Raw genomic sequence first — 108,703 nt, 5'->3', positions numbered from 1 at the left:
ATTTTTCAATTTTGTTGTCTCGCTTTCTGCTATCAACAGCTTTTTTTTAACACCCAACAATATAGAACTTAGAACAGTATGGCACAATGTCTGCATCAAACATGATGCCAAATTAAACTGAAACTCTGCCGCTTGCACATTATGCACGTCCCTCTCCTGCACATTCCATGTATCTATCTGGAAACCTCTTAAACACTACCATCATATCTGTATCTACCACAATCCCAACAACCTGTTCCAGCCACTTCTCTGGGGAAAAAAAAACATGTCCAGCAAATCTCATTTAAACTTCCCCACACACCTAAACGCATGTGACATTTTTACTCTGGGAAACAGATTTTGTCTACCCTGTTTATACCTGTTATTATTTTATAAACCTCTCAGTTCTTCCCTCAGCCCCAAATGCTTCAGAGAAAACAAATCCTGACTCCTACTTCCTATGATAGATTGGTCAAACACTACTATAACTCAATCTTTAGGTTTTGAGGATGAGACCACTGTCTACAACGCTGAGATGGGGTACAGGAAAGGGATATAATGTCCAGTGGCATGATGTCAGGATAACAATCTATCTTTAAATGTTAGCAACATGAAGGAGCTCATTATTGACTTGGTAAACAGATGAGAGCACATATTCCATTATATTTCACGAGTGTTGAGTTAGCAATGATGGGAGTGCTAGAAGTTCTTGGGAGTACATATTACCAATAACCTGTCCTGATCTAATCACATTTATATTACAATCAAGAAAATGCACCAGAGATTCTACTTTCTTAAAGCTAGTGGAAATTTGACATTTTCCTGAGGACTCTTACCAACTTGTAAATGCATACCATAGAAAGTATCCCATCTGGATCCATCGCAGCCTGGTACAGGAACTGCTCCATCCCACTCCTCAAGTAACTGCAGAGGTGGTAAAATCAGGTAAGACCATCATGAAAACTAATCTCCCCTTCATCAACTCTGTCTGTACCTCACGTTGTCTCAGGAGAGCTGCTCCCACAGTAAAGGATTCATTGCACCCAGATCATGGTATTCTTTCCCCCTTTCCTTGCAGAAATAAAGGTGTGGGTAAGAACACAAACCTTCAAATTTAGATTTTTTTTTCCTTACTGTTATCAAGTTCTTGAATGGATCTCACAAGCAAAAGGAACTCTTTTTTTTCTATTCCCCGCACAATATTTTTGTCTTTTCTCCATATTCTACACCCCTCACTACACGTAGATATTTGTTGTTCTTGCACTCCCTGGTGTAATGAGTGGATAACATGCAAAATTCAGTTTCTTCCACTATTTAGGTACATGTCAAATAAAGAAAATGAAATCAATCAACATTTCCTTGTAGCGAATCCAGGCAGCATCCCATTCCAAGGCATCCACGTCCTTCGATCATGGGGGGACCAGATGTGCCAAAGAACTGGGGTTTCAGCTCGTGTAATATTTCGCCATGTGCTTCTTCAATTGGTGCCCCAAATGTTAAGAGGTGAAAGCCGTGGTCCTGAAGCAAAGGATGAAAATGACCTTCTTCATCAATGCAAGGAAATGGGACACGATCTAGGGGTAAACCTCGCTGAATGAAGGACCTGTCATACAAGCCGCTAGTGAACATCGGCTTTACCAAGTAACTGACACATCCGCAGAAAACTATTGTTTCTCTTCTGTGCAGCTTCCAGCCAACATCTATTTTTTTTAATACAAATACCGGGATTGCTTTGGCAATTTTGAACGTTTCCTGGAACCTACTTCGGGGAAATCGAGAGGCTGCAGATGCAGGAATCTGGAGCCAAAATAAAAACGGACTGATGAAAGGTTCCGACCCCGACCGTGGGCCATTTCTCCCCGTCGGCCCGCGGAGTTTCCCCCGGCCGATCGATCTTGTTCTCGCAGAAGAATCAGTCAGAGATGCGGCTGAACGAAAGGTTGCGAATTTATCCCATGTAACAATCTGTTCCGAGAGCCTCACACCAGAGCCCCGAGTGTGCACGGCTGCAAGTCTCACAGAGCCCCCCCCCCCCCCCCGGGGTCTTCTACAGCCCACCCCCCCATCACCTGCAGCCCCCCCCCCACCCCCGGGGTCACCTACAGCCCACCCACCCCCCGGGTCACCTGCAGCCCTCGGCCACATATTTACTTCCTATTCTGGCTGAGGCGTAGATCAACATCTTCTGGCTAACACAACGCAACCCCCCCCCCACCCCCCCACCCCCCCACCCACAATAACATCAGCGAGGAAGAAAGAGCATTCGGGCACGGAGCGGGTTTTTAATGCTCCCGGCACGTGCTCGATGTTGGCCAATAGATAGTGTGTGTTTCTACTGCTCGATCGGGCATCACCTCGCAGCGCTGCCCGCCCACCCTCCCTCCAGCCCGGCTCGTCCGCCGGGCGATGCTCCCGGCGACACGCGCCGACGTGTTCGGCTTCATTGCGGGGCTGACGTCATGGGGGAAAGGGGTGGGGAGGGTGGTGGTCTGGCCCCGTGATGCAGCGCCGCCGCCGAATGGCTTGAGTGCTGCAGTCTCCAGGCGCTGGGAGGGGAGATAGACGAGGGGCATTGGTGCGTAAACGTCTAGATTATTATGGCATCGCGGCGAATGGAGACTAAACCGGTGATAACGTGTCTTAAAACACTCCTCATCATCTACAGCTTCGTTTTTTGGGTGAGGATAATGGATTTTTTTCCCCCTAAAGATCTCAAACATGTAAAGATTGACTGAAATAATGAGGTGTGTGTTTTGCCTTGCACTTGATCCCCCCCAAAAAGCTTCAGATTGCCAAGGGGAGCGGAGCGCCCTTCTTCGCTCACTGGGATGTAGGATGTATTTGACACGGTCGTGTTTCGGGGAATTCTCAAACAATGCTGCGATTGAAATGGTGATCTTGGACGGTGTCTTTAACCCTGACGCCCTGTTCGCTGGATGATGCGCCAGGCGACTGCAGTCAACATGACACAGAACCTGCCTCCCCTCCCCTGCAAGTTTGTTCCCTCGCTTTAAATTATTTTGCTCACTCAGGAAACTGGTGACATTTATTATGTGCCTTAATATTTTCTCTGGGAGAACGGCGTGCCCGTTAGAATTCTTTGGTGGAGAGAACAAACGAAGCAACTTGTATCATTTCCACGATGTATTTATTCTCTTAATGCATTTCAATGAGACAATTCGTCTTCCTTGAAATCGAGACGCAGTTGTATTATTTAACAAACGCTTCTTCCCGGTCTTAAATTTTAGCTGCAGTCTCTTCCACCTGCAACAAATGATCTCTTAGGTCGGCTGGAACAACTTGAAGACGGTTCCCTAATTACTCCGGAGTTTTTACTGACGCAATATTTTCTCCAATGGATTGATTCAACCATGATTTGGCGGAAAATAATTGAAAAATAAATGTATCCGATTAATTTTAGGGTCGGAGGAGAACAGGAGGTCACCCCCCCAAAAAAACTAGGCATAAAATATCTGTTTCATTTAAAGCCTGTAATGTTGGAGATGATGTATCTTAATGTGAGAAGTTAGCAATGTTACCTACATTGTTTCAATTTCACTTGTATAAAGGAATAGGAGCATTGCCGTTCATCCTTGGCCTGAAGCCTATACTTAATGATGTAGCGGTTTTGTGTATCTGGTGGTTTTGCTGAACATGGAGATGAAAATGCATCTGAAGGGTTTGCAGCAATGTTGTGGCATGCTGCAAGGTGCGGCACGGAGTAATCAGAAGCTACTGCACATGACTGCAAATACTGTTATTGGTGGTGTTTTTTAATTTTGCACGAGCAATGGAGAAAAACTTGTGAATGGGGCAGACTTGTAGATCTTCAATTTGTCACAATTGCATCAACTACTTGTGTTTTAAAATTGAAGGGGGTACATTAATGCAAGTTGTTGACGATGATGAGACAAACATTGAAATGCAGCCTTAGGGAGTAATGAATAGGTTCGGTGAAAGAATTTCAGGGATTAAGGCCATTGAGAGCAGCATCCGAAAGATGAAAAATCAGAGTTTTGCACTAGGGAGAATTGGAAGAACCAGGGATGGTGGAGTTACTGCGTGGAGGAGATGGGGATTTAAAAGCAAAGACAAGAATTTTACAGGTTTTGTGGGATTGAGAACAAATGCAAGTCAGCAATGGTTACAACTGAATATACAGATGAATGACCTGCAGATGTGTGCAAGGCAGGAAGTCAAGAAACAAAACCTATAAGCACAAAAGAAGATTTAGAAAGAGGAGGAGTACGCCTTCCAACCCTTAGAATCTGCTTGGTGATTCATGAAGATCACAGCCAATTTTCTACCTCAGCACCATTTTCCCGCACGATCCCCATCCTCCCTGATTTGCTCAGAGATCGACTGAATTGTATTTTGAATGAATACAACTGAACATCCAAACACTTCCAGGGTAGAAGATTTCACAGGCTCACTGCCCTCTAATCTCTTTAGTGAAACAGTTCTCCTCATCACGGTTCTAAACAAAGTTCTGTTCCTTGGTCATGAACTCCTCATTCAGGGAAAAGATTCCTTTAATGTCATGTAATAGTACAAAGCATGTAATATTACATGAAATTACCTTATGGCTGCCTTAAGGCAGACAAAAATGTTGCCAGCATCCCTTGTAGTACGAGAGAAAGAGAGTCCCTTCAGAGTCACTGAGTGTCCGTGGATTCACCTCCCACAGCCGCATGGACGCCTGTTCAATCCATCGGCAACCTGAACTCCAGGTCAAAATCTCCAACAAGATCAGGAAGGCTTCAGCGCCTGAGGCCCTTCCGGAGCCCTTCTTGCCCTCAGCACCCTCACAAATCCTACCTCCAGCACCTGGTTCCTATGAGTATTTCCAGCGCCTGGCAGCCCATGCGGGTCCCTGTGCTGCTGAGTCCTTCGCCGTGGTCACCATCCAGGGTCATCTCCTCTGCTGCTTCTCAAAGAGGGGTGTTAAATTCGCCTGCAGGCCCATGCTGCCCAATTCACCCAATTGACCTACAACCCCCAGTATATTTTGAACAGTGGGAGGAAACTGGACCACCGGGAGGAAACCCACGCAGACACAGGGAGAACGTAAAAATTTTACGAACTGCACGTAACAAGCAGCAATAGACACTGAAACAGGCAGTGTTTAATTTTAAAACACTAATTTTATTTCTAACTCTTAAACTATAGTCTTAACTTTTAAACTATTTTAACACTGTCTATCCCCAGCTTTACGCAGGTGTCTAGTCTGGCTGCTACAGACAGGCCTTTAAAAATGTTGAGTTCTAATAAGATCTTATCCCATTCTTCTAAACTCTATAAAGAAAATAATTCCAGTCTACTCAATGTCATGTTCAATAATAAACCTGCCAGTCCCTGTACACTGCAGTAATCCTTCCTCACTCCTGTAATAAAACGCACTCACAGTAAAGGCCAGCATATCTTCTTCCTTAATGTCCGATAAACTCTCAATAAGGATTTCAGCCACCAGTTTAAATAAAGATCATGCAGTGAAAAGTCATGTTTTACCACAATTAGTAGGAGGATGTTCAACCTGTTGGTCCACGTTAGCTCCCAGGTATCCACAGCAGCCAAATATCCTGCCAGCACGTCTTGGGGATGCGGAAAGAAATTAAAACACCTGATGGAAACCCACAGAGTCACAGGATGAAAATGCAAATTGCATATAATCAGCAGGTCAGGTTAGGATTGAATCCCAATCATTGGAAGTGTGAGGCAATAGAGCTAACTGCTGCAACAAGAATATTATTACACCACTAGAAGTCGCTATTCATGGTCAATTAGTGAGTACGTAAAACCTCACCTCAAAGGCATATAGGCTGTTAAAGGTAAAATAATTAATACATTAATCAGTGCTGCTGAAATGAACGATGTCCCATTTCAATTCCCCATCCCATTCTCTTGCTGTCATGTCTGTCCATGGTCTCATGCACTGCCAGACTGAGGCCACCCACAAATTGGAGGAGCATCACCTCATCTTCTGACTGGGCATCCTCCAACTAGACAGCATTAATATCAACTTCTCTGGCTTTTGTTAAACTCCACTCCCCCTCCCCCACTTCCACCCCGTCACTTTCTCCCAGCTCTGTCTCTCCTCCCTTTCCCTGTCTCTTTTCACACAGACATAATCAATTCTCCCCTCTCCCTTTATCATATCCAATTAACACCTTTTATTGGTCGGGACCCCTCCCCCAGCCCAGCTCTGTCTGAACTCTGAGATTCCCTGTTCTTTGCTCATTCTGCTTATTCCCTGAAGAAGGCCTCAGGCCCGAAACGTCAGAAATCTAACTTGGTCTCCTTCAACAGCTGAGTTCCTCCAGCATTTTGGTGTGTTTTTACTAAACTTATATCAAGTCAAGTTTATTGTAATCTGATTGCACAAGTAGAAATCAGCATTCTCTGGTCTCGGTGCAAAACACGCAGACACCTAACCAAACAAAACACACAGACGGACAAGCAATCCAACAATGTGAGGGGCACTGGACAAAGTGGCGACTCTCTGTCTGTCTTATGGTAGACAAAAGTTAAAGAATTTCATGTATGCTACTTTTACCCCCTCCATAAATCTTCGTCCGCGAAGCCAAGCCAAAGAGAAACATTCTAAATGGAGTATTAGGTGACAATAATGGAACCTTTACCTTTACATAACGCAGACAAGTATTCAGTTGTACAAATTAATAAATGTTGTTTCATAAAAATTAAGAATCTCCGATGGTTAGTGTGGGCAACTCCTTTGGTCATTCAGCATTCTCACTGCCCATGGGAAGCTGTTCATCAGCCTGGTGGTGCTGGCTCCCGTATCTTTCCCTACGGAAGCAGCTGAAAGATGTGTGTGGGGTGGAAGGGGTTGTCAATAATTTTGCCTGCCCTCTTCAGACACTGATCCTACGGATCACATCGATGTGGGGGAGGAAGATTCCAGTGATCCTCTCGGCCACTTTGGGAGTCTCGTGGATTGACCTCTGATCTATTTCCCTGCAACCGTACCACACTGTGATGCAGCCGGCCAGGATGCTCTTGATTGGGTTCCTGTAAAATGTTGACATACAGTAATGGTGTCATACGTGGTTAAACATTGCAGAAAGATTTATCTTGACCAAATTTTTAATGACCTGTTCAAATTCTTTAGTCACAATCACTAATTGGATTTCTTTGAAGTGTCTTGGAAAATTTTACTTCAGCTCATTAAAAAGGTGCTATATTCATGCAGTTTTCTGTTATATTTGTAAATACAATTTCTTCTTCTTTGGCTTGGCTTCGCGGACGAAGATTTATGGAGGGGGTAAATGTCCACGTCAGCTGCAGGCTCGTTTGTGGCTGACAAGTCCAATGCGGGACAGGCAGACACGGTTGCAGCGGTTGCAGGGGAAAATTGGTTAACTTAAATATCATAATTCTTTGTTTAATTTTTCAAAGCTAGATACTTTGCATCCATTTCAATGTTTATGATTATGAATAGTGTAGTTACCACAGGTTTTCAAAGTAGTTGTTTTGGATCCCCAGAAAATTAGAAACAGTGTTCATAAAGGCTATGTTCTATGTTTTATGTTCATAAAGGCTGTAGTCCTTTTTTGATGCTGATCAAAATGTATGAATGAAATTTAAATAATTTTCTTTTCTGGATTAGATTGGCCTGAAGAATTTATCAGCATGTCATCTGTCCAGCTTGGTTAAAACCACTCTCAGGAGGATTCCATTGCCTCAATGATTAGAAATGGTGGATGTTTGACAATCTGTTTAATTTCCTGTCATATTACTGAGAAATTTAATGGGAAAACTATGACAGTAGTTTTCCAATTTAAATTTAGGCATACAGCACGGGGTAAAAGGCCCTACCAGACCATGAGCAAGTACCCTCCAAATACACTAATTAGTCTACAATCTTCGTACGTTTTGAACAAGTGGGAGGAAGCCGGAGCACCCGAAGGAAACCCACGCAGATGCGTGAGAAGGTACAAACTCGTGACAGACAGTATCGGATTCGAACACAGGTCGCTGACACTGTGCTAACCGTTACACTGACCGTCACCCAGTGACCATAAAGGTTCTACATATATTGGGAATTATTAGATGGAATAGAAGCAGATTGGGATTCTTCCTTGTTTTTGTTCATTTTTTTTCTTTTGAAGCCCTTTCCACTTAGATTTTACACCTTCAGAAATGCATACTGATTTTCAAGCCAGGGCATTAAAGTATTAATTTTACATCTAGGTCTGAAGGAATTTAAGATTTCAACAATTAGCAAATATTTCATGAAAACGACAGCTAAAAAATACTGCCCTTTATAGATTGGCATTTTGTTTATACTATTTTGTAGATTATATAAAATTCAACTTCTGACACAATCCGCATATAAAACAATGAGCAGATAAGAGTTTCAGCTTTGTACACAATTATTTATTCTATGTACAATTTAATTTTATTGCCATATTTATTTTCTGGTTCAAATTTCCACACAAATAAATGTTTAATCACATCTAACATCCACCATGAATTTCTGCACCATTTTATTTTTAAATTAAAGGGTTGTGATAGTACAGACCTATCACCAATGTATATAGTGTATATAGTTACAGTATCTAGACTGTGCTTACAGCGATTGGCTGAGAGCTAAGCCATGCCTATTGTCTGGGCCTTAAAGGGTTGTGTCCCTAGCCAGGTCGGATCATTCCAGACCGGTCGGCCACCTGTGAAGAGCTCCTGACTTTTTGCTAATAAAATTGTAGTGCTGGTCGAAAGAACCAAAGACTTGTTGATCCAAACCAAGGCTTTTATTAGCGAAAGACAGGAGGTCTTCACAGGTGGCCGACCAGTCCGGAATGATCCGACCTGGCTAGGGACACAACCCTTTAAGGCCCAGACAGTAGGCGTGGCTAAACTCTCAGCCAATCACTGTAAGCACAGTCTAGATACTGTAACTATATACATTGGTGATAGGTCTGTACTATCACAGAGGGGATATTACTTGCTGCAGATTAACACACTGAAAACTGTTTGATCCGAAAAAAAACCTCATTATTAATGAGGTTTTGGCCCACCTGCTGTGAATAATAAATTTCAGTACCTGAAATATAGTTATTTTTAGTGATGTACTCCAGATGGTTCCTTGATTAAATAAATATTTTAATCATTTATGAAGATGATTTGATTCAAATAAAATTTAATTTCAACAAACTTCTCAAAACCATGCAAATGGCTGCAGTTTGCTAAAATTGGTTATTATAATTAATACATTTAGGAGTATGACTTGTATAAAAGCACCAAATATTAACCCACACCCCTGGTACATTTTGAACGGTGGGAGGAAACGGGAGCTCCCAGAGAAAACCCACGCAGACACGGGGAGAACGTGAAACTCCTTACAGACAGCACAGGACTCGAACCCTGGTGCGGACCCGATCACTGGCTCTGTAAAGGTGTGCTAACTGCTACACCAAATGTGCCGTTGATGTTGTTTTAAACTAATATTAAAGGTTTGCTGAAATGTGATTTCTGTTGGATGCAATGCTTTGTCATTTTTTGGAAAATTTTCAAAATACCATCAACTTTTTGCTACCATCTAATTTATAAAACCCAGAAGGTTAGGACAGTATGTCAGCATTTATACTAACTGGGATAACTAGTGGACAAATGAAAGGTAACCTTTTGAGAACACACCAAAATAAAAATAAGAAAGAATAAGCATTCTAGTCCTATGTAAGATACTTTGCCATTTATCAAGATCTTCAACAGAAGCAGGCCACTAGGTCCATCGAGTCTGTTCCGTGACTCTACACTAAGCTGAACTATGCTCACACCTAGTTCCAATTTCCAGCCTCTTCCCCATATCTCTTGATACCCTTACTAATTAGATACTTATCAATTTCCTGTTTAAATTGTCCCAATGATCTGGCCTCCACCAGTGAGTTTCACAGATCCACGACCTTCTGACTAAAGAAGTTCTTCCTCATCTCTGTTTTAAATGAATAATTTCTAATTTTAAGGCTGTGACCCCTTATTCTTGATTTACCCACCAAGGGAAACATCTTACCTATATCCACTCTGTCAAAACCTTTCAAAATTCAAAATGTCTCAATGAGATCCCCTCTTATTCTTCTATACTCCAACAAATACAAGAGCCTCATTTTGCAGCACTGTGCCACAATACTCGATTCCCATAAAGTCGAGGAACTTGCTCAACTGTGTTTTGAATGAACACAATGACTAAGTCTCTACAGCCTTTCAGAATAGGGAATTCCAAGGATTCACTCTCTGAAGAAATTTCATCTCTAATGGTCTGCCCTTATTCTTGGTCTGTACCTAATCCCCATCCCACCCCTGCCTCACCCCAGTTCTGAGACATTTCTATGATCTTCCATGATCCAGCCTGTCATCTCATTTTAGAATTTTGTATGTTTTGATGAATTCTCTAATCCTCTTGAACTCATTTAATCAGCATGTCTTCTTGTGGCAAATGTGGCATCCTTGAGACCAAGCTATGAATTCTCTCTCCTACAACTACATTGTTTGTAGATAAGGAGAACTTTCTCCAATTTGAAATAACAATTTAAGTGTGGAATGCATAAATGAACAGTGAAATAAGCTATATATTTTGTGGAATATCATAAAATATTGATATTTGTATGCTGCCTGTCATGGGATTAGGGTGTTCCAAAGCATTTTACTGCCAATTTTTTTTTAGTGTTTCAATGTTGTAATGTAGGAATAAATACAATTGGAAATTGTTTGCGAGGACTAAGATCTGTGCATATATATTTTAAAAGGTGCATAGTCATTAACTTTCTTCAGTATTGTAGCTTTATTTACTCTTGCCATTATTAAGTGGCATATAATCAACAAAATTATTCAGAAATTACGGTAGGAGTTTTGATTTATTGTGTGAGAAGTTTTTTCTTGTGAATAAACCAAACAGATGATTTGATATCAGCAGTGTTTCAAGTTCAAGTTTATTTCTCATCTGATTGTTCCAGTCCAACCCAATGAAACAACGTTCTCCAGTCCACGGTGCAAACAGTGCAAAACACACATATAGGCATAATACACATACAGATGAACAATACATATACACCGTATATATGTACATATATTAAAGCAATTATTAATAAATAGTAGAGTCATGGAGAATTGTTTAAGCAGTCATTCAGCAGTCTCTGCCCGTGAGGAAAAGCTGTTCACTAGCCTGGTGAATCTAGCACTGAGACTTCTGTATCTTTTACCTGTTAGAAGTAGCTGATAGATGCTTTATGTGGGTGGTATGGGTCCTCCCTGATTTTGCAAGCCCTCTTTAAACAACTGTGGTGGTACACCAGCAGCCTACTGCAGGGGGCAACCTCTGTACCTGGAGGAGTGTACCGTCGGCCTACTGCAGGGGGAAACCTCTGTGCCTGCAGGAGTGTAAGGGGACAGGACAACACCTGGCCAGCTGTTAATCAGTTGGCCTGAATGGATCAAGCCCCTCCCGGTCAGGTGTCAATCACCCTCCGGGATATAAGCCTGCGCCTGCCTCCCGAGGCCTCACTCAGAGTTGCTGCAGCTACAGCCAGCCTGGCTCTGTGGAAGTCTTTGTGGATTAAAGCCTGTTGTACAGTCTTTACCTTGTGTGTGTCTGATTCTGGCTAACAGTGCACCACAGATGGAGAATTGAATCCCAGTAAATCACATCAATTTGGGGGGGAGAGGGGGTGTTGGTAGGAGGGAGACACCAGTGATCCACTCTGCTCCTTTTATAGTCCTGTGGAATGACCTCTGATCCAGTGCTCTGCAGCAACTGGTCAACTGTGATGCTGCTGTGCAGGGCACTCTTGATCGAGCTCCTGTAGAAAGTTGCCTTGACCACCTCAGCTTTCTAAGTAAGTAGAGTTGCTGTTGCACCTTCCTGACAAGTGAGGAGATGTTGTGTGTCCAGGATAGGTCACTTGTTAAGTGGACATTGAGGAACTTGGTGGTCTACACACTCTGATCACTCCCCAATTGTTTAATACAATCATATCAGTGTGTTGGTGCTCACTGTTCTGCTGTGCTGCTTTAGACTGCGGTCATTCCTTTAGGAACTCCAGAATCCAGTCACAGAGTAGGTGTTGAGTCCCAGCAAGGACAGCTTCTCCACCAGCCTCTGGGATATGATTGTATTAAACAAGATAGTGTTAATAGCCATTCCTTGCTCATTTGCAACAATGTATTTAACACAGCATTTTGAATCACTATTATAATATTTATTTTCATTGGATTTTTCCAGACATGCACTTCCCTTTTAATCAGTAAACGTTCCCCTTTGAGCTCTGGCAATGGCCTTGCAGTCCTATAGGACAGGCAAACAACTTCTGGAAAAGAACACAGGATTTCTTTATCTAACTTGCATTAACCTAAGTGAAGCAGCTGCTTTATATATTAGGAGATGTGCTGGGTAGTTCATGGCCTTTCTCACAACTCCCTTGTGAACCAATTATTCATTGCCAACGATAGCTTGCAGGCCGTCCATATCACCTTGCTTAGAGATGGCTCATACTGTGAGGTCATCTGAAGAAAAAGGAACTGTTATGGTGAGTGAACTTCCTCTTATATTAATATACTCTCTATCCTGTATTTTTCTGTAAAGTAAAATAATGTCATTATCCTAAAAATAAACATTTTGTATGGCATTTGCAGAGAATACTGATGGGTTTACATTTGTTATAATTCCAATAACTGGTTTAAATCTGTGATTTATTTTTCCTTATAATTTTAGATACAGGATTTGTTTACTGGTCATTTGCAAGTGCACCTTGGAGATTAGTTTTATTAGATATGCAGTTCTTTAAAGTTTTACTCAGAGAATACAAATCACAGAAGACCCTATTTCAAACCACAGTCTGTTTGCTCAAAAGACATCAAAAGGGCTAGAAGTTGGAACGTGATAACTAGATAATCTTCTGTACTGAAGCGTTCAGTAAAAAACAGATTCTTAACTGTGTCGGTGACTTCAAGTGAAACTGTACTTCTTGTAGAATGTCTGACATAGAAATAGGCAGGTAAAATCTTGGTTTATTTAACAAACAAAGAACACTAATTATTAATCTGTATAAAAGATTGATACAATAGATCAGATTTTATGAAATGTCGTACTTTAACAAATGTTCAAACTGTCCAGCAACTTATTTTAAGCGTTACTTCCGGAATTTAAAATCATCACAAATAGTTAGCTGCTTTGCATCATTCTTCCTCTTCAATCTCTCCCCATTGCCTTAAACCTATATCCTCCAGTTCTAGAATCTTCTACCATGGGAAAAAGACTGTGACCATTCACTTCATCCAGATCACTTATGATTTTTATAAACCGATAGCGGTCATTTCTCAGCCTCCTACGCTCCAAGGATTAAAGACCCAGCCTTTCCAACCTCTCCCTCCTACTGAAACCCTCTGTCCTGGCAACATTCTGGTGAATCTCTTTTGGTCCTTTTCCAATTTACTGATGTCCTATTTCCTATAGCTGAGCAACCAGGAATGTGTTCAGTCTTCAAAGTTTGGTCTCACCAATGCCTTGCACAGATGTATTCTGAGGTCCCAAATTGGGTACAAAACATCGTACATAATGAAGGTAGGTACAATAAAACCCCAGGAATCTGGCCCTTACAGGAACTGGTAGATGACAGAGAAGCAAGTTTTCTAGTTGCTAGAGCCTCACTCTTACACCTGCGTTAAGAATAAACAGTTTAAAAGACTGTACTTACATTGAACAAACTTCCATAAATATATAAATTTTAAAGCTTTCTTTGAAAACATTTAACCATTGCTGCATTTTCAGGTTCCTTTCCCCTTCATGGAGCCTCCCAAAAGTTGAACAATAACTTCATAATTAACCCCCCCCCCCACCTCCCCCAAGTTTACAGATATATACTTAATAACATACTAATAAAAATAAGGACTCTGACTAAGCAGGGATATAGAGACATTTGAAGAACGTCACCCCAACAGCGAGCAGCATCAACCAGCTCTTCATCCTGGGTGACGCCATTTTATTCAAAGACAACTTTGCTACAAACCGAGGCATCCTTTTGGTTGAATATTTGCTCCCATCTTGACCAAAGGTTTATGTGTTACTTCAGAGAACATTCACCATTTTAAACTTTTATTTAATGTTTTATCAATTCCTATTTCCTTTAATTTGTTTTATTTATTTTCCCCTATTTTTTTCTGTTTTCTTGAGGATGCTGGTTGTTTGAATTCCGAATAAGAGGGGCTTTACTGTATTTCAATTGCTTCCCTCTCAACTTTGTCCACCCCAGTACTGATATTCTGGGAACAATGCAAACTGTCATTGGATGTCTACATTTGTATTTCTACAGCTCCAAAAAGCATAAACTTCAGCCACATTATTCAAGTGAGTTTGACAGGGCAACTACTCCAAATAGCATTAAAATCATTTTTCCATTTGCAATCAGCAATTTTAGATGAAGGTTTAAAAAAGCTTTAGTCAAGGTTTTGGCTGTTCTTATAATTGCTCAAAACATGATTTAAAAAATATTCATATATTCAACTTGAAAATAAATCAATTATTTATCATATGCTGGGAAAACATTTGATATTGATGCATATGTGTGGGTGACTGTTGTACAATCATTCTGGATGCCTTCTGCACTCTTAAAAGAAGCATGTGATTTTAGTGGGAAGCTTAACTTGGTAAACATTAAATATGGGAACCAAAGAACATAATTTGAATTAATTGAGAGACCTCGAAGCACAGATGTGCGGGGTTCCCTGAAAGTGGCAACTCAGGTGGACAAGGTGCTGAAGGGGGTATTTGACACACTAGCCTTCATTGGATGGGGCATTGTGTACAAACGTTGGGACCTCATGATACAATGTATTGGTGAGACTGCATTATACTGGAATATGATGGCATAGGTTTTAAGGGAGAGGTTTAAGAGGGATCTGAGGAGCAAATTTTTCCATTCAGAGTGGTCTGTATCTGGAACAAGCTGCCTGAGGAACTGTAGAACTAGGCACAATTTCTCAGAGGATCTTTCCTGAACCCAACACACTAATGGCATTGTGAAGAAAGAACATCAGTGGTTATGCTTCCTCAGGAATTGGCAGAAGTTTGTACATTTCTACAGATGTGTGCTGACGCAACTGTATTACAGTCTGGTATAGAACACCAATATCCCTGTGTAAATCCCTGCAGCAGGTAGTGGACATAGCCCAGGACATCACCGACAAAACCCTTCCCACATTGAGAACATCTACAGGAAATGATTCACGCCACTCAGCACATGCTCTGTTCTTGCTGCTACCATCAGGAGGGAGTATAGGTGCCACAAGACTCACACCACCAGGTCCAGAAACAGCTGCTGCCCCTCAACCATCAGACTTCTCAACCATAAAGTCAATCAGGGACTCCTTTAAGGACCTTTACTTTTGTATTTATTGGGTTTATTTTTCCTCCACTCTGTATTGGACAGTTTATATACATTTCTTCATTTGTTTACATGTGTATAGTTTTTTGTTGTACTACTAATAAGTGATCATTCTGCCTCGCCAGCAGGAAAAGAATCTCAGGGTTGTGTAATGTCATGTATGTACTCTAACAAATTTCGATGTTGAAAAAAATCATTGGACAGATTTTGAAGGAAATGGACCAAATGCAGGCAAATGGGACAAGCCTAGAATGTCAATTTGGTCAGCATGGATGAGTTGGGCCATGGGGCCTGTCCTGTGCTATATGACTCAAATTCAATGTTAACATCCTTCCTAACTTTTCAATTTTATACCTTCTTTGCAGTGATATAATTTCTCCAGTGCCTATACCCAGTGTCTATTATCCAGGCCTGAGTCCCAACCATAAATGTTTACAGTTAGTTAGATTTGAAGTACGGTTAGAAATGGCAGCAGGTGAATTCAATTACTTCTGTTTCTACTTTACATATATGTACATTCCCCACAGAAGTCACAGGTCACATGATTACCAATCCTTCCTTTTTTTAAACAAAAAAATTCCAATCTTATCTCACTTGATTCTGTCATTTCAGAGAAGGATGGATGTGTACATGGAGGTAAAGGGGGGTATTGGAGGGTTATTGGCAGAGAGCGGGAGGTTTGAGCTAGTGGAATTGTTCTATTGAACCGGTGCGGACTCGAAAGGCCGACATGGCCTGTTTCCGCTCCGTGAATGGTTATATGGTTATATATGGATTTAACTTCTTTTCACAAGTGTTGGAGGTTACTGGTCGGCACAAGTGAAATCATCGAGGTGGTGTTTGAAACCTATCAGAATTAGCCAAATGTTACTTTCTTAGGATGAAGTAGAAGAGTTGAAAATAAGCAGTTGGTTTCAGATTGCTTTAAATTGGATTGCAGTAAATTTTAATTCCAGCAAAACTTTTCTGGAGAAGTGGGCAGAGTGGCTAGCAGAATGCCTTTACAGTGCCAGCGATCAGGACTGGCGTTCGAATCCCGCACTGTCTGTAAAGAGTTTGTACGTTCTCCCTGTGCCTGCATGGGTTTTCCCTGGGGGCTTTGGTTTCCTGCCACTGTTTGAAACGTACCGAGGGTATAGGTTAATTTGGTCTAAATTGGGCACCATGGACTCGAGGGCCGAAATGGCCTGTTACCCAGTTATATATCTAAATTTAAATTTAAGTGGCTAGGCTAATAGAGCAACTTCAGATTTCCAAAGGGTTAGAAAAAGTGTATCCCTGAATTTTATGTTCCCATGCACACCACAGACCAGAAACTGTTCAGAGATTTAGACATTTGGCTACGTGGCTCTCTTTTTCTTTATGTTAACATTATGTTAATCAAGGATAGTTATTCGTTATTCTGTGTTTTCTAGCAACTAATCAACTTCCTTACCTGATTGATGGATTTGCTTCATTATCTTGTCAAATAGAAAACATGGAAGGAAATTATTTTGCAAAACTCAGATGACGGTAGTCTTTGTGCATTTTACATACAATTGAGATTTTGTAAGGAATTCAACCTGTAAAGTAAGAGTGATATTTCCAAAACACAACCACACTAGCTTTACAGAGTTCAACTTACTCTTGCTACATTTTCATCTGTACTATTTTTACCTTATGGGCTGATATTTGTAATATGCTTGTGATATATGGAAAAATATAGTATGAATGCGCTAAATGAATATAGAAATATCTGGCCTCAAATTCTATTATATTTCAAATAACTGTTTTTGTTAAATTCATAAAATTTCCTCTATTTAATTGAATTGTTGATTGGAATTAACATATGAGCACAAGAAAAATAATTGAACCTGAATTGAAAAATAATTAATAAATTATTGCATTCTCATTATTTTTCCATTTTTATACAATGAGTGGCTAAGCTGTCAAATTACAGAACATGGCATGTTTTAGTTTTAAAATAAGATTGATGGCAGAAATGAAATTTGGGAGTTTGTCTACTCCTTGTTTAGTATTTCAGATGGCAAGAAATAATTTGCTGTGCAGATAAAACTTGATAAATAATTATTAAGCAATTTTCTATATTTCGTTACAACCCTGACTTTCGTTAGTCAATTTACTTCAGGGAAGTTTCCAAGATGATAATTGAAAGAATCCTCAAAAATATTTGGAGAGGCTTTTGATTGATCTACTTTCTGTATACTGGCTGTGTGTTTAGGATATTCTGTTGGGTCCTTTCATTAGAGATTTGCATACCTGAAATGGTTGAAATATTGGTACCAAAAAGATTTGACTTGTTGCAATTATCTGAATGAAAATTTTGAGTACAAATTAATACAGATTTGTATATCAAATATAATCATTGACATGAGAAAGGAATAAGCATTTTATAAATCCCAGAATTATAGATTGACGGTTATTAGTCCTATTAGAACAATTACAGCCAAAACCAACTCAACCCAAACCAAACTAAATCCAACCTAAACACGCAATGACCACAAAGAAATCAAACCTGAAGCAACCACAGACCAATCCAGCCCAACCTGACTACAGCCAATCCAAAACTGACCCAATACATCATGACCACAGCTCAACCGAATCTGACCAGTGTTTCTAAACATTTTTTAATGATCCATTCTTGGTCCTTTATGAGTTTGCCCCAGATTGCTGTACTCTCTTTGGGACCAATTAATGTCAGCTACAAGAATCGCCAGTGGGTGCTCACTGGGGCAATTTGAGGCCCAGCATCTGCAGCTTCTTCAATGGCTTTCTCTTCACAATTAGTTCAAAATTGCAGATGTTTATGCAAATTACACCATGACCAGTTGTACTCAGGAAACTTCACGTAATAAAACTGGCTGTTCCCCTAACGAAATAACCCTATGAACAGGTGATCTTTGAATTTTGTATCTTCCATTCTCCATTCTATTTGGGTGTGCTTTGCAAACAAGATTTACAATTATATTATTTAACAGTACAAAATATTGTCTTCTTTCCAAATGAAGGCACAGCTTTTCTATCTATTCTACTTGAAAATGTTAAAAAGGCTAATCAAAGCTGAATTGCATTATTTCATTTTAATGTACCCTTCCTTCTGATGAAACTAGAAATCACAATTAAACATTGCACATCTCTACACTTCTGTGTGTGGGCCATTTTGAGGAAAGAAGCAGAAAAATCAGCTCATGGATTCTTTTTTTTTTAAAATGGAGGAAAATGCCACACTTTTCAGTAGTGTGCCCCAGTTCAAATATGAAACATTTTAAATGACAGAAGTTGTTCTGACATAAATAGCTGAGTATCTATACACCAAGGCCTTTTCCAAGTTCATAGCTAAATAATAGCTTGTGCACAAATAGAATCTGTTCTAGCAGATCATTAAGGTTGCCAGTGGCAACAGGATTTCTGCCAGATTTGGCCTCGAAGCATTGTAAATCGTGACAAAACAATAATCAAAAAGGGAATAAAAATGTGTGCGGAATGCAAGGAGGAGAATTAACATGGTGTTGATTAAGAATATATTCAGAATTATTCAGTTCCATTTAAGGCTACTGGGAGAGCAGCAACTCAGCATTTATCAATATTGTATGATGTAATTGACATGCGTAAAGGACAATCCATGGAGGTCTTTATAATTTAACAGACAGATACTTTTTGCCAATGTTGTATATTTTGTCACCTGTCACTACTGCTATTATTGAAATACATTCATTCATGTTTATTGCTGCTGTATTATTATTAGCTGCCCAATGTTGGCTACATAAAAATTTAAAAGGTACAGAATTGGGCAAATTGACCTTACAGTTCATTAGCTTAGCAAGCCATTCATGTTTATACATATGTGTGGAACCATATAGAAGTTGTTCTTAAGGCCTTGTGAGAAAAGTATGTGGAAGATTCTTTTGAATGGTTTCCCAAGAAAGCTGTCAAAACTGGCAGATATCACTTCATGAAAACTTTCCAAACAAGCACCCAAACCTTGCTTTGTTGGTGGTGAGATGGGCATTTCAGGAAAATTAGTGCCGTAGCCTGTTGAATGCCTTCTGTGGTGAGTTTGAGGACATTATCTATTCCTTCTGGTGTGTGCGCATGTCGAGAAGTTCTGGAAAGAGGTGCCGAGATGTTTTTATCAACACAACTGCACAACACAAGACTCTGTTTTGTGGACATTTCCTAGAGATGTGCCTTGAGAAAACTGTTCCAGGAAGATTATTGCATAGTGATGTACACCTTTGGTTTATCCAAAACATATTGGATTCCCACTGTAAGGAACTGCCCACAAGTGAATGATGCCAACTGACTTGTTTTCAGGTGCAGGACTGCATGCTGACACATGGAGTATTTGTTGACGAAAAATTGATGCCCTGCTTATATAATATGTATCTTCTAAGTTTGTGGGATGATCTTTTGAATTTGTGACATGTGAACATATTTATGGTCTTTATGGAAAAAAATAATTTTGGGGGAAAAAAAACTTCATGTTTATTGTGTTTCTCCCTTAAGGTTAGCAGAATGCTATTACAGTACTTGTGGTCGGGACCAGGATTCGAGTTCTGTTTGTAAGGAGTTTTTACATTTCCCCCATGTAGTTCTCAGAAGAAAATAGTTTATCATCAAATCTAAATATTAAGCAAGTAACAGATAGCTTTTATTACATTTTATATTGATCTGAATCAACTTAATTAATTTACAAAGTTGATTTTTATAAATTTGGCTTGTTAACTTGGTTCTTTATCTGACAATAATATGCATTCTGAGTTCGTGGTTTGAATCGTTTAGGTTTATTTCAATTGCAAGGACTTCACCATTTCTTAGCAATTAGTAAAACAGGATAGAGTATTAAACAGAAGAAATCATTATTACTCAAAGGAAAATAAAACACACACCATTTAATTTCATTCCATTAAAAGCTTCCTATGCACGTGATCCATGTACTTGAGCTACGTTAGTCCTCCATACCTTTTGTTCTATATTTTCAGGTTCATTCAGTGATGCTGTAGGGATATGAATAAGCATAGAAGATGTACAGAGTAATGAGGAAGGAAAAGCCTTATGTACTGGTACTGAAATGGTCAAATGTGGTGACTAATAATTTATTTTTACCATTTATGAACTAATATAATTTATTTGACATAAATTATGAACAGGATTAAGGGAGAAAAGGAATTGAAATTGTTTACAAAGTATTATCCAGAAATTAGATCAATTGGAATCCATCATTTAGGCGCTAAGTGCACAAAAATCAATTTTGCCTGTTATAGATTGTTCTAATGACTATTTCTAGATGAAATTACAACCAATTTTATTGGCCGTGACCAGTTCAGACCCATAGTGTGGTGCCTGACCTTAAAGCTGCTTTGGTTCTCAATGAAGTCACAAATTCAGCACCACATCTCTCCTCCCTACTGATGAAAATTGGACCTCTCGCTTACAAAGAATGATTATCATACAAAATCCGCCAAAAAATGGGAGCAAAATGCACTATACACCAAGCAATGGTGGCACGGTCAGCATTGCAGCTAGTACAATGCTACTACAGCACCAGTGATCAGGTCCGGGGTTCGAATCCTGTGCTGTTTGTAAGGAGTGTTTACATTTTCCCCATGTCTGTGTGGGTTTCCTCCCGGAGCTCTGGTTTCCTCCCATGTTTGAAACGTGCCGGGATTGTAGGTTAATTGGGCGTCACAGGCTCGTGGCCCAAAGTGGCATGTTGCTATGCAGTATGTCCAAAAAAAAAAGATTGGCACTAAGGCATGAGATTTCTATTGTTGCATCTGCCTGCCTCTTTTTGCAATAGTGGTAACAATACCAAATTTATTTGGTCAACGAGTGGTTGCAGCCCTTAAATTTTATGGACATCAGGGCAAGATTACTGCACTTCCCACCTCACCGACCACACAGCCTTGCAGTGTGTGTGTACATGCAACTGTATTTTAAAGTACCCAATGGGTCTAATCCAGTTCACATGAAGCAAGGGAAAAGCTATTTCAGTACATTATATTCCATTGTGTTCACATGGAAACAATTATGCATACCAGTATGTAACTGTGATAGTACAGATCTATCACCAATGTACATAGTGTATATAGTTACTGTATCTAGACTGTGCTTACAGCGATTGGCTGAGAGCTAAGCCACACCTATTGTTTGGGCCTTAAAGGGTTGTGTCCCTAGCCAGGTCGGATCATTCCGGACTGGTCGGCCACCTGTGAAGAGCTCCGGTCTTTTGCTAATAAAAGCCTTGGTTTGGATCAACAAGTCTTTGGTTCTTTCGACGAGCTCTACAGTAACTTGTTTTATTTGTTTGCTATTTCATTACATTACCATTATCTGCATTCAACCAAAACACTATTATAATTGATACCCAAACTAATTACTTTTTGAATTGAGAAACAGTGGAACAGCACTCAGAGGAACAACATCATCTTTAATTACTTGCATTAAATAGAGATAAATATATTGTTCCAGGATAATTCACTCCCCAACATTTGGTTTCAATGAAACTAATGAAGTTTTGGAATATTGACAGTTGAAATATAGGGAGGACTTGCCGCCAGGTGAAATTGGATTGATTTACATTAAGTTTCTGCAAAGATGCATACCTGAGCATCCAGTGAACATTTTAATTATTTTGGAATCAGATGCAGAAATATTTAAACAAGTATGCACTCACACTGATACTTGCAATCAAAGATGGAGTTCTATCTTTATGTTCATTTTGTCGTCTTGGAATGTAGAAAAATGATCATAGCTGAAAAGTTTTAAAATGTGATATTGGTATTTTGTAAGTAGTCATTAACTTTTGTCCAAACCAGTTGGAGGAAATTCTGGGAAAGGTTATTCTCTTAATATCTGAAATAGGCAGATTATGGGGAAGATTGCACAGACTAAGCTATTAGGTCCAGGATGGATGTATACTCTCGTGGAAGAATGTAAAACTAGAGCTCACTGCTTAAAAATAAGGGGTCCCTCATTTAAGAGAGATGAGCCAATTTCTTTCTCTCTGAAGGCCACGGGTATTGAACTTATCATAAAAGGTAGATAAGAATCCTGAGGAGATTACAGTCCGATCAGCTATGATCTTATTAAATGTCAGAGTCTGTTCAAAGAATTGTGTCTGAATCCTGCTCTTAATTTGTATGTCTGCATGAAATTTCATAGAGAGATGCAATGAACAGTTAATTTGTTGTATTTTTCAAATATTTTATTTAATCAATATATATAAGATCAAATAATTGAAAAAATATACCAAATTACATAATCTCTTGGCTTGGCTTCGCAGACGAAGATTTATGGAGGGGTAAATGTCCACGTCAGCTGCAGGCTCGTTTATGGCTGACAAGTCCGATGCGGGACAGGCAGACACGGTTGCAGCGGTTGCAAGGGAAAATTGGTGGGTTGGGGTTGGGTGTTGGGTTTTTCCTCCTTTGTCTTTTGTCAGTGAGGTGGGCTCTGCGGTCTTCTTCAAAGGAGGTTGAGGACTCATCCAGCTCTAGCCTTAGGGGCTGTTGAGGGAGCTGGAGTAGGGCGGATTCTTGGACTGAGCGGTTGGCACTGAAAAGAGATTGGAAGTGTTCTGACCATCGGTTGAGGATGGAGATCTTGTCGCTGAGGAGGACTTTGCCGTCTGAGCTGCACAGCAGGCTATGGACTTGGGGTGAGGGGCCGTACACAGCCTTTAGAGCCTCGTAAAAACTTCTGAAGTCGCCAATGTCCGCGCTGAGCTGGGTTCGTTTGGTGAGGCTAGTCCACCACTCATTTTGGATCTCCCGGAGTTTGCGCTGAAGATGGCTGCATGCGCGACGGAAGGCTTGTTTTTTTTCTGGCCATGACGGCTTTGTAAGGTGAGCCTGGTGGGCAGCTTGCTTCTTTGCCAGCAGCTCCTGGATTTCCTGGTTGTTTTCGTCGAACCAGTCCTTGTTTTTCCTGGAGGAGAAGCCGAGTACCTCTTCAGTGGATGCAGTATGTTAACAAATATATGTTGAAACTATATATGGAAAAGAAAACTAAAAACTATTAAAACCATAAAAACTTTTTTAAAAAAAACTAATTTGTTATATTTGATATACAGGATGAGCTCTCTTAGATTACGTTGCATTCAGCTAGCAATAAAGATGAAGTTTAAGCTCTCAAACAAAGATGGTGCTGCAGTTCCAACCAAATATGTATAGATCTAACCTTTCTGTTCACATCCTGAAGTGAGGCCTGAGTCCCACCATTTTCTGAGTCTGAAATAAAAGAGCTTTCACTAAACCACTAAAGAATGATATACCAAATACCAACAAAGCAGAAATTTGTAGTGAGATTCCTGGACAAAGGCATATTAATATTTCCTGTTAGTGATTTTTCCAGTACAACTAGAACAGTCTTGCTGTCCCCCTCTCCTTTAATTAATGTTTACAATCTGAATAGTTATTTTGCTGAAGTATATCGTTACTGTTTATATGAGAGAGCACAACTCCAGGTTTGCTTTATCTTGATAGATATCACTAAACGAAGGAGCAATTCATCAATGTCTCCCCAGCTCTGAGATGCCTGATCATTTTGTGATCATTTGTTTGACACACATGAATTGTGAGCGTGTGTACTGCAGAGAGTGGCCAAGCAGAAATATTAGGTTTGTGGCATTCTCAAAGCATGGCTTTACAGAAGCACATTGAAATCTTGCTGTGGAGGTTAGTGTATCAGGTGAGCTCAGTCACTAAAGTGACCAATATAATCTGTTCTTGAGAAATGTCATTATTCTTTAAAAATGTTCAATATAGTACCAGGGTATGAACAGTATGAACAGCTGGTTCACTGGAAATAGATGTCATGTAATCAAGAACTATTTAACTGTATATTACAGAGAAATAACATGGAAGTCCAGCCAAACCCTTAAAAGTGCTGATGTCATCCCTCTCACTTGATGCTTGTACTTGAAAGCAAAAGATTATTTTTGTTATTTTTATATCTAGTCATGTGTCATTCAGCTGCTCACTGGCTCAATTTTACGTGTCTTAAATTTTTCACTTAAGAATCTCCTTGACAGTTTAGTATTAAGTTGACTGACTGTCAACAGACAGCCTGAAACCAGTACATGGAATTATTTTACAACTTGTTTTGCTTTTCTAATGAGCCCAGAGAGAATGAGGTAATTTTTCACTTGACTACACCAATGAATAAATATAGAATCACATGCATTAAGACGTAATCAAAACTGAGTGAGCACCTTCTATTAGTTTCTTCGTTAAAAAATGTCTTGGAGCAGTGGTTCGCGACCTTTTTCTTTCCACTCACACACCACTTTAAGTATTCCCTGTGCCACAGGTGCTCTGTGATTAGTAAGGGATTGCTTAAGGTGGTTTGTGTGTAGAAAGTAAACCACAGTTTTAATCGTACCTAACTGACTCGTTATGTGCACTGTTCCATAACTCCACAGGAAATGGGCCAGTGACAATTTTTCTCAAGCAAAATATTTCAGTAACAATTGGGTCTAAAGCAGTGATCTTAACTTTGCCTTCCCACTCACATACCACCTTAACCAATCCCTAACTAATCACAGGGCACCGATGGCATAGGGATTACTTAAAGTGGTATGTGTGGTATGTGAGCGGAAAGATAAAGGCTGAAAACCACTGTCTTAGAGTTTGTGAGATTTTGTGTACTTGAGTAATTAGCATGGTAGCAAGGACTTTCAAGCAAAATAGATGTGTGGAAGTGGTGGATTGGTTGAGTCCTGATCTGGTGATGGAAAATGTAGAAAGTTAAAAGAACAGCATAGCAATATGACTAATGATGAATATTGTCTTATGAGACAGGACAGAAATTAAAACAGTAATATTTTATTTATGGATTTTTTTGTGATTTGGGCATCTCTGGCATGATGCCAGATATGAGCACAGAAGATCAGAATGAATTACGCGTCCCTAAACGCTGTTGAGTAGGGGAAGCTCAACTAACTTCTTGTGGCAAAGGCACCTCCACAATTTTGTTGGGTCAGAAGGTCCAAGATTTGGCGATATTGTCTGTGTAGAAACAGCAGTACATCTTCACATCAGGATGTCATGTGACTTTTGGTGGAACTAACAAATGAATCTCCCAGGAGGTTGCTGCTGTTGACCTTCTTGGTTGTAGCAGCCACGGCTTGACAGTAGCAATAAATGGTAGACAGTCAAAAGTATTTAAATATATGAAGCATTAATAACAAAATAGATTAACTAATGGCACACACTGATAAATAGATTTGATGCAATCACTGTTATTAAGACATGAAAACAAGGTGACCAAGGCTTGGAGTTGAATATTCCAAGTTCATAAAGATTTAAAAATATGAGAAAAGGTGAAAATGAGAGTGAAGGTAATAAATGATATTGGAACAGCAGCAAAAAAAAAAGGATCTTGCTCAAGATGATTAGTTCAAGAATTTGTTGTGGTGTAGAATACAAATAGCAAGAGACAGAAATCCAACAAATAGCTATAGTGTTAATCAGGATTTCAAATAAGAACTTGTACAAAGACAATAAAATAGTCAGATATGACTTTCATTATCATTTAAACCGTCCCCTCATCCTGAGAGTTTCTAGGAAAATGCAGAATGGGTCCAATCTGAGGACAAGTTATTTTAAATCTAGTCATGTATCATGAGATATGATTAATTAGCAATCTTATAGTGAAGAGTCCTCTGTGGAAGAGTGATATTAATACAATAGGCTTAAGCTAAAATAATTACAGGGTACATGGCCATGAGTACTGAGTTGGTGAATTCAGAGAAAGTGGAGTTTAAGTTTTCTACTTGGTGTCTATTTTAACTGGGAGAAGGTTCCCCTGATCTGACAAATGGCCCACATTTCCCAGAGACACAAGTGAACCACTATTGTTGGAGGGCTGTGCTTTACATTAGGGATACAATGGTGGAGGATCTTTGTCTTGAAGATGTTAAATGTAAGGCGCATCCTTCTATATGGCTTCAATGGACAAGTCAGTGATGGCCCAGGGTACAATGGGACTGGTTGATAAAGGAACTTGAGCTAACAGATATTGTATATATGCCCTTCCTCTCAATGAAGGTCTGTTACTCTGCTGCCCCAGAGTCCCACTCTCCTCCCACTCATCATCCCCGTTTCTCTTCACCTGCAGATCCTGCTGTCCACCCTTCAGACATTTATCTCACTACTCCCCTAAACACCCACTATCCACCCATCAGACTGACTCCTATTGTGCCAGCCCTCTTCTACCATTCCCCCCGCCCACCTCCAACACTCACTGGACCTCTGTCTTTCCAATCTACCTTACCCTTAATTTCATTTTCTGGTCCTATCTCTCTCCCTACAATCTCAGACAGACCTCCTCCCCATTACTCTTGCTCACCGGGCTGTTTTCCCATACTCCAGTTTTTCACTCACCAATAACGAGATTATCTTCTGGCGTAATCATCCTCTGTAAATAAAATGAACAGTAAAAATGTTTCAATTTTCCAGTGAGAGCCATATTTTAAATGTAAGATTTAAAAGTCAAATTTAATATGTGATATCAAAAAATTGCTGAGAATGTGAGAGAAATCACTTACAGAAAGATTGCTTATTGTCTGCTAGAGAGGGTAATGGTAACAGAATCAATTGGGACCTTGAAGTAAGGACTTAATAGGTATTTGAGGGAAAATACAGGCCCATGAGGGTAAAAAACCAAATGGGATTGAGTGGGTTGCTCTACACAGGGCTGCAGTTAGCACAGTAGGTTTCCCCAGCACCACTGTCCCATCATACTAAATTTTGATGGCTGGCTTTGGAACACGTGTACTTCAAAGGTTTAGAATTTAGAATTGCATTTTTTTCTTTTATGCTTTATTTGTTTCTTTAGCTGATCGTTTACTATCTTTATTTGTACAAGCTTTCTGCTTTTCAATTAAAAAAACAGAATATACTCAGTCAGACAGCACATCTGGTCAGAGGAACAGAATTAATGTTTCAGGTCAGCCAATTACGAATAATTGCATTCATAAGAAGACCTAAACAGTGGTAGCAATATGTGTGGGTGCTATTAAAATGGTCAATTGTAGCTGCCCTACCTTCCCAGTCTATCCCTCAGTCGGTGGTGATGGGGGGGCGGGGGCGGGGGGGGGGGGGGGGGTTGTGGAGGAGGTGTCCATCCCATCCCAACTACAAAAAGTCAAAAGAAAACAGGCAGAGCACTGGGCACTGTGTTGTCACAAATCCATAAAACCTTGATATTTGTCTTATTCCTTGGCTGTGAGTGTCTTCAATGTCATGTCCAACTGTGGTTGGTTAAGTGTTAAGTGTTGAGGGTGGAGGGGGAGGGAGGGAGGGGGGAACAGAACTCTGCAGAAAACTGTATAAAACAGATCATTGTAAATTGTAGTCAATGTTGATATTCTTAACATTGACACTGATCATGTTGTAAATGAGTTTAAGTTTGGAAAATCATAAATTAAATATTCCAAAAAAATGGTAAATTGTATAAACTACTTTCTAATCAGTTCCAAAATCTGAACAGCTAATTACAAGGCACATCCTGTAATTTTTAAAAATGTTTTTAATCTGGCACTGGTACTGTGTTAAAAGTTGAAGACTCAAGAAATTGCTAAAGGCATGGGGGGAGAGGGTGGGGTGGGGGGGAATAAAAAAAGAAAAAAAATTTAAAAAATTGCTAATGCTGAGATCCCGACTAAACAAAGAGAGGCTGGAAGGACTCAGCAGATCAAGCAGTGTCCATGAAGAGCTGACCTTTCAAGTCATGATCCGTTTTCAAGACTAAGGATGGGAGATGACCTGCAAAATGAGGCGGGGGGGGGAGTGCTGGGGAAGAGCCAAGAGGTAATAAGATACAGGACAGATGAAGATGGGAGGGGTGTTGTGAGATAGGCAGGGGAGTAGGGAAGGAGACCACTGAAGAAGGAAGGTTGGTGAAAAGCAAGTACTGGAATAGGCTCGTAGAATAGCAACATGTGAAGGAGCGATGAAAATGGTGCAACTGGATCAGCTGCTTAACTTGTCTTGATGAAGAGTTTCAACCCAATTCGTTTACTGCACAGATGCTGTTTGACCTGATTAAATTTGTTTGATCAGAATTTGCACTCATGCACACCAAAATATAGCTCCAGAATGATACTACTGCAGGAGCTTTCTATAGATGCTCATTAAAGAGGACATTTCACATTGCTTTAATTTTGTTTGGGACACAAACCTTACTTGGCATGCTTTTAAAAGGTTTCTTTATATTTTTAAAATTTAGACATGCAGCACGGTAACAGGTCCTTCTGGCCAATGAGTCCATGCTGCCCAAATATCCTAATTAACCTACAACCCCCATACGATTTGAAGGGTGGGGGAAAACTGGAGCAGCCAGAGGAAATCTATGCAGACATGGGGTAAGCTTACAAACTCCTTACAGACGGTGACAGATTCAGACATGTGTCACTGGTGCTGTAACAGTGTTGCGCTGACTGTGCCACCCCGTTTCAATATCAAAATTTATCAAAGAATCACATTTTCAAACAATAATGAATTTCTTAAATGATCAAGTATAGATAGTATTTTAAGCTATTTCACTAAATTGGGCTGCTCATTGATTGTTAAAAGTGCAATTCAGTCCTGTCATTAAAAATAACAATGAACTCTCATCATTACATTAATGTGCATTTTAAATGAGAGGGGAAAACAAACACAATGTTTATAATCATGCAAATATTTTTTCTATCAGAAAGTAATTACAAACCATTGTTTTATCTTAGTCATAATCTCCAGATTATGGCCAAAACAGGTATTCTTTCCCTTTTTGTGCTTTTTATTACATTGCATTTTACTGTGCCACATTTGTTGAAATATTGATCAATTCTCCAATCCACCACAATTATTGACCTCAAAAAAAGTAAAATACAGGAATTAAGCAAACAATCTTACAAATGCAACCAGGTTGTGTAATATTTGTCACATAGGCCCAATGTTTTTGTTCCGAACAAACCAGAAATTATCATTCTCTTATCAATGGTGAGTGAAATTTCAGGGTTAGGTCACACCAGGTTCCATATTTGAATTTTCCATATGTTTGTTGAGAGCTAATAAAAGAAATTGATCCCTTAAACTGATCTATCTACTAACTTCTTACAAGGCACAGATTTAAGTAGCAGTAAGCCAGTTCTTTCCAAAGTGTTGATTATTCATACTGATGGAAAGGGTCACTGAGGGGCAAATGGTGTTTCCAAGTATAGAAGTGCTTTCATTAGATAGGAACTGTGGAATGTCAGGAGAAGAATGTTTTGGCTTGGAATCCTTTTGATGTAAGTGAGATTGAGTGAGTGTACTATTGACTTGGCCGATTAATTCTTTCACACAGTCTTAAGAATGAAATCAATATTATAGTTGACCTACAGTTAACAAATGGAGTGTTTTCAGAGAAGCTAAAGGAGGGAGAGGACAAAATGAACAAAGGCGAAGAAATGAAAACTTTTTGCTTGGCACGAGAATTATATTTTTTGGAAAGTATACACTATATCTAATATCTGAAATGGCTTTCTATATGGAGTATGTGTAATGTCTTATGGACATTTTTGGCCTTTTTCAACCATTCTTTCCCCCCCCCCCCCCTTTCCTTCTTGAAAGTAGCACGCAATACTTGGGAGTCTCAGGTAGCATCTGGTCTAAGTGTCACATTTGGACTTTGACACCTGAAGTAAATGTGATGGGATAAATAGCCTCAGTATATCTTCACTCCATAGAGGGAAAACATTGAAGCCCAGAAACCAATAAATAGGGGCAGGAGTAGGTCACTCAGCTCTTTAAACCTGCTCTGCCATTTAATACCACCATGGCTGATCATCCTCTCAACACCGTTTTCTTACTCCCTCTACGCTCCTCAATGCCTTTCGCACTAGAAGCTTATCTTTTTCTTTGTTTGTTGCAGCTCATTTCACAGGCTCACTATCCACCCACTTCATATCAGTCTTACTCCCATCTGCAGATTGCCCCAGCAAGGGGAAATGCTCTGGTTGCATCTGATCTGTCTTGTAACCCTGTCAACTTGCTGTAAGTTCTGGTTCTGTTTATTATGTAGTTGCCATAAGCCCCTTTCACACTTGCCAGTGATCCCAGGAATCAAACGCCAATCGGCCTTTAAAGTGGCAAGTGTGAAAGCAAAATCTGCTCAACGCCGGCGTCATCTCATGCCGGGGATTGCCAGTCTCTACCCCAAGTACAATCCCCGACCTCTGCAGACAACTTGTGTTGAGATCAGGCAAGTGTGAAACTGACAATTGCATTGCAGGCACTTCCTATTAAAGGTTGAACAGACCAAATGCCAGGATTAAACCCTTGCAAGTGTGAAAGTGTTCAGTGTCTCAGTTAGGAGTGTTCTATTGTGAAAGGTCAAACTCCCATTCCTATCCCGGGACACTGAACAGTCGATTTACTGGGATGCAAGTGTGAAAGGGGCTATAGTTGGACAGTGCAAGCTTTGAGTGATTAGACACAGCTGTGATATTCATTAGAGTTGAATTGATTGACACTCAACTGTGAAGAATAACAGAAAGTATTTCCACTGGGGTTCAATATCATAGCATGACTAGGTCTCTTGGAAATGTGCCACCAGCAAGGTGTTAATAGCTTTGAAGGAAGCCGAGGAGACTGGAAGGAAAGTAAAATATGCTGCACTGAAATATTAATTAAAAATATGCTGCACTGAAATATTAATTAAAATATCCAACATAATTTTAGACAAAATTCCCCATCTTATTGTTTAGAGGGAATGAGCACATGGGATTGAACATTAGACATTAAAATAATGCAGATTTTCCTCTGCAAATCAGTTCAATTCCAACCCAAGATACAGGTAAATGTATTTTAGTGAAAATACTCATGCAGATTTACTGCAAAATTGTCTTTAATATTGTTTGTCCCATTTGACTGAGTAATTGGTTAAGCTTTTGAAAGGGTTATTGAGCTCATCTGGTACTTTATCCACTCCAGTTTAGGTTGGCAAGCACGACTGTTTGTACCAAGCTCAGAGATTAAACAATGGCAAGTGTTGCTGATCATTGGAGCCAGAATTCTGTGCCAGGTGCAAATTGGAGCTGGATTCATTGGTGGGATTTTCTTGTCTCTGCAGCATGTTCATCCAATCCATTTATACGATTGTTGATCAGCCATGATCATATTGAATGGCAGTGTAGGCTTGAAGGGCCAAATGGCCTACTCCTGCACCTATTTTTCTATGTTTCTATGTATCTTGTGTACCTGTGTAGCTGCAGCAAGTAAGAATTTTGGTGCATCTGCGCTTTGTACTTGTATTTGTGACAATAAACTCTCCTACTCAATTGATTTTATGTGTTGCTGGTGCCTCATGCTTGCCTGCATTTACACATGGCTCATCTTGCACACTCTTGTTCATCTTTGTTCATCTGAACTCATCCTACACATGCAGGAGTTCAAAACCTGAAAGAAAATATAAACACCTGATATTAAGCCACCCACATTCATCCATCAACTTGTAAAAGACAATCTGGGTGTGACAGTAATGCCTTCCAGGTATTGGTCCCTGAATTGTGCTTTTTTTCTAAGGCTAGATTTGAAGCCAATTGAGTCTGATTTAGCCTGGCCTTCCGTTCTTGGAATGTCTGAATTGTGAAACTTCTTTTGTCCTCTTGCTTGAGAAGTTGGACAAATTTACTATATGTTTAAATTCTACAGAAAAAAAGTACTCACGTGGTGAGTCAATGGTTGTATATTTATCTGGACTGAGAAGTCTGAGCGAATGCTTTTTCTTTGAATTTATGGATGTATGTGACTTGATGGAAGTGCACATTAATCTCCTGGGGAGCTGAAAACAGTGCAGGGGTGCCCAACCTTTTAATATTTAATTCAGACATACAGCACAGTAGCAGGCCATTTTGGCCCATGAGTATGTACCGGGGGTGTAGCTTAATTGGGTGACACAGACTTGTGGGCTGAAATGGTCTGTTACCATGTTGAATGTCTAAATTAAAAATTAAAAGGTTGGCCATCCCCCGGTGTATGGTAACATTTAGGCCTTTCACACTTTATCTTTTAAGTGACCTGCATGGAAAAAAAAATGGGCAAGTTTCTGATCAGGTTGGGATTAAGATCAAGCACCAACAACAACCTCATACTCATTGTCACAAAAACTAAGGAGCTGATTGTTGACTTCAGGAAAAGGAAACTAGAGTTGTACGATCCAGGGATCATTGGGGATCAGAGGTGGAGAAAGTGAGCAAATTTAAGTTCTCACTATCAAGGAGGATCTTCCCTGGACCCAACACACTAATGTCATCATGAAGAAAGCACGTCAGTGCCTCTACTTCCTCAGGAGTTTGTGGAGGTTTTTGGTATGACTCCAGAAACCCTGGCAAATTTCTGCAGAGGTGTGGTGAAAAGTGTGCTGACCAGCTGCATCATGGTCTGGTATGGGGATACCAATACCTCTGAGCATAAAGCCCTGCAAAAGATAGTGGACACAGCCTAGAATATCATAGGAAAAACCCTCTGCACCCTCGAACACCTACAAGAAATGCTGCCATTGGAGGGCAGCAGCAATCATCAAGGAACCACACTCTGTTATCGCTGCTGCCATCAAGAAAGAGGTATAGGTGCCATAAGACTCTACCACCAGGTTCAGGAACAGCTGCTACCCCTCCACCATCAGACTCCTCAATCACAAATTCAATCAGGGACTCATTTAAGGATTCTTATTTTTTTCACTTTATTGATTGGGTAATACAGAGAGAGAATAAGTTTGTTTACATTTCTTTATTTGTTTGCATGTGTACATTGAGAACAGGTTTTTTTTTGCACTATCAATAAGTAGTAATTCTGCTGTGCCTACAGAAAAAAAGAATTTCAGGATTGTATGTGTTGTCATGTATGTTCTCTGACGATAAATCTGAAATGTAGAAAAATCTGGATGAGGGGGTAGCATGGATGGCGATCGAGCAAGAGGGTGGTGGTAGAAATTGGAACTCAAGATTCGGATTGGCCATCAGTTGGAGAGATTTGGAGGTAGACATGCCTTGTGGGGGACAAGAACACATGTTCCTCAGTGCATGGAGAACAGTAACTCTAGAGTCAGACTAAGCCAGGAGGTGGTCACCATTGGTGGGAGGGAGGGAGGGGAAATGTGTTGTACCTGGAATATTGGTTGTGAACAATGATTGTTTCTTTGAAACTGTCATCTCTTGTGCAATACTCTCTGGGTTACAACAACACTTTGTAGAGAACAGTGGGCTGGCAGTCTGAAAATTCAGTTGAACTTCACACATTTCTCGTGTCTGTATACTCTGCAGTAGATTTCAGTGGAGGTTAAAATCCTACTGGGCACATATACTTTACAGAATATCAAGGGTTAAACTAGTCACTGGGCGATGGGAGATGTGATCACCTGTTGCAGTGGTGGCTATCAGCTGTTGGAATAAGGACTTTGGGAAGGAGCTTGGTGTATGTTAAGGAACAGTCCCACAATAGGGAGGTCTTGTGAGCGTAACAGAACATGTTACGGTTACAAGATAAGAGCACTTACCTCCAGTTGCAGTCCTCTACTGGAGGCAACATTCTGAGGCCAACCAAAATATATTTTTATCTGATGCTGGAGCAGGCCCAGTGCTCTGTGATGGCCTAACTCTGTATAAGTGACAATGCCATCCTCAGGCCACACACAAAAATCGTGGAAGTGATATTGTTCGACATTGTTGTTTCTTTTGTGATCAAAGCATATCAAATTCAAAAGTGAACTTCATTTTTATTTAAAATTGAACATGATAATGTATATAAAAATTGAATATGTTAGAAATTACAGGCCACTATATCTTCGTTCTGTGCTGGGCTGTCAAACTTCAGGAGTCCAGAAGAGATTTGTATAAGTTTCAGTGATGTAGACATGTTTAAACCAGCCATTCTCAACCTTTATTTGGCTATGCCTCCCAGGACTCTGCTCAAAGTTTATGGCCTGTCTTCAACGATACACTTTCCTTCAACATACTGCCCTCCCTACCCCTTCCTCTCCTCCCATGTCCCAATACAACCAAGAATAAAGTTATATAAATCATACAAATACACAAAGAAAACAAAATAAATACGCTAAGATCAACGACCCTTGCCAAAAACTGAAAAAAAAACAGATATTTAAATAAAAGGGGTAAGGGACAAAAAAAACCAAGTACACATTGTCTGCGCCGCGTCCCACTTCTTTGCTCCTGATTGTTTTCCTGCTGGGACGGGTTACTTCATTTCCTTCATTCTGAAGGGGTGAAAATTATTCTCCAGGGGAATACAACTCTGCATTTCCATATTCCATCGTGTAACATTTAGTTGGGAGTCTGATTTCCACACGACCGCTATACATTTCCTGACTACTGCCAAGGTGACCTTCACAAACTGAATTTGGTACTTGAACAGTTTAAAATACCCGTCCATAATGTTTTCCAGAAGGTACAATTCTGGATCCTGTGGAAAATCCACCTTTGTAATTTTTTTCAGAATGTCTCCCAGGTCTTCCCAGAAGGTTAAATAGATTAAGATTCCAATCTCCACACCACACCTAAAGCACATTTCTGAGATTTCTGGTGTAGATTGATGTAGTTTTTGTGGTGTGATGTATAGTTGATACAGGAAATTAAATTGCACCAACCTGCACCTGGCATTAATAATTGCTGACATGCTGCCCAGACACAGATCTGACCAGCACCGCTCGTGGATTGTTGTGCCCAAGTCTGACTCCCACCTTTCCCTCAACCTGTGTAAGCCTGGCTTCGGGCCCTCACTTTGAAATATGCATATTCCCCCTTAGAATTACAATCTCCATGTCACTACATATGGGCCAAGTCACAGATGGTCCCAATTTATCTATTAAAAAAGATCTTAGTTGCAGATAGCAGAAGAATGTTTCATTAGACAGGTCATATTTATTCCTCAACTGCTTGATTGACATGAGCTGCCCTCGCTTGTAACAATCCTCGATTCACCTGATCCCTCTCTGGCACCAGATGTTGAGGATCTTATTGTCCAATGTCATGGGTATTGTTATTCTGGATCAAGGGCATTTTGGGAGATATCCCCATCTTCAATCCAATACATTGATTTATTCTTTGCCATGTCTGAAGTACATGCTTTAGTATGGGGTTATCCTTTTCTTTGAAACTAATTTAGGGTCCCATTTATATACCAACTCTCCTGCTATCTTTTCACCTACCGCACATAGTCCAATTTGTCCCCAGGAGGGGAAGGAGGGGAGCCCCACTTCCTCAAAGAGTAAGGCGATAAACTTCCCCTGGGCCGCCCAGTAATATTTTTTGAAATCTGTCAAGTTTAAACCCCCCCCCCATTTGTAATCTCAAATTAACTTTTCCATGGATATTCTAGCCACTTGATCATTCCACAGGAACTTTCTGATACGTCCGTTGAACATCTTAAAAAAAGCCCTGGGGACTGAAATAGATATTGCGACCTTGGCATCACATTCATTTTAGCCCAGTTAACTCTGCCCACCAAAGTTATGGGCAGAATTCTCCATCTACTGAGGTCTTCCTCAATCTTCCGGGGCAAAGGGAGATCATTGAGTTTGTATAAGTTGCGTAAATCCTGTCTACTTTTATTCCCAGATATTAAATGAGTTAATGCCTTCTTGATGCCATTTGAATCGACTTCCCTGTTGGTATTGAACAAGGCTTTCTCTTAAAGGTCCTGTAGCCCCAGTGGGGGGGGGGGGGGTGTGGGTGGGGGTGCATAGAGCCCCTATTGAGAATGACTTCTTTAAACAAAAGGCAGTTGAAGTTTCATTACTTGGTATTCTATATTTTACAATGAATATGTGTTGGCACTTTGTTCCCTGAGTGGGACGTAATGAGGGGCGACTACCACAGGATAAGTTACTGTGTGCTGACAATGAAGGTAAAACCCTGTCTTCTATCTGTTTTTAACACCATTTACGTATTAGGTAACAAGATAGGTGGATTTTCCAAAGCAGGAAATCCTAATTGTGTCCAATATTATAGAAGGCAGCCAAAGACTCACATCAGCTCTCCCTATGCATCTCTGAGTTTACAGGAGTTTGTGGAGATTTATTATGACATTGGAAACCCTGGCAAATTTCTAGAGATGTGTGGTGGAAAATGAGCTAACTGGCTACATCACCGTCTGGTATGGGGACACCAATATCCCTGAGCGTAAAGCCCTGCAAATGATAGTGGACACAGTCCAGGACATCACAGGCATTGTATGCTTTCCAATTGTTAGGGATTAAGAAGACAAATGTATCATGGTTAATATAAAAGATAACGCACAAAGAAGAAATTTTTACTTGACTAAACAGAGGGCTGTAAGACTGTCAGTGTGGAGTAAGGACTTGAAGTTGAGATCACTATTTATGGATGTATTAAATGACTTGTAAGGAAATAGAGGTTTAGGAACTAATAAAGTGAAAGGAATATGTAAAGGATCAACCCCGGCCAAAATTAAATGTGCCAGAGAGCCTGATTTCATTTAACAGTTTGAATGCAATTCTTTCAAAATGTTGAAACTATATTTAGATTTAAGCTGGCTTTAGGCCCAAATTGAACCATCAAATTGCATTTTAATTCAGTGGCCAAGTTGGTTTGAGTCAGAAAATGTGTGATTTACCAGTGAACCTCTTCCAAGAATAAATGTTAGCAGATTTGAGAGTATTGCTCTTTCGCAGAGGCTTGTCAAATATCCAAAAATAATCTAACAATTGAATAGGTAACTTTATGAATAGACCCAAAACCCATTTCACATTAAAACATAAAAATACTGTTAATAGGGAAAACTTTGACAAATTAAATTTCAAGTAGGTGGAAATAACTTTTGTCACTGTTATTTCATAAGTACATAGGTTCTCCAGTGCACCAGAAGTACTCTAGTTTCTGATGGCACTGTGGTCTATTGAAATGTGCATGCAAATTTAGCAGCTTTGTACAATATAGATGCTTATCAGAGAATTAACACCATAAAATTGTATTCATATCTCACTTCCACAGTCTTAATTTCTGAAGCACAAATATATCTTTGCTGTCCTAGTAAAGGTTTTGTTTTCTTTCCCTAGTCCTGTAGGGACTAGAGTTGAAGTAGAGTTATAAAAATTGAAAAGGTTGTCCTGATTTTAGTCATGCAATATGTTGTAGCAAAGTCTGTATGTTGAATGTCTGATCATGTGTACAAAGTATGAAGTCGAGATGTAAAGTTTGGAATACCATGCATGCAGGATAAGTTAAAATGGGATACAATAAATTGAATAGTGTGTGAAACAAGTGCTCAGTTGGTAGAAAACTTGGTTCGAAAATGCTTTCAATTCCTTTAACTATGTGGAAGTCTGCTGAACCTCTTGAGACCCTGAATCCATGTTTTTGATGTTATTATCCTTAACAGCTCTTTTTTTCCAGGGGTCCTGCTGTGTACCCCTGCAGGACTTCCTGAGCCCCTGTGAATAGATGAACTCCTTCCTCCAATACCAAGACCTGCTGTGTCTGAGAAATCTGAATGTCCATGCTCATCAGTTCCAGCAATGGCTTCAGGCTGCTGGGTCGACAGCAATGCCTTTTACTGTCACTTCCAACAATGTAGCACCTCCTCTTTAAGAGCTGGTGCATAATATTAATCAACATCAACTTATTTGTGTTAAAACTAATAACATTTGGAAACTGGTGATGAACAAAAGTAATAAGTTGCTTTTGGTAGGAACACTGGGTGGTCATTGAAATTATGCTTGTGAAAACATAACATGGTTTCTGAGTAGCTTGTATGGTGCGATCCTGCGCCATCCAATCTATTCCTCAGTAGATCCGGAAAAGAGACATTTGGGTATTATTAGAGGTGAAACATTTAATAGTTCAGGATAAAAAGACAGAAGAAGCACAATTTGGTGGAATTAATTTTGTCTTAAAATTAGTTGACTTTCATAGCCAACGATGTAGGTTGCTGCTTTGGTAATTTGGAATATTAATTAGTTAACAATGCAAACTATTGCAAATATTAGCAATTCATAATATTTCTAATAAAATTATTTTTTATGACAATTTAAACTTCTGTGAAATTTTTTTAATCAATGGGCCTAGGAGAAGTCTGTATCTTGTGTTCATATTTCAAAATAAAAACCCTAACTGCTAACTTTGACAGCTCAAAAAAAGTTTTTTCCTGAAAAAAGTTTTATTTCTGTTTCATTTTCTTCCTTTTGAAGAAGATTATTATTTTATTCTCTCACTTGCCCACTTACGTTCTTCCTCTCACTTTGTTGGTTCCTTTCCTCTTTATATGCTCCGTCGCTCAATATTGTTCTTGCTGCTCCATCCACCTCTCTACCTCTCAGTTTCCCCCTCATTCCTCTCCTCCTTACAACTACATTCTCACCCTTACCCTTTCTTTACAGTTCAAAAATGGAACAGTTTAGATATCTTGGTATTTCAAATGTTTATCCTTAAATCAACCAAAACCATTAAACAATTTCATTACTTTTGCAGCCAATTTTCATTCTGTCCTCATTTTCCTAGTGATCGCGATACATTCTTTTACTACCGCTAGTATTTCAAAAGTACATAAGTACCAGGATAACAGGAGTGGCCTTCCTGGGCGACCCCCGAGCTATATCTATTAGGTAATTTCATGGAAATAAATGACATTCACAAAAATCACATGTTACGGAGCTATATAACCTGACTGTAACTGTAGTTAACTTTTGAATTTGTTTTAAATTTTAAAAAATTATTTTACAAAATGCTCATCACAAGCTACTCAGAAACCATGTTATGTTTTCACAAGCATAATTTCAATGACCACCCAGTGTTCCTACCAAAAGCAACTACAGTTACAGTCAGGTTATACAGCTCCGTAACATGTGATTTTTGTGAATGTCATTTATTTCCATGAAATTACCTAATAGATATAGCTCGGGGGTCGCCCATGAAGGCCACTCCCGTTATCCTGGTTAATTTTTTGTGATTTCTTGCCAAAATAGCCTCACTTTCATGCATGACCACGTGTACATAAGTTCCTATCTCAGTCCCACATCTGAAATTTTGGCTTTTGATCTGTGTAACTTTTGTGGAGTAAGATATAATTGGTGCAAAAACAAAATTATACTGAACCAGTCCATATCTTGCATTTATAATTGATGTCACACTGTCCTTACACCAATCTGACCAGCTTCTTTCTGAAATCACCACACCCAAGTCCAACTCCCATCTTCCCCTTGACCTTCTGCAACCCTGGTTTTACACTTTCACTCTGGAGAGCATAGTACATTTTTTAAAATAAATTTGGATGTGTTCCCCATCCAGACTGTTTGTTTAGTTTCACTAATTTCAGGTGGGGTCAACGTTGGTCCCCATCTTTCTCTTAAGAACAAAAGGTCCCATTGGCCAGTCCGTATTTATGTTTTAATTGTTCAAGAGACATAAGAGTTCCTTCTGTGTAACAATCCTTAATATATTTTATACCCTTGTCATACCACAAATTTAATATTCTATTCCCCATATTCATAGGCGGTAACACATTTTTACACAATGGTGCCTTTTTTGATATCCCTAGTTTTTTTTCCTATACATTAATTTCTTGACATGTTCTAATCATATTAGGATAGGGTTACCCTTCATTTTCTTAGATAGCTTCCTGAAGTAAGTCACTCCTGTAAAATAGGGAGCACCACAGCCAATTTGGGCACAGGATGTTACCAAAAATAGCAATGTGACGATGCCTAGATAATTTGTTTCAGTGGTACGGGTTGACATGATACCAGAGATATTTCCTTTGCTCTTCAAAATAGTACACTATAATCCCTTATTTCCATCTGAGAGAGCAAACGTACATCTAGGTTTACTATCTCATATGAAAAGCTTAGCCATACCCGAATCTGAAAATGTAACAGCATTTGCTTGAGATGTTGATTCAACTACATGCAAATTAAGCATAATATTATTTAAATCTAATCTGGTTTATTCCATGTGATGAGCATTTTGTAAAATAATTTTTTTTAATTTAAAACAAATTCAAAAGTTAACTACAGTTACAGTCAGGTTATATAGCTCCGTAACATGTGATTTTTGTGAATGTTAAAAGCGAAATAGATTTAATGTTTAAACTCTTAGTGCTAATTTTGCATATTCCTGCATTTGAAAAGACAGTAGTAATCTTCAATAAAGTGTGTTCATCTTTGATGGAAATCTAGATTGAGCTCCAAAGAACTGATGATCTTTCAATAGTTTTTATCACATTTTCTTTTCTCCAGATATTCTTTATTACAAAAGGTATGTTTGAAGTTACGGCTATTCTTCTTAAGTACAGGGTACACGGGATTAGATTGGTACAATCTGTAAGGACCAGACAGCTCAAATATTTGAAAGGTTGTATTTATGCTCTTTTCAGATATTGGTTAACAACTCTACATCATTTATACAGAGGGTGTGATTAATTACTTAGGTTTTGTTCATGAGGCATGGGAGGATAAAGTACTACATAAGTATCTCATTCATCTATTCATTTCTGCCATGTGATAACTAATATCAAAGCCACTTTCTTTTTTGTCTCCTACACTATTTTCTTTGCCTCACGCAATTTTGAACTTTCGCTCCACTCTTCACCCACATCACTTGCTATGTTTCTGGCCACTTATGCAAAAGGACTTTTATTTTAAGGAGTGACCCACTATAAACTCTTTAAAATGAATCTTTTAAGAATTCTTTAAAAATAAAGCAAAGCATAATTTTTAGAGTCCTAGTGAGTATCATTTAGCCAATTAGATGGGATTGACTCCTCTTGGAGAATTGTTTTTTAAATTATAATTTACATAAATAAACTTTTTTTCACCTTTTATGCCCGTAAAGAGTCACCTCGACCAAGAAGGGAAATAAAAGCAAGCAAGAGTCCATTCAGAGAGATCAGATGTGTGTGGATCCCACCAATTCCTCTGCTGCCACAGCCTTCTGTGCTCCTATAACCTCCATAGCCACACATTCTCTCATCCATTCTAAGCTCCGGGTGCCTGTCATCCTCTTTGTCTCCAGCTTCCAAACCCCCAATATGATTTGGGATCTGTCCACATAGGCGTACAACCTGGGTGGGGGGAGGGAAGGGGAGGGCAAATTCAGACTAAACATTGGGGAAAATTCAGGCAAAGCAAAAAGAAAAAAAATTGGACAAAGAAAGCAAAAAGAAAAAACAAATTAACAATAACAGCAGCCTCGATCCACCATGTCCCATGTTGATTTGCACTTTCACACCCAGGGCACCGAGCATCTCACCTCCAACCCGGGGACCGGCCTCCTACGAAAACCAGGTCATTGCTGGGGCAATGGCACTCAGTATCAGTGTTCAGGCCCTGTGATCTCAGTGCGCATACCCTGGAGCTGGCCATCACGTGACAGTGGTCACAACCCAGGCACAGGACTGCTGTTGATAGATGGAATGACTTGCTGTGAACTTCCTGCATCTCTGCATGTTGATGTTAGAGGCTCTGTGTAGCGTCACCCAGTGTCGTTTCCACAGCAATGGGCCTTCCCCGGTCGATGAAGCGGCCCAGGACTGGGGATGGGTGTGCATCTCACTCTCGGACGGAGTGGGGTTGGAACGGTCAGGGATGGCTCTCCTGCGCCAGATGCCTGCACCAGCAGCCAGTTCATGGAGGAGGTAGTAGCCTGTGTCTGGGCCTGGAGGTGAGAAGCGAAGTGGCCCTGGCGCAGTGCGCGCCCCATGTAAAATTTCAGGCAAATCAACCCCTCTGCCCCCCTTAACCAAAGAGTCCCCATACGGCCATGGCTGTTCAGAAGCCTTGCTCACCATCAGCACCCTTACGAATCCCAATACCTGGTTCCCAGTCTATAGCAGTTGAAGCTTGGGGTGAATCCTTCACTGCTGAACTCTCACTGGTCTGTTGCTGTGGTCTCCTGCCCTATAGGGTCCTCTCCTACTTGTTGGGGGAGGGTGCTTTCCCATTCTGGAGCTCTGAATCATTGCCCTGAATCAGTCCACTGCTCCCCCAGAGCCCATAGCCATGTGGTCAAGGCTGCCAATTATGGGCACCACCATCCTGGGCATGGACCACCATGGCTTCTCTGGTTTTAAAATAAAAACTGTGCTGTCAGACAACAACTGGGTAGTGGGTCCCTGTGGAGGAGCAGTGGAAGTGCGTCCCTGCTCCTCCTGGGTCAGCAATGACTCAGCATTGCTGGTATGTGAGCAGGGCCTGCAGAGTACTGCAGGGTCTCTTTATGATCAAACATACAAAACAGTCTTGTTCAGTATCAGTTTTGTTACATCTTCTCTCTTGGCTGCTGCCTCAAATACAATGGGAAATATTGGCAAACAACCAAAGTCTACACAAAAAGCAAATGCCATCAAGTTATGACTTCTCTGTTTTTGTAAATGTTTTACTATTTGTACATGTTTAAACTTGATTGCACACTATATCGATAGTCTAAAGTCGCCTAATGTGGAATAAGAATTTTCCAAACACAAAGCCAATGTGATTATCGTTAGTAAGGAAGGAATTCAATGGACAAAGAAGAACATGATTTCAGAAATAAACAAATGTTTTAAAATGAAAGAGAATAAATGGACAAAAATGTTGATGCTGCTGCATTTCAGACTAACACTGACCACTAAATAACATTATACACTTCATGGGCTTGTGTTCTTTTCTCTTTTATTGCAGCAGATGGATGACATCTGGTGAACAGTTGGGTTGAGAAGAGCATGTTGGAATTTTAATGCATTATGACCTTCCAAATATGGCACAAAATTCTGTTGGAAAGGCATCAATTTTAATAGGTGATAGAGATTTCAAGTAAAAGGGAACAAAGAAAATGACAATAAAAGGCCCATTTTTAGATTCTAATTTTAAAACTTGTATATCTTTTTAATCAACTTTTAAAATTAGATAACTCAATGCAAAGTTCTTTCCAAGCTTTTGTTTTTTTTAATGGAATTTACAGATTTCCATTTCATTTGCATTTTGGTGGTACCATCCTATTCATTCTATGGGACCATGAAATCTCAGAACTAATTAAATAAATTGGAGTCCATTTTCAGTTTTCTGAAATAGGTAGGAAATCCTACAAGTTCTACTGCTGTGCACTTAGAGTACCTCCAACCTGAAAATTGAAAGCGTAAAGTTCGCAATCTTGTAAGAAAACAGTGTACTTGCAGTTAATAAAGATTTATTGAATGATTGTTATTAAATATTGTAATTTGTTTTATTCTATTTGTAGAGAAAATACAGAATATGCAAGAAATTGCAATTATAATTTGGCTTTCTGGATTGAAAGAGTGTGTGGAGATGATTTACTAGGATGTTGCTGGGACTTCAGGAACTGAGTTACAAGGAAAGATTAAACAGGTTAGGACTTTATTCCCTGGAGTGTAATAAATGAGGGGAAATTTGATATTGCTATACAAAATTATGAGGGACATTGAGAGAGTAAGTAGGCTTTTTCCACTGAGGGTAGATGAGATATAAGCCAGAGTGCATGGGTTAAGGGTGAAAGAGGAAAAGTCTAGAGCGAACATTAGTGGGAAGTTCTTCACACAGGAAGTAGTGGGAATATGGGACAAGCTGCTAGCTGAATTGGTGAATGCAGACTCAATTTTAACCTATAAGAAAAATTTGGACAGGTACATGGATTGGAAGGGTATGGGGGGCTATGGACTGGGTACAGGTCAGTGGAACTAGGCAGAAGAATAGTTTGGCGCAGACTAGAAGGGCTGAAGGACCTATTTTCTGTGCTGTAATGTTTGGATGTCAGTTTACATTGCTGATTGTCCATGGTGATTTTCTCAATTTGGTTGTTCTGCAAGGGCCAGGTGAACCGGTCAAGTTCAATTATATCTATTAAATCTGTTGCACTGTCTCAATTTGGCTCCAATTTCACATTTTTGGGTGCTCATGTTGAGCTAATTTAGCACAAAAAAAGCACAAAATTGGTAATATTAGAAATTTGAAATGGAAAACAGTAACTATTAGGCAGGTCAGGTAGCATTTGGGAAAGGGGGAAAAATAGAATTAAGAGTTCAGAATTACACCCTTCCTTCAGAAAAGTTAACAGATAAAAGATTAGCAAATTGAAATTAAAGAGGATGTATAATACTTAATTTAACAATTTTTTCCTCATGGCTATCTTGTGCGCAAAAATAAATAATTGTTGTGAATTTCCGTCACTTAGAATGTCACTTTTTTTGAGTGTGAGAGAGTGTTTGGTCATCCACGCTTGTATCAATCAAAATGTGTGTGGGGGGGGGGTGGGAGTTGAAAACTTTTAACAAGATGGATGAATGTGAGAAAATCTTGAACTCGGGATAACCATAAAATAAAGGATCATTCAAGTCAGATGAGAAGACCTTTTTTCTTTCAGAAGGTCATGAGACTCTAGAAGTGGAATCAGTTTCTTTGGAAAAAGTAGATAAAACCATAGAACACTACAGCACAGAAAACAGACCATTCAGCCCTTCTAATTTGTGCCAAAACATTATTCCACTTGTCCCACTGACCTGCACCCATTCCATAACCTGCCAGACCTCTTCCATTCATGTATCTATCCAATTTATTCTTAAAACTTAAGAATGATCCAGCATTTACCATATCAGATGGCAGCTCGTTCCACACTCCCACCACTCTCTGAGTGAAGAGGTTCTTCCTAATGTTCCCCCTAAATCTTTCCCCTTTCACCCTAAAGCCATATCCTCTTGTATTTATCTCTTCTAATCTAAATGGGAAGAGTCTACTTGCATTAGTCTGTTTATTCTGCTCATAATTTTGTAAACCTTTATCAAATCTCCCCTCATTCTTCTATGCTCAAAGGAATAAAGTCTTTCCCTGTAACCCAACTGAAGACCCAGCAACATCCTACTAAATCTTTTCTGCACTCTTTCAATCTTGCTGATAACCTTCCTGTAACTTGGCAACCAGAACTGCACACAATACTCCAAATTTGGCCATACCAATGTCTTACACAACCTCACCATAATATCCCAACTCCTATACTCAATACTTTGATTTATGAAGGCCAAGATGTCGAAAGCTTTCTTCACAACCCTGTCAACCTGTGATGTCAATTTCTCAAGATAGTTTCTCGATAATCAAGAGGGGAGTGAAAGATGACTGAAGGTAGATCAGAAAATGGAGTAGAGGTTACAATTAGACCAGCCATGATCTTATTAAATGACAGAACAGGCTTGAATGGTCAACTGAACTCCTTGTGTTCCCAATTCATATATTTGTATGCTAATTAGTTCCCAGATCTTGACGAGCATTTATGACATGAAACAACACAGACAAATACATTGCTATTTACTACACTGAGGGATCTGAGAAATTCAGTAAAATAGCTGAGAAAAATTTGATTTTGGAAAAATTTGGATTCTTAATTTAATACAATTTTATTTATGTTTTATTTACATTTTTAAGATGAATAAATTCAAGTTCTCCAAATAATGACAAATATGTTGGCAATGATACCATTGACTCACAAATGTCAACAGCCTACTATTTCAGATTTTTCTCTGGCCCAACAGGCTTTCAAGCAAATGTTGCTACTAATAAAATGAAAGAAAATTCTTCTACACCATCACCTAACAGCTGACAGCATATACCCTACCTGGTATCATGTTAGACATATACAAAGTAAAATCAGATGGAAGTATAGATCTTAATCTTATTTCCAAGTGGAAACTGCATGTGTTATTGCCTCACTGAATTTAATTGACACAGTGTGTTGACACCTGTACATTTATAAATTGACTATGCTCTAAAAAGGAAGAGAGAATATGTTTTTAATATGGTCCCTTCCCTCCACCTTGAACACCTGTGATCCAAAAACATACTTTGTTTTCAAAAGGTTAAATCAGTGGTTCTCAGCTCTTTCCTTTCCACTCACATACCACTTTGAGTAATCCCTATGCATCAGTACTCTGTGATTAGTAAGGTGGTATGTGAGTGGGAAGGGAAGGTTGAGAATCACCTTAATGAAATATTTTTGACAAAAATTGTCATTGGCCCATTTCCTTTGGAGTTATGAAACTGTGCACATAACGAGTCAATTAGGTACAATTAAAACAGTGGTTTTCAACCTTTTTTCTTTCCACCCACATACCAATCCCTTACTAATCATAGAGCACCTATTGGCATAGGGAATACTTAAAGTGGTATGTGAGTGGAAAGAAAAAGGTCGAGAACCACTGGATTAAACCTTTCCGTACTCTTTCCTCATAAAGATAAATAGGCAGGGAATCATACTTAGAATTTTATTTTTAAAAATAGCAGGAGATGCTAAAATAAAAAAAAGTTCTGGAAACACTTGGTGGGCTGGGTTGCATCTATGCAAAGAGAAACATAGTTAACATTTCAAGCCTAAGACCCTTTGTCAGACCACTTCAACCTGCAACATTAACTCTGTTTCTCTTTCCACAGAAGTTACAGATGTTGCCCAACATGCTGAGTAATAATTTCCAGCATTTTTTGTTTTAATTTGAATAATTTTATGAATTTAACATTTTGCATGCCATTTAAAACTCAGATCTAGATGCTAAACTTACTGTATTCATTTGACAAAAGTAACTGGCATTTTTACTTGCGTTTTCAGAGAGAAAATCCAATTCAATGAATTCAAATAGAATTGTTACTTTTATTCCCTCTCAAACGTTTATCCAATTCCCTTTTAAAGTTTTACTGCATTACTACCTTCCCTCAAAATTTTTTTTTTAGTTTTCACAGATATACAAAATCTACTAAACAAAGCCGTCCATGTACATATGCAGACCCAAAGTCTGTATTTGTCTCAACCCCCATTCCCACTCACCACAGTGAAGACATTCCAAAAAGTTATCTCAATTTCTCACCTTCCCCTCAACTTTTCACACATCGCATTCAGGTTAAACACTCTATATAAAATAAATATTTTGTCATATGATTAGTGACATTCAGGCCAGTGGAAGCATCTTATCTTCATTTACTCTTTCAAATCTTTTCATAAGGTTGGTAATTTTTATGAAATCTCTCAACCTCCCATGTCTAAGAAGAACAATTCCACCTTCTCCCATTTCTCTACCAGGCTGATTTATGAAGTGTGACCCCACTCCCAGCAAAATCTCTTGCACATCGTTTGGGTCTGAGTGTAAGAAACTACATTCCAGTCCAGACAGCATCCACCTAATCCAGTCACTCCCTACCAAATACTAGGTGATGACTCCATAATTTGTAATGTTACTTTGCTGTTTAACACCTTGAATTAATTCACCTTTTATCAAATTTCCAAGTATAATTTGGGTTCCACCTGCACAGACACCACCATATTATAGTTAGATAAAAGGCAAACTGAAGTGCAACTGTAACAGACTTTGGCAATGACATTAGTCAAGCAAGAAATGGACCACTCCATTGTGTATTAACCACTTATCAGAGCCATGGTGATATTTGGATGAATGTCAAATGGATTTTGTTTTGTGTCAGAGGTTGAAATTTATAAAATCAAAAGTCGAATTTGAATCCATTTGGAACTCACTTGCTTCTAGTTTTAAAAGGATATGGAATAGAGCGGAAGACCAATCTGCACAAAGGAACTAGAATGGTCTTATAACTGGTATAATCTGGGAAACTGTCTTCATTTTAACAGTATCATTATTAACTGCAGGCTATGGAAAATTCAACAGGGAAAAAGTAATTAATTTTTGAAATAAAATTTTTAGTTAATTGGATCGAGGTGTATTTCCTCTAAGACCAGCAAACTATCTAGTAAAGCACCTCGACAGCTCCATCCTGAGGTTTGTCTGTTCATCCATTCTCCAGGCACAGTTTGTGCCTTGCTTCAGCTTTATGATGTTATCTTAATGAAGGGCCTCCACCTTGTTGATTAGATTCCCCCATGCGTTTAAACCCCACCAAAAGATCCTTGTGTCTATGGGATATTCCGGAAATCTATTCTTCCAGGGTATCTGGCCTCAGCCCGGACTCCTCTCTATCAAAGTTAACAATTGTGGTAGCTTATCAGTAAAAGCATTCTTTCTATTTCTGATCACTATTTTACCTTGGGAGCCTGCTGTTGATTCCCAAGCTATCAGATCCTCCCAACTTCAGTATTGATAATTCCGTCTTGTCTGTTCCCACAGTTTTTGTGTATCTATCAATTTCCTGTTCAGGGTTATTTGCTCAATGCATAAAAGACACTGATGAGCTGTTTCACAATATTAAAACTCAAGGTTATGATCACTTTGCCTTAATCACGACCCTTGTTCTATGGGAAAATAATGTGTAGCATATCGTCCAGAGGCTTCCATTATTATCAAAGTAGCAGCAGGATCTCTGCTCATGTGTTGTTCAACCTTTTCCTTTCTGCTCTATTTAGTTACCAAAAACCACAATTTCAAAACATATAGGTTCTCCTCCAGATCACCCCATTTCCTGATTTGGAAATATATAATAATCTTTCTTTCTTTGTTGGTTCTAAATCTTTTAACTCCCAACTCAGCAACATTGTGGAAGTTTGTTTACTAGTTGGGCTGCTGTGTTCAAGAGAGTGGTTCTCCTCCAGGTTCTCAAGGGGAAATTGTGAAAGGCAATAAATGTTACTGTTGCCAAAGATACCCCTATCGTGAAAAATGAATAGGAATAAAATCTTTTGAATTTTCTAAAATTTTTAAACACTCTCTTTATGTGACTTAGGTTCTTCCTTCTCCACAACCAAAGGATAAAGTTTAAAATTTGAATATTAAGTATTTTCAATTTTGAGATTAATAAAAAAATATTTGTTAAGAACTTGTGTTTAAAAAAAAAAGTAAGATTATTTTAAGGTTCAAGCAAATCATGTTTTAAATATATATTCGCTGATAATTCAGTGACATGTTTTACATGGTGCACTATCATATTTAAGCAGAAAGACATAGCACATGTAAGTTGCTATTCTCTAAGTCCTTGTCGTGTTTGATGTTCTTACATGCATAAGTTCCTGAACAGAGATGTCAGATGTCAGAGTATGCAATGCCCATTCTGATGTTGTCTGCTTAGAATGGTTTTGTACATAGATATCATATGAACAGTTTTCACAGTCAATGGAGGAAGGAGGGTGGTTTCTGTATAAGTTGAAGATCAGCTGGCTTTCTTGGTTCACTACCATGGAGTTCAATGCCTGGATCTTTCTGCAGAAATTCCCTTTATGTGAAATAGCTTTACATCTTCAAGGAGACCAGTAGAGAAGTGCCAACTACTCCAGCCAAAGTCAACGCCAAGGGGGGGACATCCACAGGTTTGCCCCCCAAACGACGTGCTGTGTCCCCTCATATGGTTGCAGCCATCACTCGCCGTCAGACCCACTCCCGCCCCACCCCCTTCCTTGCCACTAGCAGCTAGCTTGACGCACGCTAGCGACTCTCCACCCACCCCTGATCGTGTCACTAGCATGCATCAAGTGTCAGTAGCGTCTAGTGGTACTTAATGCAATAAAAGCAGCACCCTTGTCCACTACATCGGAGGGGCGGATGGTGTTAACATTTGTTGACAGGTCGGTCCCATCATCCAATGGTAGCACACCCCCCCCTAGTTGGCAGGTAGATCCCGGTATCCAATAGCACCTCCCACGCTCCACATCTCCACTTGACAGATAGGTTCCGGCATCCAGCATCCAATAGCAGCTCCCCCTTTCTTTGTATTAATTTAAATGCATTTAATTGTTTTGTTTTTATATTTCTCAAATGTTGTGTTTTCATTACTTATACTTTAAAATTTAAAATGTTAAAATGTAACATTTAAAAATTATTTTAATTTTTAATTTGTTGTTTTTGAATGCTACAGATTATCAGTCACTCACAGGCAGTCGTTTGACATTTTTAACATATGGTAGGTAACCTTGGGGTTTGGCTTAGCCATCTGTCAAGAAAATCAGGGGGCAGGGCATGCCATTTCCAGAGGGAAGATACAACTCCACTGGGCCTTCCTGAACAGATGCAAGCTTCAGGGATCATGTGACCTACACAGTTAGGAATGGGTAGGGAGTTCGGAGTACATGCAGATTTCACGGGCCTTATGTTGTGCTCTTGAACCTCTCCCAATCTCCAAACCTCACGACAAGCCCCTACTCTAATTGCTCGCTCAATTCTACCTCCATAGCAGTTAATCGTGTCTGAAACTCCACTACTGGCTCTAAAACCTCAACCTACGTCACCTACCAAGTCTCCTACAATTCGGGAACCAATGCTGCTAGACTTCTCCCAAACTTGTTCCCCATCTTCCAGGATTTCCCCAACATCACCCCTGCCCAATGGCATGTAATATACTAATGAAACAGTGGCACTGCTGAAGTTTCTGTAATGCTTTAAATTACCTGTAGAAGATCTCAGTGGTGTTATTTTTAAAACATTTGCGAACTCACAGAGGTCAGTGCCCAAGATGGCAGAGCTCATGCCTAGCAGCAGACCACATGGGTTGCAGGCACTGGAAGATCAGTGGACCAACACCGGGCACCGATGCAGGAGAACATCACCCTGCTCAAAAGAAGACGTGGGAGAGAACCCTACAGGGAAGATACTTGGAAGCCAAAGAAATGTGGCCTGCTGGAAACAGGCTCGTGAGACCCATTTATCAGAATTGTGATTTATTAGGATGTTAATGGCAAGAAGAGCTCCCAAAGGGCCTCTGCCATTCACAGCTTCCTGAATCATATTGAATGTTCAGAACGAGGAGCTCGAGTTTACCACTGGAATGGACTGGGGGCTGTACAGCTGTAGAGGTTGTGAGAGAGCAGGAGGAGAATCCACAGGCAATCTGTACAGGAAGTGAATCCACAGACACTCAGTGTCTCTGAAGGGAATCTCTTTTCCTTCTCTTTCTCTTATTGGTAGGGACATCAAGCTCGTGGCACATTTTTGTGTGCCTTTACAGCAAGCAAAGGTTGACAAATTTTGAACATGTATGTATATGACAGAAAAGGAATATTGAATCTTGAATACAAGCCATGGCCCGACATACGTACGAGCTCCCTTCTGACCGACCGGTTGGATCTTGAAATGGATATAAGTCAGACGTATGTTAGCATGGCATGTAGTCCACACGCATTCAGTCCCCACACTGCTCCCATTGCCCCATGCTCTCCTGACAGCCCTCTATCAGTTCCCACAATGATCCCATTGCCCCACGCTTTCCTGACATCTCGCTTTCAGTTGCCACACTGATCCCACTGCCCCGCACTCTCTCGACAACCTGCTATCAGTCCCTATTACTGATCCCACTGCCCTGCATTCTCCCAACAGCCTGCTATCAGTCCCCACACTGATCCCACTGCCCCGTACTCTCCCGACAGCCTGCTGTGCCTGTACAGCATTCTTTTATCCTGAGAATTAGAGAGATGCTGTGATATACACAATGCCGGATATCATCTGATGGTCACTATCGTACACACGCAGCCATTAGTACTGGTTGACATACAACCAAGCATAATTTTTATATTTACATTTATTTTTAAAAATTTATACAGTCTTTTTTGGTCACATGTATGGATAGTTGTATGTCGCATAGGTCGTAAATCGCAGAGAGGCTGTAATTTGTAATCAAAATAGGAAAGGACTTTGTGTGAATCAAATACACAAGACCCGATATATTGCTGAACATTTTGTAAAGTGAAGGCAAACACAAAATATACATTGGCTCAAGGTATATTGCCAGATTAATGCAACTTGGAATAATTTGAAGGTTACTCACTGCATAACAGGGGTGTTAAGTAATTACAGACTAGTTCCATTAGATGGTGCCAAAGTATAGCAAATGCATTTAACTCTGATTAGCTTGTTCTAAATCTTCAGTTAATAATCATTGCAATTTAGTTCTCACCCCTGCCAAAAAAAACTTGATCTCATTTAATCATTAAAAATTGTGTTATGAATTGATCTCATTTAATCATTAAAAATTCTGTTATGAATTGATAAATATACCAACCATATAGTTAATTGATAGACATAAATAGTGATTTGTTTGGTAGATGTTAGATGAGGAATGGCCAATATGTGTTCCTCTTTCTCCACTGTGAGTAGTGTAATTATTTATTGTTTGCATGTTGAAATTTTAGATACATAGAATTAAATTAAATACTTGTGAAGATGAATTGAGATGCTTCATTTGCAAATACTTGGTGTTTTGCCAAATTTCATCCTTATGTAATGCACTTATTTGTTCTTTTACAAGATACTTATGGATAATGTAAAAACCGTTTGAGAAAATGCTTCTCTTCTCCATCCCCCTTTCTGCATTCAGCTCTTTCTTAACCAATTTCAAGGATTTTGTTTGTATCATCCTGCTCAGAGACATTTCCTTTCGCTCTTATTGGTCATCAGCCTGTATTCATGCTCTGTGATGTCAAAGTTTGTAAAGTCAATCTTGCAAATGAATTGTATGGTTTTAGTTTTTGCTTTTGCAACCAAAAATTTCTGAAGGACCTTTAGAAATTCCATCCATTAATCTTCCTTTATTGTTTCTTTCTGTCAGTTTTGTATTATGTCCTAAAATGCAATTTGTTGTGGCTTAAACCCAGTAACTTAACTTTTTAGCATACATCAAGAAGCAATGTGTGATTATTATTCATGTACAAATTCCACATAAAGATTGCGACAATCTATGGTAGCAAACCTGGCAAACCAGGAATTCTAAAAGTCCTATGGTATCATTGGGGACACAAATGCTCAAATCTGCTTGAATGGACGGCGAAGCAAGGTCAGGGCTTCCTTACAGACCACCATCCCCAATTACTGTTAGTCCGAATTGTGGGCATGTCCAACAGCAAACTCCCAAGACATAGTGAAACTTTTGGAACGTAAGGATTCAATCAGGCAGACACAGGATGGTTTTAGAAAGGGAAGATCTTGTTTGACAAACTTGTTAGGATTCTTTGAGGATATAATGGGTGCGGTGGATAGAGGGGAACAGGTTGATGTTGTATATTTGGATTTCCAGAAAGTGTTTGATAAGGTGCCGCACAAGAGACTTATCAGTAAGTTACAGGAAAGTGGAGTCCAGGGAAATATATTGGCCTGGATTGAAAATTGGTTGTCTGACAGGAGGCAGAGAGTCGGGATAAATGGGAGTTTTTCAGGTTGGCAGAGAGTGGTAAGTGGGGTGCCGCAGGGGTCAGTGTTAGGCCCACACTGTTCATCATTTACATTGATGACTTGGAGGAGGGGACAAAATGTGGTGTAGCCAAATTTGCGGATGACACTAAATTGAGTGTAAGAGCAAATTGTAATGAGGATGTGGAGAGTCTGCAGAGGGATATAGTTAAGCTGGATGAGTGGGCAAAGGTCTGGCAGATGGAGTACAATGTTAGTAAGTGTGAGGTTATCCACTTTGGCAAGAAAAATAAAAGAGCTGAATATTATTTAAAGGGTGAAAAACTACAGCATGCTGTTGTGCAGAGGGACTTGGGAGTACTTGTGCATGAATCGCAAAAAGTTAGGTTGCAGGTGCAGCAGGTTATTAAAAAGGCAAATGGAATATTGGCCTTCATCGCTAGAGGAATTGAATTCAGAAGTAGGGAGGTAATGTTGCAACTGTATAAGGTACTGATGAGACCGCACCTGGAGTACTGTGTCCAGTTCTGGTCTCCATATTTGAGGAAGGATATACTGGCTTTGGAGACGGTCCAGAGGAGGTTTACTAGGTTGATCCCTGGGATGAAGGGGTTGACATGATGAAAGATTAAATCATCTAGGATTCTACTCGCTCGAGTTCAGAAGAATGAGAGGAGATCTTATAGAAACATATAGAATTATGAAGGGTATGGATAGGATAGACGTAGGAAGGTTTTTTGAGCTGGCCGGGGAAACTAAAATGAGAGGACACAATCTCAAGATTTTGGGGAGTAGATTTAGGACAGAGATGTGGAAAAATAGTTTTTCCCAGAGAGTAGTGAATGTCTGGAATTCTCTAACCAGGGAAGTGGTTGAGGCTGCCTCATTAAACATATTTAAAATTCAGTTAGATAAATTTTTACATGATAGAGGAATTAAGGGATATGGGGAGAAGGCAGGTAGGTGGAGTTAGGTCATAAATTAGATCAGCCATGATCGTATTGAATGGCGGAATGGGCTCGATGGGCCATTTTTGGCCTACTCCTGTTCCTACTTCCTATGTTCCTATAACAGATATCAGATTTATTGTCAAGTACATTCATGACATCACGTACAACCCTGAAATTATTTTTCTTTCAGGTGAGGCACAATTACCTCTTATTGATAATGCAAAAACCTGAACTCAAGAAGATATGTATACTCTACATGTAAACAAACTGACTGTACAGTACAGAGAGAAAAAAAATCAAAATGCAAAAGTAAGAGACCTTAAATGAGTCTCTGATTGAGTTTGTCGTTGAGGAGTCTGATGGTGGAAGGGTAGCAGCTATTTCTGAACCTGGTGATGTGAGTCTTGTGGCACCTACACATCTTTCTTGATGGTAGCAGCGCAAACAGAGCTTGTGCTGGGTGATGTGGATGCTTGATGATTGTTGCTGCTCTCCAATGGTAGCGCTCCCTGTAGATGTTCTCGATGGTGGGGAGGGTTTTGACTGTAATGTACTGGGCTTTGTCCACTACCTTTTGCAGCGCTTTCCACTGAGGGCCATGGGTGTCCCTATATCAGGCTGTGATGCAACTGGTCAGCATCTGTAGAAATTTATCAGGGTTTCCGATGTCTTTTTCTCTGAGATTCCACAGTAAGAATTATCAGAAGAAATGAAACATAAGCCTCTATGAAAAACTTTAATAGAATTTAAAATAGTTCAGAGAGCTTATATGTCTAAAGATAAACTAGCTTGCATCTTTCTTCATATGAGCTCTACTTGTGATAGATGCAATACTGATGTGGCTTCATTTTTGGTCATGTCCTGTGTTAGAAAAATTTTGGAAAGAAATTTTTAAAACTCCATCAATGATACTGGTTATTCAATTACAACCCCTTAATTGCTCTTTTTGTAATTACAGATGTAGGTTGTTTACCTTCTTCTGCATATCGAATTATAGCTTTTTCTACACTATTAGCTAGAAGAGCTATTTTACTTAAATGGAAAGACTCTGATTCTCTTACATTATTTCAATGGCTTTCTCATGTTACACCTTTCTTAAATCTGGAAAAAGTTAAAAGTTGAACTTTAGATACAACTATCAACTTTGAAGAAACATGGAAACCATTTATTGATTACTTTCATGGGATATAACTGGCGTCATTCTATGAATTAACTCTTCCTTTCCAAATGTGATATAATTCTTGCTGGTTTTTTTTAATCTGTAGGTATTATCCGGAGCTATGCTTTAAACTATTCAACAGATCCTGGGGATTGGCCGCTCAGTTGTTTTGGGTTTTTTTAATATGAATTTTTTAGTAGATCAGTTGGTTTTTTTTTATACGTGTATATAATATAATTATTTCTTTATCTCTGTTTTCTTTGTTAGGAGAATTATTTCTAATATGTCACATTTTCACTCTTTGGAATTTATATATGATACTACATGGACTTGGACATGCCATTTTAATTGTGTTATTTCTATTCTCCTTATGCTCCTTATGAAATGTTAATAAAAAGATTGAAAAAGAAAGAAAAACTGTAACATCCTCCTTGGATTACAATACTTTGGAATGGAGAAAGACCAATCAGAGAACCTGGAGTCTCTTTGTTGGGAACATGCAGAATCCCATTGAAAATTATGGAAGAGGCACAGCACCTTCCAAACTACCCAGCCCAGTAAGCACCACCTGCCCTACCTCTATGGCAGAGTCAACCCTTCCCATTAGCCATATCAACCACTTCAGAACAAAAAAGAATCGATGTGGAAGTAAGTCGTCCACGATGGAAGTATATTGGGTAAATTACAGGTAGTCTTTGACTTCCAAACTGCACGAGTTATGTCCACCTGCACACAAGACCAATTTAAAAAAAAAAATATTATAACTACTGAATAAGACCATATATTGTATTAAAAATACTGTATACAGTGATCCCGCTCTAGGCAGCAGCCCTTAGTCCCCACTCCCCGTTCCCTATTGGCAGCCCGAGGTCCCTGTTCCCCGTTGGTAGCCCAAGGTCCCTGTTCTTCCCCCGCCCAGCAGCCCGAGGTTCCCGTTCCCCGCAGCAGCCCAAGGTTCCCGTTCCCTGAGTTGCAACCAACCTTTCGGTCCCCATTACGGTTGAAAATCAGGGACTACCTATAATTTAAATCCGTGCATGTCCAAATAAGCAGTGTAACAGTAACATGGTGGTTACTTGATACAACTGGAGGTGATGATCCCAGAATGGGGAAAAGAAACTTGTGGGTCCCACTTCTACTCTAGCATAATAATGACTGGTAGCATCTTTTGGAGTGAACTTGAGACTTGTGAGGTAAAATCCATAGAAGATCTAACAGATAATATGACAGTGGCTCTGTGTAATTTTAATTTGCCAACCCTCTGGAGAACAGGAAAATGTTCCAACTTTTGCCCAAAGTCACAGAATATACATTATGTACGTGAAAGTTTTATATGAGATTGACTACATTATGCTGTTTTCTTGCAACAGTTTTATTGCTGGTCTAAAGTGAGCATTTCAAGAAACGACATTGGCAGAAATGCAGAAAAATTGTTCACTGTTAATATGGTTTTTTTAAAAATTCAAGTAAACATTTTTTTTTAAAAAACACATCAAATAAGAACCCAAGCAAGTTGCCTCAAACAAGTCAAATATTTGTCAAAATATTTCACATCTCTTTGCAGTGTGTTGTACAATATAATCACATATACTATGTGTGAAAAGACTGCTGCCCAAGAGGATGGAATTATGTGATTAGTCTGAAAACAATGGCGAGCTTTCATGGAAATGTCTAATCAAGGCTGCATTGTTGAAGTTTATTTCAGAAGTTCCAGGCAACATAATTGGGTTTTCACTTGCTGGGCTGCATGAGACCAGAAGCCCTGCAGTACCAGGCTTGCATTGAAACAATCAGCGCTTTGTCATTAATTCCATATACCACAATGATCAGGAATTTAAAGAATGTAAAATAAGGAAGAAATTTATTAATTTTGATCAGTGTTCCCCTCCAGGGTGGATACGATGGCATACAAGTTGGCAAGAACAATGTATAGTAGAATAGGGCAGATTGTCATTGATGTACAATTTTCTTGATTTTTTTTTTAATGATAACTTGAATGGACATTGTACTTGAATTTTTCCAATAATTTTTTAATTTTTTTTATTTTTCGCACTATAAACCATATTGACCAAGATACATACAGACATTTTTTCTCTTGAATATATACAGTGTCATTTTCTCCCCCTTTTCCCCCCTCCCTTCCCTCCTTCCCTCACCCCCTTTCCCATTTATTTGAAGTTCAATCTATAAGATACATTAAACCCGTTAAACAAAATTTTTCCAATATTCTTGAAGACAAATTTCCTTTGTTTTTCAATTGTGATTAAATTGTTGTTAATTTTTATTAATGGTCTGATGACAACGAAGTATGCTTTGCACACAGAAATATACTTTAGACCTCTTTTGTTTTTACTTGATGTTTGCATGGACAGAACAGTATTTAATGATTATTGGCCACAAAGGATAGATAAATGGTTAACCAGGATGGCTGTAGGAGCGAGCATTGCTTGCCTTTTGTGAGATTTCGACATCTTTTCCTCTGATGCTATGGAGCAGTATGATTTACTGAGACAAGTTGCATTTTTATAGATCCCATTTTTTTGGGGGGGGGGTGGGTTTGCATCAGTTGTGCTGAGGCGGGGTATTACAAGAGTACATTTGGCACTTGAGACATCTTAAACAACTTAATAGAATCACGAACTGAATAAGCAGAAAGAATAGAGCATTTTTTTCTGCATTTGCTATCAGAGAAGGGAAGAAGAAATCCACCTGGTTCTCAGCTGTGCCAAAATACACAAGTTGATACAGTCAAACAAACCAGGGGAGAAGACATACGAGTTTGCTAATCCATCCAAACTGTTCCAACACATTCGGGATAACCCATGGTATTTTCTAAAGCAGCCATTCTCAACCTTTGTCTATGGCCCATTTTGGACTCTGCTTTATGGGGCCCCTTCCCTGTGAAGTAGTCAAGTTTAGTTGATTTCTTATACACTTCACTCATAATGACTACAAAAAATATGAGGTGAAAAAGATCAAGGTTTTTACTCTGAGCATAACAATTGTGGCTTGTGATTCTAGAACAAACAGACAAATAGGAAATAGTTCTTATTGAAGAAAACATGAACATGTGGATTACAAATTTTTTTTTAAATTCTTAGAATGCAATGGTCTGTACACAATGAGTCATTAGGGAACCTTAAGTATAAACTCAAGGACGTGAAATCTTAATAAATATAACTTTAAAAAATAATTCTTATAAAATGAACATTTTAGTGAGACCCTTGAGCTTGATGTACCTGTGGAAGTTTTTTGATCTCATTGTTTCAAATTAGATAGAGATAGACAAAGGTCACTTCTTGTGACATCAGGTCTGTTCCTGGATTTTGTCAAGGTCACTAACTTGCTAAATCCACATTCAACTAAGTGTGAAAAGTATTTTGGCCTTTTCCCATAGTTTTAGAAATCTAATCAGCAGATCACTCTTAACCCCCAAATCTTCTTTAAATTGATTGAATTTGCAACATGGATTAATAGTACTCTTAAAATCAATCAAACTCTCTTCAATTTCTGCATCAACATTGGTGGATTGTTACTCAAATGGATATAATGTCCAACATGGGATATTTAATGGGCCATTAAATTTTTTCTGCATTCTGTGTTTATTTGCTTCGTGTCTTTCACATATGCAGTAATGTCATCATCCTTCAGTGCCTCTGAGTACGTGTTCATATTTGGAAATGTAAAAATTCCTGACATCTGACATTGCTCCAACAGACTGAGTTTTTTTAAGGAAAGAAACAATGGATTCCTTACTATCAATGAGGTTACTGTGTTTACCCTGTAAGGTCTTGTTCAACTAATTGTGTTTGTCAAAGATGTCTGCCAGATAAAATATATTCACCTTATGAGAAAGAAGGGAAATATTTGTGTCCCAGAGTGCAACAAAACGATGAAGCCAATTTCCTTTGCATAATTACCTCACCTCGGTGTGCAGCAGCGGTGCCTGGAAATTTTCATAATTTTCTTTATACAGCTGCCTGAAAAAAAATGGACTTGGAAGTGGAAGTGATTTTATGAAGTTTACATTCTTTATGACAATTGAAAGTGAGGCATTTAAATGTCCCACATTTTTAGCCACTAAGTGCTCCCTACAAGTAATGCAATGAACAGTAAAGACTGAAGGTCGAACATTTTTCAGGCGTGTGATGAGGTTTGAATTGTCCAACCATGGAAGCAGCACCAAGCAACTAGGTTCTTGATTGGACTGTTCTCGTTTATGTAATTCTTAACTTCTTTGAAAATAGTTGGACATTATATCCTTCTGACAAACAACATCTCTTCTATCAACACATTTCCATTCCAGAATCTTGCAAAAGCCAGAGTGGATTCATCTAATTGTAATGAGAATTTCTTGGATTATACCGTGTATACTCGTGTAATAGTCGACCCCTTCAGCCCAAAAATCACGTTTTACACACGACCCGTGTAAAAGTTGACCATCCTATTATTGGCCCTGACTGCCTGCCTATCCGAGCTCCTGACGTCCCGACTGCAAGCCCTCACCCTGGATGCCCGCCCATCCGAGCTCCTGACACTGCAACTGCCTGCCCATCTGAGCTCCTGATGCCTCGAATGCAGATCCTCGCCTGGGCCACAGGAGCTCCCGACAACCTGAACACAAACTCTCGCCTCAACCACCCGCCCACCAGAGCTCCCAATGCCCCAACCACCCATTCATCTGAGCTCCCTACGCCCCAACCCCAGATCTTTTCCCTGGCCACTCGCCTTCTTGAGCTCTCAACACCATGACCGCAAACCCTCACTTTGGCTGCCTGCCCACTGGAGCTCCTGATGCTTCGACTGTGGACCCTCGCCCCAGCCGCCTGCCCGCCCACCCACTGGACCTCTCGATGCCCTGATCGTAGAATCTTGCCCCAGCCACTTCCCCAGCAGAGCTCTTGACAACCTGTCCACACACTCTCTCCTAGGCCCTGGCTGTCTGCCCATCCAAGCTCCCAATGCCCCGAAACCTACCACCTGGTACCAGACCCCTTGAACAGCCGTGTAAAAGACAACTCCACCCACAAATTTGACCTAAAAATTGGTCCAAAAATCTCAACTATTACACGAATATGTATGGTCATTGTTTTTCAATGTCCCTTGCCATCTTATCAATTCTTCTAGAAACAGTGGAATTACTCAAAGACAAATTGGCTGAATAGTTTAGTGTGCAGACACCATGGTTGAAGTAAAAACACGATGCTGGAGAAACTCAGCAAATCAAACAATGTTCTTCTATAGCAAGGATAAAGGTACATAACTAATATTTCAGGCTTGAGCCTTTCATCATTACCTGGATGAAGGCCTCAAACCCGAAATGTCAGTTATGTTTCTTTATCTCTGCTATATAAAGGACACTGTTGGATCTGCTGAGTTTCTCCAGCATCCTGTTTTTACTTATAGTTTCTTTGGCATTTAAGTTCATCATGTTAGATATTTATTATGGACACTGAAGGCAAAATAAGTGACTCAGTGACCTAATGATCATTTCCACTCTTAGCTTGTATAATGCAAAAAGGCCTTTTTTTCTAATTTGTGACATTTCAGTAAATATCTGTATGAATGTTGGTTTTCCCTCGAAAATATCTCAAAGGGTTTTGAAGTAATCCAAGGATTTATCTTTCTTTTCTTTATGTATGGTATGTATAGTTTCTAAATGTTGTTTCAGTATGCTTGGCCCTCACGCTTTTGTTTTAAAATGTATTCTTTCAAATCAAACACATGGATAGAGAAGGGTTTTGCAAAAATGTAATGAAATCATACAATAAGTATCCCACTGAATACTGTCTACACTTGTTTTTTTGCCGAGGAACTCGGGGTAAATTTGTTTCTGAAAGTCACAAATATTAACTATTACAAAATGAAAACACTTCTTAGCTTAAAATTAAAAGTAGGCTTAAATTTTATTGAAAATAATGAACAATGCATACCTTCTTCAATTAAAGCTAGCAGAAGGAGACCTACATTCACTACCCATCACAAAAACTCAAAGCAAAATGAGGGTGCTTGTGGCCACGAGAAATATAGAACAAAACTTTTCAGTCTGTACACTTATTTCCTGGAATTAAAGGTGATAAAACAAAAGAGAAAAACTATGTGGAAAGAAATTCATAGCCAAAGCTGGTTCCATGTCAAACATTATGATGTCAAAGCAAGGAACACTGAAAACATTGTTAATTTTCTGCATTTATCTAGGTCATTCTTTGCCTCCTCAAAATGCCTCCAATCTTGAAAAAATCTTGCATTGTTTGGCATCTATACAGCAAAGCCTAACAACAAACTCTTTTCCTCCCCCAAAAAATATTTCATCCATGCCCCCCATAAGCCTTATTAAGGATCAGTCTGTGGCCCTCCTTAAATGTACTGTGGGCCCCAGGTGAGGGGAAGGCAGATAGCCCACGTTCAGAAAGGCGGTTCTAAAGGACAATTAATAAGTCATGTGATGGCGTTGACTTAGTTGATACCTTCGCGTCTGAATAGACAGAGTAGAAGGTGACAAAAAACAAGAAGATTTGCTTTGCTTAGTGCAGTTACGGTAAGTTTAGTGTGTCTGCTGCATCAAAGTAGTGCATCTTGTTTACAAATGAAAAGGAGAAGGTCTTCACCAAATTGAAATAGGTGTTACTTGATCAATAGTCTGATCAATTTGATAGCATTAACTATTTCATATGAAAAATTCATGACAGAAATCCAAAGAGATTCTGGAAGTATATTAAGAGGAAAAGGGTATCTTGGGAGAGAATAGGTCTTCTTACAACCAGTGTGGTAATCTATATGTAGAGTCAAGGGTGATGGACAAGGTCTTACGTGAACACTATTCATCTGTATGTTCATCTGGAGAAGATTGCAGAAATCGGGGGATTCAGGGGGTAGAAAAGTATTGTCCTGAAACAAGTCAATATTATGAAAGAGGGGGTATTCTGTGAAAGTACAGTTCAAGTTTATTTTGACATGTACTGAGGTACAGTAATAAAGTTCATTTTGCAAGCAGCCCAGCTAGTCAACCTATAGAGAGTACAGCAGTTAAAATACGGGACAAAGTGTTGAATTACAGAAAGAGATCAGTGAGAACCCAGCAAAGGCACCATTATTTTACTAGTTCATTCAGGAGTCCAATAATGGTGGAAAAAAGGATGAGGCTTTTAAGGTGTTGGCTGCTTTTCTGAGGCACAGGAGGTGTTGATGGAGTCGATAGAGATGAAGGGGTTTGTGTGATAATCTGAGCTGCATTCACAACTCTGCGGTTTCTTGTGGACTGGGACTCAGCAGTTTCCGTGCCACACAATAATGCATCCAGATAGTATTGGCGGCCTTAAGGCACATAAAAGTGAATAAATACCCAAGGTCTGACCAAGTGTATCCCAGGACATAGGGAGAATTGAGAGAAGAAATTACTGGAGCCTTGACAGAGAATTTTGTATCTTCCTCAGCTAAGGGTGAGATACCAGAAAACTGAATGGGTGCTAATGCCGTGCCTTTTTATTCAGGAAGGAGTGAAAAGGCAAGTCAGGACATAGGGAACAACATGCTGGAGAACTTAACTTGTTGGGTTGACTTATAAGGCGAGACTGGATAGTTTGGGATTGTTTCCCTGGACCAAAGGATGCTAGAGGTGGGGGCCTTATTGAGGTTTATAAAATCATGAGGGGCATAAGATGGATGATCACTTTTCTCCCATTGGATAAGGGAGTTTACATGTTTAAGGTGAGAGTGAAAGATTTAAAAGGGACCTGAGTAGTAGATTTATGCTCAAGGTTGAGAGTATGTGATCAAGCTGAAAGAGGAAGTTCATTTTCAATATTTGAAAAACATTTGGAGTGGTGCTTAAATAGGAGTAGTTTAGAGGGATATGGGCTAAATGCATGCAAACAAAACCAACTCAAGCAGGCAACTTGGTCAACATGGACGAGTAAGGCTTGTTTCCCCTAGGACTCGGTATTGCTGAGATTTGATCATTGCTACCTCTTAGATTTACTTTTATAACAAAGTTTGTGTAGCGGTTAGCGGAATGCTGTTACAGCACCAATGACCAGCATTTGAATCCAGCGCTGCCTGTAAGGAGTTTCTACATTCTCCCTCTGTCTGCATGGGTTCCTCCGCATCTTCCAGTTTCCTCCCACCATTCAAAAGTACCAGAGGTGTAGATCAATTGGGTGTAATTGGGTGGCACAGGCTTGTGGGCCATAAGGGCCTGTTACTATGCTGTATGTTTAAATTTAAAAATTTTAAATTTAATTTTTAAGTATGTTCAGCATTGCAATCAATATGAGTGCAACATACTCAGTAAAACAACAACAATAAATGCTGTGTGAATAAGGTTGATGCAGAATCATGTAATTCAACATCTATGCCAAGCAATCAATGAAAGAAGAATCAAGGTCAAGCTTAATTCTTTACCTGCGCATGTATGGCCTTCAGGTGCCCTTCAGTCTCCATTTGCACATCTCAGTGTATCATAGCAACCTATTGTACCTCAAGTTGATAGCTTTTGCACCTTAAATGGACAGGAGGGGGGAGGTAGGGAGGGTGGGATGGGAGGAGGGGGGGGAAAAAATGGCACTGTATATGTGTGAAAAGTAAAAAGTGTGTACCATGGTTAATGTGATTTATGGTGTGAAAAATAAAAAATTTAAAAAATAAAAAAAAAAGTTGATAGCTTTTGCAAAACATCTTATTCACCAAATTTCATTTCACTGTAAAATGTATGCATAATACAGTGTGATCTCAGGAAAGTAGGTCACCCCAGCACTGGAATGCTTGGATAAAGTTTTTTGAAATAGTATTTTCATTCTCTTTCATTAAAAATAGAGAAATGTCTTACAGAACACTGCAACATCAGTCCCTTTAGTGCAAGAGAGACATATTTCTAGTGCTTAAATCAAGCAGTCTCAGATAACCCCAGGCCTTTGATAGATATAGTTGTGTGATTGGCATTCTAAGGATAAAGTTTGGTCACAGATAATGATTTATCAAAGAAGCATCCCAGTTGGAGAACTGATGCTACATCATCAAGGTCTTCCAATAAACACTGTTCAGTTCTGGCACAACTTCTTTTCCTGCTGTCTTGGAAGATTTTGTCCAAACTTGCTCGATACCAATTTATGGATTTTTTTTTATTTCTGCAGATCACAGGTGTTGTCCTATTAGCTGTTGGAGTATGGGGTAAACTCACCTTGGGTACTTACATCTCTCTCGTTGCTGAAAATTCCACTAATGCCCCATATGTACTCATTGGAACTGGCACTACCATTGTTGTTTTTGGTTTATTTGGTTGCTTCGCAACATGTCGTGGAAGTCCATGGATGCTGAAACTGGTGAGTGACACGTAAATGGTGCATTTAAAACATATCTAATGGATATTTATTGGGGTTGTATTTCTCAAGTGATGTTTTAAAGATTAATTTTGAAATTCTGTTAATTTGCTGATTTAAGAATTTAATCAGACATTTTGGCAAGTCTGACACTTTGTCAAATGTGGTGAATTGATGCTATACCAAATGTGGTATGTTGACTGAAGCTGTGTTTTGTTCTTTGCTCTTCCATTTTCTCAAATAATGCATTATATAATAGTAAATTCCCCAAGTTATCTTACTCGTGCTTAAATATTCGCAATTAAACCTGCAAACAGGGTAGAAGTCGGAAGTTATGCTTTCAATGTAGAATTTCTCTTCCATACAAAGATCTGCATATTCCCGAAATTCAATGATAGAAATCTCATCCTAATGATGCAATGCAATCTGAATCTAAAATATAAAATAGGGGACATTTAAAAAGGGCTGGGTTCTGTCACTTACTTTAATTTGAACATTTTGAAATGAGCGAGAACAAATTTGCTCTTCTTCCCCTTTATGTTTGCAAATGGCGGATGGATTCATACTGCCTCTGGCTTACAAATCCCCTTTTAATCCTCTATATTCCCATCAACTCACTTTCACACTTGGAGGAATTTACGGGGATGAAGAACCTAACAACCTTCACATCTTTTGAGGGTGGGAGGAAATAGGAACACCCATATGAAACTCGGTCAGTTACAGGGAAAATGTACAAATGGCACAGATAGCACTGGGACTAGAAATGAATCCAGATCACAACAGATCTGACATAGCAGAACTATTAGCTCCATGACTGTGTTGTCCCAGGCTAAGCTGCTGAGCAAGCCACTTGTACCTTAATGTCAGGCAAGCATTCAAATGTCACACAAGATCGCAATGTTTGTGTCATTTGTTTCTTATGAGCATCAGATGCTCACTGGCCACAGTAGCACAAATAAATCTATGAACAAAGTAGACAGCAACTCACATTTGTGACATGTGCCATATTTCTAAGATGCTGGAGGGAATTGAGGGTGAATCACACTTATTTTTAAACATTTTTATATTTATTTAATGTTCATATTCCCACTGAGACCAATTAATAGTACTTTTCCCTCTTCCTTGCTTAGAGTAAAAAGTGTGTATTGTTCTATCTCCCTCCTACCCTACAATATTGTTATACATTATTGATGCATGTTGATTTAGGATGATGTGAAATGCCACTGGTGCAGTGATGAGTGTTATCTGGCTTTCCAATGGCTCATTTAGTTAAGGTTGAGCCATACCAACCATGCTGTCTGCAATAGGTGCTGTTATATAGTCAGGATAATGTGAACTATTTTGTAACCGTGTAAGAATACACCCTTCTCACTATAATAACTGTAGTGCACCACTGTGGAACATATGTATATGTGTGTGTGTAAACAGTTCTCCTGAGATGGTGGAAGACATCAGTAAGTAAAAGTTTCTTTTGTTATTTGAATCTTGCATCTCTAAGTAATTTAAGAAGCCTCCCAAGAAACACAGAGACATTACAGGTACAATTAAGATTTTGTTACTGCCATCAGGAACTATGTAACCAACTGAACTGAGCTGTGAAAATAAAAAAATGTAGACGGATACTCCTTTTGATAGTTAACTACCGAGAAGGTACATTTGTCCATTATGTAAAGAATTGATTGGGCTCATCTTGAGTACTCACTTCTGTCCAAATAACATGGTGACACTAATTTGCCACCCTGCACTGAAGTAATGTAATCTGCTTGAGATGTGAAAGCATATTTTGAGTAGAGGAGAAAAATACAACTGCAGTGCAAGGAGAAGAATCCTCATACTGAATGGAAAAACAAAATCTTATAACTTGAATTATTAGTTGCACAGTGAAACTCCCTAAAATATCAGGCACATGCATATATTTTCAGCTGCATTGTGTTGCAGAAGCAACAGGTTTTTAGGTTTATCTGGTCAATGAACTTAAATATAACTAACTGTTAGACTTCTCTATTTTTAGTATGCTATGTTCCTCTCCCTGGTGTTCTTGGCAGAGCTCGTTGCTGGCATCTCTGGATTTGTATTTCGACATGAGGTAGGTGTGTTTCAAAGTTACAAGCAACATTTGGGATTTTGGTGAGTCAGGGCATTTTAAAGGCCACTCTCTAGAATTTAGGATTCGCACTAACCATTTAGCATTTAAGTTAACATAGCTTCTTTCATGCTATTTAACAAGCTGTTTAACAAGCAGCTTCTTGATGGTAATTGCAATAGTTATTGCTGGAACTGATTGAATAAATAATTAAATAAAGAGATTGACTAATTAAATAATGAATAATCATCATTTAAGGTAAGGCAGGGCAAGTTGTATGTCTAGACTGAAATATGTCCAGGTTTGTGGATAGTGTGGTGATACACCACTAGCCTACTGCAGGGGGCGATCTCTGTACCTGCAGAAGAGCATGGGAGGACAAGGCAACACCCAGACAGCTGTCAATCACTTTCCAGGATTATAAGCTAGATCCGATCCTTCGAAGACATTCTCAGAGCTTGCAACAGCATTCTCACAGCCAGCTCTGTGGAAGTTTATGTCGAATAAAGCCTATGGAACAGACTTTGTTTTGTGAGTTTGCTTCTGTTCGATAGCGCACCACAGAGAGCAAGGCTGTCCTAAGCAAATATGTCTGCAGGAAATGTTTGCATCTCAAATCACCTTGACACACATGGAAGAGGTGAAATTTCTACACTTTATGCTCAACAACGTCACATCCTAAAGAAAAGCATAGGTTTGGGGGGAGGAGGAGTATGTGAAAATTGGGAACAAGCTCAGAGAGATTTGCATGAGGCACAATGGGAATTCCAACAGATGTTTGGCCTGTCTGACAAGTACATCGCTTTCAGGACAAAGAAAAAAACTGAAATTGGGGCATGCAAATGCAGAGAAAGGTAAGTTAGATAACAGGAATCTGAAAAAGACAATAACCATGAGAGTGAATTCTAATATTAAATAGTTAGACTATTTATAGAATAATGCACATAATATCCAGAAATAAATAAGGTGTAGCATGAATAAAAGCTCTCACGACTGGAAACGTACGCTTTTATAGACAGGAGTTACAGCCAGGTGGTCACGCCAGGGCCACGGGAGAATGAAAGGTGGGTAACTGTTAGGAGAGGGACAAAAGAACGTAAGGTGCCAGAGACGAGCCCTGTGAATGTAACCCTCAGCAATAAGTACGCCTCTTTGAGCACTGTTGAGGGGGACATCAAGGTTGGGGGGAGTGACAGTGGCTGTGCCTCCGGCACGAGGTCGGCCCCTGTAGCTCAGAAAGGGAGGGAAAGGAAGAGGAGGGCAATTGTGGTAGGAGACTCCATAGTTAAGAGGACGGATAGGGGATTCTGCGGACGCAGCAAGGAGAACCGGATGGTGGTTTGCCTCCCTGGTGCCAGGGTCCGAGATGTTGCTGCTCGTGTCCCAGATATCCTAAAGTGGGAGGGACAGGAGCCAGAGGTCGTGGTACATGTAGGTACCAATGACATAGGGAGAATTAGAGAAGAGGTCCTAAAAAGTGAGTACAGGCAGTTAGGTAGGGAGTTAAAAAGAAGGACCGCAAAGGGGGTAATCTCTGGATTACTCCCTGTGCCACGTGACAGTGTGAATAGAAATAGAATGAGGTGGAGGATTAACACGTGGCTGAAGGGGTGGAGTAAGGGGCAGGGTTTTAAGTTTCTGGATAACTGGGACCTTTTTTGGGGGAGATGTGACCTGTACAGTAAGGACGGGTTACACTTAAATCCCAGGGGGACCAGAATCCTGGCAGAGGTATTTGCTAGGGCTACTCAGGATCCTTTAAACTAGAATGGTTGGGGGGAGGGAACAAAATAGTACAGAGCAGTAAGGAGAAGGTTAGAATGCAAACAATGAAAGTTTGTAGTAAGTATTTGAATATGGATGGGCAGGTGATAGAGAAGGGAAATGCTCTGGAAGAAGATGAAGGGCAATTGGCAGGAAAAGTAAATAATGTTGTTCTTAAAGATGAGGGAAAACAGGGATTAAAAAATGGGAAATCCCTGAAATTCATATATTTTAATGCCAGGAGTATTGTAAAAAAGGTGGATGAGCTGAAGGTGTGGATTGATACTTGGAAGTATGATGTGGTAGCGATTAGTGAGACATGGTTGCAGGAGGGATGTGATTGGCAACTGAATATCCCTGGGTTTCGTTGTTTTAGGTGTGATAGAGTCGGAGGGGCAAGAGGAGGTGGGGTTGCATTGCTTGTCAGGGAAAATATTACAGCGGTGCCTAGGAAGGATAGATTAGAGGGCACATCCACGGAGGCTATTTGGGTGGAACTGAGGAGTAGGAAAGGAGAGGTTACACTTGTAGGGGTGTATTATAGACCACCCGGAGGGGACCGAGACCTAGAGGAGCAAATCTGTAGGGAGATAGTAGATATTTGTGATAAGCACAGGGTTGTAATTATGGGAGATTTTAATTTTCCACATATAGATTGGGAAACACATTCTGTGAAAGGAATGGATGGGTTAGAGTTTGTGAAATGTGTGCAAGATAGTTTTTTACAACAATATGTAGAGGTGCCGACCAGAGAAGGAGCAGTGTTAGATCTACTGTTGGCAAATGGGATGGGTCAAGTGACGGAGGTTAGTGTTGGCGAGCACTTCGGGTCCAGTGATCATAATGCCATCAGCTTCAATGTCATTATGGAAAGAGAAAAATCAGGGCCAAGGATTGAGGTTTTTGATTGGGGAAAAGCTAGATTTGAGGAGATGCGAAAGGACTTGCAGGGTGTGCATTGGGACAATTTGTTTTATGGGCAGGATGTAGTAGAGAGATGGAAGTCTTTTAAAGATCAGATTTTGAGAGTGCAAAAGCTTTATGTTCCTGTTAGGTTAAAAGGAGGGGCAAAAGGTTTGAGAGAGCCGTGGTTTTCAAGGAATATTGGAAACTTGGTTCGAAGAAAAAGAAGCATGGAGTTAAGGAGATGTTTGAAAGATACATTGAATGTAAGAGGAATCTTAAGAGAGGAATTAGGAAAGCTAAAAGAAGGTACGAGAAAACTATGGCAAGCAGGGTGAAAACTAATCCAAAACAGTTCTACAAATATGTTAATGGTAAGAGGAAAGCTAGAGACAAAATTGGTCCCTTAGAAAATCAGAGTGGAAAACTGTGTGTGGAACCTAGAGAAATGGGGGAGATATTGAACAGTTTCTTTTCTTCGGTATTCACTAAGGAGAAGGATATTGGGAGATGTGGGATAAAAAAAGCAAATTGGGTAAATATGGGGAATATAGAGATTACAAAAGGTGTAGTTTTAAGGCTTTTGAAGAATATAAAGGTGGATAAGTCTCCGGGACCAGACGGGATCTTCCCCAGGACATTGAGAGAAGTGAAGGAGGAAATAGCAGAGGCTCTGGCGGTAATTTTTCAAATGTCATTAGATATGGGGATAGTGCCGGAGGATTGGCGCATTGCGCATGTGGTTCCGTTATTTAAAAAGGGTTCAAGGAGGAAGCCTGGCAACTATCGGACTGTAAGTTTGACGTCTGTGGTAGGTAAATTAATGGAGAAAATTCTTAGAGATAGTACTTATAAACATCTGGATAGACAGGGTCTGATCAGGAGCACTCAACATGGATTTGTGGGAGGAAGGTCATGTTTGACCAATCTGATTGAATTTTTTGAAGAGGTGACTAGGAATGTGGATGAGGGTAGCGCAGTGGATGTTGTCTATATGGACTTCAGTAAGGCCTTCGATAAGGTACCACATGGAAGGTTAGTTAGGAAGGTGCAGTCTTTAGGTATAAATTTTGAGATAGTCAAATGGATTGAACATTGGCTGAAAGGGAGAGGCCAGAGAGTGGTAGTGGATAATTGTCTGTCAGGTTGGAGGCCGGTGACCAGTGGTGTGCCTCAAGGATCTGTATTGGGCCCATTGTTGTTCGTTATATACATTAATGATCTAGATGATGGGGTGGTGAATTGGATTAGTAAATATGCAGACGATACTAAGATAGGTGGAATAGTGGATAATGAAGAAGGTTTTCAAGGATTGCAGAGGGATTTGGGCTGCTTAGAAAAGTGGGCTGAAAAATGGCAGATGGAATTTAATGCTGATAAGTGTGAGGTGCTTCATTTTGGTAAGAAGAATCAGAATAGGACATATGTGGTAAATGGGAGAGCATTGAGAAATACAGAAGAGCAGAAAGATTTAGGAGTGACGGTACATCGTTCCCTGAAGGTAGAAACTCACGTGAATAGGGTGGTGAAGAAGGCTTTTAGTATGCTGGCCTTTATCAATCATTGCATGGAATATAGGAGTTGGGAGGTGATGTTGAGATTGTAGAAGATGTTGGTGCGGCCTAATTTGGAGTTCTGTGTGCAGTTCTGGTCGCCTAATTATAGGAAGGATATAAACAGAGTGGAGAGAGTGCAGAGAAGGTTTACCAGAATGTTGCCTGGGTTTAAGCATCTGGAGTATGGGGAGAGATTGGTCTTTATTCTTTGGAGCATAGAAGGTTGAGAGGGGATTTGATAGAAGTATTTAAGATTATGAAAGGGATAGACAGAATGGATGTGGATAGACTATTTCCGTTAAGAGGAGGAAAGTTTAAAACAAGAGGACATGAGTTAAGAATTAAGGGGCAGAGGTTTAGAGGTAACATGAGGGGGAACTTCTTTACTCAGAGAGTGGTAGCTGTGTGGAATGATCTTCCGGGAGAAATAGTGGCGGCGGAGTCAATTGTATTATTTAAGAAAAGGTTGGACAGGTCTATGGATGAGAAGAAGATGGAGGGTTATGGGCATTGTGCAGGGAGGTGGGATTAGAAAGGGGTGTTTGGTTCGGTGCGGACTAGAAGGGCCTAATGGCCTGTTTCCATGCTGTAATTGTTATGTTATGTTATGTTATGTTTTATTAGCTTATAACTGAGGGTAGGGTCTTCAGAGGGGCTCAGGGTTAAGGTGGGAAACCAGGGTTATACATGGTTAGATGGGGACGGACCTGGAAGGCGGAGCCAGCCATCAGCGCAACACACCACCAGTGAATCTCAGTTCACTTCATAAGGAAACTGCAGATGCTGGTATCTTCACTGAACAATGAACTGCTAGAGGAACTCAGCAAGACAGGCAGTGTCCATGAAAGAGAGATAAAGTTAAGATTTAAGATTAAAGGTCTGACAAAGGGTATGACAAGGTTGAGATGTTAATTATGTTTTACTTTCACAGTTGATGTCTGACCTGCTGAGTGCTTCCAGTATTTTCTGTTTTTATTTTCAAATTTCCAGCATCGGCAGTTTTTTTTCAAGCAGTTTTGCTGTACTCTGTTATGAAGTAGGTGTTGTAAAAGCAGTACCAGCGGCATCTTTTGTCCTTTATCTAAACAGCATTTTTTGACCTTTTGCAGATTAAAGATATTTTTCTCAAGACTTACACTGACGCTGTTCATAATTACAATGCAAAGGATAAGCAAAGCCTTGCTGTTGATGATGTGCAGAAAAGTGTAAGTATTATGAATTATTTATTTGAAGTTTAGTTCTCTTTTCAAATTAAGACAATCGAAGGCAGCTAACTGCAATAACTGGCAAAGTTTATAAAATATGAAACCAAAGCAAAAACATTGCCTGGCATAGCTGTAGTTTGGATTTGGCTTTACTCTTATTTAGTCCTATCTGTTGGCATTTATTTTGGAGATGACTTGCTAGTTCCAATGGACTTGTGTAGTAATTGTTTTGTTAGTAGTTGTGTTACAAAGTCTTCGCTGGGGTAATAGTAAATTTGATATGTAGCTTCAGCTAAAGCAAATGGAGATGTGAAATATGAAGACACTTGATACTTATATTTCCTAACCACTCACTTATGGGCTGCCACTTGTAAAAAAAAAGACTTCATGATAGTTCTGCATTTAAGAAATGCCCCTCCCTCTTTAAGACTACTGCAAAGACTAAGTTTGGTATTTTATGTACTTGAGGTTTTACCCCATTATCTCTTTGAATCTTTTTTCTGATTCTCACCATCAGCTGCATTGCTGTGGTGTACAGAACTATACAAACTGGAGCACAAGCACCTATTGGCCTGACCATGGCTTTCCTCGCAGTTGCTGTATAAGGAGCGATGACTGTAACCCAGAGGATTTACGGAACATGACTATTGCAGCCACCAAAGTCTACCAGCAGGTATATATTTAGCTCATCAAGTTTGAAAACATTCAATGAGCTTGGGCATTATTTTACTAAAGCAAAGATTTGTTTCTGGATATAAACTCCTTTATTTTTGTATCTACAAAAATAAAGAAATATGTATAGAAAGAACTTCTGATCATTTAACATTCAATACCTCTGTTAACTAAAGATCAATTTGCATTTAATTTATCAGTCACTTGTTTTTCCCCCCAAACAATCTATAAGCAATGTCCCAACAGCAAATTAAATGGATTTTTTTGGTGATTTCAAGAGGAAAGAATGCTCAGAAACCGGGGATTATCTTGCCAAATGAGATTGAATAGATAAATCCTATAAACTCATGGAGTTCAGAAAAATGATGTATTGTACTAAGGGGTTTTGCATGGATGTTTCCTCTAGTTGGGTAGTCCTGAACTAGAATGAGGACTGATCCACTTTGTGACTGAGATGGATAAGAAATCATTGCCATTCTCTACTCCAGAAAAATCTAGTCACTGAACTATTGGGTGTAGTTAATACTCTACACCTAATAGAGATCAAACCGAACTGCCATCATCATTCTTTGTTGCCAGGTCCAGCTTAATCTTCATTTCTATTTCTTTTGCATTTTTTCTAATCCTGCAGCTCTCATTTAAAATTACTGTTGAATACTGTACACTCAAGCTACTTATCCAATTCCATATCAAAATGTACCCTTTCTCCTCTCCCTTATTCTTTAAGGGATTTTAGCATGCACTCAAGAGTTCTACCCTTCTTGAGAGTATCTTGAATTGTAAAAGGTCACCATTCTCTCAGTGTTCTGACAAGGTATTTCTCAACCTGTGATCCATAAACCACTGATCGTCTTTGAGTCTGTCATAGGTGGGTCGGTGCGACGAGGCAGATAAATATTACTGATACAATAAAACAGGTTATAAATTTGATAACAAAAAAAAGTTTCCACCAAACAAACAAATATCCTATTGCATCCAAATGGGAGAATATTTTGAAATAATAGAATTCACATGTATGAAAAATTATGGCCTGATTGTTCACTGTAATTCTACATAGATAAATCTGAGTAAATAGGCTTGAGGTTGTGGTGCTTACCACTATGTGTATAGATGTATGTATGTGCTGTATGGGCTGGTCCACCCCCTGAACCTGTGACTCTTCCCTCCCAGAAATTCTCATAAAGACTGTTATGTCCAAACCCCTCCCTTAGTACCTGCCTTGAAACCGGGCCAGCAACGTGCAAGTTATGCTGACACTTTAAGGTGATTAAAGCCTATTAATCACGATTCTATGTCTGATTGTGGTTTATTAGTAATACAATTTAATCACCTTAATTTTAGACCATGGACAAGGTAGTACGGGGGGATAGATTAGACACCGACCCTAAGGATCCGGATGCCTCAACTAAATTCAACCAGTGGGTGCACTGCCTCAACACATTCATGAGGCGCAAAGACAGAGCAAAAAAGACATGAGGGAAGTGCTCTTCGCTCAAGTCGGCCACCAGGTTTTCCTAGTAATAAGGGACTATGCTACCTACTTACTCTGAAGTGATGGAATTCCTACAAAAGCAGTACTGGGCCCCGACGAATGTCATATACCCACAATTCCTCCTGGGCAGCTGAAAACAAGTGCCGGGTGAGTCGAATGATGAATCCATGCAAGCACTGTGGCAGCGGGGGCGAGCTTGCATCTGCTGAGAAGTCACTGCAGCTGCCCACCTTGAAGGCCTAATACAGGACACGTGTAGTCAGTTCAGCTCTGACTACATCAAACAGAGGCTCCTTGAAAAGGGTGATTGGAGCCTACAGGAAGCAATGGATGGCTAAATTGCTGGAGATAGTGCACCGAAGCATTCTCTTCAGGTTACGCAACTGCCGCGTAGGGGACGTGGGCACCACCATCTTGGGACATAGCTGCCGCCGTTATCGAGTGCCAGAAGTACTACTTCTGCAGGCATGGGAAGCACCCCCAGAAGAGCTGCCCAGCCTGAAGTGCCACATGCTCCGCTTGTGGGAAGAAAGGGCACTAAGCATAAGTGTGTAGGTTCCAACCTTCTCCCAGTAGCACCACGTGCGGACGACAGCCATTGCCACCTTGGACTGCCCCATTTCCACTTCACCTCAGACGTCATTTCCGGTGGCCGGGTATGAATTGATGGGGCCCTGGGGACGACAAGCTGGGATGGCACCAATTACAGCTCCACTTCTGGTGGCATGGCACAACACCACATACACAACATAGGGGCAGCCATCTTGGCGAGCGCCCCTGAACCAACACAGTAGTGACTCGGACAGCAGCCACATGCTCGGTTCCATCATCCTCGACCAAGACAGCCCGCACCAACTGGGCCAAAGCAATGATGAGTGTCAAGGTAAACGGCCTACAAACTGTTTATTTGGCACTGGAAGCACCAAGAGCTTCATCCACCCGGGTACTGTACAGTAATACTACCTCATTGTAACCCCAACGCAATGTAAGGTCTCTTTGGCCTCCCAATCCCACTTAGGCAAGATCTGTGGCTGCTGCTCTGTGACGCTGACTGTGCGGGGCACTGAGTCCGGGAACTATAAATTCCTGATCATGCCACACCTCTGCACACCGCTCATACTGGGACTAGACTTCCAGTGCCAGCTACAGAGCATCTGCATGCAGTTCAACAGCCCCCACCCTCCCCTCACGGTCTGCAATGCTAACCAGCCGACCCCCCTCCCCCGAACATGAACTGCAGCTTCTCTACTTTCTGGGTCCCACCATCATCCCTGTTCGAGAAACTTACTCCCGACTGCAAGCCGGTAGCCACTAAGAGTAGATTGTACAACCCCAGGGACAGGGCATTCACTAAAACTGAGGTCAAATGGCTCCTAACGGAAAGGGTCATAGAACCCAGCACCAGCCCATGGAGAGCCCAAGTAGTGGTAGTAAAGAGCAGAGAGAAACAATGAATGGTCATTGACTAGAGTCAGGCCATAAACCGCTTCACCCTCCTGGACACTTACCCACTTCCCTGCGTCACCAACATGGTCAACAAAATTGCCCAGTTGCGGGGTTTCTCAACCTTCAACCTCAAGTCAGCTTATCATCAGCTACCAATCTGGCCGGAGGGCTGCCTTCGAGGTGGACTTCCTCCGTGTCCCTTTTGGAGTCACCAGCGGAATTTCTGTCTTCCAGAGGGAGATGAACCACATAGTCAATGACTATGGACTCAAGGCCATATTCCCCTACTTGGACAATGTGACCATCTGCAGCCACAACCAGCAGGACCATGATGCCAACCTCCACAGGTTTCTCTAGGTGGGCAAAAGCCTCAACCTGGCCTATAACCAAAAGAAGTGCTTCTTTAGCACTTCACGGCTGGCCATCCTGGGCTGTGTGGTGGAGAATGGCATCATTGAGCCAGACCTGAACCACATGCTCCCCCTGTTGGAACTCCCATTATCCCAGACCCTCAAGGCCGTTAAAGGTGCTTGGGCTTCTTTTCCTATTATGCCCAGTGGGTCCCCAATTATGCGGACAAAGCCCACCCCTGGTGGGCTTCGCTCTTACTGCCACACTCAAACAGGTGGGTCGGCCTGTGGCATTCTTTTCCAGAACCCTCCAGGGCTCCGAAGTCCGGCACTCAGCTATTGAGAAAGAGGCTCAAGCCTTATTGGAAGCCATGCGCCTTTGGAAGCACTACCTGGCCAGAAAACTATTCACCCTGCTGACCAACCAATGTGCAGTCACTTTTATGTTTAACAACAAATAGCGGGGAAAAGTTAAGAATAACAAGATCCTTAGGTCCTGAAAACCTACAACTATGAGATCAATGAGGCTCAATGAGCCTCCCGATGCCCTGTCCTAGGGGACATGCACCAACGCGCAGCTGGATCGTCTCCAAGTCCTCCACAACAACCTCTGGCACCCCAGAGTCACCAGGCTCTACAACTTTGTTAGAGCCCACAACCTCCCTTACTCGGTCAAAGACATCAGGGAGTTGGCACAGAACTGCCCGGTCTGTGCCGAGTGCAATCCCCAGTTTTACCGGTTGGACTAAACCACCTTATCAAACCCACCCACCCCTTCAAGCGGCTGAGCATGGACGTTAAGGGACCTCTCCCATCCACCAACAGGAATGTATATTTTCTAAACATCGTGGAAGAATACACCTGCTTCCCCTTTGCCATCTCCTGCCCGGACATCACCACGGCCATGATCATAAAGGCACTACGCGGCATCTTTGCTCTGTTCGGGTACCCCTCCTATATCCATAGTGACCAGGGGTCCTCCTTTATGAGTGAGAAGCTGCACCAGTACCTGTTGGCCAATGGCATAGCCATGAGTATAACCCTCAGGGGAACGGGCAGATAGAGAAGGAAAACATTACCGTTTGAAGGGCAGTTCTCTTAGCCCTTGAATCGAAAGAACTACCCCACTTCCTGGTGGCAAGATGCCCTCCCTGACATGCAGCATACTACCAGTCCCTTCTCTGTACAGCCACAAATGCAACACCACATGAAAGGCTCTTTCCCCAGAAAATCGGCATCCTGAACCACACTAATGTCCAGGCTGACGGAACCTGGGCCTGTGCTGCTCCGAAGGCACATCAACACAACAAAACTGACCCTCTGGTCAAGAAGATCCACCTCTTCCACGTCAATCTCCAATATGCTTCTGTGGAATATCAGGATGGTCAACAGAACACTGTCTCCAACCGCAACCTTGCACATGCAGGAGATCCTTTGACCGATCGGCCACCTCCCTTCTTTGGTAACCCCAATCAACTTGCCCCACTATCAGTGCCTGAATTCATGCCCCAAACTCCAACTGACCCGAATGGCCACCGGAGGCACTGCCTATTGCAGAATACACCGCCCAGGAACCGACAGCTGTGCCACAGCAGACCTTGTGATATTCACAGTGACAGACGAGACGACCGGACAGGCTGAATCTATAAGGGACTTTGGAACTGCAACAAACACTAAACCACACCACCCCGCCAGACTTTGTTTAAAAAGGAGGGGTGAATATAATGCTACCACTATGTATATAGATGTATGTATGTATGTGCTATATGGGCTGGCCCACCCCCTGAACCTGTGACTCCTCCCTCCCAGATATCTCCATAAAGGTTTTTATGCCCAAACCCCTCCCCAATACCTGCCTTGGAACCAGGCCACCAACATGCAAGCTGTGCTGACACTTTAAGGTGATTAAAGCCTATTAATCATGATTCTCTCTCTGATTGTGGTTGATTGATAGTAACAGAGGTAGAAAATATCATTTACTTGTTCATTTCATTTACAGGGCTGCTATGAATTGGTGACCAGTTTCATGGAAACAAATATGGGAATTATTGCTGGGGTTGCATTTGGAATTGCCTTCCTTCAGGTACAAATGCTATAGGGAGTTTCCTGACTCTGCAACCCAATGTAGAACTTTGCTTAACAAGACCAATAAAGGAATTTTGACACATCCCATAAAAAATAATTCTTTATTTCATCCATTGTAACTGCAGTTAAATTAATTTTACAGTTGATTTAATTAATTTTAAGTATTTTCCCTTGTCTCCATTCCTATCCTAACAAAATATTTACTTCACTGTAACAAATCACCTCCTTAATCTTATCCCTATATTACCGCCAACTCGCTAATCATTTTCAAAATTTAAATTATTTCCAACATGAATACCTCCTTCACCAAGTCATACAATGCCTCCGATCTTTTTAGATCAGTTATAAAACTCTATTTGCCTAATATTGACTCCCTGTCTTCTCTCGATGTTCCTCCCATCTCCCAATATGCCATTCTAAATCTCAACTCTTCCGCAATCCATTTCCCATGGCCCACACCATTCCATCTGTGCTTTTGAAATCCTTTCTGAATATATTCAGCTCTCAGTGGCAGACCTTTTGGTTGACAGTAATATCCTGCCTCATCGTGTCTAAAGGTAGTAATCGTACAGTTGCCTGGGCTAATCTGCTTTGTTTTGGTACCTTCCTCTTCCTCCTAAGTAAAAGGAGTAAGGTTCACGTTTGCCCTAAGACTCTCCCATTGTGAATGTATGGGGTCAGATTCCAAATTATTTGGCTGTGATTAAAAACATTTTTACTGTGCATGAAAAGTAGTTTTACTGTATATGATGTCACAGATCTACCTAGATTAAGAAAATGTAATCATGTTTATAATAAAATTTGTATTTTTAAATTTTTTTTGCAGTTAATTGGAATGTTGCTAGCCTGCTGTTTGTCCCGATTCATCACTGCAAACCAGTATGAAATGGTGTAATACATGCAAAAGGAAGGTGGGTTGCAAGTAAAAGATATCACTGATTTCCATACAAATAAAAATAAGTTCACATTCAGCAGATTTGTACACCAGGTGCAGCAAACAATTAGGAAAGCAAATTGTATACTAGCCATAAGGGAAAATCTTGCTTGACACACCATTGGAATTCTTCTGGAAGTGACAAGCAGGCTGGACAAGAGAGATGCGTGATGAAGGTGTTTGACAAGGTGTTGCCCCACGGTATTACAGAAAACATACTAGTGTGGGTAGAGCATTAGCTGATTGGCAGGAAACAGAGAGTTGGAATTGAAAGATCATATTCTAATTGGCTGCCAGTTGCTAGTGGTGTTCCACAGGAGTCGCTTCTTTTTGATGTTGTAGATTAATGATTTGGATAGTGCAATGAATGGTGCTGTGGCCAAGTTTTCAGTTGATTCAACCACAGGTGGTGTAGAGGAAACACAAAGGTGCAGAAGGACTTAGACAGATTAGGAAAATGGGCAGAGAAGTGATAAATATAATGTTGGAGAGTATACAGTCATACATTTTGGTAGAAAAATATTAATGGGCCGACTATTTTTAAAATGGGGAGAAAATTGAAAATACTCTAATGCAAAGAGTTATGGGAGTCCCCATGCAGGATAGCCTGAAGGTAAACTTGTATGTTGATATAGTAGTGAAGAAGGTAAATGCAATGCTGGCATTCATTTCAAGAGGTATAGAATATAATAGCAGGGTTGTGATGTTGAGGCTTTATAAGGCACTGGTGAAACCTCATGGAGTTTTGTGAGCAGTTTTGGGCACCACATTTAAGAAAAGATGTGCTGAAGTTGGAGAGAGTTCAAAGGAGGTTCACTAGGATGATTCTGGGAATGAATGTGTTATCATAGGAGGAGCATTTGACAGCTCTTGGTCTGTATTCATTTGAATTTAGGAGAATGAGAGGGGATCTCACTGAAACATTTCATATGTTGAAAGGAATGGACAGAGTAGATGTAGAAAGGTGTATCCCATGGTGGAAGAACCTAGGACAAGTGGGCACAACTTCACGATTGAAGGCCATCCACTTAGAACAGAAATGCATAGGAATTTCTTCAGCCGGGAGTGGTAAATCTGTGGAATTTGTTGCCACATGCAGTTGTGGAGGCCAGGTCATCAGGTGTATTTAAGACAGAGATTGATAGGTTCTTGATTAGCCAGAGCATCAAAAGTTATGGGGAGAAGGCTGGGCAACGGGGATGAGTGGGAAAATGGATCAGGTCATGATTAAATGGCATAAACTCAATGGGCTGAATAGCCTATTTCTGGTCCTATGTCTTATGATCTTTATTGCGAGGATTTGAATATAACAAAGAAAACTTGCTGCAATTATATAGATCCGAGCTGAGACCATGCCTGGAATAATGAGCACAGGCCTGGTCTCCCTATCTACTTGTAATGTTGGGAGTGCAATAAAAGTTCTCCAGATTCATTTCTAGGAGAAGTGAGATTGAGGAGGGGTAGAACAGATTGGACAAATCTTCTCTAAATTTATGAAAAAATGTAACGAGATCATATTGAAACAAATAAAATGTTTATTAAGAGGCAGAGATGCAGGGATTACACAAAAGTTCTGGAGAAACTCAACAGGTCCCACAGCATTCATAGGAAGCAAAGACGTTTAACCAACATTTCGAGCCTGAGTCCTTCAAGGTGGGATTGACATAGGGCTCAGCCTTGAAATGTTGGTTATACAGTATATCTTTGCTACATGAATAATGCTGTAGGTCCTGCTGAGTTTCTCTAGCACTTTTGTGTATTAACTACAATCACAGCAACTGGAGACTTTCTTGATTCACAGAGATGTGTTACAAGATCAAACCAGCAACCACAAAGAAGGCATATTACACAGGGGTAAAGATGAACAATTACTTTATTAACAAAAAATTCACCTTCAAACTTTAATTCAAAACCCCCCTTTTATAACAATACCCACTGGTTACTATGCAAATTTCTATAACAGTGTAAAACTAATAAATTCCCCAGCCTAAATATAACATATGTAATTAAAGTCTAAGTTTCCAACCAGCCCACAGAAAAACTTAGTCACAAAACACACAAGACTCACAAAACTTCGATCTCAACCGAAGCAAAGATCATAAACAAAATTCAATTTGTTTGGTAAACTGAAGCCAAAAGATCTTTGAGAGAGAGAGAGCACAAAATTCGAAGTTGTCTTCTTGTATTCCTTGCAGAGAGAGGAACCACTGGCTTGGCCCGGATCCTTCTGGATGCCTTCGGAATGTTCATCTTTTTTGAAATCCCAACATTCTAAACTGCCTCCCAGACCATGACTGATGTTTTGGGCCTCCTTCCACTCCACAGCACCCCCAATGGTGGTTTATCGTCCAAGTCCACAAATTTTCATTTTCTGCACCTGCTCAGTCATTTTTTAACATAAAACCACACAGCACATATGCCAATACACAACACAGAACTCTGTAACAGATGCAGGAATGATGTTTCCTTCTTTGGGTGTGTAGAGGTAGGACCTGAGACAAAATGTGTTGATCATTGAGGACAAATGATCAAAGGCTTGATCAAAGAGGTATACAGTAAAAGTCAAAAAATCCGGGCCAGAAATCCTGATCACCCGAGAATCAGAAATTCCAGAAAACTCTTGCCTGAAATCTAGACCAACCGAGAATCCAGACTTCTTGGAAACTCTTCGCTATTGCATGCGAGCATATGTATATTGTGTGCGTGCATTACATAAGCGCCACAGATGTAATGAGCAAAAATCCGGAAAATCTGGACCAATATGTTCCTCAAGCAATCCAGATTTTAGGATTTTTACTGTACTTTATATGAGAGGAGTATGGAGCCAAAGCATTTTGGAGAATTTCATAAATTTCTTCTGGAACTTAGGACATCTGTTTTGGGAATTGGGAAAATTATTCTTTGCTTAAGGAAACAATGAGGACTCCTAGAATTTCTCACATCTTTTATTTCTAGTGACATAAATTAATGACTATGTTATAGCTATTTCATATAATATCGTTTGTCATTTTGGATTTTGGCTAAGAAATTAAGAAAATGGTTCATGTTGGAAATAAATAAAGTAATAATGTGGGGCCTGAAGGGGGAAAGGAATGAGATTAAGATTAGGGAGGTTTTGTTGTGAAATAATGGATTCATGTTGGTCAAGATAATAGAAGATTATTGATGATTTTTTTGAGTGATGTATGAAATTAAATACTGCCCTCATTAATATATTGATCAGGTAAGAAACACAGGAAGGAATCTCAGTATGTGATGCCATATATGTATTCTGAAATAAATCATAACTTTAAGTATTGTCAATGAATGCCAATGACTCTCATAAATTCTTGTGTACAGCTTTGCAATAACTTATTTTCTTTTGCAGGAGACATGACCTAAGTAGGCAGTTTCTAATATAGGATTTATAGAAGACCACCCAGCATCCTAGGAATTCAAGCAGAATAATCTTTCTATGATTTGCAGTGTACCATTTATGTCATACGGTTGTACAATAAAGAGCAGCTTCTTTTTACATTGAACATCAAAGCTTTTAAGATGCTGGACACTGCAATAGTTTATTTACTTGATCAACTTAATGGATTTCATACTGTAATACATCAGGTACCATCATTGCTTTATGTGGCTCTGCATGTAGAAATGAGGTTTTTGGGAATGAGGAGAGCAATGGATAGAGGCTATTTGGAAATCTCACATCTATTTATAATGAGAAATATTGATGACTATTTCATGTAGATATTCAGGTTTTGATTTATTTCATACACTACTGTTGTCTTGCCATTTGGGCTTAGAAATGGTAGGGGGGGGGGGAAATAGATGACATGGGGAAATAATATAATAGTAATGTAGGGCTTGAAGGGAAAAGGAATCATGATTTCCCTGAATCTAAACTACAATTCAAGTTTTCTAATAATAGTGTCATGAAACATTATTGCTTATGGCACTATATGTAGCCTCTTGTGTAAAATGTAGTTATACTGTTTGTTACGTGAACTCAGTAAATGATATTGCTTCAATTTTAAGTATTTGTATGTTAGCATTTACACTGTAATGTAAGTAGCAGGCTGTGAATCAACCATTAACTTAGTTTTCCCTTGCCTTGTATAGCAATTGATGCTCCACAGAATAGGTTATTTAATAAGATGGGACAGTGTTAAAGAACATTTCAGCAGTAAATTGTAGTTGAAATTAATGCATTTTAAAACTACTACCAACCAGCATGCCAACATGACTGCATCATTGTGAGTGTCTGTGAAGTCTGTATTAATAAAATCTGTTAATAACTATTGTTTCCACCCTCTTTATGAGCTTGCTTTGCTATGAGGGTAAACTGATAAGTCTATATTATTGCATTGTGCTTGACAGCTTCCAAATCAGATTTTAGATCTGGTAGCACCTTCCATTTATTTAGCAATATCAGTTTTCTTGGCAATTAAAAAAAATCTTTTATGCCCTTATGAAGGATAACCAAAAATAATATAATTTGTGTTATTAGATATTTAGATGAAGCACCAGGTCATGCTTCAATAGGAATGCCTGACTTATTCACAAGTAAAATGGGTGTTGTTGAAATTGCATTGATTGAATGTTCTGAGGAAATGCAAGATGTACAATATCTCTAGGATGATTACAACTACATTTAAAACCTGTCAGTATTAATAGTAGTTCATGAGTGCAGTCTGTGAAGGCCTACACTTTGGAAAGATGTGAATTGCAGGTAAATGCCTGTGCTCATTCTTCAAGTTCAAGTTTATTTGTCATCTGATTGTACAAATACAACCCAAGGAAACGGTTCTCTGGTCCACGGGGCAGAACAGAATAAACATGTACAGACAAAACATACAGGCAGACAAATAAACAATACATTTACACAGTATATATGTACATATATTTAAATAAATATCATTAATAAATAATAGAGTCACTGACAGTTGTTTTAGCAGTAATTCAAGCAGTTTCACTGCCCTGGGAAGAAGCTCTTTCCTCAGCCTGTGCAACGAACTAGATTCACTGGGAGGGTGGTGTTGTGCTGATGACTGGCCCCGTCTCCTGGCTCCACCCCCATCTTCCTACATCTAACCCTGGTTTCCTGCCTAAACCCAGAACCCTACTGAAGACTACTGTTGAACCCTATCCTTAGTTATAAGCTAATAAAACCATTTGTTCTCCTTCCAATTGTGAGAGCTTTTATTCCCACTACAATTTTAGTAGCTTATTCCCTAGCAATGGAAGCACTACTCAAGCCAGGTATGCTACTGATATCCCCCAATGAGGCTGAGGAGTTCACATATTGGCCAGACTGCTTCCAGGCCTACCTAAACGCGATCAGCATTGTCTTCTACACCGATGACCTCAGGAGGTCTGCACTCGTTTCGAGTGTAGGAACAAAAGGGTATGCAGTTATCAGGGTCTGCTCGACATATGACACTGCTATCAAGGCATTGAAGGCTAGGTACCTGAAGTTGCAGAACAAGGTCCTAGCAAGGCACTGACTCACTCTATGTTGCTAGTGGCCAGGAGAGACATTGATGACTACCTACTGTATCTGTGAACATTTGCCAAGAAGTGCAAGTATGAAGCAGGCTGCATTCATGAGGAAGAACAGATCCGGGACACTCTAGTCGCGGGGGTCTGCTTGAGATACATGAGGCAGCAACTGGTCGAGTCAGGAAAGAAGGACCTGGCTAGTCATGTCGAACTAGCCAAACTGCTGGAACAGGCCAAGCTCGAGAACAACGACCTCGAAGCCAGCGAGCTCACCCACCCAGGTGAGCCCTTCCAAGGACTGGCTGCTCCCACTACTCCTGCCCTAACGGCTGCCACTTCCCGTACCAGGGAGTGCTTTTTCTGTGGCAAGAGCCAACAACCCTGAACTCATTGCCCGTCAAGACTCAGTATATTCCAGCTGTGGCAAAAAAGGACATTGGGCGAGGGTTTGCCATACAAGGTGAAGCCCAGGGAAGTCCACAGCCTGCACCGCTCCCGGATCCGATTTCAGCCCCAAGCCATCTGCCCCAAATTCATTTGAACCTGTTTGCTGTGAAACACGCCGACGGAGGGTGGCAGTGAGGAAATGGAGCGAAAAGGCTCAGCGGCCATCTTGCTGTGACCCAAATTCAAACTCTGCACCATCATTATCAGAGGAAGAAGAAGGGCGGACATCTTGCCATGCCTTGAGGTGTACACCATCTTACCCACACAGGGCAACCCAGGATGGTGGGGGCCCCTCGAAAGAGGAGCATGAAGTCTTTGGGGCATGTATCCTAATTACCGCACATTTTTCACATCTCATTCTCATTCTACGCATGTTTAACAATATTATATAGTACACCTGTCATTTAAAGGATGGCATTCTATAAATTTTTCTTGTATATTCTTGATGAACTCTGTACTCCGGTGTTGTTGGGTCTGTACATCCTGTGTCAACTTAAAGGCGTGACCTTGGAGTATTCTGGTCCCCTCCCCCTGTAATGGTTCGGAACAGAGGGCCCCTAAAATCAGAACCCACATGCAGCCTCTCCACACTGAATATTGACCGCCCCCCCCCTTCCCAAATCTGTCCCCAGACTACAAGCCCATTGCTACTAAGAACAGGAGGTACAGTGCAGCAGACCGAGAGTTTATAAAATCGGGGACTCAATGTCTGCTGGATGAAGGTATCATCGAACCTAGCACCAACCTGTGGAAAGTGGTAGAGGTAAAGGGGGAAAACAAGTCCAGGCTACTAATTGACTATAGCCAAACTATTAATCAGTACACATTCCTGGACGCATACCCTCTCCCTCGTATTTCTGACATGGTGAATGATATCACACAGAATATTCAACCATTGACCTGAAAGCTGCCAATCACCAGCTGCCAATCCATTCCGAGGACCAACCATATACAGCATTTGAGGCTAATGGTCGTCTCTATCAATTCTGGAGGGACCCTTTCAGTATTACTAACGAGGTTTCTATCTTCCAGAGGCAGATGGACAGAATGGTGGACGAGTATGGGTTGAAGGCTACCTTCCCCTATCTCAATAACGTCACCCTCTGTGGCCACACCTTGACGCCAACCTCCAGAGTTTTGTCCAGGTGGTGAAAGCCCTGAACCTCACTGACAAGTGCGTGTTCAGGACTAAATGGTTGGCTATCCTTGGCTACGGTGGAGAATGGCATAATTGGCCCTGATCCCGATAGGATGTGCCCCTTGTTAGAGCTACCCATCCACAGGACCACAAAGGCTTTGAGGAAATGCCTGAGGTTTTTCTCATATTATGCCCAGTGGATCCCTCAATGCACTGATAAGGTTCGTCCTCTCTTAAAAGCCACTAATTTCTCCCTCTCGGCTGAAGCCCAAACGGCTTTTAACTACCTCTGGAAAGACATTGCGAAAGCTGCCATCCACACTACCCTCAACCAGGTGGGCAGGCCGGTTGCATTTTTTTCTTGGATATTTCAAAGCCACGATCGCCAGAACGCATAGGTGGAAAAGTAGGCTCAAGCCATTGTACAAGCTGTAGGGCACTGGAGAAGATTTATGCTGGTAGAAGATTTACACTCCTCACTGGCCAGCGCTTGGTCACATTCATGTTCAATAATGTCAAGAGGGGAAAAATCAAGAATGACAAAATTGGTACGGGGAGAATCGAGCTCTCCACCTACAATTATGACATTGCCTATCAGCTAGGAGCCCTTAACGACCCTCCAGATGCCTTATTCAGAGGAAACTGTGCTTCTGCACACACTGGCCATCTGCAGTCTATGCATAATGAGCTCTGTCATCCAGGGGTCACCCACATGGCTCATTTGTCAAGGCGCGCAATCTGCCCTACTCCATGGAAGATGTCAAGGAAATGACCAGGTCTTGCCAGGTCTGTGCAGAGTGCAAACTGCACTTCTATCGCCCCGCAAAGGCGTATCTGATCAAGTCATCCAAGCCCTTTGAACAGCTCAGGATCGATATTAAGGAACCTCTCCCCTCCACAAATGGGAACACCTTCTTCCTCTCTGTCATTGACACATATTCACGCTTCCCGATTGCCATTCCATGCCCAGACACGTCCACTTTGTCAGTTATGAAGGCCCTAGACTCCATTTTCACTCTGGGAATCCCAGCTATATTCATAGCGACCGGGGCTCATCCATTATGAGTGACAAGCTATGTCAGTACCTACTGGTGAGGGGCATCGCGTCCAGCAGGACTACTAGCTACAACCCCAGGGGAAGGGGCAGGTTGAAAAGGAGAATGCCACAGTCTGGAAGGCCATCAAATTGGCCCTGAAGTCAAAGGCCTTCCAGACTCACTCTGGCAGGACGTCATCCCCATGGTGCTCCACTCCATCCGGTCGCCATTATGTACCACAACCAACGCTACTCCTCATAAGCTCCTATTCACTTTAGAAAGAAAGTCAGCATCGGGAACTATACTCCCAGTCTGGCAGACTACTCCTGGCCCAGTCCTTCTTAGGAAGCACGTGAGGAGAAGCAAGACTGACCCCTGGTGGAAAGGGTGAAACTGCTCCATGCCAATCCCACGTATGCCTACATGGAGTACCCAGATTGCAGGGACGATACCGTCTCCATCAGGGACCTGGCACCTGCCAGAACAGAGGGTCCAGTGCCTCAGGTGCCCTGCAAGCCAGGGAGATCATTCTCACCACCCTCAGTCAGCGGGATCCAGTTCAGGAGGAAAGTGCACCACCCTCCATCATTGAGTCGGAGACCCAGCCCACCTCTCTTCCCTCACAAGGGGACCAGGAGACCCAAGGAGTACGAGGCCCCCCCCCAGTGCAAAGGCTCTCCACCAGGATCTCCATACCCCCGAGCTGCTTAAACTTGTAAATTTGTAAATAACTGTTTATTTCTTTTTGCTACCACTTGTTTCTGAACTCATGTTCTCTGTCTTCATTCACAGACCCTAAATTGTACAAGGGTGAATGTAGTGAACTGGGATTCACTGGTCGGGTGTTATGCTGATGGCTGGCCCCGTCTCCTGGCTCCACCCCCATCTTCCTACATATAACCCTGGTTTCCCGCCTAAACCCAGACCCTTCTGAAGTCTACTGTTGAACCCTACTCTTAGTTATAAGCTAATAAAAGCATTTGTTCTCCCTCCAGTCATGAGAGCTATTATTCATACTACAGCCTGGTAGTTTTGGCTCTGATACTTCTGTATATTTTCCCAACAGGAGTCCATATTATTACCATATAACCATATTACAATTACAGCACAGAAACAGGCCAAGTTGGCCCTTCTAGTCCATGCCGAATGCCTTCTCCCACTTAGACCCATTGACCATATACAGCGCAGATCTTCAATGATTTTGCGCACCCTCTTCAGGCAGCGATCCCAGTGAATCATGTTGATTGGGAGGTGGTGGGTGGGTGTGGGAGACCCAGTCTTCCTCTTGGCCACTCTTATGGATTGACCTCTGATCCATTTCTCTGCAGCAACTGTGCCACACTGCGATGCAGCCGGCCAGAATGCTCTCGATAGAATTCCTGTAGAAGTTTGACATGATGGTGGCCGGTAGCCACTCAGTAAGTGCAATCACTGTCAAGTGAGGAGATGCGTGTTTCGGTCAGTCACTAATTAAATGAAGTCCAACTCACAAGGAAGGCCAAACAAAAGGTTGGGAATGGCTTCTTTAGAACAACATGTGGTCATGTAAGTACAAGGCACCTTGGCTATGGTTCTGTGTCTCAATATAACCATTGTCAGTCAACTGGGCAGTTGGTTATATTGAAAAAACGATAACCATTATCTGTTTGAATCAACTTTAATTTCAAATGTGCTGTTACAATGTTTGCAGAGTTCTGTTTAGTTCTGACAGAGACAGCTGTGTTTATTTGCAAGCACACACATCACTGAGCCTTTCTCCTCATTAAATCCATCTCCTTATCCACTCCATTCATTTAGTTAGGATATTTTGGAGTACTGTGAACGTCATTCTGATCTTGGTCCCCAATTCACATTCCCACAGTGCTCTATTCTGCCGTTCCTTGGTACTGAGCAAACAAGGCATTCAGCTGCAAGACTCCGCGGGAAGAGAGGTCATATAGCACGGTTACAGGCCCATCTAGCCCAGGAGCCCGTACCACCCAATTTACCTACATCCTGTTGTTCGAGTTCGTGTGGGTCCCACACGTTGAGAACCAGACCAAAGTTGAGGTAGAAAGCGCAAGTTTATTTCAGGGATGGAAACGGGACAACAGGGTTGATATATTAGGCAAACCTAACACACACACACACACACACACACACACACACACACACACACACACACACACACACACACACACACACACACACACACACACACACACACACACATTAGGTAAATATACACCGGATAACAACAGAGACTGGGAGAAATTACATGAATACATACATTCAACAATCAAGATCAAGATGATACTACATGCCCCCACCCCTTGACTGGTACAGACACTGCTCTTGCTACCTAACCTCAGGACTCACCCCAACCCAGTGCAAAAGGTTCTACTTACGTACCACGAGGAGTCACTGGAAAAGGCTGCTTGTGGGGCAATAGGAGCCTTCCCTGATTTTGCAAGCCCTCTTTAAATAACAATCCCAAGAAAATCACATTGATGGGGGGGGGGGGGAGGGACAGCCAGTGATCTTCTCTACCACTTTTATGGTCCTGTGAATTGACCTCCAATCCAATGCTCTATAGCAACGGCAGAAGGCTCCTATAGAAAGTTGATAGAATGGTGGTCAGTTGCCTTGCCCACCTAAGTCCTCTAAGCAACTGAATTCGCTGTTGCTCCCACCGGACAAGTGAGGATATGTTGTGTGTCCAGGATAGGTCACTTATTAAGTGGGCTCTAAGGGACTTGGTACTCTCCACAACTGAGCTATTAATGTGTAGTAGAGGGTGGTCATCCCTGGTCCTCCTGAAATCTACAATCATCTCCTTTGTCTTCTCCACATTGAGATTCAGGTTGTTATTCTCACACTATATTACCCCTCCATAAATCTTCGTCCGCGAAGCCAAGCCAAAGAAGATATTATGAGATGACCTCTTCACCATCTCTTCTCTGTATTGCAACTCGTTATTGTTGCTGGAGGCCAATTACCATCATGTCATCTGCAAACTCTTTGAGCTGGATCTGGCTTTGCAGTCTTAGGTCAGCAGCATGAACAAGAGGGGATTGAGCACACAGCCCTATGCTGCGCCAGTGCTCAGTGTGATGGTGCTCGATGTTCTGCTGCCAACCCGGACAGACTGTGGTCTCTCTGTTAGGAAGTCCAGAATCTAGTTACAGAAAGAGGTGTAGAGTCCCACCAGGTTCTGGGTTATGATTGTATTAAACTCCAAGCTGAAGTCAATGAATTGCAGCCTAGTATATGATGTATTATTCTCAAGGTGGGTCAGGATGAAGTGGAGGAACAGGGCTACAGCATCATCAGTGGAACAGTTCCGTCTGTAGGAAAATTGAAATGAATCCAATGTCTCAGAGGGGATCACTTTTATACGTTCCATCTTGATTCTTCTCGCTCATCTGGACCAATGTGAAAGCAGATGAAGTCTTTATTCCTTGAGACTGGAGCATGGATGATCTAACATAGCAGTGAATAATAATCTGTGAGAGTAAAACCACAATGTTGGAGAAACTCAGCAGGTCAATCTTTGAGATTTGGGAGAGGTCAACAGCAGCAGTCTGGATTGTTTCTGAAACCAAGAATCTTAGAGCAATAGCAACATTGAGCTCTGGATGTATGTATGAGGTAATACTTGAGGTCATACATTTCAGTGAGGACAAATGCAGTTGAGTATTGGCCTTTGTAAATAGCGCAGCTCCATGGTATTATCTTTCTGTAATCTTTTCATTGGGCACCTATTTATTTTCAGGTTTCATTAGAAAATGCAAACAAATGCTTGATTTGCAAACAGCTCTCATTGTGCCTATTTTGAAGTGTGCTTTGCCCACTGGTCCAGAGTAAGGTATCATTGTATTGGTCTATTATCGTTGGCTGATAACGCGTTCATAATTTCCCAGTGCGTTACGACAGATAAAACCATTATTTCACATGAACTTCACAGAGCAAACTATTGGAAACCTGAAGCTATTTCTCAGATACCAGATAGTATAGGTCTGCTTGGCTTTTAAAATTAAAATTTTACCCAAATCTCAATTGACCATTGCCTCAAATATGAAAATCTCAGATATGCTATTGATCTGCTTAAGAATGGAATACCATTTATGGATCAACAACATATTGCACGTGGAGCGATACCAAGTAAATCTTCTTGAATAAAGTATTGAGTTTTGGGCAGGCTTAATCTGAATATTTTATCAGAATGTATCCACAACCCAGCACAAACTTGGGTTCAGCTGAGGTAGCCAGACTATACTAGGAACGGCCTCTGAGTGATCTCTGATACACTCCTGCTGACTGATTTTTTTTATTGCAGCCATAATACATGTTATAAATATTACCTCATAAAATTGTCTCCTTGAAGGAGTAAGTGATCAGCAGCCGCATGAAGATAACGCAGAGGACAACCTAAAGCTGACTTCTAGAAGCATTCATCATTTCTGGTATCAGTGATCATTTTAGCACTAAGTTGTGTTAAATTTCGTCCTAGTTTTCACCTTTACTTATCTCAGTACAGATTAAATGCGCTGACTAACATTTCTGTCTCATCAAACCCACTTCCAATCCTTGCTAAGCACATCTTGAATATAAATCTAATTTTATTCAACCTATACGCTCAGTCATCATATATGCTGCTTATCCATCTAATATACTAATAGGTCTGCTGACAATTTAAAAAAAGTAAAGCAATCAAAAACTGCCATGCCAACAAAAGCATATCAGAATTTGGGAACTGTTATAGAAATGGGAAAATGAGAGGGTGCTGAAGAGCCTTTGTGGTGCCTTATGCATATGAGAGTTTAGCGAGTGTTGGGCTAAGGAGCTTTATAAAGGTGTCATCCTGAAGTAGATCACCCTAATTTAAATATTTTAATTATGATTGGAAGGACAGCAACAATGGAGAAAATTCAGCGTAGGATAGCTGCTCAGCATTCTATATTCTTAATTTTTTTCTGTAAAATGAGTATAGTGCCTATTACATTCTCGACCATATTCATGCAAACATTTACATTCCGTTAACATTACACAGCCTCAAATTAGTGAGGTCTGAATCTGAATTTATGAATAATTGATACCTGGGTTTTGAGTGATGCTACAATTTTATAACTACGGCGAATTAGAATTTCCTTTTAAAACAGAACTTGTTGGAATGAGTAAACTTTTCACTTTTCAATAGTCAACAGTAAGTACTCCAAACTACATTAAAAACTACAATCATTGCTCAACCAAATTGTACCATTGCCTCAAATACCTTGCAAAACAATATCTCTTGGTTGGGGAGAGCTGTGCAGGCAAATCAAGAATGGGAGAGACAGCATTTTCCATCAACAGGAGGTGGTGAGAGAGATCATAGGATAGAGACAATCTGTCAACATGTGGATTGGAAGCTGCCTGCACCCATAAAAGCCCACACTCAGGATAATAGCCAGAGGAGGCCCCACCCCATTTAATTTGGCCTTCCCAATATTCATCTTCACAGGCATATCAAGTTGTGGGATGATTTCATCATTCAATTTGTGTCAGGTTCCCCACACAACAGTGCACGGAAATGAGGGAAGGAGTGATTCCCCACACAACAGCAGGAATGGAAGGAAGGAATTCCTAGTGCAGCAAGACTAATAGTCACACATTTCTACACTAGCATTCTCATTTCTGGGAGCATACCGCTTATACTAAGTAAAGTACTGGTGAAAATTGTACAATCTCAAGTTCAAGTTATATGGTCCTCGATGTAAAAACATGCAGACACATACTTTATATAGACATCGCACACATATTTACATATATTTACAAGTGATTTATATGCAGCACATAAATAAAAATAAATAAATATTGTTCAATTATAGTAGATTCTTAGAGGGATTTGAATGAGAAGTTCATCAGTCATTCAGCACTCTCATTGCCATGGGAAGAAGTTGTTCCTCAGTCTGGTGGTTCTGCTTCTAATACTTCTGTACCCCTTTCCTGATGGGACTAGCTGGAAGATGCTATATACTGGGTGGTAGGGGTACATAATGATTTTGCGAGCCTTCTTCAGACAACAATCCTGGTAGATCATGTTGATTTGGGGGGGGGGAGCAGGGAGACCCCAATGATCCTCTCTGCTGCTTTTCAGGTCCTGTGGATTGACCTCCAATAAAGATGGCAGGATGGTAGCCAGTAACCTATTCACCTCAGTTTTCTTAGGAAGTTCAGTCACTGTTGCACCTTCCTGGCAAGTAAGGAGATGTGTGTCCAAGATAGGTCATTACTTAAGTGGACACCAAGGTACTCAGTGGTCTCTACTCTCTACACTGCAGAGTTATTGATGTCTAGTAGAGGGTGCTCATCCCTTGTTCTCCTGAAACCCACAATCATTTAGAATCATAGAGCACCAGAGCACAGAAAACAGGCTATTCGGCCATTCTAGTCTGTGTCAAAACATCATATCGCTAGTTCCACTGACCTGCATCCATTCCATAACCCTCCAGACCGCTCCCATCCATGTATCTATCCAATTTATTTTTAAAACTTAAAGAGTGAGCCCACATTTACCACTTCAGGTGGCAGCTCGTTCCACACTCTCACCACTCTTTAAGTGAAAATGTTCCCACTAATGTTCCCCCAAACTTTTCCCCTTTCACCTTAAAGCCATGTCCTCTTGTATTTATCTCTCCTAATCTAAGTGGAAAAGAGCCTACTCACATTTACTCTTGTCAATACCTCTCATAATTTTGTAAACTATCAAATCTCCCCTCATTCTTATATGCTCCAAGGAATAAAGTCCTAACCAAGTGGTCCTCAGTCGTTTTCTTTCCACTCACATACCACTTTAAGTAATCCTTATGCTAAAGGTGCTCTCTGATTAGTAAAGGATTAGTAAGAAAGTATGTGAGTGGGAAGGGAAGGTTGAGAATCACTGCTCTAGATCCAATTGATACAGAAATATTTTGCTTGAGAAAAATTGTCATTTGACCCATTTCCTTTGGAGTTATAAAACCATGCACATAATGAGCCAATTAGGTACGATTAAAACAGTGGTTTTCAAACTTTTTCTTTCCACCCATATACCTCCTTAAGCGATTCCTTCCTAATCACAGAGCACCTATGTCATAGGGAATACTTAAAGTGGTATGTGAGTGGAAAGAAAAAGGTTGAGAACCACTGGCCAAACCTGTTTAATCTTTCCCTGTAACTCAACTCCTGAAGAACCAGTAACATCCTATTAAATCTTCTCTGCACTCTTTCAATCTTAATGATACTCTGCCTGTCAAGATCTTATACAACTTCTTGCCATACCATCCCAACTCCTGTATTCAATACTTTGATTTATGAAGGCCAAGGTGCCAAAAGCTTTTTTCACCACCCTGTCTACCTGTGATGCCACTTTCAGGAAATTATGTATCTGAATTCCCAGATCCCTTTGTTCTTCCGCACTCCTCAGTACCCTACTGTAGCTGCACTATGGCAGCACTACAACTCCCAGAATGCATCGAACTGGCCATGCGACATCAGACATCAGTGCATGATGACGTCAGCGCGTGTCGAGTATGTGATTCGGGCTTTTAAAAGGTTGTGTGGGTGATGAAGAGTAAATCCATTTGATTCACTCTAAAAACACTTTGTGTGATTGTGTCGTTGTGTCTATTGCGATTCCAGTGGCCACACTACCATATACTGTATATGTCCGACCTTGGTTTGTCCTTCTAAAATGCAAAACCTCACACTTATCTGCATTAAATTCCATCTGCCATTTTATGGCCCATTTTTCCAGTTGGTCCAGATTCCTCTGCAAGCTTTGAAAACCTTCCTTGCTGGCAACAATGCCTCCTATCTGTGTGTCAACAGCAAATTTGCTGATGCATTCATTGATATAGACAACAAACAATGTCATAGGGAACATTTAAAGTGGTATGTGAGTGGAGAACCACTGGCCTAACCTGTTTAATCTTTCCCTGTAACTCAACTCCTGAAGAACCAGTAACATCTCTAAGGCACACCACTAATCACAGGCCTCTAGTCTGAGAAGCTATCATCAACTACCACTCTATGTCTTTTCCCATTCGAATATAGTTTACAACCTCTCCATAGATATCTAGTGTCTGAACCTTCTGAACTAGCCTCCCATGTGGGAAATGTCAAAGGCCTTACTAAAGTCCAGGTAGACAACAGCCACGGCCTTTTCTTCATCTACTTTCTTGATAACCATCTCAAAAAACTCTGTAAAATTCATTAAACACAACCTACCACACACAAAGTCATGTTGACTATCCTTAATCAGCCCTTCATACACTTGTATACCCAATCTCTCAGAATACCCTCCAATAATTTAATTACTACTGACGTCAGGCTCACCAGCCTGTAATTTCATGATTTACTTTTGGAGACTTTTTTAAAACAACGGAACAACATTACCTACCCTCCAATCTTCCAGCACCTCATCCATGGCTAAGGACATTTTAAATATTTCTGCCAGGGCCCTACAATTTCTTAACTAGTCTCCCTTAAGGTGTGAGACAATATCATGTCAGGCCTGGGTGATTTATCTAACTTTATTTGCTGTAAGGCAGCAAGCACCTCCTCCTCTTTAATCTCTATATATGTTCCATGCCACTACTGCTTGTTTCCCTTCCTTCCTTATACACTATGCCAGTTTTCTGCAAAAAAAAAACTGTTTAAGATCTCCCTCAGCTCATGAGGCTCTTCACATAGATGACCTCTCTGATCTTCTAGGGGACCAATTTTATCCCTTACTATCCTTTTACTCTTAATATACTTGTAGAAATCCTTTGGGTTTTCCTTCACATTATCTGCCAAAGTAATCTCATGTCTTCTTTTTGCCTTCCTTATTTCCTTCTTAAGTATTTTTTACATTTTCAATACTTTTCTAGTACCTCATTTGCTCCTTGTTGTCTGTACCTGCTATACACCTTTCTCTTCTTCTTAACCAAAATCCCTTGAAAACCAAGGTTTCGTATGCCTGTTAACTTTGCCTTTAATCCTGACAGGAACATACAAACTCTGCACTCTCAAAATTTTGCTGTAGAAATTTGTCTTATCTACATTGAGATTCAGGATGTTATTCTCACACCATAAGATTTTCCACCTCTTTAGAGTGACTCATTGTCGTTGCTGATGTCAGTAGGAAATATGCAGACCCAGTGAGTATTCTTTGCTTTCTGGTCTCCAGTATATTCCTCTAGAGTGCCTCACTGATCTTCATTACAAACCAGTGGCAGTAAAATGTCTAAAATATTGCCTGTGTCTCAGCATCATTTAGGAAGGAAGCAAACTAATAAAAGATGTTTGTCACAGTTACTTTAACATCCACTAGCTTTTTTAAAAAAGATATTTTTATTGAAGCAAACTGGCCATATTTTTATAAATAGATACACATAAGAAAGAAAAATGAACAATCTGCCAACCCCCACCCACATCCCTGATATGGTAGAAATTTCTCCCACATTCACAATTGAAAAATAGCAAAAACAAAATTTGATCAAGTAAGGTATGAAGTCCTAATGTATATTAATAAGGTTTATATATTACTACATGTAGCAGAAAGTAGGAGCACGGGAGGACAGGTAACCGTACTAATTCAGTAGCCGAGGAGGTGTAATGATGGTAATAAGGCCCAAAAAAAAGCCTCATTTTTTCATATGTTGCTAGTTTTCTCCTCAAACTATGCAATATATTTCCAGGTGTATTATAGGATGTTAACTCATTTAACCATTGCCTCTGTGAATGAGGAAATTTAGATTTCCAGTTTTGTAGGATACACTTTTTTCAGCTGTGGCCGCAAGCAAAATATAAAGTATTTTTTATCATGGCTCACATTAAGACCTTGTAGATCTCCCAAAATCCAGACCCTAAGGTCAAATGAAATTTTGATTTTTATAATATGAGGTTATTCTAACAATGTATTTCCAAAGTCTTCCAGATAAGAGCAATTCCAAAGAGTATGAAGTAAATCTCCATCACAAGTTTTACATCTCTGACAATTGGAAGAGAGGTTATGGTGTAGCGAGTGTGCTTACTGAGTGAAAGAACGAGGCCAGCAGTCGGTGGGCTCATCGGAACTCGTGAGCTTTATTTTGACCAGTGCACTTTTAAGGAATTTGAAGCTCCCACTCCTGCACGCCAGAAGCTATGATGTAGGAGGTAAGTGCGCTATCTGCGTGCATGTGGGCCCCGAGCTTCTACCAGAAAAAAACGCCACATGATGCCATCTTTGATGCAGCTGCTCCGATGATGCGCACATGGTGCCGGTTCGCTTGGCCACCAAATGTGTGCGTCGCCACAATAGTATATTTTGTACCGTCTATGTGGAGTGTAGTAGGTTCTATTAAAGATATTAAACTGTATTTGTCTATGCTTAATTGAGATTACTACAATTTGAGACATTTGAAAAATATTACACCAAACAGCATCATCATAATTGCATTCAAGATCTGATTCCCATTTATTTTTAATATCACTCTTAATATAGATTGGCAAGCTACTGTTTAAAATAATATAAATAAACAATATCAAACACTTTGTAGTGTACAGGGATTCACTAAGAAAGTGCTTTTCCAAATGGGAATTCTGTTGGAATTTGAGGATAATCTGTATAACTGTTATGGACCCAATGTCTAATCTGAAAATATTTGAAAAATTATGATTTGGTAGATTGAATTTACTAGACAATTGTTGAAAGTTGGAGACGTTATCTTGGCTATATATATCTTTAACAGTTTTAAACCACTATTAACCTAATTTTTTAAAATTCCATTTGCAATCAGGTGGGAATTATTGGGGTTATTCCACAGAGGAGTTTTCCAAAATAATTAGGTTTTTATACCAATAACTGCGTGAGCTTCTTGCCATATCGCAAAAGAATTTAGAATTATAGGATTCTTAGTAATATTTAAGAGTGCTTTCTTAGATGTTAAAAAAAAAGAACTTTTAAGGGAACATTCTTTAGTTGATGTTGTTCAATAGTAAGCAATCTAGCCTCATTGTCCTCAGAGTGCAACCAACACCATATTGGACAGAACTGAGCTGCAAGGTAGTGACATTTAAAATTAGGAAGATTTACTCCTCTCTTGGCATAAGGGGCCTGAAGGGTTGAGAGTTTGACTCTAGGGATTTTACCTTTCCATAAGAAGCTGGACATTGATCTGTTTAATGCATTAAATAGACCTTTGGGAATTTTAAATGGGACACATTGGAATGAATATAGAAATTTGGGGAGTACATTCATTTTAATTAAGTTCACTCTTCCAATTAAAGGAAATGGCAGTTCCTACCATTTCTGTAGATCTAATTTAACCCGATTCAATAATTTGATGTAATTATCTTTGAGGATTTGGTCTGCAAATTTCCTAATTTCTATGCCTAAATATTTAAATCCATTCCATCACCATTGCAAGGGTTTTACTAGGTTCTTGATGTAATAATTGTGTATATTAAAAGGCATGACTTCACTTTTTAAAAGGTTTAATTTAAATCCAGAAACAGCACTGTATTGTTGGAAACATTGGAGAAGGGAAGGTAATGATTTTGTTGGACCAGACAAGAAAACTAAAAGATTGTTGGCATAAAGGGCTAGTTTGTGTTCATTTGAGCCAAATTTAATGTTGGTAATGGTGGGATTAGAACGAATGGCAATAGCCAATGGCTCAATATCTATTGGGAACAGCAGCGGAGCACTTGGGCAACTTTGGTGGATGGCTCTGGATAGCGGAAAGGCACACAATAGGACTCCATTAGTTAGAATTTGAGCTTTAGGACCAGCAAAAAAATGTTTTAATGTATTGAATAAATCTCTTTCCAAAATTCATTGCTTTAAGAATTTGCAAAAGGAAACTAGGTTCAATCCTGTCGAATACCTTCTCCACATCCATCGACATTATCAACGTGGGATCACTTTGCTTATGAGCCGCTTCCATTGTGTGAAACATGGGATCATTTTGCATATGAGCCGCTTCCATTGTGTGAAAAAGTCTCCGTACATTGTCAGCTCCATATTGGTTTCTGACAAAGCCTGTCTGATCACCATTTATAATTTTAGGGATAATGCAATTAATTTTGATAAAAGTTTGTAATCTGAATTCAAAAGATTAAGAAGTACATTTTTGACGGTCCTCAGGTTTTGGCAGTAATGTTATTGTAGACAACTCCAGAGAACTAGAAAGTTTTATTAGTCAGTACTTCCTTAAACATTTCAGATATATCAGTGTCAAGATTATTTTTGTCCTTGGGTTCTAACTTGGGCAGATTTAATGAGTTCAAGAAACATGTTGCTTTGATGTTTTCTATATCATGATCTGTCTTATATATTATTTCATAAAATTTTATAAATTCTTGATTTATGTCCTGTGAATTAATGTGGGATCTGCCATCATCCATAACAATGGATTGGATAAATCTATCAGTATCTTCCTTTTTTTATTTGCTAGGCTAATAACCTAATAGTTCTTTTTTCCGAATTTGTGGTGCTAGTTATTCCTAGCCATATCTGCCTCAGCTTTTCTTGTACATAAATTATTATATTGGATCCATTTTAAAGACAATGTATTAAGTACTTCACTTTTAGTAAAAGTCTGTTTACGTTCAAGATTTCTAATCTCTTCCTCTACAGATACAAGAATTTTCCTTTTTCTCTTATCTTATGCATGCTGTATGAAAGAACTTGTCCTCTCATATATGCTTTTAAAGCCGCCCATATGTTAGCATAGGAAGAAGAATTTGAATCGGTTTTCATAAATAAATCAAGATGGCCATTCATAAATCTGAGAAATTCAGGATCACTAAGCATATATGTTTTAAACTTCCAATTATAAGATGATAATTGTGTAACATCCATCCTCCAAGTTATCTTTATTGGATTATGATCAGAAAGTATAGCTGGTAGATAGGAGCATTCAGTAACCCTGGATACCATACTTTGGGAAATTAAAAATATGTCAGTTCTAGAATAGGAGCTGTGGACATTTGAAAAGAGGGAAAAGTCCTTTACCTTTGGATTAAGTTGATGCCAAACATCGCATAACCCCAAATCTCTCATACATTGATCCAGGACCGAGGCTGCCCTTGAACAATTAAAAGATCTTGGTGGATCAATCCATTGCTGGGTCTAGGGCCAAATTGAAGTCATCACCAACCAGACAGTGGTCCAAAGCTGTTGTAAGTTTTAATACCAAATCATTAAAAAAAACCGGGATCATCATGGTTGAGCCCATATACATTAATCAGTATGACCATGTTCATATTCAGTTCATAATTAACTAAAAGTCTTTTGATATTAGTCTAAACTCACATTTTTATTAACAAGTATTGCTATTCCCCTTGCTTTTGTGGTAAATGAAAAATAGTAAATGTCCAACCCAATCCCTTTTTAACTTTATATGTTCTGTGTCAGAGATGTGAGTCTCTTGAATAAACGCAATATCTCTTTAAATATGTAAGATTTTTTCCTCTTAATTGGAGAATAAATCCCCTTTACATTCAAGATCATCTTAAATTGACTAATCATACCTTAAAGAAAAGAATAATAGAACCCTCAGAGCATAAAGATAGAGTGAGAGTAATTAAAAAACAACCATATCATATCCCTGTGTGAGACCCACCTGTTAACGACCCCTAAACTAAACATCCGCAGGGGGTAGGCTACTCTATCTAAATATACAAGAGTTCTCAACAGTTTCAAAAAATCTAATGAGCATTAAACCACACTAATTAAGAATTCTGGGTTCTACAACCTCTAAATGAATACAATCAAAGTCTAGTAAAGCAATATGAACAGAACTTAAAATTCTAACATATGCAAATGTTTAATAAAAGAAACATCACAAATCTAAAATATCTTAAAGCACTAGTGTGAGACAAAGTGCCAAGTCAAAAATCAAGAAGATGCATTTTCCATAATAGCCAGTCGGGAGAAGATCCATATCAGGATCACAGCAATCCATCCAATGATCACTTAAATCAATTTCATCCAATGTATAGAGTGCAATGACCCGTCCGTTCTGCGCTTATCGTCGATAAGATTTCAAAAACTCCACCACTACACCAGGAGTAACAAACCACTTGGTGACTCCCTTATGCATAACCCAAGGTTTAGCTGGATAGTGTGGGGAATAGTTGATGCCCCTCTCCTGAAGGCTCTTCTTGACCTCCTTAAGGCGTTGTAATCTCGGGTTACAGTCAGGAAATGTGTAAATTCTTTTATTTTCATAAGCCGCTTTCAGGTGCTCAGACGCAGATAATGCGCCGGCAGATGGGGCTGGGGGAATGCAGCTGGGATGTTCGGGTGGGTGCGGAAAAGACACCTTTCTGTCACCTGAACGTGCCAGCTGAAGGAGAGCCATGTCTGAGTGAACGCTGGCTCCTGTGGACTGTGGCCATAGTCCCACTGCTGTTTTCAGGTGCAACGGGGGATTCTCTGAGCCAGAGATTATATCTCCAGGAGGAGGATTAGGTAAGTGCTCCTCCTGGCCGGGTTCTCCACTTTTAGGTGGCCACCCAGCAGCTGCATAGGAGTAGAATATGTGGCTTTACATCAGGGTATTTTGGCAACTTGAAAGTGCCTACAGTGAATCTCTCCTTTTTGCCTGGCCAAGTGCATAATCCTCTCCTTGTTCTTAAAGTTGAGGAGTTTTACGATTCTAAGTCTCGGTCTCCGTGGATCGTCACCACCGATGGCTCTCTCACAGATGATGGGAGCAGGAAAGCTTTTGATGCCAAAGATTTCTAATAGAATTTGTTCCAAAAATCCAACTGTGTCGCAACCTTCAGCTTTCTCAGCGAGATTAGGTATCCGAATATTGTTTTGCTTGCTCCTGTTTTCCAAGTTGTCTACCTTGTTTTTCAACAACGGCACCTCTTTCTCGAATTCCTCGAAATGCATGGTGACTTCTATAATGTTGTTTTCATTAGCTGAAACACACCCTCCATTTCCTTAACTTGATCAGCTAGCATTGATAATGCAGATTCTATTTTAATTAACAATAGCTGGATACCAGTTGTTATTATGTCGATTTGTATTAATATTTCTTCCTTGCTTTCCAAATGGCTATGACTGTCTTGAGGGAAAACTTACCCCCTTTTCCAGAGCCAGTCGCCATCTTTGTCAAATACGAAGGTCTCGTTGTTTCTTCATTTAGTGATAAAATGTCTTTCTTGCTTCTAAGATTATATCGAGACATGCACTAGTAGCAGATGAAATTTGTTTAGAAAATTTTTGGAATGCGGATTTAACAATAACAATCCAAAATAAAAGATAACTATTGAGGCACTCAAGGGAGCTCACATTTATGTCTTTCCTTGTTGCTGCCTCACATGGACCCCACCCCACCCCACCCCACCACCACCCTCCTCACCACCACCTAGCATTGCATTCTTTGTGAGCTCTTAAGTTGAAACTGTGGATACAACAGATGGTAGAACTTAGTGATCATTGTTGTGGCCTCTGCTACATATAGTATCTGAAATTGACATGAAAGAACTAACTACTGTATATTGAATCCAAGTTTACTGATTGTTCAAAACTAAGTGGAAAAGTGAGCATGGGGAAATGACAAGAGTGTGTAAAGAATTTTAATTGTGTATTAACACAAAAGGAAATAGTTTATTGATCTTCATTGCAAACGGATTGGAGAATGGAAATTGTACTGCAATCACATCATTTCTGCAAGGCAACATATTGAAAACTGCTCGCCATTTCTTTTTCCATTTTTGGTTCATCTCCATGTCTAAGTAAGGAAAATGGTAATGAGGATACATAAAATACAAATGACACATATTCGTTGGAGTTTAGGAAATAATTAGTGATCTCATTGAAATTTGTAATATGTATTGAAATTTGTAAGAGGGATTAACAGAATAGATTTTTAGAAACTGTATCCATTGTGAGATGAATCTCCAAAATACTCTGATGAGACCTTCTCTCCATTTTTCTACTCTCACTCCCAGTAGCTTGCTTCTAATTTTCCCTTACATGTTCTATCATAAAAGGAATAAGAAAACTCAGATCTTTGTATTCGTGTCAATAGAAAAAGAGTTATCCAACCAGTCTTACCTTTCAAAACAAGATATCTCAAGCCCTTCAAGTCATGGTTCTTAATACTGAATTCTACAATTTCGGGTAATTCGATTTCCATATGTATCAGTCACTGATTTGTGACATTGGCTCATTTATTTTTATTCCCCTCTAAGAAGTGGAAGATTGCCAAGCCAGAGCATGGCTTCCTGTTTTGCATTTCACAACTCTGACATTCTTTTAACCGCACCCATTGACTCATTGACCTTATCCCTATTGTCACCTCAGTTTTACCCAATCAGAGACATCCCTTTCATCCATCCTGCACTCTTTTTGCATCTTAACAAACCTTTGACTCTTTCCCAGTTCTAACAAAAGGTCTTTTTCCTGAAACATTCTGTTTCTCTTCTCACAGATACGGCCAGGCTCGCTGAGTATTTCCTGGATTTTGTTTCTGCAATGTTTCTTTTATTTTCAGAGAAATATTTAAAATGGGACCAGGAGATGGGCAATCAGCCAGGTTTACTAGAAACAAATTAATGGCTTTTCTCTACAGTGTACAGGATATTCCTATCTAAAATCTTCTGAGTAACTGAATCACTGCCACTCCCTAATTTTCAATGAACCTGTAAAGTTTATTTGTACAACTGGGGCAGCATAGTTGGCGTAGCAGTTAGTGCAATGCCTTTACAGCACCAGCGATCGGGACCGGGGATCTAATCCCATATTGTCTCTAAGAAATTTGTACGTTCTCCCTGTGTCTGTGTGGGTTTCCCCAGAGGCTCCCGTTTCCTCCCACTGTTAAAAAAAACGTATTGCAGATGTAGATTAATTAGTGTAAATTGAGCAGCAAGGACTCGTCGGCCAAAATGGCCTGTTACCATGCTGTATGTCTAAATTTCTATTTAAAATTTAAAACTGGCTAATGTCATTGAACACTCAGAACAAGGAAAAACTCCAGACAGTTGGCCTGCAACATCACAGGCATCAGATTTCACCCCATCGTGGACATCTACAAGAGGCGGTGTCTTATGAAAGCAGCCTCTATCCTCAAGGACCCCCACCAACACCACCCAGGCCATGCCCTCCTCTCTGCTACCTTCATGAAAAAGATACAGGGAGCCCGAAGATGAACACTCAGCGACACAATGGCAGCTTCTTCCCCATTGCCATCAGATTCCTGAATGATCAATGAACCAAAGTCACTTTTTGTGCACTATTTCTATTTATTTTTGTACGGTGGTTTATATAAATGTTTGCACCGTGACGCTGCTGCAATACAACGAATTTTGTGACTTGTTCATGACAATAAATTCTGATTCTGGTTCTAATTGGAAATAATTTCACAAACCAAAACAAAGATGTGAAACACCCTCTCTGCTCTTTTTGATTTTGACAGAATATGCTATTATTGCAAAAGGGCATGTCTAAATCAAAAAATGTCCAAATAATCAAGAGAGTGAACTCTATACAGAACTTTTATGAGTAATATTCAGATTTTGTTTTTTTAAAAATCCTTAGTTCTTTGCTGCTCAAGTGAAAAAAAATACTACGCACAAAAAATAATAAGTGCAGGGATAGTTTGAAGTCCCATTTACCTCATTCACAACCTGTCCTTGTCTATCAAAATGAAGGCTGAGGCCAATCGCAGGTCCTCCAGTGCCGTATGTGGCTATTCGCCATTGGTGGCTTCGTCAAACGGGGTTAATTATGCATCAAGGACCTGCCAAGTGATTGGCCATGATCAAAGGGGTGACTGCGATGTCATGACGTCAGCCGCCTGATTTGTTGCCTGGAGATGGGGCGTGGCGCTGAGCGCGCGCGCAGCGTGGCTCCATTGAAATCGGGGTCGGGACGGCAGAGCGTGGCAAAAGGGGGAGGGAGGTGTTGATGACGTTTGGCTTGACGCTGGGCGGCCAAGTCATCTCGGGACAGGTTCCATCTTGCTTTGCAAAATCCGCCAAGTAGCACTCCTTATAAATCCGCTGAGGAAGTGAATTGGTTGCAGTGCAAAGAGCAGCTCAATCGGGTGGCACTGCAAGAGGAAGTGGTGAGGCTTGAGAGTTTGAAGGGTTCCATTCAGGAAGAAGAACGCAAGCACAACGTTGAAGCAAAATGATGCAAATTATGGATACGTACAACCAGAAGCACTCCTTATTCAATGCCATGAACAAATTTCTGGCTGCGGTCAATAACATGGACCAGACGGTCATGGTGCCTAGTCTTTTGCGGGATGTCCCTCTGGAAGACGAAAGCAAGAGCGAAGTGAATGGCGTCTCCAGTCCTGGAGCGTCGAACTATTACTCTGACAAACGGGACATGTACAACTACTACGTCTTGCTGAAGTCCATCAAGAACGATATAGAGTGGGGTGTCGTGCAGCTAGACGACAGGAAAAAGGATAAAGCTGCCACCATGGAGGAGATGGAAGGCGAAGAGGACTTGCAGAAACAGTTCCATTATCATCTCAATGGATTATACACCGTCCTGTCAAAACTGACCAGAAAAGCAAACACCCTAACTAACCGCTACAAACAAGAAATCGGATTCGGCAGCTGGGGACACTGAACATGTCGAGTAACGAGGACTCACCTCAGTCATGAAGTTAAGCCAAGCCTGACTGAAGTTGCAAGGTTGTTTTCTGCTGACCTAGAAGCCAATAGAGGCAACGATTTAACTGATCATTTAATAGGCCCTCTTTTCTCTTTTATTTCTTGTCTTTTGCTGGGAGAAAGGAAAGGCTTTGTTTGGACGTGCTTATTAAATCTCTCATTCGTGGAATGGAAATTGCGGCTGTGCCGGCGGAGATTACATTGTACTTTGCACTACTTTGTACTATATGTGTGATGTATAAAATTGTAATGTCTTGTATACACTTAACTCGTTTGACAAACGCACAAAGATAGACGCGCATCTCCACATGGTACACGAAGTTCTTAACAAAACGAGGCTGTTGAAGAAGCCAATGACAAAAGCTATTTAGTTCTGTATGGAATCGCTGAAAAATTCTGATAAAAGAATAATGACGAGGTTTCCAGTGTAATAACGTATTTTTCGTATTTAGACCTTACTTTTGTACCACCTGATATATTAAACCGGTGTCTTAAAATAAAAAAAATCTAGATTAAAAAAAGATTGCAGTAATGTTGAAATGGTTGGATTTAAAGAGAGATGTGAAGCGTTAATGGATCTCTGGCCCTCTCATGCGGCTCAGGGCGAGTCTCGTCCTTGAGATTTTCAGGCGGACAGACCACGAAGTGTCCTGCTGCCCGGTGGAAATGAGCCATGTTGGCCCTCCTGCCTCAGAAGGTGCAGACCCTTCCTCTCCATCGTTTTTTTTTATTTGGACATTTTAAAAACCGCCCTTGCCCGGGCTTCTCCATCTTGGTTTGCTTCAAAAGGGCAGGGCTGTTAAACTGTTGTTCCTCCCGCGGACAATGGTTCTTTCATGGGATGGGCTCCCGCACCCGGGGTGCGGACACTTTCGTGCTGGTGGCGAAGTGGGGCCGAATTCGGAAGGGGGGGGGGTGTGGAATCGGGTGGTCGCCCTCGTGGGGATGAAGGTCGCGCCCGCGCCCATTTCTGGGCCGATCGCCTTCGGGGGCAATGCGCGCCCACGGCCCTGGGCGAGTCCGACCCGGCGCAAGACTTGTTTTTTAACCCAGAAAACGACCAAAAACAATTTGGGGGGGGATGTGACATCTACGTGAAGCGGATCTTCAGCCGCTCGATTTAACCGAACTGGAGCGAATGCGAACCATTGCCGATCCCTTTACGCTGGGGGCAGGGAAAGACTTTGGGCTGGAACCTCTTCCACGCTTAATTCTACTGGCAAGTATGGTTTGGAAATGATCTTGAAATGACAGGCGATTTTGGGTTCTCCAGCCGGTTAAATCGGTTTGTGCAGATTGCATTCCGATCCTGAATCGCGTCAGTGATCTTCTCATGTCCAGCTCCTCCCTCTTCTCGACCATTAACTGCTTTCCCTCCTGATAATTTTGCTAAATTATCTTCAAGTCTCAGGGTTTTGATCAGATTCTTTTGCTGTGAGAAACGATTAACATTTTTTAAACCACAAAACTTATGAATTATTGAGACAAGCTGTTCGACTGATTCATTTTCAGATGAATTTTAAAGAAAACACTGGGCCAGCACACATGTCTAAATAATTTTTTTTAAATTGTACTATTGCAAATATTTCCTGTTTGCATTTCAGTTTCCTCGCTGTTTCATTTGTGTGGAGTGAGCAATGACTTCATTCGCTTTTGTCCAAGGCAAGTAATGAATGGTTAATTTTCCTTCAGAGCTGTAGTTCCACTTATACGTGCAGTTCTTTCAGATTTATTTTCATTTCTATATAAGGAAGTCATGCTGAGCATTGGCACATCTCAGGCCTGCGTGCTCAGCCTACTCCTGTTTACGCTACTGCAATGCCAGATTCAGCTCCAAACGTTTGCAGAAACGATGACACGAGTTGGGCTCATTAGCTACAGAGATCAGTGGCACGACAGAGAAGAGGTGGAAAATCTTGTGATAATGGTCTGAGAATAATAACCCGAGTCTTGACGTGGACAAAACAAAAAAGATGATTCCGGACTTCAGGAAGACCAGGAGTGACCACCCTCCCATTAATAGCAGCATAGTGGAGTGAGTAGTGTACCAAGTTCTTCGGAATCCACTTAAAAAGTGACCTATCCTGGTCACATCTCACTTGTAAGGAAGGTGCAAGAACAACTGCTAAAGAAGACTGAGGTGGGCAAGAATACTGGCAACCATCCTGTCAACTTTCTACAGTAACTCTATCAAGAGCATCCTGGCTGGCTGCATCAGAGAGGTACAATTGCTGTAGCGTATTGGATCAGAGGTCAATCTTCGGGACCATAAAAGTGACAAAGGATTACTGAGGTCTCTCTCTTCTTCCTGCCCCCAATCAATGTGATCGATTGGGTTTGTTGTTTGAAGAGGGCTCAAAATCATTGAGGATCTGCACACAGCATCTTTCAGCTATACCAGTTGGGAAAGAGATACAGGAGTATCAGAGCTAGAGCCACTAGGCTGAGAGTTGGCTTCTTCCCATGGGCTGTGAGACTACTGGGTGACTAAAATGAACTGCTCATATAAACCCTCTAAGACTGATATTTATTAAGCAATATTTATTACATGTATAAATATACTGTATATGTATAGTTTGACTTTTTTACATTTGAGGACTGCAGAACACTTGTCAGATTGTACTTGTACAATTGAATGATAATAAATTTGAAA

The 108,703-nt window shown here is 40.4% G+C and overlaps 2 protein-coding genes across 2 annotated transcripts; both read left to right on the top strand.

Annotated features, from left to right (window-relative positions):
* Window positions 1-2,466: 2,466 nt before the first annotated feature.
* Window positions 2,467-83,609, top strand: tspan7 (tetraspanin 7). The gene is made up of 8 exons (XM_069889390.1): window positions 2,467-2,657; window positions 64,648-64,836; window positions 66,845-66,919; window positions 72,249-72,344; window positions 72,862-73,017; window positions 78,304-78,387; window positions 79,216-79,300; window positions 82,691-83,609. The coding sequence occupies exons 1-7, from the start codon at window positions 2,577-2,579 to the stop codon at window positions 79,282-79,284; spliced, it is 750 nt and encodes a 249-aa protein (XP_069745491.1). The 5' UTR covers window positions 2,467-2,576; the 3' UTR covers window positions 79,285-79,300; window positions 82,691-83,609.
* A 21,642-nt stretch (window positions 83,610-105,251) lies between these two features.
* mid1ip1a (MID1 interacting protein 1a) lies at window positions 105,252-106,571 on the top strand. Its single transcript, XM_069889392.1, has one exon. It carries the CDS (start codon window positions 105,554-105,556, stop codon window positions 106,004-106,006), a length of 453 nt encoding a protein of 150 aa, XP_069745493.1. The 5' UTR covers window positions 105,252-105,553; the 3' UTR covers window positions 106,007-106,571.
* Window positions 106,572-108,703: the final 2,132 nt, after the last annotated feature.

This window comes from Narcine bancroftii, chromosome 7 (assembly GCF_036971445.1).
Source record: "Narcine bancroftii isolate sNarBan1 chromosome 7, sNarBan1.hap1, whole genome shotgun sequence".
NCBI lineage: Eukaryota > Metazoa > Chordata > Chondrichthyes > Torpediniformes > Narcinidae > Narcine > Narcine bancroftii.
The sequence above is the reverse complement of the archived record's forward strand: the minus strand, read 5'-3'. Positions and strand labels throughout refer to the sequence as shown.

What these genes read in the sequence shown, in the direction of transcription:
- mid1ip1a (XM_069889392.1), top strand. Translation starts at nt 105,554, where the DNA reads ATGATGCAAATTATGGATACGTACAACCAGAAGCACTCCTTATTCAAT.
- tspan7 (XM_069889390.1), top strand. Translation starts at nt 2,577, where the DNA reads ATGGCATCGCGGCGAATGGAGACTAAACCGGTGATAACGTGTCTTAAA. An exon ending in TCTACAGCTTCGTTTTTTGG is followed by an intron (nt 2,658 to 64,647) that starts GTGAGGATAATG and finishes TTATTTCTGCAG; the next exon opens with ATCACAGGTGTTGTCCTATT. An exon ending in TTGATGATGTGCAGAAAAGT is followed by an intron (nt 72,345 to 72,861) that starts GTAAGTATTATG and finishes TCTCACCATCAG; the next exon opens with CTGCATTGCTGTGGTGTACA.